The 122308-nt window shown below is 49.1% G+C and overlaps 2 protein-coding genes across 4 annotated transcripts; both read left to right on the top strand.

Annotated features, from left to right (window-relative positions):
* Nucleotides 1–801: 801 nt before the first annotated feature.
* On the top strand, nt 802–12380 carry PHB (prohibitin). Of its 2 annotated transcripts, none has more exons than XM_039227926.1 (7): nt 802–869; nt 2415–2529; nt 3848–4009; nt 6979–7121; nt 7281–7397; nt 9969–10064; nt 11341–12380. In XM_039227926.1, exons 2-7 carry the CDS (start codon nt 2442–2444, stop codon nt 11551–11553), a joined length of 819 nt encoding a protein of 272 aa, XP_039083857.1. In that variant the 5' UTR covers nt 802–869; nt 2415–2441; the 3' UTR covers nt 11554–12380. The 2 variants fall into 2 exon arrangements, with proteins under 2 accessions (XP_039083857.1, XP_039083858.1); XM_039227927.1 differs by lacking the exon at nt 802–869 and adding an exon at nt 931–1026.
* Nucleotides 12381–43094: 30714 nt separating this feature from the next.
* ZNF652 (zinc finger protein 652) lies at nt 43095–101089 on the top strand. 2 transcript variants are annotated; one of them, XM_039227728.1, is made up of 6 exons: nt 43095–43329; nt 83299–84464; nt 87178–87325; nt 87680–87795; nt 88140–88284; nt 97132–101089. In XM_039227728.1, exons 2-6 carry the CDS (start codon nt 83556–83558, stop codon nt 97641–97643), a joined length of 1830 nt encoding a protein of 609 aa, XP_039083659.1. In that variant the 5' UTR covers nt 43095–43329; nt 83299–83555; the 3' UTR covers nt 97644–101089. The 2 variants fall into 2 exon arrangements, with proteins under 2 accessions (XP_039083659.1, XP_039083660.1); XM_039227729.1 differs by lacking the exon at nt 43095–43329 and adding an exon at nt 43689–43848.
* The last annotated feature ends 21219 nt before the right edge of the window (nt 101090–122308 follow it).

Here is a 122308-nt window from a genome sequence, read left to right as displayed (position 1 = left end):
AAAAAAAAAAAAAAAAAGAAAAAAAAAAAAGAAAATACAGCCAGAAAAGTCGGGAGGAGAGAGAGAAAACACATAAAGCAAATGAAGCAAAATGTTAGCAACAGATGAGTCTGAGTAAAGGACTTACGTGTTCTTTGTATTATTCTTGCAACTTTTCCATATGTTTTTTGTTTTTTAATTGTGTCCAGGAGACCCGGATTCTAAGCCAGGCGCATTTGCTAAATCAGAGTGTGACCCTGAATGTATCCCTTCCTGTCTCTAGTCCACTTTTTCTAGCCCAGATGGTTCTACGGTTCTTTCTGGTTCTGGCAATCGATGTCCCACGACTCAGGACATTTCCTGGCAGGACTTTGGAAAGATGGCCCCATCTGCTTCCCTCAAGGCCTCTCCGCCCACCAGTTGTCACCACAACTTTCTCCAAGGTGCTCACCCGTCCGCCTTCACCAGCTGTAAACTTGCCCCAGCCCATCCCTGCCACCAGCCGTACGCCCAGCCACTCTTCCCGAGGCCCTAGGGCCCATCTTCTGGCAGGACTTAGCATTGGTTCTGGACAGGCACGTGCGTGTATCCCCCGCAAGAAACTACAGCCCCCAAAAGGCTTTTCGACAACCACTCCGTGTTTACCACCAAAGAGGAAAGGCTTTTCAGCGCGGGCCAGACGCTGCATGGCCTTTTGGGAATTGTAGTCCATTTGGGAAGAGCCGGGGGACCGAGGGTAAGGCGGAAAGCCACCCTTCCCAGAATGCACATCGCTCCCCCACCAATCGGAGGCCTGGATCTTGGAAGGGGGCGGGGAAGAGAAGGAGCTGCGCGGCGCATGCGTGGTGCGTGTGGCTGGGGAATTCATGTGGAGGTCAGAGTGGAAGCAGGTGAGCGTGCAGGGAAGTGGCTCGAGCTGCGATCTGGGCGTCCTGCCGCATTCTCATTCACAATTTGGGCGGGCGGGGTGCGCGCATGGGTCCGCCTCGTGTTGGAGGGGAGAGGGAGTGACCCCGGGACGAGCTGGGGTTGCGTCGAGTGAGGAAGGTGTGTATGGGGGCGGGGTGAGGAATAATCCAGAAGCTATATTAGAAATGGAAAGGCTGAGGGGTCGAGACTGGGTGTCTTGGGCTCGGGAAAGGGAAATAGAAATGCGCGGGGAGTGATCCAGGAAGACTCAGGAGTTGAGGTCTTGGAGGGCGGGAGGGAGGATTTGAATCCGAAGTGGACGACGACCCTGGGGCGGAGCATTAAAAAGTTAAGTGCGGGGCCAGGGGTGGGGGTGGGGGGACGCCTGGGTGGCTCATACCGTTGGGTGTCCGACTTCAGCTCAGGTCATGATCTTGGGGTTCGTGGTTTCGAGCCCCGCACGGGCTCTGTGCTGTTAGCCCAGATCCTGGAGCCTGCTCTTGATTCTGTGTCTTCCTCTCTGCCCCTCCCCCCTCAAATAAATAAACATTAACAAGAAATTAAAAAAAAAAAAGTTAAGTGCAGGAGTAGATTCCAGTTAGGTCAGTCCTGCTCCCGCCCACCGCGCCTCAGCTCCGCCCTCCCGCTTCTTCCCGGGTTCTCCCTTGCCGGGCAGCCACGGAGAGCCTTCAGTTATCTTGGTCCCAGAATGTTCCCCACCTCCTGCTTCCATAACAGGTCATTCCTAATATCTGATGAGGCAAAGCAGTATGGTGAGGAGTTAGGCTGTGCGGGCTAGAATCAGACCGCCGGGTTCTAATCCTGGTTCCACCGCTTAGATATCTGCGGGATCTTAGGCTTCTCCTGTAACCTTGCTGTGTGCCTCAGTTTCCTCATCTGTAATAACCTACCTCATAGGGGTTGGTGTGAGGATTAAATAGGTGCCGTTAGGAGACTGCCTCCTGGTATAAAAGCTAGCTGTTGGCATCACCTTTTGCTGTTGGAATCACCACGGAGATCATGACCTGAGCTGAAGTTGGGCACTTAACTGACTGAGCCACCCAGGCGCCCCGAAAAACATTTTTAAAGCAGAAGAATGGATACTGCCCTTTTCCAAGCTCTGGAGTTATTTATTAAGTGTCAGTGCGTGATTTGTAGAGCTCTCAAGAGTGGGGGACTAACGCGGCACCTGGGTGGCTCAGTCGATTGAGCTTCCGACTTTGGCTCAGGCCATGATCTCACAGTTCGTGGGTTCGAGCCCCGTGTCGGGCTCTGTGCTGACAGCTAGCTCAGCCTGGAGCCTGCTTCAGATTCTGTATCTCCCTCTCTCTCTGACTCTCCCCTGCTCACACTGTCCCTCTCTCTCTCAGAAATAAATAAAAAACATTTAAAAAAAAGAAGAAGAAGAAAGAAAATTAAGACTGGGGGACTAAATCGCCAGCTTGAGAAGTGAATGTGGTGCCTCAGAGAAGGCTTTCCCTTAGGTTGGGGATCAAGTTGTTTTTGTTTTGCTTTTACCCCCATAGGTGTGAGTGGGTCAAGCAGGAGGAGACATGGCTGCCAAGGTGTTTGAGTCCATCGGCAAGTTCGGCCTGGCCTTGGCTGTGGCGGGAGGAGTGGTGAACTCTGCCTTGTATAACGGTGAGGCACTTGGGGAGGGGGCGGCCACCCTTTGCCCGGAGGATCCCCATGGGTCTGCACAGCCCGTGTGACGCTCCTGGTGGCGGCTCTTGGCTCTGAATATGTTTGTGACCAAGGGGGCTCACCTGCCCCCACCCCACTCCACAGGGTGGCCTTGTCAGTAGAGCCTCTGCCCGTGGGGCCACAGGTTCTCTCCGAGCCTTTATTCACAGTGAACCTCCCGGACTACGTGCTGGTTAGATGTTTCCGGTCACTCTTTTGAGTTTGATGCAACGCAGCAGAATGTCAAGGCCTCGCTGGCTAGCTGAAAGGGAAGGCTCATTTGTCCCCTTCCACCTCTGTGTGGAGTAACTCAGCAAGGGCTCTAGACCTTTGGTGACCTTGTCTGGAGCCCAGATCTCTTGCTCTGTGGCAGTTGGGTCATTCCAGACAGAATACCTTTGGGGTGCATCGCCCAGCTTTTAACAGCGTGACAGGGGCTTACACCAGCACTCCGTCTGCTTTCCTGTGTGACCTTAGGGGCGCCGTCTCCCCCTCCCCGGCCTCAGCTTCCCCCTTGGTCGAGCAATAGGATGAAACTGGTTGATGTCTAAGACTCCCTCCAGCTCCGCCATTCTCTGGCTTTCATGACTGGAAAGCAGCGACAGATTGGTCCGCCTCGGGGGTGACTGTCAAGAGGAGGGTTTCAGCTTTCAGAGTAAAGATCTGGGGAGCAACTCTGAAGTCTCCTAAGGCAGAGACACGGAGCAGCTGACGAGCAGAGCTTACCTGTTTCAAGTGGCAGAGCTTTATTCTCTGATCTTGGGAGCACGAGACAGGAATTGAGTCACTGATTTCTCTCTGAGTCAAAAGGACAGCTCTAGAAATCCTTAAAGCCTGGGAGACACCATGCTCTTGGAAAGAGTGGGGCCTTCCAAATTTTAGGGTTTCCGCAGCTAGGTTAGGATGCTGCTTGCGGGGACACGGGCTTCAGTTGGAACCAGGGTGGGACGTGGGAATGGTGAAGCCCTTGGTGAGTTTTGGGAGGTGACTTCCTGGAAATGTGTCGAAGGGTGGGGTGGTTCATCAGAAAATCAGCAGCTAGTCATTTCGGGGAGAAAGGACCCCGAGGAATAGATCCTATTACTGGAGTCTTAGGGAAGGGATTGCTGAGTTCTGGAGCTCTGTAGAAGCCTCTAGAGACAGAAGAGTGGGAAGACGGAGCCAGGAGAGGGGAGACTTAGTAAATAGCAGAAGGCACCAAGGATCTTTCAGAGGTAGCCTTTTTGGTTCAAAGGTGAAGGGGGTTTTATGACTTGTCCTTCTCCTTCGTTCCTAGTGGATGCCGGGCACCGAGCTGTCATCTTTGACCGGTTCCGTGGGGTGCAAGACATCGTGGTAGGAGAGGGGACCCATTTCCTCATCCCTTGGGTACAGAAACCCATCATCTTCGATTGCCGCTCTCGACCACGTAACGTGCCGGTTATCACTGGCAGCAAAGGTGAGTCTTGCCTGTGGGTCACGTAAAGTAGCGTGTGTTGGGCTCACCATGGGATCCGGAAGAGGCTGGCCCTCCCCCAACAACTCCTCGTACGTTATTCCTGGAGAGCTCTAACACGGATTCGCGGAAATACGTACCTAATGTCCGCACACAGCTGTATAGTTCTAGGGGAATACACAGAGAGCGATTTCAAGAGTTATGTAGCGCTCCGATCTTAAAGAATCCCGGAAGTGCCTCTGCTCTGTCAGTCAACCCTTACGGTCTGTTCTTGTAACCCCGGGGTGACTGTGTAAACCAGCCTCCAGCCACCCCGTGTGCCTTCGCGGCCGACTTACCCTTTGCCGCCTTCTCCAAGGCCTCTGTCTCCAGCAGGGCTGGCCTCACCCTCTTCCCTCACAGGCTGGGGCTGAGTCCCTGAGGGTAGTCAGTCCCCTGGGGTCTGACATGCCTCTATGTTTCTGGTGAGCCCCAAACATATTGCCATCGCTGTTCCCCCGCCATCCTACACAGAGTGGGGCGCCCAGGCAGTCATTGGGGCGGCAGGTGCTAGCCCAGCGGTGACATTTCTGCACAGCAAGAGGCGAGGGTCGTATGGCTGTTGGGGTTATGATCTCGGGAGCACTGAGGCCTTTGGTGCTACTCCCCGGCAGGCGTGTGCTTCCTGTGACCCTGCCGGGTGCTGTGCCGGGTCGCGGGGCAGAGGGCGGTTCCAAGATGACTGAAGCGGGGGACCTCTGGGAGTTCAGTCTCGCTCAGGACGTAGACACGTGGACAGGCAGTTACGGTAGGTGTGGGGTGGAGGCGAGCAGAGGAGAGAACACCTCACCTGCACAGGAGGCTGGCCAGGCTCCTGGGAGGAACTTAGTTTGAGCCAGGACTTCAGCGAGAGACCTGTGTGATGCACAGGAGGGGGCAGGTAGATTGGCATGTCGCAGCCTGGCCCGTAGCTCCCGGCTCCAGGGTCTGGCTTGCTCCTTACAGAAGAGGAGATCAAAGTGGGGTGGGGTTTAATCGAGAAACATAAAAAGTTTTTTTTTAATTTTTTAATGTTTCATTTATTTTTGAGAGCAAGAAAGACAGAATGAGGGAGGGAGGGGCAGAGAGAGAACGAGACACAGAATCAGAAGCAGGCTTCAGGCTCCGAGCTGTCAGCACAGAGCCTGACGCGGAGCTCAAACTCACAGACTGTGAGATCATGACCTGAACCGAAGTCGGACTCTCAACCGACTGAGCCACCCAGGCGCCCCAACTAAAAATTTTTAACTTAAAGGCGTAGCTCTAAACTTCCCACTGCTTTGGGATTGCTTTCTCTACTGTTTCTCACCTGTGGTAAGGATGCATTACTTCCCTGTCTCCAGAACCATCAATGGGAACTTCCGAAGATCAGCAGCCAAGTATGCATGCATTTCCCGCTTCCCTGGGTGTCTCTCTGGTTCAGAACCTTTTTGTGCGTCCCTGTCATTGATGACTGCAAACACACTGGCCGCGCGTTAGCCTCGGGCAGGCCTGTGCTGTCAGGGGAAGTTGTCATTAATGTCATGCGCCCTCTTCCCCGTCCCCCTCCTTTGCCTGGATCAGGTAATGAGAAGCGCGCTCCAGATGAGCCCGATAACCCCTTACATCTGTCGCTGTTCTATCTAAGTTTCTCCTCCACCTTCCCCTGGCGTTCCTGGAAGGCAGATGAAATCACCCCCATTCTTACAGACAAGGAGATAAGCTGAGATCGGCTGAGGCGTAGGTCACACGGTTAGTAAACAGGCCTTGGGACTGCCTGGCGGCCCGGCCAGAGCACACCGTTCCCGCTGGACCCACGGCCACCTCTGCAGGGCGGATTCCTGAGCGGGGCCTTGGAAAGGCTTCACGCTAAAATGCTTGGCATTGGCCTGTGTTCTTAAAACATGCCCTGTTCCGAAATACAAATCAAAACCACACTGAGATACCACCTCACGCCAGTCAGAGTGGCTAAATGAGCAAACCAGAGAACACTAGATGCTGGTGAGGGTGTGGAGAAACGGGCACCCTCCTACACTGTTGGTGGGAATGTAAACTGGCACAGCCCCTCTGGAAAACTGTGGAGGTTCCTCAAAAAACTAACACTAGAACTCCCCTATGACCCACCAATAGCACTGCTAGGAGTTTACCCAAGGGATACAGGAGTGCTGAGGCATAGGGACACATGTACCCCAATGTTCACAGCAGCACTCTCCACAATAGCTAAAACATGGAAAGAGCCTAAGTGTCCATCAGCAGACGAATGGATCAAGAAGATGTGGTTTATCTATACCATGGAATACTACATGGCAATGAGAAACAATGAAATCTGGCCATGTGTAGCAACATGGATGGACCTTGAGGGTGTTATGCTGAGCGAAATAAGTCAGGCAGAGAAGGACAAATATCATATGTTTGCACGTATAGGAGGATTAGGAGGAACTTGACGGAGGAACAAGGGGGAGAAGAAGGGCGGAAATGGTGGGGGAAAGGGAGGCAAACCATGAGAGACCCTTGAATGCTGAGAAAAACTGAGGACTGATGGATGTGGGGGGGAGGAGGGATGGGCATGGAGGAGGGCACTTGTGGGGATGAGCACTGAGTGTTACGTGGAAACTAATTTGACAATAAACTATTTGTAAAAAAAAAAAAAAAATGCACAATATTAAAAAAAAAAAAACCATGCCCTGTTCCCCGCGTCTCCCACGGTGCCCGTTAGACACGAACTCTGACATGCTTATGCCAGAGGACATCGAGGACGTGCTGAAGAGCTGTCCTCCTCCCGGGGACCTTTAAGAATTCCTGACTCCGGGGCTCTGCTGGCTCCTGTGACAAGGAAGCTGTGCACAGGGGCTCCTGGCCTCTAGGGTTTTAAAATCAGCAACTTTACTTACAGATTGTAGTGTGGCTGGGGTGGGAGGGGTCGAAGGCCACCGTGGTTTTTCTCTTTAACTCCAGCCTTTGTCCCCTCTCCTAAGACCTACAGAATGTCAACATCACCCTGCGCATCCTCTTCCGGCCAGTTGCCAGCCAGCTTCCCCGCATCTTCACCAGCATCGGGGAGGACTATGACGAGCGGGTGCTCCCGTCCATCACGACGGAGATCCTCAAGTCCGTGGTGGTGAGTGACAGGGCCGCGGCCCGGAGTGTGGTCCCCGAGAGAGAGAAACGGGCGGTGGGAGGGCGGGGGGTGCGGCCCGTTGTCGTCGCCCTGCTCCCCTCTCTGCTCCCTCCCCATCGTCCTGACCGGCCCTCTGGCCTTCCCCACCCCCGGCACCAGGCTCGCTTTGATGCTGGAGAACTGATCACGCAGAGGGAGCTGGTCTCCAGGCAGGTGAGCGATGACCTCACGGAGCGAGCAGCAACCTTCGGGCTCATCCTGGATGATGTGTCCTTGGTAAGATGGCTGCGGGGGGAGGGGCTGCCTTTCTCATTCAGGCGCTTGGCCCCGTTTCCGAGTGGACGCGGTAAGGTCCTGCCTTCCATGTGCCCAGGCAGGAGACCTGAAAACGTGGAAACTTCCTGACTGTGAGACGGTCTCCTTGGGTCTGTTTTCAGGCGAGGGTTCTTTTCCTTCCCCTCTGCTCCGCACCGTCAGCGCAGAGCCCGACGTGGGTCTGGAACCCACGAACCGTGAGATAGTGACCTGAGCCCTAGTCGGACGCTTACCCGACTGAGCCACCCAGGCGCCCCCACGCACATTTTTCTTTTGGCTTCTAGCCCTACCGGCCGGTAGGGTCCCTGACCACAAGGTTTTTCGCCTCCCCCCAACTATGAGCTTTCCCCAGAGCTCCTGAAGAAGTGATGTCTTGTTAACCCCTCTGGCTGCAGGAGGAAACTGCCAAGTGAGACTAGAGAAGGCTCAGCCAGTCATTCTCCCTTAGCGCGGACCTCCCAGCCTGACCCCTTGGGCTTTCCTAACATTTAGGGTCCGAAGCTCCGTGAGGTGAGCTCTGGGAACGCCCAGTGAAAGGGGATCGAGTGTAAATGAACGGCTCTGTTCCCCGAAGCCTGGTGTGGGGGCCAAGGGACACGTCTGAGGTGTAAGTTACCCTCTTGAGGCTGTGTAGCATGTGTATTTATATGACTCTGAGTGCCATAACTCAGACAGAAAGCAATACAGGCAGGATAGCGTTTCAGATCAAGGAGGGTGAGGGGAAGGGGTCGTGTTTCTAGATTCTCTGGGAAAAATTGTTTGGAATGATTTGCTCGGGCAGCGAGGTAGTGTTTCCTGTTCTTTTTCCTGCGTGTCACCAGGGAAAGGCGCCATTTCCAGCTCAGCATCTGTGCAGCTGTTTAAACAGCCCTGCTCTGCAGACACCCGGCACTGACCTTGGGGCGCTGTGCTCCACCTTGCATAGGTTGGGGTGGGGGGCGGCGCGGAAGGGCCTGTGGGCTCCCTCTGCTGGCGGGATGCCAGCTACAGCCTTCTGGCTCCCTTAACCCGGGCAATTCCTCCGGCTCTCCCACTCACTGTTAACCCAGACACCCTGGCTGTGAGAAAATGCTAAGTAAAAACCTAAGGAGAAGCTTGGCAGCTTGCTAGACTGTAACCACATACTCCATTCTGGGGAAATGTGGGCTGACCACAAGAAACCATATCTAAGAGGTGTGAGAAGAAAATTAGATTTCGTGGGGAATTTGCTGCCCTCACCTGGCCCTTTTAGAAAGAAGTTTTATTCCTTAATTACACATTTCATTTCTCATTTCTCAGGGCTGTATTTTCTTCCCCGGACTTTGAACACGGGTCCAGAAATGGAACAGGCAGAGTAGAACAGCTGCAGTTGAAGAGTGAGGCATGTAACAGGTTATGGAAGACAGTGGGACTAGGATTTATTCTTGAGGAGAAGTTTTGAGCTGCTTATGTTTTTCCTTTTTTTAAAAATTTTTTGAAGTCTTTATTATTGAGAGAGACCGAGTGTGAGTGGGGTGGGGGGAACTGAGGGAGAGGGAGGCACAGAATCCGAAGCAGGCTCCAGGCTCCGAGCTGTCTGTACAGAGCCTGACGCGGGGCTCGAACTCACAAACCACAAGTTCATGACATGAGCCAAAGTCAGACGCTCAACCAACTGGGCCACCCAGGCACCCCTGTTTTTCCTTTTTTCAAAAAACAGAGGTTGGGAAGGTGAGGAAGAGATGAAGCAAGCAGAATTTGATAGCAAAACTAATACCATTCTTCCCTTCATTTCTTCCTTTTTAATAAAAAGTGAGATAAATAAGGAAGTTGCTCTAGTCTTGCATTGAGTTGAGCTCTGTTCTCGTTTCTGCTGTCACTGCAGACCGTCGCCTCAGCCAAGTCTCAGCTGTACGTGTTCTTAGGGAAGGTCTGTGTGTCGTCCATTGTAAACCCTCACCCTAAGCAATGGCTTTACCTGCCTTCCCTCTTAAACCCTTTACCAGAAGTGCTCACACACAGGGAGCACCATGATTTGTGTCCCACCATCTCTCACCCGCTTCCCGTTTGGTGGTGGGGCTGCTGTGAGAAAGGCGGGGATGGTTAAGCCATAAGCACAGAGCCTCACGCCTTTGAATCCCTGAGAACCAGCTGCCTCCCTCACTCTCAGGGGCTCAGTTTTCCAGCTGGCCTCTCTGGGGGGCTTCAAACAGGCCATCAAAGGATGGGCCCTGGTTGGAGGTGGAGGGGTCCTAGAGCCCCCAGCCTCCCCCCACTTGGGAGGAGGTCAGTCGAGCAGGTACCTTCTGGTGGCCCAGGGCGGTTTTCTGTGTCACATCTCCACACCGAGGGCGACGGAAGGGCGTGCGGGAGCCGTTGGGGCAGCTGAGGCTTCTGGGGGAGGTGAGCTCGGTTTGGCCACGGATGTGGAGGTGGAAGGGCGTTCTGGCCTCACAGAGGCCTCCAGCTGCTAGAGCCATTCCTGGCCTCTTCCAGCGCCCGTGGGGGCCTCCCGGTGGCGCCACCGCCTGAGCAGGGACGCCGCCTCATCTCGCGCTTCCTCTCTCTCCGTAGACGCATCTGACCTTCGGGAAGGAGTTCACAGAAGCGGTGGAAGCCAAGCAGGTGGCTCAGCAGGAAGCGGAGAGGGCCAGATTTGTGGTGGAGAAGGTGAGCGTTCAGCCAGATGGTGGGGGCCGCCCTCCCCGTTCCCCCACGCTGGGCCTCCCCGTCTGCTGGGTGGCCTGCAAACTCCTCGGCTGTCATCTCCTCTTCCGGGATCATCGGAAGGGGCTTGAAGGAACCGCACTCCGTGCAATTGGTTCCAGAGCCTTTGGGGCCGGGTGGGGGAGGGGATGTGAAGTCCCGCTCCCAAATCACCGAAGGGTAATCTATCTTCCACGTCCCCGAAGATCAAAAACACGCCTCCTACAAATAGAAGATGTTTTCTCCTGGAATATTTTCAGCTTCACTGAGAAGTCATTTTTAACCGTGGTGACGCCAGTGAAAGCTGACAGCAGAAGGGATCAGATGTTGGGCCAGATGCGCTCTAGTCACTGAAGCGCTTTCGAGCACTAAGTCCGTGCAGATGGGGCAGGGTGCGCTGGGACATGATCTATTCGCTTAGCGGCCCGGTCTTCTGGCCCTGCCACAGGTGTAGTTATTTCTTGTCGTTGCCTCCCCCCACCGCCGGCTTTTCTTGGGTCCATCCCAACCCAAAGAGCCCTTAGTCCTTTGAATCAAGGTAAAGAGCGACATATTGGTGGCCAGCATTTCATTTTAGAGAACGTAAACCCCACATGGACAGGGACTTGGTTGCTTCCCCCGCTTAACCTCCAGAGCCTAGAACATGTCTAAGACCGAGCCTGGAGATTCATAGGTGCTCATTTAACATTTGCCGACACGGTACCCGCCTCCCGCGACCTCTGACAGGTCGTGTTCTGCGGATAGATGTCCGACACGGGTGAGGAGAGCCTAGGGGATCTTATCCTGTCGCCTGGCCTCCTGGTCAGGATCCAGCCTAGCTCAGGGTGGGCCCCAGGGAGCGTCCCGCGAGCCTGTCACCCCTCGCCTGCTGCTCTCTTTCATCAAACAGGTTTGTTTGATGAAAGTCCCTTTGACCCGGGGCTGGAGGGAAAGGTGAGCCTGAGGGTGGATTCTGCCCTTTTTTTCCCCTGTCCCGTCTTCCCCGGCTTGGATCTGCCGGGCTCAGAGCAAGCTGGCCGGGCTGGCTCGCTGTTGACGTCCACGGGAATTTTGAAATGAGGCAGATACTTACACGCCAACAGAAACCGAGCCCTGCAGCCCCGGGAGGTGGGCGCCGCGTCGCAGGAAAGAAAGAGGGTTGGGCGGACGTGCACTTGGAGGAGGAGGGGGAGGACGGAGAGTCCCGCCTGCCGTTCGGCGTCCTCAGGTGTCCTGGTCTCCCCCCTGCGCCCCCTCTTAGGCCGAGCAGCAGAAGAAGGCGGCCATCATCTCCGCCGAGGGTGACTCCAAGGCAGCCGAGCTGATCGCCAACTCGCTTGCCACCGCGGGCGACGGCCTCATCGAGCTGCGCAAGCTGGAGGCGGCGGAGGACATCGCCTACCAGCTCTCGCGCTCCCGGAACATCACGTACCTGCCGGCCGGCCAGTCGGTGCTCCTGCAGCTGCCCCAGTGAGGCCGCCCGGGCCGCGGCCCCGAGGCTCCCGAGCCCCGCCGTCCTCCCGCCCCTGCCCCAGAAATCACTGTGAAATTTCATGATTGGCTAAAAGTGAAGGAAATAAAGTGGAATCGCTTCAGATCTCTCATTACCAGACGAAGCTTTTTCCTTCTTCCCATTTCCACCCACTTTTTGAACCACCTCCCTCCCCCCACCCCACAAATTGCCAAGTGCCTACGCAGCCTGGGGCCCGCCGGCACCGCAGCGGGGGTTGGCAGAAGAAGGGGCTGGGGGTGCGCGGCGGTCAGCCCGGAGACACGAGGAGCCTCCAGCCTGTCCCTCGTTCAAGATGTGGGGGCGATGGCACACGCGGCTGGACCGAGAGCACAGGTGTCCGTGTTTTCTGGCAGTTTCTGCACCGATGCAGCCGAAGAGGCGCGGGGCGGGGCCCGCTCGGAAGTCCTCTCTTCTAAAGCCGATTCTCCAGAACCCCGGGGCCGGCGGAAGCAGGTGTGAGCAGTAGGGCGCGGATCGAAGAATCTGCCGCTGGGACGGTGGGTGGGCCGATTTCGCTGCCCCCCCAGGGCCCCGCCACTGGGATGGGCTTGGACAGCGAGCGAGCAGACTTCCCGTCCACCCGACCCGCCTCCCGTGTCTCAGAACACCCCACTGGGGTCCAGCCGGCCTGAACATGGCCTGCCAAGGACGTGCGTCCCGTGCTCCCAGCCCTGTCGCTCAGAGGCTGCCCTTCTAGACGACTCCGTGCCTGCGCTCGGAAGGAAACGACCTTGGGGAAAAAGCAAACACTGTCATCTGCTGTCAATAAACGACACCCAGGCCACCCAGCTCTGTCTGAAGGCTTTGTTCTGTTTGTGGGAGCTGTGGGATTAGGACAGAACGTTCTAGCCATTTGCACGTGCAGGTGTTTGCGTCCCCAGCCGGGACAGCATCTCCGGCAAGGCCGAAGGTGCTGTGGTGTGAGAGAGCACGGTGTTGTGCCAGGTTTCAGACCCAGCCGTGGCCCGACACGGGTCTCACTCGTACCGGGTCGGGTTCGGGCCACAGGAGTACAGATCAGTTCACTTTTCCTCAGTGGCCCTTGGTGCCACTGGTCCCGACTGGGAACCGTAGGCCTGCCCACCCCAGTGTCTGTTGGCAGTGCCCTCCCCCAATGGGAGGGGAGCGAACATCCCGTGGGGCGCGGGTACAGTTGCCTTCCTTGGATGCAAGTTCGAGTTCCGCGTCCGTCAGATCGCTTCGGGTCGGTTTGTCCTACTCTGTTAGAAGGGACTCAGCATTTGAGGGGGGCAGTTGGATACATTTCAGATGAAGGGGAGGGAAAGCAGACCTACCGCAGAGAAATGAACTGGTCACCCACCTGACGTCCTTTTAGGAATGAGACGGAAACAGCAGGGGCAGGGAGAGCACTCGTGTTGACCCTTGCTTTACCCGCTGCGCTCAGTTTAACCCCTGGGCTCCCCGCCTGGCCAAGGAGAGCCATGTAAGAGACTTCTCTGCAGGCTGGCCTCTGACCTGAATTCCCCCCCCCCCCACACTCCCTGCACCTGCTCCCCTCCTCCCAGGGCCTCCCAGCCGGGGTCTAGTCTAGACCCTTCCCATTCCTCCACCCCACCCCCCCCCCGGCACTCAGCCAAGCATAATGGGCTTGGCTGCCCTCCCACCTCCCACCGGAGCCTGGTCCTGCCTGATAGCCCCAAAGCTCCTGTCAAGCCCAGACCCCTAGCTCCTGCCCCGCTGCCCTCCGTCTCCAGGAGCGCCCCCCCCACCCCGGTTTCTCTGCCGTAAGGACGGTGAGGCCTGAGAACCATGAACCGTGAGACAGAGACCTGAGCAGAGAACGAACTTCTCAATAGCTTCCAGACAGGCGCCTTCCTCCTTTCCTGCCGTTGATTGCTTTGGACACCCTTGTGGGGGCGCGGCGAGGGCTGGGAGACCCCCTCCTCCCCGGGCCCTTGTTAAAAAGAGCAGTTGTATTCCTTGCAGTTGGCGGGAGATTGGGTTTCAGCCTCCAGGTGTGTGCAGGGGTGCCGTCCACGGGTCTCCCGTCCCCCCTGCATCGCAGACCCGCCCTCCTAGCCGCAGACAGGCCAGCTTCCTGCTGGTTTTGCCTTTGGCCTGCCTGCTGGGGACGATGCCAGGGGCAGCCCGGGGGCCTCGTTCTGTCCCAACTTCCGCCAGCTAATTCTTTCCACAAGTGTCCGAGGGCTGTTAACTGGCTATTTAGTCTCAGAGGCCCCCCACCCCCACCCCGGTGGCCTCTGGATTTCTCCAGAAGCTGCCACAATGGGCCTTTATCAGCTCGGGATTCTCCGGGGCCTTGCATAAAAAGCCATGTCCTGTCCTGGCCAGGGAAGAGGCAGAGCAGGGAGTGCCTTCCTCCTTCTCTCCTTCGCTCGGGGCTGAATTGCTTTCTTGTTCGGGCCTTGAGAGGTCGCTTACTTAAGAAGGCAGCGGACCCCAGCCAGGCGGCCGAGAGAGGAATTCCCCAACGGTTGCCTCTTTCTTATTTCTGCTAGCTTTACACGCGCTCTGCCAGTGTGGACCGATGGAGGAAGGGATGCGTTGTGGGTATTCCCAGGTGGGTTGGTTTGAAAGACAGGATGAGGCAATGGAATATTAGTCAAATCCTGATGTAGCAGATACTATTCTAAGAGGTCATTCTGGCAATCAGCAGGAGGATGTGACGTTTGGAGCTCCCCTTGACCTTTGACATCCAACCAATGATTGTGAGCAAAGCGGCCCACCCTGGTTGAAAATCACACGGGTGAAAAGGTCACAGAGCTTGTCACAGATTTCCCCGCCTTTCTTAGACTTTCCGTTCATCCTGTACATTACTCGAAACTTCATTTTCTCTGACAGATCTCATCTACCCCCCCCCGCCCCGCTCCCTCACTGGAGAACCTTCGATGGCCATTCCTTGCTTGCTTGATGCAGTGCAAGGTCTTGGGGCCCCTGGGTGGCTCAGTCGGCTGAGCGTCTGCCTATTGATCTCGGCTTGGGTCGTGATCTCACAGCTGTGAGATCAAGCCCCGAGTCAGGCTCTGCGCGGTGGGAATTTCTCTCTCCTCTCTCTGCCCCTCTCCTGCTTACTGTCTCTCTCTCACTCTCTGTCTCTGTCTCTCTCTTAAAATAAACATTTAAAAAATAAAGTACAAGGCTCTCCATGGGCCGGCTACTGCTGGCTACTTTTCTAGGCTAACAGTGTAGTTGGCTGCTTGTCTTCACAAACCAACCAGGTGGTTCCCGTGGGGTGGGGAGTGTTGTTTGGCGATGCACGAGGAAGGGCACTGTGGTCACTGGCCCTGGGGGAGGTGAGACAGCAGTTACCTACTTTGTACGGGACAGACCCCCACTATGAGGAATCGCCCCCAAAGTAATGCCAGTAACACCTCCCCCCATTGAAAACACACGCCAACCTGTGTTCTCTTGTCTGCGCCCCCCAACACTGCACCCCCTTTGCTCAGCGTCCCTTCAACCTGGAGAGCCCCCTACCTTTCACAGGCCCAGAGATCCCCATCCCCAAATGCTTTCTCTCCCACAAAACTTCTGCGAAGCTCCCCTTCCCCCTATTCATCACCTCTCCCTTGTCTGAGTTTCCTCATCCGCACTGTCATGAGGCATTTAGCAGTCTCTTCATTGAGTGTCAAGTGTGTGTGTGTCTGTGTGGATGTGGGTGTGTGTTTATAGCTCCTACTCTGTGTTTATAAATGGCAGGATCTTTATGGAATTTGACATTCCCCCTCCCTCCCCTTTCCCCCAACCACTCACTGCCTGGTCCTTTCCCCACGTCGAACACGCCTGGCTCTCGTTGGGAGTGCCGAGTGCTCGTCGAAGGAACCGATGAAGGAGTAGCCAGCGCAGGACCGAGGTTAGGCCTGAGGCCTGAGGTCGGGTCCCTGCGTTCTTGCACTGTGACCTCGCGCTCCCCCTGAATCGGGCCCTCGGGATCTAGCAGACCAACCCCGTCACTGCTGGGCCGCCCCAGCCGACACCCCAATGTTCTCCCTCTTGCTTCAAACAGCCTCCGTGTGGGATTCTCCCCTCGCTGCCCCCTGCTCGCAGCTCAGTCTCTCCCGCTTCTGTCTGGAATTCTCTCTCCCTCATCAATCCCTGTCCTTCCCTCTGTCTTGAGCCCAATTTTAAATCCCTCCCCTCCCGGATTTCGCCTCTGGCGGACGTGCCCGGCTTTCCCAGCGTCTAAGGTCTCCCTTTATAAAAAAAAAAAAAAAAAAAAAAAAAGGATGCCAGCTCTGGACCGCCTGCAATGTGGGGATTGAGAACTCGACAACAAAAGAGCCGTGAGACCTGCCCGAGCCCGTAGAGGCCCGGATGCCTTGGCAGGGCCCGGGCACAGCGCTGGAAGAGAGAGCGCATGGAAAAGTACTGGCCTGAGGAAGCCATTCTAATAGAACTAAAAGAGAACGCCTTTGCACGGAATGCTGGGTGGATACAAAGATACCTTTCCAGCACCCTCCAATCAAGCTACTTTGGAAGAGAGAGATAAAAACTGAAAGGACAAGGCCACTTTAGGGGAACCTTAAAGCTGTCATCATCCCTGCCTGCTAGGAGGCACCAGCCAGATTAGCCAGAAAGGCCAACATCACGCAAAGGCTCGGACCGTCTAAGTTCGGCTGAACTAGCAGCAAACACCTGGGTGAGGGGTGGGCAAACCAGGGGGCGTGCAGCCCGAGTACAGTCCGACCGATGGTGGTATTTACCAGCTCACAGTGGTGGTGATGCTTCTAAATGGTTGGGGAAAATCAAAAGAAAACTACAACTTGGTGATACACGAAAATGATGTGCAATTAGAATGCCGTTGTCCGCAAGCAAAGTTTGTCTGCAGGACAAGTTTGCTGAGCCCTGGCTCAGGGGGCTGGCTAGCCTTGGAGAAGGAAAGAAAGAGGTGTGGGATTTGGAAGTCTCCAGGACCGAGGGGGCTAAGGGCTTTCAGTCCGATACCATGTCATTGTCACCAGAGTTCTCGATTGTGTCCTGTGAAGTAGAGTCGCGCTGAGGTTCTCCGTGGCTTGCATGTTTCTGAACTAGACAGAAGATGGGAAGGGTGATAGCACCCACGTAGGATCTAGGGAGAAAGGAAGACACGATGGTACCCTAGGGATCTGAGGACCTCCATGCCTGGGGTAAAAGTACTTCTTTCTCTCCAGGAGGCCTTGGCTGCTGAACTGTCCTCCCAAAGCTAGGGGAGGCCAGAGGCCAGAAAGGGAGCCCAATGCGCAATGACTCCCTGAAATGGAGCCTCTGGGAGAGGTCTCCTGGTTAGGGCCACATCTATCCTGGATAACCAGAGGCCCCAGATGCTACTCATTGTGGATCATGCCAAGCCTAATCTCTACCAAGCATTCAACAGCAGATGAGCTTGCCATCTCTAGCTAGTAACTGCTTCCTGGCCTTGCTTGACTTTGGCAACCTCTCAGTGTGAGTGTTTCCCTCTCCAGTGTCCCTAACTCTCCCCCCTTCAAGATCCTGTCCCAAACTCACTTCCTTCAGGGTCCCTTCCCTGTCTAACTCCACCCCCACTGAAATCAAATAGCATCGAGCGGAGCAGGAGGCTTTCACATCCTCAGGAACAACCCTTCCATTTAGGTGAGGAGGCTGAGGGGACTTGCCCAATGTCCCACAGGATGCCGGTGGCAAAGCCAGGGGTGGGATCCGGGTCTGTGGGCTCTCTGTCTAGGGCTGTTTCCATCCCATCTCTAGCTTCCAGATGTTCTAGACCCGAGGCTCCTTGTCCTGTCAATCCTTCTTTGTGTGAGAAATCGTCATCACTTTCATGAGCATACTTTTATCCCCAGCTAGACTATCACAGGTGGGAGGCAGAGACAATGTCTTCTCTTTCACAAGGCTCTACACACCAGGGAACTACAGCAATCCTGACAGACAAAATGGAACTCTGGGCTGGGCCAGGCTTCCTAGATTTCTTGCTCCAGAAAGCAACTCCCATTTACTGGAAAGAACACGGGTTCTAGAATTAGAAAGATGTGGGACTGGATTCTGACTCTGCCACTTACCAGCTCGGGAGACCTTAGGTAAATTACCTAAATACTTCAAGCATCCTTTTTTTTTTTTTCCTTATCAAAAACCTGAGGAAATGGAGATGCTTGGCTGTCTCAATTGGTAGAGCATGTGACTCTTAATCTCAGGGTTGTAAGTTTGAGCCCCACATTAGGTGTAGACATTACTTAACAATAAATAAATAAATTTTTAAAACATGAAAAAAATCCCGAGGAAATGAAGATCCACATGGCAGCGTGTTGAGGAGTAAATGAGATGGCAGACGTGAAAATGCTTAGCACGGGGCTCAGCACATGGGAGATGCTCAAAATATTCTTGTTGCCTTTCTCATTTTTGTGCTTGGGGCCTGCCTGGCTCTCCCAATGTCAGAGACCAGGAAACATCTTTGGAACCCTGAGACGGCAGTGGGCATCTCTGAGCTCCTGATTCCACGCAGGCTATTGAGAAGGGGCCATAGGGATCATCATGGGTCCGACCCTGATTTGATGCAAGCAAGACCATGCAGAAGGAGTTGGGTTCTGGGCTTCTCCTCCCCAGGAGCTTAGATGGCTTGGGACAGGTGGCTTGGCTGAGCCACTCAGGAAGCTAGGCTGGGCCCTTGTTTGAGATTGAGGGTACAGGTCAGCTGGGCAAATGCCGAAGCGTGTTTTGTACGAGGGCTCTGTGTTTCAGTCTTTGCTATGCCGCTGTTTACACAAGTAGCTTCTTTTTTAGTTTTTAATGTTTTATCTGTTTCTGAGGCGGGGGGGCGGGGAGAGGCAGCGTGAGCAGGGGAGGGTCAGAGAGAGAGGGAGACACAGAATCTGAAACAGGCTCCAGGCTCTGAGCTAGCTGTCAGCACAGAGCCCGATGCGGGGCTCGAACCCACGAACCGTGAGATCATGACCTGAGCCGAAGTCGGATGCTCAACTGATTGAACCACCCAGGTGTCCCTGCCCAAGTAGCTTCTTATCTTCAAGGTTCCCATTTTACACTGCCATGCACCAGCCGCAGTGTCCCGCAGGTCCAGGGGGGCTCTGAGTCCGTCCTTCCCCTGCCACAGCCACAGCAGGCGCTCAGCCCAGTCTAACATGAAGACCTTAGTCACTGCTGTCATTTGAAGGAAGGGCTCCACGGCTGCAAAACTGTGAAATCCTCGGTCCCGGAAGCTGTTGTCAAAGTGTCCCAGGCTGGCCTGAAACTGTGCCCTGTTTCAGGCCAGCCTGGGAGGGCTGTGGCCTCTCCTGTCCAGCAGATGGCAGCAACCTGCCTGCTCTACGGACCCCAGGCTTTGTCGGCAAGTAGAAGACACTCAGGAAAAGACCTCAGGGAAGTCTTTTACCTCAGGATAAGTAAACAGGTCAAGGTGACCCTTTGCACACGGCTTCCTGATACAGAACCCGAGGGACATCTGTGGTTGTAAATATACCAGGCGTCCAGCCCAACCATCAGCCAGACTGGTGCTACCCCTCTTTGCCATGTGGGACATAGCCACCCAGCTCGGCTTTACCTCATTCTTAAACCTGGGAGGCTCCCAGGAAATTGGGAAGTCAGGCTCTGGCAGCCTGAGGTCAGTCTGGGGAGCTCGCCCAGTTGTTGATGAATTAATGGAACACAAAGGAGACATCAGATTCTCAAGATGAGCCAGGCACAGGTCCTTTTATACAGAGGCTGGGGCAACTCGGCCCAAGCGACAGATGATCAGGTCATGTGTACCAAAGCATCTTAGGCTGTTTGCCTTCTCCCTTCGGATTTCTCTTCCTTATTGTTTGGCTTGGGTCAACAGTCGAATGATGAGGCCACGAAATGGGGGACGAAGCTGGGAAAGGGAGGGGTTGGAAGGAAGCCAGAGACCGCTTAGACATTTGCCACAAGGAATCCACAAAGCAAAATGCAGAACCGGTGACACTATGCGTTACCAATGGGGACCGATCTTAAAGCAGAGCGTGTTCCCCCCACTCTTCTCCCGTAAATTTTCCTGGAGAAGCTGTGATCCAAGCTCTACCTGTTTCATCTTGGAGATGCGCATGGCTTGAGCCTTTAAACTGCCTTAAAAATAATGCTTAGTGGTTCAATATTTTTTTTTAAGCTTTTGTATTTTTTTAGTGATCTCTACACCCAACATGGGGCTCAGACTCGCAACCTGGGGATCAAGCTTGGCATGTTCTTCTGATAGAGTCAACCACACAACCCGATACTTTTAATTTAATTTAATTTTATTTTTGGTTAAAGCTTATTTATTTATTTTGAGAAAGAGAGAGAGAACAATACACATGAGAAGGGGAGGGGCAGGCGCCCCTCCCAGGCGCCCCAGTACTTTTTATTTTATTTTAAGTACTACAGAGGCGTGTGAGGAAGAAAATGGAATGGACCAGAACTCCATTGCGCCAGGTAATATCTTTGACATACGTAAACCTTGCTAAAAAATGGAAACAGTACCGAAAGATACAGACTGAAAAAAGTGAAGGCTTCCCGCCACTTTTCTCCCAGGTCGTCTCCCTCCAAATAACCACTGGCAGGTTGCTTAAATTTCGCTCCAGAAGAAAGATCATGCATTCAGCACCGTGTCTATCTGTCAGCCTATGCGGACGTGCCCTCTGCGCTTCTAGTTATTTACACAAAAGGGATCACAATGGTTTTTGCACCTTGCCGTTTTCATTTATGGAAATGTCTTGGACATCTCCCCGTAGCAGCGCATACTGATCCACCCCATTCTTTCGAATAGCCACGGCATCTTCCCTGGTATGTGGATCTATCGAGTTTGATTGTCACCAGTTGGCTTTTGGACGACTTGGTGGTGGTTTTCGTGTATTCTGCTGTTGCGAACAAAACCACAGTGCATGTTGCCTGATTGTTTTTAAAGGACGTGGTGATTGGTGATCTCTGCACAAGATTTCCCTAGAGGGCAAAAGAGGTGTGCCCAGGGCCCTTGCAAGTAATTTTGGGGGTCCAGGGATAGCAATGCTTGAGCCCCTCCCCCACCCCCAAGCTGCTCAGAGACTTCATATTATGAATGTGTGACTCTGGCTTTTTTTTTTTTTTTAGGGAAGTCATTACTCCACCTCCTGTCCCCGCCAAGCTGGCATAACTGCTACAGGGCTTGCCATCGAGCATGGCCGCCCTGGGAGAGAGTCCCTGCGTCTCCCAGCTGGCTGAGGGCTTGCTGGGTTGGCGGACGGGCTCCCTGGAGCTCTTGGCTCAGGCCAAGGTTGCTGGGCTTAGCTGGGCGCTCTGCTTAGCTGGTGTTCACGACTGCACGGGGCTGCTCTGAGATTCACAAACAAACAGGAAGCCAGTCCACTTCCTCCTTGCTGGGGCTGGTCCCCCGTCCTTATCACTCAGTTAGCCCAGAGGGGAAGGGGCAGCTCAGGAAGCTTCCTGGCAGAGGCGGCCGGGGAATTCTGGCTCCCACTGCCAGGATGGGCTCCCCATCTCTGTGCACCTATCTGCCCGGCTGGGACAGCCTTGTTGACGGTCAAAGTTAGGCTCAGATCTCTCCCTTTTGGGAAGTTCTGATAAATCTCACCATGTTTGGGTCCCCCCCCACCCTTCACCTCTTTAGTTCTGAGATGGAATTCTCTTGAATCTGTAGCAAGTAGCTCTCTAGGTGTTTGCAGTGGGAGAGTTTTCTCTCTGGAACCACACTGACATATTTTCTTTTGCCTCATCCCAGCACCCACCTGGCGTGTCTCTCTCTCTCTGCCCATGGGTGACGCCCAAGAAGTGTTTGTAGACCAAATGATTGACTGAACCCTAAAGAGGTGCCAGGGACAAAGGAGATGGAAAAACAAGTTTGCAGCCACGGTTCAGCGGGGTCAGAAGGCATCGCTACTTGGGACCCTGAGACAGCTGAACAGGTGGGAGGGGTGGGGACAGTCATCAGGGTGCGAAGCAGAGGTGTGGCCAGGGCGGAGGCCAGAGATGAGAGGTACAGATATCCCGTCTCATCAGCAAGTCCCCAAGGCCGCACGTGGAAATTGGTATCCCGATTTTCAATCAGCCGAGATACACCAGATACACAGGGGCGCTCATTTTTAAAGAATTCGAATTTTAAAAACACAGTCAAGAGGAAAACAAAGCTGCAGCTATTTGATCCCCAGTGGTGATTCAGAGCACTGGAGGACATGGCGGTGCCCCGGGCCATCGTTAAGACTGTCGCTTACTTTAGAGAACATTAGCCGTGGGCCCAGCAGCCTGTAGTGAGTCACTGTCAGTTGCTTTAGAAAAAAAAAAAAAATCTCTGATATCAATTTGTTTAGTTGCCACCGACCTCTTTTCTTAAGAAAGAAGGTATAGAAACTGAACTTCAAAACAAACAGCAATTACGACAAAACCCTGAGAGCCCAGTTACCTCCCCTTTGCAGTTACTCAGGCGTCAAAACAAAAGTTTCTCTGTGTCGCTCCCAGGGGTGCAGAGGAGGGTGAGCCGTGAGATGGGTGGGGGCTGGTGACCAGCAGGGGAGGACAGAGTGGAGGGTCGGTGGGCCAGGCCTGAGGCCTGAGGTAAGGACTAGGAGCACAAAGGACTTCCTGGCAGCAAGAGACCTTCGAGAAGTTTTGAGGAAGATGAGGAGGGAGTGGGGAGCACCCTGCGCTGCTCCTCCAAAGCTGAGAGAATCCTTGAAAGTCCCCCAATGCCGATGCCCAATGGGTGTCAGTAATGCGGGTCACACAGGTGGACTGAGAGATGACGTTGGTGGCTGGGGATGTGTGACATTGTAGGGCTCCTTGACCTTTACCTGGCTCTGCCGATGGTCTTCACAGCATTCCCCCACCCCACCCCATAACACCCCGGCGCTGAGCTCAGCTCCCTGTGTGTCCTGTGCAGTTTCCAAAGCTTCAACCCATGGCCAGTTCGCTGTGTTCATTCCAGAAGCAGAGGAGGGAGAGCTTAGCAGAGGTGGGGAAGGGTGAGGGCTAAGCCCGTGGCTGGCAGCAAGGGACACAACTTCAGCCTCCAAGGTGGGCAAACAACTCCCAGCCCCCAGCTCGCCAGCAGCCCTGCCCAGTTCCAACCGGACAGAGAGAGGTGAGCAGAAACCTCAGGTTAAAAATACCCACTCTTGTAAAGAGAAAGAAGCACAGGAAGGAAGCGTGGGGAGGCAAGGCAGAGTAGACAAAGAGCCCCAGAGAAGGAGAAGGAGCTGTTATTAATGGCCGGAAGCTGATCAGGTAGAAGAGGTGGGGAACCCCCTCTAGGCGCCTGAGGGGCTGGGGCGCAGGGGTCAGGGTCGTGGGCATGGCTCCCAGAGAAGTGATGGGGCCCCGCTGATACCCATGTTCAGATCTCCCCCAAAGAACCCTGGCCCAGGAATAGAGCGAGCAGGCAGAGGGCTTCCCCCAAGGACGGCGGGGAGACTGTCGTGCCTGTCATTGTCTGAGGGGAGAGAGCCACCGGAGCCGTCAGTGTGTATTCCTTGCACGGGGTGGAAGGGTGTTCAGCTTGCCGTAGGAACAGCAGCCACCCTGGTCGAGGGAAGCAAGAACAGCGACGTCAGGTGAGGTGCCACAGCATTGACTCTGTGCCGCAGAGGTCACAATCGGGGCTCTGGATCCAGGAGGCAGAGGTGGGCTCCTGGCTCTGCTCCCTACTCGCTGTGTGACCCTGGACTGCAGTGTGGCTTTCCCGTGCTTCAGTTCCCTCATCTATAAAACAGTGATGCCCGAAGTGCCAACCTCAGGGCAAGGCAGTCAGAATCCAGTGAGCTGATACACTTACAGCTGCTGGAACAGTAAGCACCGCCTAGAAATTTGCTTTGTACGTGTTAGGTGTTGGAGGTGGGATAGGGGACAATCCGGGTGACAATAGGAAAGAGGTGCCTGACGCCTCAGGTCAATGGGACAGCCCTTTCCAGAGAGCCTGCTGCCATCCCGGGCTAGGAGGGAGCAGGGAAAGGAAGGTGTAGACAGAAATGAGACATGCGCCCAGGCATTCAGGATCCGACATGCGGGGGGATATAAACGACCGAACAGTCACATTTCGGCACAATACGAGAGTCTTAAGGTGCAGAGAAATGGAGTACATTCTCTCTGCCTTCCGTGTTCGAAAGGTGCCCGGAGTGCTGGTGTTGAAGGTTAAGTACTACAGTTCAGCAGGCTGAGAAGAGGGACCACGCAAAGCTATCTGAGTGAGAGGGAACACGATATTCAAGATGGCAGCTCGCGGGTGGTTGGTGGGGTGACCAGTTTGGAAAGTCAGCCAGGGCCTGCTTTGCAACCGTGTGCCAAGAGTTCATACTTTGTCCTGTCGGCAGGAGGCAAACGGAGAGGCTAGGCAGAGGGGAGGCCCAAATCAGACTTGTGTATCGGAAAGATTCTCTGGCAGAAATGTGGAGGGTAAAGGAAGGGAAGGGCACAGTGGCAGGGAGGGTAAATGGTTAAATGGCCATTGCAATGGTCAAGACCCTTAGAAACTGGACTGGTTTGGAGCACCTGGGTGACTCAGTTGGTTAAGCATCTGACTCTTGATCTTAGCTCAAGTCTTGATCTCAGGGTTGTGAGTTCAAGCCCTGCACCGGGCTTCATGCCCAGCATGGAGCCTACTTGAAAAGAAAAGAAAAAGAAAAGAAATTGGACTGGTATCTAGTCGGTGCAACTGAGCATTTAGTGGAGCCCTTAATGGACATGGGAAGAAAGGGAGAGAAGTGGGCTTTACAAAGAAGATTTTAGAGGCGTCTGGGTGGCTCAGTCGGTTAAGCGTCCGACTTTGGCTCAGGTCATGATCTTGCGGTTCATGGGTTCAAGCCTTGTGTCGGGCTCTGTGATGACAGCTCAGAGCCTGGAGCCTACTGAAGATTCTGTGTCACCCTCTCTCTCTGCCCCTCCCCTGCTCACACTCTGTCTCTCAAAAATAAATAAACGATAAAAAAAAAAAAAAGAAGGTTTTGGAAGTGACCTTAAGGTGGCCAAGAGAGCCAGGAGATTGTAGAACTGGCACATGTATTGAATAGAAATGAGTTGGGGTCATGGAAGACCCTCTCAGACTGAGTCAAGGAAGCCTCACTGTTACTCTAACATAGGGCTGGACAGAGGCGTGGGCCATGTGTGACATGCAGAGCCTCCTGCGGGAAGCATGGGAGTGTGTCAGAGAGGTGGACAAGGCCCCCTCACTGTTTACAGATCATGGTTGAAACACTGCAGAGTAGAGGCGCCTGCGTGGCTCAGTAGGTTGAGTTTTCGACTCTGAATTTTGGCTCAGGTCATGATCTCACAGTCGTGGGATCAAGCGTCACAACAGGCTCCGTGCTGAATGTGGAGTTTGCTAGAAACATTCTTTCTCTCCATCCCTTCCTCCTTCTGCCCCTCTCCCCTGCTGTGCTCTCTCTTTCTCTAAAAACCAAGACAAAACAAAATAAAACAAAAAACTGCAGGGTATCCCAGTTTACGTTACCTGGTTAAATGACATGATGGACCATGTTATCTAACTTAAACTAAACTAACCTTCACAAAATGGACAGGAGGCTTTAAAAACGATTCCTGCAAAGACAACTCAGGATAAAGATCTTCCTAATTTGGCTCAGAAGAAAATGACAAAGCTGAGTCTTCTCAAACAAGCTTTTTTTTTCCTTTCTCTTTTTTTTAATGTTTTATTTATTTCTGAGAGACAGAGAGAGACAGCATGAGCCCATGCTGTCAGCACAGAGCCCAATGTGGGGCTTGAACCCACAAACCATGAGATCATGACTTGAGCCGAAGTTGGACGCCCAACCGACTGAGCCACCCAGGTGGCCCTCAAACGAGCTTTTTGTTGGCCCCATCACGAGGTTAAAATGGCCAGTCTGGATCAGGTCTAACATGAAGAGGGCCACAGAATGTTTTTGTAATTTGTAATTATCAAGGTGACTATTTTTATACATACAGAGTTTTTAAAGTTTATTTATTTTGAGAGAGAGAAAATGAGCTGGGGAGGGGCAGAGAGAGAAGAGGACAGAAGATCCAAAGTGGGCTCTGTGCTGACAGCAGAGAGCCTGATGTGGGGCTCGAACTCACGACCCGTGAGATCCTGACCTGAGTCGAAATCGGACGCTTAACTGAGCCAACCAGTCACTCCTTTTAAGTATATATTTTTTAAAGATTTTATTAAGTAATCTCTACGCCCACTCCGGGGCTCGAACACACAACCCCGAGTTCAAGAGTCACACGCTCCACCGACTGAGGCATCCAGGTGGCCTTCAAGGTGACTATTAGAAATGTGAGCTAACCTAGGGGGCGTGGCCGGCTCAGTAGGTGGAGCCTGCGACCTGATCATGGGGTCCTGACTTCCAGCCCCACAGTGGGCATGGAGCTTACTAAAAATGAGTAAATAAATAAAAGAAATGTGAACTTACCCTTCTACCATTGTTTAAAACGAACCTCACCCCAAGTATATATTATCTTGAGATACTAATGATAGTGGGCCACAAACACAACTTGTAAATAATTGAACACATATTCAAGGCGCATGCTCAAATCCCATCACCGATGAGATATATAACTTCTAAGTATGGGACTCGTCATCTCACACAGGGTTTGATTTGGACAAAAATTCTGAAGTCGTAGGTTTCGGGTCCCAGGGCATGAACTGGTGTCGTACTCTATCCGTCCTACCCATCAGAAGTTCTATGTGTTGCGGGGCGCCTGGGTGGCTTAGTCGGTTAAGCGTCCGACTTTCGCTTAGGTCATGATCTCGCGGTTCGTGGGTTCGAGCCCCGCGTCGGGCTCTGTGCTGACTGCCAGCTCGGAGCCTGGAGCCTGTTTCAGTCTGTGACTCCCTCTCTCTCTGACCCTCCCCTGCTCGCGCTGTCTCTCTCTCTCTCCTAGAAATAAATAATAAAAAAAAAAACATTTAAAAAAAAAAAAAAAAAAGAAGTTCTATGTGTTGCATTTATCTCTTAGAACAAAGAACGCTTATAGTCCCAGCATGGCTGCCATGGCTCACTTCTCTTTCATTGCATGGGTCCCTCTCTTTCCTGTGGAGGGAAAGCTCCGCTGAGCTCCCTGGAGAAAAGCACTCAATAAATCCAAGGCATTGCCGAAGTCAGGTTACTATTATTAACACTGGTTGACCCTGGATCCCAGTGAGAGGTGGAAGTTTAGCCACTCATCTCCTGAACCCAGGGAGCCTTCTAGCATGTAAGTCTGTTGGGGTATGGAGGCTGCTGGGGCTTAGAAAAACCCAAGCCCCCCAAAGGGTGGGGCTGCCATTCTCCGAGAAGGGAAGGGCTAGTCTCCTACCAGGCAAAGTGAAAGGTCAAACTAAGCCAACAACTAGTCGAGGAGAGCCTCACGCCTGTCAGCCCTGGAGCCAAAATCATGGAGCTAACACCTTCACGGGAGACTTGGGTACCCGCATCCCACTAGAGAAGAATACGGCAGAAACATGGGCGTGCATCAACTTTGATATTATAATAATTATTTTTATTTTTTCAAAGCACATTTGTGCGGGGAAGTTATCGGCAGGTGAGATGATTATCGGCTACAATTTATGTCCAACACTCATTTATTGAGGAGGTGCCCCACGCACAAGGCACATGGAGACACAGAGATGAACGAGACCTCCACGGGGTGAGTTAAGATATGCACACAAGCCGGGGCCCCTGGGTGGCTCAGTCGGTTGAGTGTCCAACTTCGGCTCAGGTCATGATCTCACGGTCCTGTGTCAGGCTCTGTGCTGACAGCTAGCTCAGAGCCTGGAGCGTGTTTCGGATTCTGTACCTCCCTCTCTCTCTGACCCTCCCCTGCTCACACTGTCTCTCTCTCAGAAATAAATAAAACATTGAGAAAATTTAAAAAAAAAAAAAAGATATGCGCACAAGTACCCCAGGAGGCGGGCACCAGAGCTTGAGAGCTTCACACAGAGAGGAACCAGTGTGCCAAGGTGGAAAGGTGTACTCATGGAGGCAATGAACTTGGACTCGGGCTTTGAAGGCTAGGAGGGTCTCCAGGTGTAGATGAAGGAAATGACGTTTCCCAGGAAGGATTAGAGCCCCAAATGGAAAAGCATGGGATGTGTATGACCATCAGTGAGTAGTTACTGCTGGCTGGCACCTAGAAGGCGAAGAAGAAGAATAGGGGTGGATTAAAACCAGGTTTGAAACAACCACATGCTGGCCTATCAGATCCAGAGTGTCTCTTCAGCGAGCAATGGGGAGTCTTGGGATGTTTTCGGGGCAGGCGAGGCAGTGAACCCAAAAAAGTCAGGAACAAAACGGAACTTGACCATGGTCCTCTGGTGAGTTAGTCTGCGGGCCGGCCGGGCCTTGAATTCAGAGCTGTGTGGACACAGGCAAAGCTCCTGGACCTCACAGTGACCAGACATGGGTGGGTATGTGGGAAAGCGCTCGGGGCCAGGCGCGAGCAGGCTGCTTCTCTGGGAAATCTGTAGCCCGAGTTTCCGAGTAGCTGGGCGTTCTACCCTGCTGCTGGCTTGGGTCTTGTTGAGCTGAATCTTCCCATGGAATCTGGCTGGTAGATGAGCCAGTGGCTGGACTGCACACCTTGGGAACCCAAATGGGTTGGGCTGGGAATGGCAGAGTGTGGGATCGCTGCAATAAAATGAAGGGAGAGGAGCCCTTCAAGTGTCCTGGGGTGTGAGGCGCACAGGGCGTGGGGCCTTGCATTCCTGGATGGTTAAGCCGCCGCGGCTGATGATTATCATTATTATTCCTGCTCTGGCTCCTCTGAGCTTTCATCCTGCGGGACCCTGCCTCCTGGCCCGGCGTCACCAACCAGCAAGGCCTTCTGGGGGAGGGCGGGGAGGGCGGCTCCTTGCTGCAAAGGAACACAAGACTGTGGGTTCTTGCCCCATGAGCTCAGGGGACTTTTTAGTACTGGGCAGCTTCTTAACCCTAGAAGCACGGGCAGAGTTTCTCAAGGGAGAAACTGAGGCACAGAGCTGGGGAATGATTGGATCCAGGTTCTATAGTGGAGACCCCTCCCCTCCTCCCCCTCCGCTACCCACCAGGCCACGCGTATCCTTCCCCAACTGGGGCAGATCTTGTCAGCCTGGAAGGGAGCCAGGGAAGGTGTGGATTCTAGAAGAGAGAACTGGCCTGTGGCCAGGACAGCAGAGCTGGTCCCTTATTTGCTAGGCGCTGCGGGCACCATGAGGTCAGGCTCTTGGTTTCGCGTCTCCCTGGAAGGTCCTGCCATATGGGTGGATCCTCCCCAGTCCCCTGAGGGAGGCCCACGCTGCAGACGTGCAGAACACCCAGCACTCTCACATCAGAGGCCACATTCAGCATCTGGTGGGAGAGGAAGAGTCGGAAAGATGGGCCAGGCCTCAAGGCAGAGGGACCGACAATGGCTCAGAGACAGGGAAAGTGGTGTGTGTGTGTGTGTGTGTGTGTGTTTGTGTGTGTGTGTGTGTTCGCGCGCATGCGCTAACCCCAGGCTCCCGTGGTGACACGTCTCTGCTTGCCAAGATAGGATCAAAGGGAGAAAGACTGGAAGGAAATGTGAATGATGACTTGATGTTTGGGTGGGGGGCTGAGTGGGATCATCCAAAATGCATGGACCCAGTCTGGCAGCGGAAGCCCTTAGAAAGCAGAGGGCATGGCCCACAAGTGATCCAGCCTGTAGGTGCTAGAGTCCCCCTCTTTACTACTGGCTGTCCATCTACACAGTAGTAATCTTTGGGAACATCTTCTGGCTTACAGCACAGGTAATATGACACAGAAGATTAGACCAAGGAAGTTGGAGCAGAGAAGACAGTCAACAGAGCTCTGGCAGCCTCCACATGCTCCCAGGTCCTCAGTGTCTCCCAGAGTCGGCCAACTAGCCAAGCATTCCTTTAGCGAATGTTAACTGAGCAGCTACTATGCGCAAGGCACTCTGTTTCAAGTGGCTATAGGTGCATAAGACCTAGCTCTCTGTCCTCAGGAAGCTCTCTCTGGAAAAAGTCAAATTTGCCTTTGGGGCTTACCTCCCACTCCACACAAAACAACACCAGATTCCCTAGGTGTCTTCTTCCTCCCTGGGCCATTTTTGGCCATGACCACACTGGCCCCTGCCTCTGCTCCAACCACCACCTCTCTGAGTTCAGGAGCAACGTTCATCTTGACATCTTGAATGGTCTGAACCATTCAGCCTTCAGCCACAAAAGTCATCCCTTGAGCTTGCCACCGTGATCAGGCCCCTCCAAGATGCACCACTGTTTGGTGACCCTCCCCTCTTCCAGATCAAATGTGACTTGTTAAGCCTCCCACCCCTTGCCTTCTCCTATCGGTGACCTGAAGAGCCTTCAGTGGTTCCCCTGTTGCTTATCAGATACAATTTGAACTTTTGGGCTATTTTCCAGGGGCTCCCCATGTGCCTCTAGCTCATATTATTATTACCCAACAGTGTCCCTTCCCGTCCCCAGCACAGCAGTGTCTGTACTGTAACTCTACATCCGAACAGGAGGTAGGAGCTCTTTAAGGGAATCACTTCCAAGTTTATAGTTGATTTTTTTCAGCAAACATTTACTGAGCGGTGGCTGTGTACCAGGCCGCTGGTGTACTGTGTACCAGGCCGCTGTGTACTGTGACAGGTACTGAGGAAGTCTCTGGTGGTGACCGGGACAGACATGCCTCTTGCCCTGGGGGAGCCCATGAACTCCCAGGGAAGACAGACACCAATGATGAAAGTAGAATGTGGTGTGTGGTCAGACTGGATGGCCACCCGGGTCCCGAGTGTCTGGGCTCTCCTTCCACTTGTGGCTTTCATAGATCTTTGACTTCTGCCTGGATTCTTCACAGAGCAGAGTGTATCTTGCTGAGGGGGAGGGGAGAATGTTCCAACAGGATGTCCACATGGTAAGACCCAAAGGGCACCAGCCCCTATTCTTCACCCCCATCCCTCCCAGAGGTGAGGTCCCTCCCTTCCCGAATTCAGTCTCCTAGGGAAGTGACACAGGAAGCAAAGACGGAATCAAGGGCCTAAGAATTCCACATACAAACAAACTCATTGAGAAGCGGCACTAAGAAGGCACTTCACAACTTCACCGTGCGAGGAACTGTCAGATCCCTCCAGCAAGCAGCCGCCTCCCTGTGTGTGAGATCCACTCTCCCCATGATGGGGCGTGCTGTCGTGTCTCATTTTGAAACTTGTCCATGAATGAAGGCTCTGACACCTCATGAAGCTGTTGGATGTTGAGTCAGTGTTTAACCACTATAATTGGTAGAAACGTCTTCCAACTGTCTAACCAAGGCGAGACAGACACTGTAAATTTCACCCTTGTTGCTTGGCGGCCGCCCCCTGCGGAATGGAGAAAACAAGGAAAAGTTATGGAATGTTCCCTGCTCCAAATGCTCCTGAGAAAGTTCAGTAAAATGGACATAAGTAAGAGGCCATTGGCTCTGATGGCTCCCCTCCTCTCTAAATGTCAACATCCCAGATGGAATTGTTTTATTTTTTTTTCTTTTGTTTTGTTTTTTTTTTTTTTTAATTTCTGGGAGATAGAGACAGCGTGAGCAGGGGAGGGTCAGAGAGAGAGGGAGTCACAGACTGAAACAGGCTCCAGGCTCTGAGCTGGCAGTCAGCACAGAGCCCGACGCGGGGCCCGAACCCACGAACCGCGAGATCATGACCTAAGCGAAAGTCGGACGCTTAACCGACTAAGCCACTCAGGCGCCCCCCAGATGGAATTGTTTTAGAGGGTATGGATGGCCCCGGGAGGGGGGTGGTGCTTGCCAGGGGGCATTCTCCTGGGTGCCCTTCTCTCCCCACTTGGCGCTTCTGTCACACAGGGTGACGTGCATGGTCAAGGACCTGAAATGGACCCCAAGAATGCTGGGGGGTGGGGTATGGAGCTGTGTATGTGAATTGCAGTGGTAGAGAATTCTTTTCTCGGTGTGCCTGGTCAAAGTGAAAGTGTTTGGAGCTCTAAAACAAGAAAAGAATTAGAGAAAGAAAATTTTCAAAGGCTGCTGCGCTAAGTCTGTGAGAGTTTCCTAAATGGAGGGGCAACTCACTATACTGGAAGGAGTTTCCTTCCCCCTCCCTCTTTCCTTCCTTCCTTCCCCCCTTCCTTCCTTGCCTTCTTCCTTTCCTCCCTCCTTCCCCCTCCCTCTCTCTCTCTCGCTCCCTCTTTCCTTCAGAATCTCAGTGAGTTCCTACAGAAGGATCCAAAGGGTCTTGATCCCTCTAGAAGCACATCCTGAACACCTTCCTCTTCTGTCTTCCAGCCTCAGCCCTGCCACCCCTTCCGGTTGAGCTAAATCCTGGCATCCCTCATGTTACCTCTCCCGTCTAGCTAATCTCTGGTTGAATGCTCCTTTCTTTCATTTAATGCCAGTAAACTATGCAGCTTGGTGTGATTACACAACGTCTCGTGCTCCCCCACTGTTTCGCGTCCACGACTCTTGTCTCCTTAACCAGGCTGTAAACTTCTAGAGGGCAGAGTCCATTCCTTACATTTTGGACTCCCTCCGAACACCGAGCACTGGGCTGGGCACGTTAATAGGCCTTTGCTGAGACCTCCGTTTGCCTTTTCCTTCTCATTAAACATCAGAGAATTCATACAGGGGAAAAAAACTCATAAGTGTAATAAATGTGAATAAGCCTCTATTTGGGTGGAGTAACATCTTATACAACATCGGAGAATTCCTACTGGAAAGAAATTCTGTATCTGATGTGCCCATGGGAGAGCCCTGAGGTGAGTTTGGAGGCTCAAAAGGCACAGCTGCCGTCTGACTCAGTATTCTGGAACTCAATTACATGAATGCAACGACTGTGGGGAAACCTTTGCTCTAGACGATACCTAACATCGGCGTGCCTATTAGAGAGAAGCCATGAATCCGAAGGATGTGGGGAAGTCTCCCCCAAGATCTTCGGCAGCCAACACCCAGGAATTCACTTGCGAGTAAAGAGCAGTCCCAGGGATGAGGGGATACCATGGGGTTCGAAGCCACCGCGGCTCCTATTTCTGTGTGGCTTGTCTCTAGACCCATTTCTCAGCTGAAGAAACCGAGACCTGAAGAAGTATTGTACACTAGGGATATCGTTGCACTGTTCAAACTTTGATTTGTGCCTTTTTCTCCTTTTTTTTTTTTAAAGTTCATTTATTTTGAGAGAGAGAGAAAGTGTGAGTGGGGGAGGGGCAGAGAGAGAGAGAGAGAGAGAGAGAGAGAGAATCCCAAGCAGGTGTGGAGCTCCATGTGGGGCTCAAGCTCATGAACCAGGAGAGCTGAAGTCAGCTGCTTACCCCACTGAGCCACCCAGGCGCCCCCGCCTCTTTCTTCTTTGAACTTACATTGCCATGCCTGATTTCCTTTGTCTTCATCTCTCACAAGGGAAGGGGAGGGGAGGGGAGGGGAGGGGAGGAAAGGGAAGGGAAGGGAAGGGAAAGGAAGGGAAGAAAAGGATGGTTCCTCCCCTCCACATGTTTGTTATCAAAGGAGAGCTGGGGCCGGAAGGGCTGTATCACATCCAGGGCACACGTCGGGACAAGAGCTCTAGTCTCTGGGGACCTTTATTTCACGAGTCTGGGACCATGCTGGGGGCAAAGGGAGATCCAAGGTGAGAAGGCAGGTCCCGTGCCCTCAAGTAGCTTATAGTCCGGGTCGGGGGGCACAGACAGGTCCTTTAGTGGGAGTGCATATGAGATGCAGAAAAGGGGTCTAGATGAGGCTTCACAGACAAGGTATTGTTTGAGCTGAGACGGACAGGATGAGGGCTTTGCCAGCAAACCGATGAGAAGCCGGAGTTCCAGGGAGAAGAACACAAGTAAGTGCACGGGAGTAAGAGAGGGCGTGGCCTATTGAGGATCCTGGAGAAGTTCAGTATGCAAAGCATGGCAGGCTGGGGGCCCCCAAGCCCTTGAATGCCCTTACAGGGGAGTTCAGATTTCCTTTTAAGTAACGGGGAGCTGAATTCATTTTTTTTTTTCCACAAGTTATCATCAACCGAGTGGCTTAAAACCACACAGATTTATTATCCGACAGTTCTAGAGGTCAGGAGTTTTGCTGGGCCCAAATCAGAGTCTTGGCAGGTTACTTACGTTCCTTCTGGAGGCTCTCAGGGAGATCGGTTCTTTGCCTACTCATTTCCAAAGGCTGCCCAAGCTCCTTGGCTCCCATCTCTCTCCATCTCCAGAGCTAGTGCTCACATCATTCTGGCCCTGGCTCCACATCACACCTCTCTCTCTGACGCTAAAGCCCTTGTGTTTCTCTTCTAAGGACTTTCATGATAACACCGGACCCACCAGATAATCCAGGATAAAGTCTGCATCTCAGGATCCTTTTTTTAAAAAAATATTTTTTAATGTTTGATTTATTTCTGAGACAGAGAGAGAGAGAGAGAGAGAGAGAGACAGCATGAGCTGGGGAGGGTTAGCGAGAGAGGAAGATACAGAATTTGAAGCAGGGTCCAGGCTCTGAGCTAGCTGTCAGCACAGAGCCCGACGCGGGGCTCGAACCTACAAACTGTGAGATCATGACTTGAGCTGAAGTCAGACGCCTAACCAACTGAGCCACCCAAACGCCCCTGCATCTCAGGATCCTTAACTTAATCCCATCTGCCAAGTCCCCTTTGCCAGGTAAATTTCCAGGAATCAGGATGTGGACATCTTTAGACTATGGGCATCTTTACGGGGTCATTGTTCTGCTTACCACAGAAACCACAGAGGAATTCTGAGCAGACAGTTGGTGTGACCAAATTGAGGTGTGGCGTCATGGTTAAAGCAGCAGGTTTAGGAGTCTAGCTATCTGGGTTCAATCTTGAGTCACCATTTCCTATTGCAAGTTTCTCCACTTTGGTTTTCTCATCTGTGAAATGGGACTACCTACCCCAAAGGGTAGCTGGAAGGGCTTTATGGGATAATAGAAGTGAAACTCCTAGAACCATGGAAAGCACTCAATAAATTGGGAACATCTTGGTGCTCAGAAAGTGCTAAGAATAGCGACCTGGTCAAGAAAAGGCCATAGTCGACGCCATGAAGAGCAAAACCTAGCTTTTTGGGAAGACCCATTTTCCCCAGGACCATCAGCAGGATAGGGAAGGAGGTACCCAAGCACCAGTGGGTTCTCTGGCCCAGAGGAAACATGCGTGTGCCTCCAAATGGTACATTGTTCAGCGGCGCGTTTGCCTCCCTCCTCTCTGTTGGCATAAAGACATGAGGGATGGGGGCGCCTGGGTGGCTCAGTCGGTTAAGCGTCTGACTTCCCCGGCTCAGGTCATGATCTCATGGTTGGTGGGTTCGAGCCCCGCGTCAGGCTCTGTGCTGACTGCCAGCTCAGAGCCTGGAGCCTGTTTCAGATTCTGTGTCTCCCTCTTTCTCTGACCCTCCCCTGCTCACACTGTCTCTCTCTCTCTCGGAAATAAATAAAACATTAAAAAAAATTTTTTAATAAAGAATAGACAATGAATTTGTCTTAAGCTTGCTTCTCTGAGATCCCTGAAATAACCAGTTAGTTTGACATGGGGCCAAACACTTGGTGACATTTTCCCCAGGTACCCAGTATGATGATGAGTGTGCTCATCAGTATCCCCTATGATTCCTTAATATATGTTTGGCCATCTTCTCTTTCCCCATTTCTTAGTATCAATAAACCTGAAGTGATCTCAAAGTATCGCTCTCCTTCTTGTTTTGTTCTCTAAGGAACTCCAAAAAGAATGGATATGAATCTCCGAGCAGTTTCCCTACAAGTAGCGTTGCCAGATAAAATATAAGACAACCAGCTAATCTGAATTTCAGATAAACAATGAGTAATTTTAGTATTCAGTACTATATATTTAGTACTACTCTGTTAACCAGACTGTTTTATTAGCCAGAACATTTTGTTCCCAATGTCACCACAGAACACTTTACTGTATGTCCTTTGATCTGATCTACAAGATGGATTGGTATTTAAGTCCTGAAAGTTCTAGTAGCTTCTTACAGGTGACTTTTTCTGTAGAGACACAGGAAAGGGAAGGGAGGCTGTGGTTTTGGAGGGCTGGCAAGGGTCAGAAGCGTGAGGTCTGGTCTGTCTTATTTCACCGTCATTAGCTGTCACATTGATAATTAATGGGGAGAATCATCCTACCACTCCATGACCAAAGGACCCCGAGGATCCCTTGCTTAAGTATCTTGTTTAAAACTGTGCTTCTGTGTCTCCCTCTCTCTTTGCCCCTCCCCTGCTCACACTTTGTCTCACTCTCTCTCAACAATAAATAAACATGAAAAATTTAAGAGAAAAAGGGAGGGGGTGCCACGGTGGGTCAGTCAGTTAAGGGTCTCACTCCAGCTTAGGTCATGATCTCGTGGTTGGTGAGTTGGAGCCCTATGTCGTCAGGCTGTGTGCTTACCACTCAGAGCCTGGAGCCTGGAGCCTTCTTCGGATTCCGTGTCTCCCTCTCTTCCTCTGCCCCTCCCCTGCTCACACTCTGTCTCTCTCTCTCTGAAAAATAAATAAGCATTGAAAAACTTTTTAAAATGTGCTATACAATGCATGCTCTATATCCTTGTCTTTGATCTTGACTATGATATCGATGAGGACTCGCACCATCTATGGGATGCAACCGAAAGCTTGTCTTTGGATTGGTGCATATAATCTGTGGGACTCACTGTTACGGGAAGCAGACAAACAAACGTGAAACAACAGTTGCAATCTACAAAGCTGGTCATAATTGGCACTCAAGTTCGCTCAAGGCTTTGGCTCCCAGGCTCCATCCTACGTGACTCCCCCGGTGTAGAATCCTCCTCCTCGTTTTATCTGCCTTGAGTCTTCACTCTCCAGTCCCCTCCTCCGTCTGAAGTCCTCGGATTTACCTTGTTTGCCGCTGAGGCCCAGCCTTGCCACCAGCTAGGGCTTCACAGATGATCACTGTTCATTTCCGGGTCACTTCCTGGTCACCCCTAGGTCACTCTCCACTGTAGCGCATGGTTCAACCTGGTGCTCTCGGACTGGAGCTTTCACATCACGGTTGTTCAGGCATCTGTGGAGACCGATTTCTACATTTCCCTACTCATCCCGTTTAAACGTCATTTCTAAGTGCGACGGTGTAGAACAGCTTATGAAACCCTAAAGATCCTTGGGTTTTTCTCCCTCCGTAATGTACTAACCCTCCCAGCCGCACTACACGGGGATTGTCTGTGTCTTCTTACGCTCAGGTTACTTCTAGAAAAAGGTGGCCCGAGGGGCCGGGGGAATTAATGGCTTAATGCCTACAAAGCTCCAGGAACAACTTGCAGCAGATAAGGTCTCATTATCGTTAATTGTTATTATTATTGTTATTATTGTTATTAACTCAACTCCTATGAAAAGCTGCCACAGCTTTGCTAACCACCTGAGGTCAGGGGTTTAATTACTACCTCCTCTGAATGCCAGAGGCCCCAGGCGCCGTGTTCCCGCCTCCTCATCCGGGCTCCTCCTCCTCTGAGCTCCACCCACAGGGTCCTCTCCACCCCCAAACTCCTTAGTCCTGACCTGAGCCGGCCCCACTTGCTTGGTTTCTCCCCCTCCCATTCCACCCCAGCCCCAAACATCTTCTTGCCCCTTGACTGTCCCTCCCCCAAATCTCACACACCTCCTTGGACCTTGCCTTCCCTTTCTGGCAACTTCCTAGCGCCCCCCCCCCCGCACGTCTATGGCACCCAACTGTTCTCCAGAGCCAAGATTTGGGGGGGGGGTTTACGAAAGTTAAGAGAGTGTCCCCTGACCCCCACCGCCCCTCAACTCCCTCGTTGCAGCCTTGGCTTCCTGCACTGCATCCGGGGTCTCCCACCCACCTCCGTGAGAACCTCGGGATTGCTCCTTAGGTGGTGAGGCCGGTTGGGTGGGTTGGCTGGTTTAGGGTTACAGAGCTTGGCACTAATTCACAGCCCAGTACAGCTGCCTTCTTTAATTAATTAATTCCATTTTTTTTTCTTTTTAAAAGCCCATCTCTTCAGTTGGACCTCAGTGCATGCCTCCGGGCATATGTCACATCAATTACAGATAACAGTTAAGCGTGCTGCCTAAAAGAATCTGTGAGCCTGTTTAAAGACTCGAACCCAGTTCGGACCTAACTGCCTTAGATCACTCTGCTGGAGATAGACCTTGAGGAAGAACCCCCCAGGGGAGGAAGTGGGCTGCTACAGTCTGCTGGGGACAGGAGGATGTTCCTCTGCGGGGTCTCCTGCCCTCAGCCCACCCCACCCCCCAATCCCCCCTTCCTGACCTTCGGGTCGGCCTCTGCCTTTGCTCAGATACACAGGAACGAAGGTGTCGCAGGTGGGGCGTGGCCTCGCTTCTCTGATACTCACATTCCGAATAAAGAAGAATCTCAGGCCCTCTAACAATAGGAGGGCCACTGAGTTGATCTGTCCTTTTTTCTATCAGCAGAGATGGCGGAGGCGGGGTGCACTGACGCTTGCACACAGCGGGCGGCTTTAGGACGGTGGTTGAAGACGTTGCTTAAGGGGAGACGTGATTTCCTAATGGTGCTTGATTCCCACCTTGTGTGACTCTTGGGAGATGTTCCCGGGGAAGTTGACACAGCGTTCAAGACAAGGAGGGGGAAAAGCAAAGCACAACTACAGTGTTTTTCCACCTGCAAAGCAAGGAGGCAGAAAGGGGGCTGGCTTAAGACCTTAGCCTCATTAACGATGTCCTCTTTACCCTCTCCACTAATAAATGGGGGAAATATACACCCAACAGTAGTAGAGCAGGTACACGTGGCTTCCCTTATCTATTTAACTCAATTGTTTATTGAGTAATTGTCATATTGAGTATATGTGAGTTGACCGTGAATCGCTTTGTCCTTTTATGTTTGCCAAAATCGTCCTTTGGAATCCAAACTTCCAGAGAGCACAGACCACATGGGTCTGATTTGCTTTGCATGGTGTCCAGCAAAGGGCCACAGCGCAGTGTCGCGGACTTGGATCCTGGAGACCCACATTTTAGGTCTGGCCGTGTGACCCTTAAAATCCAGGCCTCGTTTTTATCTGCTGTTAAAAAAACAAAACAAAACAAAAACACTGCCAACAGCATTTTCTGCCCTTCCTACCTGCCATTGCTGAGGGAGGGATGAAATGATGTAATGTAGACTACAGGTCTGTGGAAATTGTCACACGAACATGGTTTGTTAAAAATTATAAAATGCATTTTGATATCCAGAGACTATAGCTTCAGGGATGGGGGGTGGGAGGGTACTGTAAGTCAAACGATGGCCCCAGGCCATGTTGCTGCCTGAAACCAAGGTCTGACCGAAGGGACACTGGCCATCCGCATAGCTTCTCTCGTCTCTATCCCCAATATTGCATTCATGAGTCTGGCCTTTTAGGGTGTCCTCTCTTTTTCTTCTAGGACATCCTGGCATTTATTTTACCTTTTTAAAACAGGTAGGGGGAGGGGGAGGTGAGGGGGCACCGAGTGAAAGTGCCCTCGGCTCACATCCCTTTAAGACTGGATGAAAGCATATGCGAGCCCTATGGCAGAAAAGCCAAAAGCCCAGCTTTCCGAGTTCTCTCTAAACACTGTCACTTGGAGATATGAGAAAAAGTGAATAAAAAGGACAGCTTTATCCTTTCTGTAAAGGGAGCAGTTTCTTGGAGGGAGGGCTGAGAGACAGGAATTGGATAGTGACTTTGAACAAAGGAATGGCATTGTAAGATATTAACGGACACAGTCAACTTTCTAGAATAGAATCCTAGGTAGCAGATCTGGAAGACTCTTAAGAGCCGGATAATTCCCATCTTTTTACAAAGCCTAATAGGTGAAAGGATTGAGTAAAGGCTGCTGCACTACAAGTATGAGAATCTAAGGGACCACGACCAGGGCCCTGGCTCCAAGTCTGGGGTGCTAGGACCGGGTTGTATTAAAGAGGGGGCAAGGAGCCACAGCCACTGCCCCTATCGAGTACAGTGGTAAGAACTATCATTGATGGGGGTACATTCCTAGAAGCTTGGGAACTGAGGAAATGCAGTGAACAGGGAGCTTGCATCAGGCCGCCCAAGAACCAGATATGCCTGCTGCTGTTTAAATGAAATCTTTAGGGGCACCTGGGCGGCTCAGTCTGTTAAGCAGCCGAGGTTAAGCGGCCGACTTCAGCTCAGGTCATGATCTCATGGTTTGTGGGTTTGAGACCCGCGTCGGGCTCTGTGCTGACAGCTCGGAGCCTGGAGCCTGCTTTGGATTCTGTGTCTCCCTCTCTCTCTGCTCCTTCTCTGCCCACTCTCTCTCAAAAATGAATAAAAAATTTGTATTTAAGATTATTTTGATTCAAAAAAATTTTAATGACATTTTTGAAGGTTTGCAGAACTGTAAAAGTGTGCAGAACTTTATACTAAGGCTTTTTATTACTTGTTTATTATTTGAGTAGAGCTGACACTGACATACAATGAATGCTACATTACTTTCAGGTGGATGACATAGTGATTCAGCTTCTACCTTATGCTGTGCTCACCACTGATGCCACCGCACAATGCGATTATAATATGATTCTCTATATGATTCTCTATGCTGTGCCTTTACACTCATTCCATCAAAGAAAACCTGTGTCTCCCTCTCCCCTGCTCACCTTTTGCCCAACCCCACTCCGCTCCGGGCACCCGTCAGTGTGTTCTATGCATTTGTAGGTCTGATTCTGCTTTTGGTTTGTCAATTCATTTGTTTTGTGTTTTAGATTCCACTTCCTGATGTAGTTCTCTGACTTAGTTCACTTAGCATAATACCCTCTAGATCCATCCATGTTATTGTAAATGGCAAGATCTCCACTGCTTTTACGGCTAATATTCCTCTGTATGTGTGTGGTTACTAAACCTTTTTTTTTTAATGTTTTATTTATTTCTGAGAGAGAGAGACAGCGTGACAGGGGAGGGTCAGAGAGAGAGGGAGACACAGAATCTGAAACAGGCTCCAGGCTCTGAGCTAGCTGTCAGCACAGAGCCTGATGCGGGGCTTGAACCCACGAACCGTGAGATTGTGACCTGAGCTGATCTGATGATTAACCGGCTGAGCCACCAGGCCTCTACTGGGTTATGTCCACTGCCTTAATGAAGAAATTAGTGAAGGATGATCTAAAGCCAGGAAACCAGGATGACAAGCCTGATCTTCCCGGAAGGCCAGATGTAGGTGCTAAATGTTGTCTGTAATGGCGGTTGAGCTATAGTGCTGGCAGATGAAGAAGGGAGGCACGGAACTCCAATAGGCAAATGCTCTATTCTTGTGACACGTCGAGTACTGGCCAGCAGCCCTCTTCTGTGGGTAGATACGTGAAAGGGAAAAGTTAAGGGAGAGCAGAGGAATTGAGATCTCTTTGCTAGCCCTGTGGCCCAAGGCCTTCCAAAGAACTAGTTACCAAGGCCTCGGATACACAGGGACAAGTCCCGGGGTCCCCTAGAGAAAAAGGGGTGGGGGGAAGAGAACATGAAATAAAGGAGATGCAAACGTAGAATTGAGTATTAACATTATCCTCTATCACGTGCCCAGGCTACCTGTTTTTACTCCACAGGAATAGGTAGTCGTTCTGCAGAGTCAAACCCTCCATTGTTTTCCGGGTTGAGCCTTTAAACATTCCGTGGCCCAAATTTCTTCCATTGGGAATAATACCAGTCTTGCCTGCCTCACAGGGATGTTGGAAGATCTGATGAGATAATGGACATAATCTCTCTGCAGAAACCAGAAAGCAAACCTCAAATGGAAGGTAATAATGTTACTATTCTAACTACTAGGGCCCCTTCAGAGGGTTGGCCTGTGGGTCACAGAAACTTGGAGGACTACCTTACTTCTTTAGCCTTTGCTCTGCACTTCCCCCTTTCCAAGCTGGATTGCCCTGACAGGCAGAGTGGGGAATGGATCGAATGTCCTAGAAGGCAAAACTAGACTTCTCAGATATTCTGGGCTAACCACTCCCCATGGACACCAAGTTCTTCATTAAGTCTAAGTCTTCCCTTCTTTTTTTTTTTAAAAGATTTTTTTTAGATTTTTAAAAAAGTAATCTCTATACCCAGTGTCGGGCTTGAATTTACAACCCCGAGATCGAGAGTTGCATGCCTTACCAACTGAGCTAACCAGGAACCCCTAAGTCTTAGGCATGTGTCCTTCCTCCTGCTCTGCCTCAAGGTTTCCTCTCTACCTGCTGAATTATGATATCATTTTTAGTGTTTATCCACTGAAGGCCCTCACGACGGAGGAACACAAACCCAAACTGCCAAATTACACTCTCTGGAGTGAGGAGGCCAAGTGCAACCAACACAAACCTTCTGTTTTCGGAAGGGGCCAAGGACAGAGCTAGGCCTTGAATCCTTTTGTGTATCAAGTTTCAATCTCTTCCCTCACCCTATGCCAGACTCAGGTCATTGTACTTGCTATAGGACTATTTTTGAGGGGCGGGGGGTGGCTCTTTCGGAGAAAAGTAGCTGCACCATATTGAAAGTGTGTAGAGAAGTAAGTCTCAATGCCAGGATATTTGTTAAGTGCGCTTTTAATAATGGAAGAAGGGTGAGGCATCCCAATGGAGGTAAGGCTTGGGAAACATCAGGAAAGTTTGGTGTATGGTGGGAGAAGGTCATCCTCACCCCCCAAGTCGCTGTCTTGGGCCCTCTCCACCTTAGGCCTTCACTTTGCCTGCTTTACTTCTCTGTACTCCAAGCACTTGCAATTATGGACACCCTCTCTTGGCTCTTGAACTTGGATAAATGCTACCTTGTTAGCTAATAGTACCATTAATTATATTAATGATTAATAGCTAATTAGTCATAGTGCTGTAATACTTTCAATGGAGGCCTCCTTTCTTGCCGCAGTTCTGTGCCTCGAGCGCGCGTGCACGTCCCCTTCCCTATTCCCGGCCACAATGCAAATGTGGCTCTAAAATTGGCCTTGCGGACCACTCCAGCAATCTCTGAATTTCTCTGATTTTTATTAGCTGTCCCATTTATCTAGTGAATGACCACTACTGCTTATATTTTTACCTCCCTGATTTCTGTCCTCTGTCATCCCCACTACGCTCCAGTAACAGAGGCCACAGTCAAGATTATTTATTTTTAAAAATTTATTTCATAAACCCAGGGCTCTTTTTACTTCTAAATCTCGCTGGGGTCCACTTTCCTACTTTGACCCCCTTTCTTCACTTTACCTTTCCCTGAATCCTAACCCGCCCCTCCTGCAGGGAGGCTCACACGCTCAGCCCCAAGCTCCCTCCCACTCTGCGATTTGGCTTCCTTTCAGCAACCACGCCCCCAGACTCAGGGAGAGCGGTGCGCACGCGCAGTCCACGCCTTTACCTGGGCGCTCGGCAGTGGGCGGAGTGGGGGAGGGCGGGGGTGGAGCGGGAGTCGGCGGTTATCTGGGTGGCGGGGCGCTCACATTGTGGCAGCGGGGAGAAAAGGTGCGCCAGGGCCGGCCCCAGGGGCTGCGCATGCGCGCCGCCGCGCCCAGCGGCCGGGATGCGGGGGGGGGGGGCGGGCAGAGGGAGGGGTCGGCTCCCCGTTGGGCGGGGGGGGGGGGGGGGCGGGCGAGAGACGGGGCCGCGGGCGCGCGCGCGCTCTCGCCGCGGCTCGCCCTCCCTCCCTGCCCCCGGCTCCGCACACACAACCACACACGCACACCCCCTCCCCTGCCTCCCTCCCCGCGCGCCGCCCGCCCCGCCGGCCCCGCTCGCCCTCGCGCGCTCGGAAGGGAGTCGCGAGACGTCGGAGCGGCGGCCACGTAGCGCTGCGGCGGCGGCGGCGGCGGCCGAGGCCGGGTCTGCGGAGCGGCCCTGAGGACAGACGTTGGGCGGGGGGGAGGGGCCGGCCCGGCCGGCGGTTGTTACTCGAGCGCCGCGGCTACAGGCCCCCCGCCGCAGGATGGACCGCCGAGGCGGCGGTCGGGGCGGCGGAGGCGGAGGCGGCCGGCCAGGGTGAGTAGGGGCCCCTGCTCCCCCCCTCCCCCCACGCACACGCCACGGTCGCGGCTGCGCCCCTTGCAGCAGCCCTTCCTCTCCGCCGCCCGCCGGGCCGGCCGGGGCGCGGGCGCCGGCTTAACCCTTCGCCGAGGCAGCTGCGTGCGCTAGGCCGGAGCAGCCCCCATCCGGCGGGGAGGCCCCGGGGCGCTGCGCTCCTCCGGCCGCGAGCTCGGGCCCGGGGCGCCCGCTCCCGCTCCTTCGCCCCCCTCGCTCCCGGACCTGGGCCGGGCTCTAGTTTCGCAGGGAGCCCGCTCGCCCCGAGGCCGGAGGGGAGGCTGCGGCTGCCTGGGTTAGCGGGCCGAGGGAGGTCTGCAGCGGTCGTCCTGCGAGCCTTCCGCTGCCCTGCAGCTGGTGGCTTGCACCCACTGCCTCCCTGGCCCCGCTGGCTGCGCCCAACCTTCCAACCCCCGGAGTATTGTGCCGCCGGAGATAAAATGCATCCAGTGTACACCCGCCCAACACTCACCCCAGAGGGTAATGCAGACCTTTCTCCACCCCCACCTCCTCCTCCCCTCCAATCAGGCTCTACTTAAGATTCTTAGATGGGAGACACTAAAGGTACTGACACCCCCGTTACATCTGCACAGAACATGTTCATTGTCGACGGAGGTCTCCTGGAGAAATGATAAATGCCCTGCCTCACCCTCGAAGTCTGTCCTCACGATTTGAGAGCCCATATGCTCTTCTTTGAAGAGGGCCAGTCTTTGATCACATCTAGTACAACCCTCCCCCACAACACAGGCAAGAACACACACACACACAGACACACACACACACACACTTCCTGATTGCTAGAGCAGCCCCTGTCATCGCGGATCCCATTGTCAGGAATGGCTTGTGCCAATCAAAGGAACGTGCTTTTGCCTTTGGGAAAAGGGTTCTTTCCACAATCATGTTCTCAGGATGTTCCTGCGTGAGTCTGGCCCTGATTGTCCCCACGTTCAAGCATCATTATCATCGTGTTCTCCTGATAGACGTCTCCTGTGTACCCTCAGTAATAACTGAGCGATGCTTTTCTTCCCTTCGGTTGACGGGATGCATATGGGGCGTGGGTATTCCGTTTATTTCGTGGTGATGCTTAGCATCAGTCGTCAAGGCACAGTAAATAAATAGGGTAATATTGGGGGAGGAATGTATATTTTTTTCCCAGAGATGGCCAGGCCTGTATTGTTCGACGAATGGCAACTAGCACATGCTTTGTTAACAACATGTGTATGCTTACGGAATGAGGGGCTGCAGCGGCTGGTGCGCGCCTGTGTGTGTGTGTGTGTGTGTGTGTGTGTGTGTGTGTAATGCAGGTGATCTTCCCGCCTGGGGCTGATTTGAGAGTGGTCAGCGGCACTGTGATGGGTTGGGTTGTCCGTTATCAGAACCTGTGCACGTGTATTGAGAGAGACCCCACCTCTAGTATAATTTTGTTTACAGTGTGCACCTCTGAGTTTTAGAGATTCTGGAAAGGTCTGCTTCAGTGGTTCTTAGCCTTTCTGTGGGGTCGCCGAGGCCTTTAGGGCTCACCTCTTCGTGAAAGAGCCCCACATCATTTTGCATGCAGTTACAGTCAGTCCTCTTGCAGCTAGTCCTGGGGCCTCAGGTTAAGATCTAGCTTATGCAAAAGTGAAAGGAACTTGAGTTCTTCTGTGTGTTGCTTTGTTTCCTAAGGATTGGCATGCCAGTACTTTGGTTCTGAGCAGCAGGCAGCAACGTGCATTCAGTGTGTATCCTTGTGTTTTGTTGGTTGAGTGCAGTGGGTTAAGTATTTGTAAGGGATCATTCCCTGTCTTCCTGTAAAAAGGAGATGTGCGAATTTCAGGAAAAGTTAAACCTGGAGTCACAGTCATTTGTCCGAATTTGACCAACTGGTGAAGTGTGCCCCTGGCACTGTATTCTGAGTGTAGCAAATTTCAACAGCAGAGTCAGTGGTCTGTCTCATGGCTCCTATCTGGAATCTTTATGTGTTGATTGAGGCTGATTTGATTTCTTTTTTTTTTTTTTAATTTTTGTTGTTGTTAATGTTTTATTTGTTTCTGAGAGAGAGAGACAGCGTGAGCAGGGGAGGGTCAGAGAGAGAGGGAGACACAGAATCTGAAGCAGGCTCCAGGCTCTGAGCTAGCTGTCAGCACAGAGCCCGACACGGGGCTCGAACCCACGAACTGGGAGATCATGACTTGAGCCGAAGTCGGACGCTTAACCGACCGCCACCCGGGCGCCCCGCGATTTGATTTCTTAAAAGAACACTTTATAGCCCCATAGTGGAGCACCTGCTCCGTGCAGGTTTTTTTTTTCACCTTTATTAAATTTGATTCCATGTCTTCATTCAGGTTGGCATTGCCATCAGAATGATGCCGTCACTGTAAAGTTTTGTTTTAATGGAAGGATCTTAATTGCAGTTAGGGAGTTGCAGTCTCCATGTTTAGAATTGAGAACTGGAGACAAACGTCATACCATCCTATCGACAAGCAGGGGATAAATATCAGCTATTCCTGTTTAAATCACTCTGCACCCAGCTTTTGCCTTTTGATCCTATTTCAACCAGAAGAGATTTATTCCAGCTTGTGATCGTGCTGTCATGGGCAGTGACATTAAAGAAACCCAGTCCCCTGCTTTCTGGGAGCTTACCATTCTGACAATATATTTTTTTCTTACATAAAGAAGCCTTTGAGACCTTTTTTTTTTTTTTTTGCACTTTGGGGGTTCTGCGAGGCTAAGGAATTCATGGTATTAACAGCTTTTTGCAAGGCAAGGGAGCCTTGAACTCTTGTAAAGAACCTGTCCCACACACCTGAAGAATAGCATTTATTCTAATAATTATGCAGTGAGTCCTGTGAAGTTTGAAAGCATGCTGAGATTGCAAAATATTGCACTTTTTATTATCTAATAAACATGCTTGAAGTGGCTTGTATTACAGGCTTGCTTTATGTTTTTTTGCTCCTGTCATGCCTGAAATTTTACTGTCGGAAATTATCCTAAGCCCAAACCATTTCAAAGTTGCAAATATGTTACTTTTCGTTGTCAGTGTGGCTGTAGTGACAGAGCTTTAAAATCTCAGGGGGCCAGTGTGCTTCCTGGATTTAATACTGCCGAACCTCTTCTAACTAGTCACTTACCTAGTTAAACACCCACACACCACAGAGCAGCTGATCACGGAACACGTATGGCTGTGAGGACAGTGCGCTGGCTTCCAGATTCAGAGTTGGAAGGTGGAAAACAATTGCACAGCAGCGAAACACTTGCGGAGCCTAGTGCCAGCAGCTCACTCATTAACACAAACAGCTTGCTTTAGCGTCTTTGACACCCTTCCCTCAGGACGTTTCCGATCAGCAGCTCCTACTCAGTGGAGACAGCACCTGCTTTCTGCAACCGTGGCCTCAAGATCCGATTCTCGTGGCGCCCAGAGCTGTTTCCATTTCTGCTCTGAGTATGGGAAGTAATATCATAGCATGGGTAAGAAAATACTTTTCAAGTCTGTAGAAACAAGAGTTGATGGGCAGCGCTACCAATGTGATTTTGCTTTTGGATTGTCTGGAGCCTATAGAAGCAGTAAACTGTAAAAGTGAACTTTTTTTTTTAATTATTTTTTTTTAAATTACCCTTCACTCCAGGGTTTTAGATACTAAATGTGAATGTACTCTTTGAGTTTCATTTCCCTTGTTCTGCAAAGTCAGTTAAGAGACAGCCAACAACAGCAACAAAAATCCCTGTGAGTTCTCTTATACTTTGAATCATAGCTTTTGGAGCTAGTTCTTCTAAACGAGATGACTGCATTTCCTTGTGGGGAACCCTGGAGTTCAGTGCCCTGGCCTTGGCTGTGATGGTTTTGTCTGCATATCACATATTGGACAGTTAGCACTTGAACTTACTTTGGACAGTTAGCACTTGAACTTACTTTGAAAAGAGGTAAACTTTGTTGCGCTTAGTGAGTTTCGCTGAAGGAGGACAGGGGAGATGGAGCCCGGCCCAACCAGATATGAATCTTTGCTTCACCAGTTACTGGCTTTGTGGCAATGGGAGTATCACCTCCATCTATCTCTCTGGCCTCTGTTGCCTCACCAGTAGAATGGGATTTGTTATGAAGCTTAGAGATAGTATGTGCAGGCTTCTAGCACAGCCCCTGGCACGTGTGCGTACTAAGGGCGCGGTAAATGGTAGCACACAGCCAATGTGGGAAATATACATCATTTTGGTTTACGAGAGGTCTTGGTGGCACCATCGACACACTCTTCATTTGTGCAGATTTGGGATGGAAACATCGCAAATATTTGACTTGGAGCCTACCTATGTCTTACAGATGCAGTGTGCTTATTGGTACTTTGATTTGTTGCTCCCTGGCCGGCTGAACTTGGTGGAGACAGGAAAACATAGCTCCAGATTCTACAGTGCCTCCCGCAGGCTGTGCCTGTTTGCAGGATATTCAGAGCTTCTGTGGTGAAAGGGGTGTTTGGGGACATTAACGTATCTCGGTGCGTTCTGTGACCAGAATTGAATCATGGGCAAAGCCTTGTGTAAATTGTCATGGTTAATGTAAGCCATAAAGTGCTTGGTAGAATCGGTGAAGACATCAGATGCTTATTTTAGTTAATCTGTTTGTTTATATAGCAGTTATGCTTGATTTAAAAAAAAAAAACACTTATGGACGTTTTCTCCTAAAGAATTCCCATTGCTCATCTGAGGTTTTGATCATAAACTGTTATTAGGGCTAGAAGTCTGACTGCCTCAGGCACTTTCGCTTTGGTGGGTGAAGGGAAGAAAAGTCAAGTCACCTTACCTGTCAGATTTTATCAACTCTTTACTTTAGGGCCTATACCTACAGATTGTGTGTGTGTGTGTGTGTGTGTGTGTGTGTGTGTGTGTGTCCCTAGCCTTGTTTTTAGCCCAAAAGGTAGTTTTATGGTAAAAATATGACATGTTTTTCCTCTTTAAAACATGGTTGAAGAGATTGATTACTTTGAAAAGTAGGTTCAAGGATGTGTGTACAGTTTTTATTCAGTGCATAGAGCTTTTAGCATAGAATTTCTTGGGTTCTATAGAATAGATTATTCTGTCATTTTTGTAGGATATCATTGTGATACGCCTGTGAACCCACAAGAGTTACGTAGAGACTTTTCAGATAAGGTAGACATATCAGTAATGCATTAGGCTTTACCTCAAGGGAATCTGTTAATCCTTATTTTCTTTTATTACTGAGCCACCTAGGGGCTTTCCCGTCAATGGACTCATAGTCACTAGTATTGGATTGCTGATAAAGAGGGATTGGCAAATAATGGTCTCAGACTTGCCTCGGATTTTGCAGAACACTTGAAAAAATTTAATCTTGGCCAGATGTATCATAAGAGCACTTAGGCTAGGTGAGCCCAGACTGACTAAACAAATAAAATTTGGATGATTCAGCTACATTTTTTTTTCTCTCTCTCTCAACTAGAATACATACGGTAAACTTTTTCTGCAGAGGAGGGTGCTATTTTTCTTGTAACTATTGTTATTTTTTCTGGTTTACTGGCGTCAACATGAGCTAGGTGCTTCTGACCGTTTCTTGATAAACCAATCCATGTGGTCGGAAGGGATTGTTGGAAGGGAACAGAAATAGAAATGAGGCAGAGCAGAGCTCGGTCGCCTGATTTTGTGGTCTTGCTCTGCACGTGGCATCTGAGGCTTAGTGCTCTCTGCCGGGTTTCATAAGGGTAAACCGTGTTGGGTGATTCTCTTGGCCTCTGATGCTGGTGAAGGGTACAGCCTTTAAGAGCTTTGGGATTTATCCTTTTCAGCTTTGGAGTTTTGACTTGGTTTTGGAGATTCAGTGGCAGAAGATTTCTTCACTACACTGTGTGGCCTACAAAATGAGATTTCTAAGTAGCCCTCATGAACGGTTTTCATCCCTCCAGATGTGCTATTTGAATGTATCTCAAGTAAGGTCAGTGGCCTGTGAACATGGAAACCTACAGTCAGGTGTTGGGTTTTTTGAGGTGAGAAAAGTGTGTGTGCACGTGTGATTTTAGTTGTATGGATAAATCTGTGGGGTTTTTTTTTTTTTTTAACTCACTTCCTCCTAAGACTGTGTGGCCCAGATGCCCAGAGACTTTTCCTGTGTTAATTAATATACCATTAGAGCTGGGATTTGAAACTCCCCCACCTGAAAGATCCTTATAAGGAGGCCTGCAGCTTTCTTTCTAGCCCACAAAGCATACGGAGTCATCTAAATAAACTCATCAAAACTTTAGAAAAAACCTGAATGTCCATCTGCATGGAAGTCAGATCAATGACCTAGGGTATATTCATGCAGGAGAATAAATTTTATAGCTGTAAAGAAGCAGGAGAAAACTACGTATTGTTGTGGAAAATCACTAAGCCGTATACAGATGGAGGACAGTGTGTGCTCATTCGTGTGTGGTGTCGTTCGCTCACCGTTATGTTTATAATATCCACTGTTATTTTCCTGCATAATGATGACTCGTTTTTCCTCATATATATTCTGTTGTATGCATATATTATAATATATTTGTCCATTCTCCCATTGATGGACATTTGGATTATTTCTGGTTTTGGCTGTCATGTGTAGCAATGCTCTGTTCCCTATATTTTCTTCTGAAAATGTTCGATCCATGTGAATGAATAGCTACTAAATAATTTTTTTAAATTTAAACCATGTCCCTCAATTTATCCAGAGGGAAATGATAATGCCTTATTTTATTTTATATTATTTTTTTAATGTATGTTTATTTTTGAGAGAGAGAGCGCACGTGAGCAGGGGAGGGACAGAGAGAGAGGGAGTCACAGAATCTGAAGCAGGCCCCAGGCTCTGAGCTGTCAGCACAAAGCCCGACATGGGGCTCAAACTCAACAAACGTGAGATCATGACCTGAGCTGAAGTCGGACGCTTAACTGACTGAGCCATCCAGGCACCCCTATATGCCCTATTTTGAATTAAATATTGAAATACTTCATGGGGCACAATAATTTCAAACCACTTTTTAAGTACATTCTCAAAAACCTAGCTTGGATTTTTACTGTATTAAGAGAATTCTCAAGTCAACCTGAGAGCAAACCCTATATACTTACATCCTTAAAGAGGGTTTAATGTGAATTAAAAATGGTTACATCTCTTGAAAGGTTTGTCTCTGTAACTGCTAAATATTTCTTCTACTGCCGCATTTCATAATATTCACATAATAATCCTTCTTGCCTTGCCAGTTATTAAAAATGGTGACTTAATATTTTTATAAGTGGTATAGTTAAACTTTTTGGAAACTCGGGTTTTAAACAAATAGCAACCTGAGAAACTTACTTCAACTCCATTAACCTGGTTTTGAATATTTTGAAATTTGGTCGCCCTGCCGAGCTGGTCGCTGGAATGTAATTGTGTGTGCCCACGAACTATAATAACTGCTGAGGCGGTGTCACTTCCATTGAAAACTGCATTTGATCACATTTTTTTGCTGTAATTGCAGTATTGCCATTTTCTCCCTCTTATTGCCCAAACGTGGAAAGAATGATGAAAATAGAAACCTGTGAAGCACTAGTTCTCAACCAAGGGCGATCTTACCTCCAGGAGGTATTCGGCAAAGTCTGGAGAGAGCTTTGATTTGACACAAAGGGGGTCTGGGCGGGAGGTGCTATTGGCTAAACATGCTCAGGGCCCAGGATGGCCCTGCATAACAAAGGGTCTAACACATCAGCGGTGCTGAGGTTGAGAAGCACTGCTATGGTGTAGCTCGCTGAGCTGATGCTACGAGGCAGGTAGCAATTTTAGCACTGACTTTGTTGAGTTTAGCATACTGCAGCCGTATTTAGTTTAGTCTACAGAAGAAATAAGCTAGGTAATTTTCTAAATTGTAATAAGGTTTTATTTATTTATGTTTTCAGTTTATTGCTTTGAAAGAGTGCATGCACACAAGAGCAGGGGAGGGACAGAGAGAGCATCCCAAGCAGGCTCCAAGCTATCAGCCTGGAGCTGGATACAGGGCTTGAATTTAGGATCCTTGAGATCGTGACCTGACCTGAGCCGAAATCCAGGAGTGCGATTCTCCACCACCAATTGAACCATGCAGGCGCCCCCAAAGCAGATAGATTTTAACTTTTCTGATCCTAATGTGTATCTCATTCTGCCCCAAAAGAAGATACTTGGTAGTTTGACATAAAATATATTTGTCTTTTTTTTTTTAATTTTAATGTTTTATTTATTTCTGAGAGAGAGAGAGAGAGTAGGGGAAGGTCAGAGAGAGAGGGAGACACAGAATCTGAAACAGGCTCCAGGCTCTGAGCTAGCCATCAGCACAGAGCCTGACACGGGGCTCGAACCCATGAACCGTGAGATCATGACCTGAGCCGAAGTCAGACGCCCAACCCACTGAGCCACCCAGGTGCCCCAAATATATTTCTGTCTTATAAGGTAAACTTGATACTGCTCAGTGACCGTAATGTTTAAATTAAACTGGGGAAATTAATGCACATTATAAAAATTCTCTGCTTCCAAATGGCTAGTTTCTTCGTGTCAGGTTGTGGTAAAAAATGTGTACACCTCTGCACCTATTCCGCCTTGTCAGGTAGTGGAAGAGTATCCAGAAGACAGTTTGTTCTGCCTCCCAGTCTCTCTCCAGCCTTTTCATCAACTCAAATGGAAAGTTAGACTTTTTTTTTTTTTTTTTTGAGGAGGACTTCAGGCTCTAAGGTCAGGTAGTGCAGGGAACAGTAAAAGGGTTTGTCCGCAGAAGCCACGTATTGCAGAATTGGACTGTTCTCCATCTAAAACTGTTTATGGAGGTCCCTATAGCACCGTTTTTCAAACTTTTTGACTGTGACCCACAGCAAGAAGCGGTGCATGTGTGGTCACGTGTGTGTGCTCGCGTTCAGTACCCCCACCTGCAGCTGAAACAAAACTTCCTGAAACAGTACTTACCCTTACCATTTGTGAGCCGTTCTGAGTAGAAATCCAAGAAATGTGGCATGAAGAAAATTGTTGTATTTATGACCTTATTCCCTGTAGAAGGGTAGTTCTTAAAGACCTAAAACCCTGGAAAGGGTGAGGTTGGATCCTCAGTTTGCCTGTGTTTTAAGCTATGGTACTCCAAGAGGTAGTACATGTACAGTTGCTTAGTATACACACACACGCACAATGCACTGTCTACCTGTTTATTAAGTTAGGCAGAACTGAGGGTATTAACGAATATATAGAAAGATTTTTTAAAATTCTTTTAAATGTTTTTACTTTTGAGAGAGACAGAACGCACGCACACGAGTGGGGCAGGGGCAGAGAGAGAGGGAGACACGGAATCCCAAGTAGGCTCCAGGCTCTGAGCTGTCAGCACAGAGCCTGACGTGGGGCCCATACCCACGAACCATGAGAGCATGACCTGAGCCGAAGTCAGACACTTAACTGACTGAGTGACCCAGGTGCCCCATATAGAAAAACATTTTTAATTGTATAGTATAACTTTCTTTAATGCAGAGCGTGTTTTAGGCAATACTTTGCTTATGTAGAATGATTACAGAATAAACAGAGAGCTGAGACTCAGTAGTGAATGTTTACTTCTGTGTGAAAATCAGGTTCCAGGGCCGAACTGTGTTTCAGAGACCGCTCTATCTGAAAAGCACTTATCAGAACCTAGTTCTCCAGAAGGATAAAAACTTAAAAGTTACTTGGTTGGCATTGCCTTTCATCTCTGAACTAAAGTTATATATAGCGTCTGAATTTTTGTTACTTACCCACCTTTACAAAGCACTCGCTATTTAATCCTCATATAACTCTTTGAGGTAGTGTATTATTACCCCATTTTACCAGCAGGGAAATTGAGACAAAGTGAAGTTATGTAACTTGCCAAGTTAAATATGTTCTTTTCTTGGCAATGGGATTTTATAAGAAAGGACCCATTAAATCATCTTATTTTGCTAATTAAAAACTGAAGTTAAAAAAACAGAATTTAACAATCCATAAATATTTCTGGTTTTTAGAACCCAGAGACTGTGGAAGGCATTTGTATTAATTTTTAAATTAATGTACAGCAAAACAAACAAACAAAAAAAGACACTTTGGTATATGTCCAGTTCTGTGAATATTAGTGCATGTTATGCACTCCCGTACCCGCCGCCACAGTCAGGAGACAGAGTGGCTCCGTCGCCTGGAAACAAACACTCCAGCCACGGTCCCCTTCGCCTTCGTGCACCGCCCCCCAGCCTCCGTCCCCAGCAGCGTTGATCTGTTGTTCGTCATGAGTGTTTTCTCTTGTGGAGAATGTTCTATAAATGGGATCATACCGTGTGTGACCCTTTGAGGCCAACTTCTTTCAGCATAATGCCTTTGAGATTCAGCCTCGTTTTGGTATCAACATTCTGTTCCTTTTTATTGCCAAGTAATATTCCGTTATGTGGCAGGATCGCAGATTGTTTTTCCCTTCACCTGTCGAAGGACATTTGGATTGTTTCCGGTGTTGGGTGGCTATAAGCAAAGCCTCTCTAAACATTCACCGACAGGTTTCAGAGCGAATGCAAGTTTTCATTTCTCTAGAGTGAAGACCCCGGAACGGGATTGCTGGGTCACGTAGTGTGTATGTCAGTTTTCCAGAGTGAACGTGCTCCTTTGCACCCCACCCACCCCCGCCCCGAAACGTGAGCGTCCCAGTTCTGGGTCTCTGTCAGCACCTAATATTGTCAACATTGTTTTCTCTTAGCCATCATTTTGAGCCTTAGGACCAGAAGCCGGGTGGGAGGCACAGCTCTGATCAGCTAGCTGTTGACCTTTTAAAGGAGCCATTTAACTTTTCTGAGCCTCTGTTTCCTTGTCTTTCATAGAACAGAGAATGTCGAATGTGTTGTAAGTTCCCCCTGCGATTCCCAAATCCATTGATATACAAAGACGACTCCTTGACAAGAGAGCAGATTTGTGTTTGCTTGTGCAGAAAAAGCCTCCCGACCACTCTTCTGAGCTAAAGTAAGAACACAGCAAGCAGTATATGTGTTTATAAATAGGATCCATATGAAATTACTTGATATTTATAACTGTAGTTAGTCATTTGGAGCTAAACACAATACAGTGATGCTGTGTGCCGCACGTCCCAGCCACACTTCCACAGCCGGGGTTACAGTTAACATTGGCCACCTATAGTCTTTCGGCTGATGTTGGATATTTTTATATCGTGACTATTTCTTAGCTTTCTAGGATTACAGTTTGCAAAATTTAATAGCAAATAACTTTGCCATTTACTTCTTCCCCCTCCCCTTCCCCTCTTCCTCTTCCCCTCCCCCTCCTTCCCATGCCCTTCCCTTCCTTCCCTCCCCTTCCTCCCCCTCCTCCTCCTCCTTTTTAGAGAGAGAGAACATGGGTGTGTGAGAGAGAGGGAAAGAAAGGGAGGGAGGGAGGGTGGAAGAAAGGGAGAGAATCTTAAGCAGGCCCCGTGCCCAGTGCCCAGTGCAGAGCCCGACTCAGGGCTCTGTCCCAGGAAAACAAGATCATGACCTCAGCTGAAATCAAGAGTCAGACACGTAACCAACAGAGCCACCTGGGTGCCCAGAGAAGACCACTTTTTTTAAAAAAAAGATTACATATTTAGCTACTTGTCTTTAATGACTTTTGTGAGTGTTAAGACAAATTGCCTCTAAACAGCATTAAAAAGAGTAGCTTTATTATTTTTCTAAAAAGTTACGTATGCTTATTTAAAACTAGTTATGGATTACAGAGAAATACAAAGAAAAAAAGTATTTCCTTCCCCATCCTTACTCCAGCCCGAGACGCCCCCCAGTATGACAGCACACAGACATACTGGTAAGGACATGGCTTGACATTAATGAGATGACACCCTGCTCGTTAGTCTTTTTTTTTTTTTCCTTGATGTGTCCATACTTCTGTGTTCATATAAATCTATGTCATCCTCCGATGGCTACGCAGCATGCCAGTGTCTGTGTGTGCCATTACTTCTGTTTCGAGTTTTTTGCTGTCATAAATAATGCTACGGTGACTGCCCCTGTATACTGTATACACGTCTTTTTATGCTTGTGGCCTTCTCTCCTCATGGTGACTTCCCTGAGGGCTGGGTCCAAAAGTGTGTACCCTTCACGCTTAGGAAAATGGCATGGGACCCCGCTAAGGAAGGTTACTTCATATGTGGATAATGTGCTGTGCCAGGTCGGTCATCAGTCAGGCTGTCCTGGCATGAGTCAGTTCGGGCTTCAAGTCATAAGATATGTGTACACATGTTTGTATATGGATCCTGCTGAAAAAACCCAGCCTGTTTGCTAATTGACAGCCTTTGCCAGGTAAACCGGAGAATATTTAAAAACATCGAAGCTTAAAAACACAAAGTTTAAAAATGACTTTGGAGAAAAATAAACTAATAAAGGAACCTGCTTTTTTTTTTTTTTTAATCCAGAGGAAATCTTTTAATCAAAGTGAGTCTAAGTAACTCATTTTGTGTCATTCCAATAAAGTCTCTAAAATTTTTTAAAAATAATTTTTAAAGTTTGGAATAATTTGAGATTTTCATACAAATTGTAGAAAGGGTATTTGTATGCCCCTCACCCGGTTCCCTTTATCATTAAATTCTTACATAACCATGTGAAAGTCTTACATAAACTAAGGAGACAACATTGGTATATTCCTGTCAACTCCGTATTTAATTCAGAGTTCACTAGTTCTGCAACAGCTTTCCCTTTCTATTTGGAAACATCCTAAATCAGGCTTTTAAACTCTGTGCTTAAATGAGCTTGAGTATCTGTTCATAGATTAATTTTAGTCATACATTTTATGCACCATACGTAATGTGTCTGGGTCTGTATTTAGACTAAATTGTCTTTAACATTAATATCTCTGAAAGTTATCTTTTGACATTTACAGACAGTTCTGCCCAAGTCCATTTTAAGATAAAGGTGAAGATTTTTTCTCCACCTGACTGGGTTCCATATAGAAATATGGGGCACGTGGGTGGCTCAGTCAGTTAAGCATCCGGCTCTTGATCTCGGCTCAGATCATGATCTTGCCGTTCGTGAGTTCAAGCCCCACATCAGGCTTGTGCTGACAGTGTGGAACCTGCTTGCCATTCTCTCCGCCTCTCTCTGCCTTTACCCCGCTCATGTGTGCTCGCTTTCTCTCTCTCTCTTTCTCTCGCTCTCCCTCTCAAAATAAATAAACTAAAAATAAAAAAAGAAATATCTATAACACAGATGAGTGGAACTCTTGCACAGGGGGACCCTTTCCAATATAGTTACAAGTTGCTGTCTCCAGGAGCACATTAAAAACAGCCATCTTTTTTGACAATAAACTATTTGTAAAAAATAAATAAATAAATAAATAAATAAATAAACATTAAAAAATTAAAAAAAAAACAGCCATCTTTTGTTTACTGGGAAACTAACTTGTCTCTTAATCACAAGTAGTGGTCACCAGTTTACTCTGCCTGTAATGTCCATAATGACTGGCTCTGAGAGAATTTTAAGTATTACGTGGTTCTTGAAGGAGAAAAAGGTGCTGGCCTTGAGGCAGAATACCATTACAGATAGGGAAGTTCTTGGATATCTTTGACTCCATACTTGCTAATGCAGAGAATCCCTCCCGAGGCAAACCATGGCACCTAAACTCATATCAATTTGAATCACTCCTTGAAACTGTTCTATTTATGGAAGAGGAGGAAGGAATTGGCAACATTAAACTAGATGTGGATTTTTAAAAATCACTTTTCTTCCAGAATAAGTGGAATTCTTGAGTGTTCCCTCCATCAACATGCCACATTTTTTTTTTATGGAAAAAAAATTCTCATAAGCATTCTAGGAAACAAAAATGTGGTCAAGAAAAGCTTCACGAATGGGGCGCCTAGGTGGCTCAGTCGGTTAAGTGTCCGACTTCAGCTTAGGTCATGATCTCATGGTTTGTGGGTTCGAGCCCCGCGTCGGGCTCTGTGCTGACGGCTCAGAGCCTGGAGCCTGCTTCGGATTCTGTGTCTCCCTCTCTCTCTGTTCCTCTCCTGCTTGTGCTCTGTCTCTGTCTCTCAGAAATAAAGGTTTTTTAAAAATTAAAAAAAAGAAAGGAAAGCTTCAAGAAGCAGGTGCATTTGAGCTAGGTCTTAAGAGATGGCCAGGATTTTATAATTGAATGGTGGGGAATCAGCCATGTTTGGGGTTGATGGAAAAAATGACATAATCAAATATCTAAAGGTAGAAAAAGTTAAGGTGCATTTGAGAAATCGCTCAAGGATGTTAGGTGGGAGAGGAGGCCTTTGGGAGCGGACACTGAAAAAGTCAGTTTGACTCAGGGCTTTTGGAATGCGGTGCTGAGACATTTCAGTTTATTCCGAGGCTTTAGAAACCAATAAAGATTTTGTAGCTGGGGAGTTACGTGATCCACATTCTTTAGGAAACTGTAGTTCCGAAGATCTCTGTGCAAAGGACTTTGAAAGAGGGCCTCAGAAAGGCTGTTATCACCTGTGTGTGAGGTGATGAGGGCCTGACCTGGGAGGTTGTGTTAGCAGTTGGAACAGAGAGGGCAGGGCCGTTTGTAAAACGGGGACTTGCTGGCTCATGAGAGAGTGAGGTAAAGGTAGGGGGACCAGCCAGAAATGAACACGAGGCTTGGAGCCTCAGCCAGAGATTACAGCTGATTCATTTGGACCTTCCACAGCCTTAACCATAAAATACAAACTCAAGATCACTAGGTTCCTAGAACTGAGATCAAATACATAGCCTTCTTGTTTTCGAAACAAATGTGCAGCTTAGACTTGAGGACACATGATATTTGGTGACGTAGGATGGAGGGAGCAGACCAGGAATGGAGGATGTGGGTTTTTAGTTAACGACTGAGAGCCACGGTCACCTCACATCTGACTTTCATGCAGCGAAACGCTTCAGAGCGCTGTGTGCACAGTGACACCGCCACCACCACACTGAATAAGAAGGGAATCCCGGTCCCCTCACAGGAAAGCAGATTTAGAAAACCATCTAAAATGGTCTTCTGCTCACGCCGGAGTCTCTTACAAACGTGCGGGTACTGGGGCGCCTGGGTGGCTCGGCTTCTGCTCAGGTCATGATCTCGCGGATCGTGAGTTCGAGCCTTGTGTTGGACTCTGTGCTGACGGCTTGGAGCCCGGAGCCTGCTTCCGATTCTGTGTCTCCCTCTCTCTCTGCCCCTCCCCCACTTGTGCTCTGTCATTCTCTGTCTCTCAAAAATAAACATTAAAAAATAATAAATAAACGTGTGTGTACTGTGTTTGTGTCACAGCCTTTTAGTTGGACCTGTGTAAACAAAGGTGACAGAACTTGGTGTGTAGTATATGGGCCAGGGAACACGTATGAGGCCGCTCGAATGCCAGTTCCTACTGGAACGTTGGCTGTGCCCTTGAACAGTATGGATCTAAAATCTTACCTGCGGCCAGATCTCCATAGTTCCACATAAAGGCAAGAGAAGTGTTTGGTTTTAGTGTTCTGTCCTTGAAAAATTAAAAGGTAAATCCAGTAGTGGCCGCTGTCTAGAAGCTTGGGTTCTAATCTTGACTGAGTGGTGACCTTCCTAGGCAGGTGTTTTACCTCTGCTATGCTTAAGTGTTCCTTTATATTTGATCATTATGTGTGAGCATATTTGGAATTAAGGTTTTATTAAATCAGAAATCATATTGTTGAGAGATATGCGTTTAAGTTTTGTGAAGAGAAAACAAAACCTACAGGAGGCCTAATAGGAAGGGATTTTCACACTGTATTTTGCTTTCTCTATGATTCCTTAGATCAGAATGTTAACTTAGATTTAATTGTAGTTATTCTGTTTTTTCTACATTGTCAGATTAGGGTTTTGTAGGTTTCTAAGTTATGATACTGGTTTTGGTCTTTTTCTGTTATAGAAATTCTCAAATATAAAAAAGGAGAGAGAGAAGTATGATAAATCTAATATGTCCATCTCTCAACTTCAACAATTATCTCTACACAGCCAGTCTTGTTTCATATATACATGTATGAATAGGTATATGTAGATATATGTACCTGTATCTATATATACATTTACTGTATTCCCTTCTCCATTTACTTGGAAGCAGCTCTTGGGGCACCTGGCTGACTCAGTTGGCAGAGCATCTAACTCTCAATCCCTAGATTGTGAGTTTGAGCCCCATGTTGGGTGCAGAGATTACTTAAAAAAATTCTATATATCATATCGTATTATTTATAAATATAAGAATTCTTTCTTAAAAAGACAACTGCAATACCATTCTTCCATTAAAAAACTTCCTGAACATCATTAAGTATTCAACCAGTCTTTATATTTGTCAGCTAACTCATAATTGTTTTTCCAGTTTGTTTTTTCAAGACATAGGCTAGAATGTTGAATTAGGATCTAAAGAAGAGTGATTAGTTAATATGTCTCTTAAGACTGTTTTATCTATAGGTGATCCTTCCTTCCTTTTATTTTTCCTTGCAGTTTTAGTCAATCTGGATCATTTGTTGTACAGTTTCTCATAGTCTGGATTTTGCTGATTGTATCCCTGTGGTGTCATTTAACATGTTCCTCAGTCCCTTTTACTTTTTATGAGTTGGTTTTTAGATCTACAGGCTTGATCAGATTAAGGTTCAAGTTTTCTTCTTTTTCTTTTTTTTTGTTAAACATTTTTTAATGTTTATTTACTTTTGAAGGAGAGAGAGAAAGAGTGTGAGCAGGGGAAGGGCAAGAGAGAGAGAAGGAAACACGGAATCTGGAGCAGCCTCCAGGCTCTGAGCTATCAATACAGAGCCCAGCATGGGGCTTGAACCCACGAGCTATGAGATCATGACCTGAGCCGAAGTCAGATGCTTAACCTAGGCACCCCGGGTTCAGTTTTCTTGTGGGTGTGAGGCAAGACTATTTAGTATAGTGTTGGTTGTTTCTTTTTTGGTACTGTTCATCAGCCATTGAGAATCTTTGCCTGTATCAGTTCATTAGGCTTTGCAAAATGATATCTAATGTTCTAATTTCTTCTTCAACTATTAGCTGGAATACCTCTAAAAAAGAAATTTCCCCTCAACGAGTATTTAGTTTCTTTAAGCTATAGATCTGATAGGAATGGCTAAATGCTTGAATCTTAGCTTTCACTTACCAGTTTTCTAAAGAATGAGTTGGTACTCTTAGCAAGCTCTAAAGGTGACCAGTGGCTTTCAGCATATTTGATGTGTTTTAGTCCACTAATGCTGTTAATCCTCATTGATACTGAATTGCTCTATCTTTGTCCATTAGGAACTTATCAGGCTGGCTCCTGAGTCTTTTTGACACAGCCCTGGTAGCCTTTGATAGCTTCCTTGCTTTTCATTATGACAACAAGTTCTAGATTTATGCATTTCCTGTTCTCTTTCCTTTTAGCAGGAAATATCTGAAAACCACAGTGGGCTGTCAGTACTGAGTTAAACACAGGTTAGAATATTGAAGTAGTGTTTTGAAAAGAACTTCCTGCCCTCAAGGGGTTTATAGTCTTTAAAGTTTTTATTTTTTTAATCCATTTTATTTATTTGTATACATTTTTTTGATGTGATAAAAATAGGATTTTGATTTCTTCTTACGTGACGAAAGCAAGTTATTGATTTCATTGTATAACAGGTGAAATCATGTCGCAAAGTGAGATGAATGCCTAAAATAAGTTACATTTTATAACTTAAGAAAATCTACTGTGTAATACAAAGGAATAAAGTGAACTTAAAAAGAAAGATAAAACCTTGAAATAACAGACATTTTACAAACGTGTTGCCCTGTAGGAAGAGTAGTTTGATTTTGCATAAATAGGTAACCATATAATTTACTGTCCAGACTGGGAGATGTGGGAGAGGGGCGTTATTAATAATTACTTGGAGAGAAACAGGTGAACGAGGACTTTCCCCAGCGAGGTAGAACATATGCTCACGCTATTTATAAACTCATTGACGATATCCGTAAGCCTCCTGAGATCAGGGATCATATCTGTTATGTTCACAGTTATCTCTGCGGCACCTCACACGTAGTTGGTGCTCGGTAAATATTGGTTGACTCTTGGTGAAAGCCTGCTCTTATTTGGAGGGTTGGTGCAGATTTTAAGTGTCTGTTACGCTTAGTTAAATTATGATTCCACTTTTTTTCCAACTTTCTCTCATAAACACTTGCATCTGAATGATCCTACACACTGATCTGAATGGATATGATGAATCCATTCATTTATTTACTTAATTTTTTTTAATGTTTATTTATTTTTGAGAGAGGGGATGGGAGGGGCAGAGAGAGAGAGACAGAGAGACAGAGGGAGACACAGAATCTGAAGCAGGCTCCAGGCTCTGAGCTGTCAGCACAGAGCCCGACGCAGGGCTCAAACTCACGAACCGCAAGGTCATGACCTGAGCCGAAGTCGGACGCTTAAACGACTGAGCCACCCAGGCGCCCCGAATTCATTTATTTTTTAAGTTGAGAATTAGTTGTTTTATTATAAAAACAATACGTGTTCATTATAAAAAATTAGAAAGTCTGGATAATCTCATCTTCACCACCTCTCCCCTCTACTTAAAAAAAAAAAGAAAAAGAGTCCTCTATCTTCTGGTTGGATTTTAAAGGAGGAAAAGAGCATAGCAGTTATATATTCAGCTAGCCCTTGCCCTTTCAGAATCCCTCTGACTCACCTTCTAGCCAGTGGGCCTTGGTTTTTTCCATTTATAAAAGAGACAAGTACTTATCTGACAGGAACTTTGTTGAGTCTTAGATAAATGTGGCTTTCTAGTGGGGACGAGCTGAGGAAGGAGGGAGTGATTACTTGAACAGTGGTCCTGCAACCAGAACTATCTTCAGTCTCTAGTTTCTGAGACAAGATTGCCAAAGGTAGTGACAGAAGATTTGCGTTACTGTGAAGAACTTGGGCGAAAAGTCTTCTATTGTGCTAAAGGAAGTCTGTGTGGAGTCAGAGTCCACATCAACTAACTAAAATCTTTCCTTCGACATCAACAGATGAAGGGGAATTACATTCAGTCGTGTGTCCTCAGGCCTCTGACTGGGCAACCTGCTTGGTCAGGTCTTGACCGCCGGAGACAAAAGTTACTTAAAAAACAACACAAGCAAACAAATACAGATTTATTCAGTTTTTTATCGCATCTATTTATAGCACATATATGGTGAAGAGCTGCGGTTTTCTGTAGGTTAAGAAACATTGTATAAAAATCACACACACACACACACACACACACACACACACACACACCACGAATGTTCCTTCCACCTACTCGTTTGGCTGCAGAGCCAGGACTCAGTTCATTTCCTCTTTGAGCTCGGAGGCCTTTGCTGTTCATTGGCTCGGTTTTTTAGACATTCCAGCACAGTTAAAATAGAAATCTCTAAAGTGTGTGTTGTTAGCAGTTAATCTTATTTTATACCTTAAAAGTAACTTCTCTGGAGCTTAAGAGCAAATAGTGCCTTAAAAAGGGGGCTTCCTTTGGAAACTTGGCTATTAGGGATGTTCGTCCTTCTGAAACCTGTGCAGTCATTCCCAGTTCAATGTCAGAATCATATTTTGGGACAAGGTCATTAAGAATTCTACGTGGAGAAATAACTTCTGTGTGATGCTGAGGGGTTTTTTCCCTCCTCACAAGCAGATTGTTAAAGCACTACATGTTCTGTAGTTTAGCCTGGAATTAAAATTTTAGTATTACATCACCAGTAACTAACAGAAGTGTGTGTGTGTGTGTGTGTGTGTGTGTGTGTGTGTGTATGTTCATAAGGATTGGGTCTTTCTTAACCTGAAGAGTCTTGGTGTGTTGATGAAGCATGAAGATGTATTGAAAAATCTCCCCCTCTGCTTTTACCTTTTATCTGGCATTTATGTCATTTAATGAAAAAAAAATCTTGCTCGAAAGTTGCAGGTCCCTTGAGGGCAACAAACACGACACTCAAAATGAAACTAGGTTACTGTTTCTGCCCCGTGCAGTGGTTTGTATCAAAAGCTGTTTTGGTCTTAACTTTGAGATCATCCCTGATTCTTTGAAGTGGTCGTATTTTAACTTGGAGCGCTTTGAAATTTCAGACTTTCAAGCGAGCCTAAAAATGTTTTAATATTTTCTTATGTGGTCCTTGTACACAAGTTTATAGAAGGCTCATCTCCAGACATCATAGTTCTCCCAGAGGAGCGAAAGGAGACAATACTTAAGACTTGAGGAAGGAGGGAAGGCTGACCTTGCCTTAGGAGGGGGCTCCGTTGGGTTTTGGTGGTTATGTTATAGATGCCCTTGGCGCTTAGCTGCCTGGACTTTCGTGGTTTCATATTTTGAGTTTGCCTTTCAGCGTTGGAACCATCTTGTTGATGGCATAACCGAGAGACCTGGGCCCTTTTCACTCACTGTTTACTGTTACTGCTTTTTATAACGTGCCGTCTTTTTTTCTTTTGGCTGATATATTCTGAAGCGAGGTGGAGCTTAAGATTGAGGCTTTAGCACATTTTTCTCCTAAATACGATTTTTGAAAGCTTTAACGAACTCCCCTCCCACTCGAATGAATTGCAAAATGTTCTCTTGTAATAGAGCCTTTGTGGTAAGAGGTGTTCCTTCCCACTAGCGTTCGGGCACACTCAGGTCTCCCCCACCTTTAAAAACCCGAGTCTGACCATCTCCCTGCTCTGACTCCCACCCCAGCTTCCGTGCCCTCCGCATCACACCTTCGCAGGCTGGTTGGGGAGGCCCCACGGCTGGAGGGTGGCTGGGGGGGTGGGTGGAGGGAAGAGTTCCAGAACCCAGCCCAAGCCTCAGCCCTGAGCCAGTGTACTCATTAACCCAAGACTGCTGTTTGCCCAGGGAGGAGGAGGCTCGCGGAAGGACAGGGGGCCCTTCAGGTTAAGGAATGATTCAGCCACCAGATTCGGTGGTCAGTTTCCTCTCTTACTCAGTGTTTTCGCAGCATTTGATACAGCTGACCAGTTCTTTCTTGAGAAAAATGTGTTTATCACATGGCTTCTGTGCTGGGTATCGTGTTTCCTTTTACCTCCAGGTGAATTTCTCCTGTCTCGTTTGTTGGCTTTCTCCTCTGCCCTGAGGTGCCCCGGTGCTTTCTTTTGTCCATTTGTCCTGTCTTCCCAGCCCCCAAATTTAAATTTTTTCTGTATGCTGATGGCACCCAAATATTTAACTCCTGGCCTAACCACCCCCAACCACCACGTCCACACTCGACTTCTGTCCTTAGATGTCTAATTTGCATCTTAAACACGACTGTATCAAGTAGGATGCTTTGGGTGTCACCTGATAGAAAATCTAAATCAAAGTGACTTTAAATGTGACATCATCACATTCTTTCCACCTTTTCGCTCTGCCATCTTGGAAATGTCTCTGTGCCTTATCCATCTCCCGTCCTGGGAGGCAAGATGGGCACGTCCGTTGCAGGCATTATATCCAGACAAGACGACATTCAGCAGGTGGTGGTTAATACTTTCTTATGCTTTTCCTTTTCTTTCTTTCTTCCTTTTCTTTTTTTTAAGAGTTTGGCAGTCTTTCTCAGAAGCCTCCCAGTTGGCTTCCACTTAAATTTCACTAGTCAAAACCTGGTCATGAGGGCCCGCCTCAAAACCAATCACTGGCAGTGGGAATAGGGACATATAAGCATTTTTTAGACAAAATAGAATGAAGAGGTATACTAGAAGTAGTAGTGATAGAGTATAAATCCAGGAGAAGTGATGGGGCTGGGGAACTTCAGAGAGAATAAGTGGAGCTTGAACTGAATATTAAAAAATCAGCAAGATTCAGTCGTTAGGGAGAAAGATAAGGCGTTCTTGGCTGCTGGGGCAAGAGACGCTGATGACTGGCATAGAGGACTTCTACGATGCTCAGGGAACATTAACATTGAACCCTAAAGCTGATGCATCGGGTTTGTGCAGGGAAATGAGATTAGAGCAGTAAGTTGAGGGGTCCAATCTGGAAGGAAGTTTGGACTTAAGTTTTTGGCAGTGGTTGCCATCATTGTAAAGGAATTTTAGCAATATTTCACAATAACTTCTCTAGTTATGTGTGAAAGAGTACTCTTTGAATCTGAGGCCGATTGTCTTATTTATATTTCTTGTTTTGCCTCTCCCCACCTGTGTTTTCCTATTAGCTGTAAGAATGGAAATTCAGATTGTCTAAATCATCTTTGATCGTATTCTTTCTTTATCCATCACACCTAAGAAGCACACTCTGTTGATTTCTCCCTTTTCGGCCCTCTCTGCCACCGTCAGGCATGCATGTATTTCTCAGCTCTGCCATCAGAACCCTACATTTTCTGTCCCTGACTTGTATTTACAACTTTATCACCTCCTGGTCCCCAGCAAGACTCCTTTGGCGAGGCCTGTGTCTTCATCGCCCCCGGAATATACTATTCTTATTCCTGATGGCAGCTTTCCTTGCATAGTCATCTCCTCCACCTGTCTTTTCATTTCCTCTCTGCCTTTTCATGCCCCTCTCGGTCGTCAGGACCTAGCTTAGATCTCACGCTCTGCCCAGGGCCTTCCATGGCCTGTGCATTCTACACCTTTCTTGCCCTTTTAATTACTTTTATGGCACCTTTAAAAGAAATAACCATGGGAGCACCTGAGTGGCTCAGTCAGTGAAGCATCTGACTCTTGATTTTGGTTCAGGGCGTGATCTCTGTGGGTTTGTGGGTTCGAGCCCCACCTTGGGCTCTGTGCTGACAGCTCAGAGCCTGCTTGGGATTCTCTCTCTCTCCCTCTCTCTCTGTACCTCCCCCATGTTCATGCTCACTCTCGCTCTCTCTGTCTCAGAATAAGTAAACTTAAAAACAAAAAAAATACCATGTGTTTTATTTGGCAATTGTGACTTATTTTTTGTGTATAGTTCTTACTCTTCAAACACATTTTAAGCTTGTGAAGGTTAAGACCAACACAGTAATTATTTGAAGGAATGAGCATATACATACTTTCTTACATTAGATTCTTGGTGCTTTGCATGTAGACGATAGAGCTCATGAGTGAAGAGTAGAGTGAGAATTGCATAGAAAATGCTTAGTGTATAAACCCTTTTGAACTATAAACGTTTGAACTATAAATATTTAAAAAAAAAAAAAACGTAACTCAATGTGGTGAGGGTAAAACCCCGAACCCTAGACACCCACTTCTTCTCTGTACTTGGCTGTGCTTCCCCATAGGGAGGGGAGATCTGTTGGGTCAGTTGACCAGCCTCCAACGTAGAGCACCTCTCCTGAGCAAAGCTGTGCTGTATGCGGCCTCTGCAGCAGCTGGACACTCTGCCTTTAATTTTGACACAGCCATGGCATTGTTAACCTGGTTCTGTTTCACTCAGCCCACATCTTATGTTGAAAGACGAACAAAACTGAAAGGACCATTAAAATAAAGGGGAAAGGTAACAATGGCTTCTGGACTTCTGAGGTATCTAAGGCTTCATGGATTTCTTCCACATCTTATTGGACACATTGCCTTAAAGGCTTTCTTTTTTTTTTTTTTAATATTTTTATTTATTTCTAGGAGAGAGAGAGACAGCGTGAGCAGGGTAGGGTCAGAGGTGGGGGGGGATACAGAATCTGAAGCAGGCTCCAGGCTCTGAGCTGGCAGTCAGCACAGAGCCCGACGCGGGGCTCGAACCCACGAACCGCGAGATCATGACCTAAGCGAAAGTCGGACGTTCAACCGACTAAGCCACCCAGGCGCCCCAAGGCTTTCTTACCAAGGCAGAGGACTCAATAGAATCACCCACAGAAGGGCTTACGTGTGGTCATGTCTCTCTCCACCTTAAGAAAGTGTGGTGGACCCAGTTTTGGAAAAAAACGTTTTTGGAAAAAGCTAACCTCATACCATTAGGCCAGGTTGTGGGCTTGATCTCATTTTGTATCATACTTATTTCAAGACCATAGATACAATATATTCCCTTAACAAGTGTCCCCAACCTAAGATTCATAAGCTAATTTTAATGCTCAAAAATCAAATGGAAGTTACGGTAAAGCGGGACAGCCCAACCAAAAAATTACGATAGGCTCTTGTTTATATCTGGTTAGTAAGACATTTTTTTAAAAGTGTGAACTAAATGCAAATTCAGAGACACAGTATTTAAAAAGCAGTGCTCTGGGTGTTATATGGAAACCAACTTGACAATAAACTATTAAAAAAATAAATATAAATAAAAAGCAGTGCTCTGCGGGAACACAGCTGGGGAATTGGGGGCGGAGGGGGAGTGTATGATAGCACTTCTGTTGAAAAGGCTGGGAATGATGTGGCAGTGGGCATCCAGATGCATTAGGCTAAAGGATGGAAACAAATATCAACACAAACAGTGAGTGTGAGTGTTGGTTAATTTCATAGCTGAGGAATCCGAGGGCCGGAAAGGCGAAGTAGCCTGCCCAGTGGTACAGAAGAGCCCCGTGGAGCCCAGCAGAGCCCTGGCTTCACTTCCGCTCAGTCGCTCAGTCTCCTTGCACCCTGCTGTTAGAGCCCAGCTCTTAGCCTATGGCCCAGCCACTCATCCAGGAGTGTCCTTTTTATGTAAACTATCATGATTTTCAGATAATCTTAGTTTTTCAGACCACCTTGGAGAACCATTTGTGTCCAGGTAGCCTATTTCATTTTATTTATTGAGCTATAATTCATCTACCATATAACTTGCCATTTAAAAAGGTACAATTCAGGGGCGCCTGGGTGGCTCAGTCGGTTAAACGTCCGACTTTGGCTCAGGTCATGATCTCACAGTTCGTGGGTTCAAGTTCTGCGTCGGGCTCTGTGCTGACAGCCAGCTCAGAGCCTGAAGGTTGCTTCCAATTCTGCATCTCCTGCTCTCTCTGCTCCTCCTCCCCTGCTCGCACTTTGTCTCTCTCTCTGTCAAAGTAAATAAACATTTAAAAATAATTAAAAATATACAGTTCAGTGGTTTTTAGTATTTTCACAAGGTTGTGCAACCATCACTGATATCTAGTTCCAAAACATTTGCATCACCCATAAAGAAACCCGGAACCCATGAGTCAGTCCTCCCTCCCCTCCCTGCCCCTCCCTCCCCCAGCTCCTGTCAGTCACTAATTGACTTTCTGTCTCCATGGATTTGCTTACTCTGACCATTTCATGTCAGCGGCATCATATGGCGATCCCCTTTTGTGTGTGGCTCTCTTTCGCTTAGCATTACGTTCTCGGGATTCATCCACGTTGCACTATGTCTCGGTATTTCACTCCTTGTCTTGACTGATGACATTCCATTGTGCGGATGTACATCAGTTCACGTGTGTCTGGATCGTTTGAGCTTTGGGGCTATGCTGAGCAATGCTGTGAACGTTCACGGGCCAGTTTTTATATGAACACTGATTTTCAGTTCTCTTGAGCGCATACCTAAGAGCGAAATTGCTGGGTCATTTGGTGACTCTGGGTGTAGCTGTTTGAGGAACTGTCGCACGGGCTTCCAGCGTGGCGGGGGCTGTTTGTCCTCCTGGCCACGGTGCGTGACGCTGCCTTTCGCCCCACATCCGCACCAGCACTTGTTGTGTCTGGTGTTCTTGACTTTAGTCCTTTGGACAGGTGTGAGGTGACCGCTCGTTGTGGTTTTGACTTGCCTTTCCCTGACGATGCGCGATGGTGAGTGTCTGTTCTTTCCTGTGTCTGCTTAGCCTATTTCATTTTTTTTTAGTTTTATTTATTTGTTTATAATGTTTTAGCTAACACACAGTGCAGTATTGGTTTCCGGAGTAGAATTCAGCGGTTCATCACTGACCTACAACGCCCAGCGCTCATCACAGCAGGTGCCCTCCTTGGCACCCATCCCTCATCTAGCCCATCCCCCCGCCCACCTTTCTGCACCAACCCATAGTTTGTTCTCCATCATTAAGAGCCTCTTGTGGTTTGTTTCCCTTCTCTCCCCACCCCCTTCCATATGTTCATCTGTTTTGTTTCTTAAATTCCACATATGAGTGAAATCCCATACTAGTTTTCTTTCTCCGATTGACTTATTGCACTTAGCATAATACATTCTAGCTCCATCCACATCACTGCAAATGGTAAGGTTTCATTCCTTTTGACGGCTAATATTGCATCGTATGTGTATACCACATCTTCATTCATCGGCCGGTGGACATCTGGACTCTCTCCATAGTTTGGTTCTTGTTGATAATTAGCCCGTTTCATTTTTAAAACTTACTTTCTCTTCCCCTTTCTCATCTTCATTACCTCACGGTCACTATGGAAAAATGTGCACCACAAACTCTAAAATTACATCTATCTCTACTCTGTCACCTGTAGTTTGTAACTTCTTTAAGGAGGAGTTTCCCAAATACGAAAGAGAGAAGGAGCCAGCAGTGAAGCCCTCTCCCTCCGTGTACTGAGAGCTCTGCATGTGCTTTCTGATTAGGTAGGTGCAGGTGCCCTCCTCCTGGTCGTACTGGGGACGCAGTGAGATTGACATCAGTGGTCTTGTCCAGGGTCATATACCTGGCTAAGTAGTATATCGGGATTCATAGAAGATCTTGTATTCTGCACTTAATGCTGTTACTCACCGTTCTTCATTCATCTAGCTGTTAATTCATGTATGATGGTAGACATACCGTAGAGACTGAGAGAAAAGGTAGGAAGGGGAGAAAAAATTAATTTATAAACCTCGTCTACGTAGGTGTTACATATCAGGCAGAGTAAAATCTGCTCAATGATATGAGGTCTTAGCTTGGGATCTTTGGCTTTCTGGGGGCTCCATGGATGGGTTTCTGGAAATGGGAAAACTCCTTGACATGGCATGTGTGTTCATTTTTCTGGGGAAGAGTTTTCATTTTCCAGAGATCCTCAGAAGTTTGAAAATTGCTGCTAAGAGGAGCAACATACAGACTTGTGGAAAGGAAAGCGCAGGCGGGATGAAACCATTTGTCTCTTCCCGTCAGCCATGTTTTGGGTCTGTTGAGGTTGGGTTAAACCTTCCCGTCCATCATCAGATATTTTTGTGTTAGACTGTTTGTTTATACCTGTTTAAGACTGTTTATACCTTGGTTTAAGACTATTTCAGTGAAACTTTTTTTCCAAGTGTTAATTTTTGAAGTGTGAATAGTTCATTAGAAAACAGTAAAGGTCCTCTGTCTTTTGGTACATTCCCACATTTCCTGATGTTGTTTCCACATCTGGAATATTTATGATTTTTATTTCTGTAAAATATAGGAAGGTGATGAGGGCCTTTCTCCGTTATTTTCATTTTCTGAGGGAGTTTTTCATTCAGGTTCACAAAAGTCTAGTCATCCATATAGACCTCTCATAATGGCTGACATTATAGGCAGCCATAGTGGGAACAAGAAAGATGTTTAGGGCCTTTAAGTCTCAGAATTTTATATAGATCAGGGTACTGGGGCACCTGGGTGGCTCACTCAAGCATCTCAACCATTGATTTTGGCTCGGGTAATGATCTCACAGTTCACAACATTGAGCCCTGCGTTGGGCTCTGACTGACAGCACAGAACCTGCTTGGGATTCTCTCTGCCTCTCTCTCCCCCCCAACCCCTCAAAAATAAATAGAAATAAACTTTAAAAAAAAACGATCAGGGTACTCACACTGATAGCCATTTTGAACACGGACTAGTGCATTAACTAGCTTCATTCCATAAAGCAATTTTGGTCAAGGCTGGACTGAGACTTTCCAAGATTCTGTATCTTGTGGGTATGTTCTGGTTGTTCTTAGGCACAGGATTTTATTCGAGCATTCCTGCAGCCAGGACGTTGTCAGATTTTAACGGAAAAGACAGCAGTAATACAAAACTCGTGCTCTTCTTTTAAGAAGAACGCCTCTGTTTAAATTACATTCTCCTGTCTGTAGATGATGTGTGTGAATTGAATAACGAAAGGTGCTTTGAATATACTGTGTGACCATCCAGGCCCTGCAGTGTAGCCTGCTTGGTATTTGATTTCTTCCTTGGGCCTCAGGGCTTGTTGGTAAAAGTGAAGATTGCTTCCGCCACTGTGATGAGTAAAGCACATTGGTTTTTATTGTCTTGAATGGAAATGGGGAGACTGTGGGTGTTTGAAGGTAATTAGGGAGTCCCTTAGGAGGAGTACCTCTTCTTTGCCCTCTTCCTCCTGGCTTCTCCTGTGTATTATTGAGGACACACAATGGCGGTCTCATTCAAATGCAGGTGTAAAACACTGCAACCTGAAAGTGTGTTTTTGCAAAAGCTTTGCCTAAAACTAAGGTGATAGACATTTCTCAATTACATATCATAGAGATAATGGATTAGGTGGACTGCTTAAAAAAGAATCGACATGGGGCATCTTATTAGGTGAGATTACGTTAAAATTAGCTGTTGGGGCACCCAGGTGGCTCAGTCGATTAAGAGTCAGGCTCTTGGTTTCAGCTCAGGTCATAATCTCACGGTTCGTGAGTTCAAGCCCCACCTCAGGCTCTGCCCTGACAGTGTGTGTGGGTCTGCTTGGGATTCTCTCTCTCTCTCCATCTCTCTGCTCTTTCTTTGCTCGCTCTTAACATGCTCTCTCTCAAATAAACAAACATTTTAAAAAGTTTAAAGTTAGTTGTATTTTTCACCTATGTTAAATACAGGCATCTGAGAACACTTTAGAATATTGATCTAGGGGCGCCTGGGTGGCTCAGTCAGTTGGGCGTCAGACTTCGGCTCAGGGCATGATCTCACAGTCCATGGGTTCGAGCCCCGCGTTGGGCTCTGTGCTGACAGCTCAGAGCCTGGAGCCTACCTCGGATCCGGTGTCTCCATCTCTCTCTGTGCCCCTGTCCCACTCGCTCTCTGTCTCTTGTCTCTCAAAATAATGACGTAAATAACAAACCTAAAAAAAAAAACCAAACCATTGATCTAAAATATGACCCAGTAATCTGTGTCGTTTGAGCTTTTGCTATTGTAAAGTTGAGTTTTACACGTTGTGTTGGCAGCTTTCCTAGTGTGTCCCACGTGTGTTCTGTGCTTACCCTTGGAAATGGAGGACATTTATCATAGGCTACTGCTCTTGTGACTCGAAACTTCTTTCTCCTGTCAGTTTTGTATCTCTAACTCCCACCTTACACACCTAAGTTTAAGGTCTACAGATTTCTTCAGGTTTCATCGGCTGAAAACTTAACAGTTTTGTTGCAAGGAAATGAACCAAAATACACTTTAAATCTTTCCTTTGTTACCTGGGCCCCCGTGGGACACAGAGTGCAGATGAGGCGCCGTGAGACCTGAGATGTGGGAAGTGACCCAACACTCAGGGCCTCGCGCAGGGAGGTGGGCCTTCACTAGCCAAGGTTCCGACCCCGACCCTCAACTCCTGGTCTGACATTTTATTTTTTTGCTTTGTGTCATTATACATACATACATACATATATATATATATATATATATTTTTTGTTGTTGTTGTTGTTGTTGTTGTTGTTGTTCGAGGCCTCAATACATCTTCTGAGATGATTGTCGCAGCGTGCCAGGAGACAGCTGGGGACCTGGGGCCGGGAGTTAGAACACCCGAATCCCAGCCCTCATTCCGTCTTGTATCCAGCGACGACAATGGGCCAGTCAGGAAGCTGAGCCTCAGCTGTGAAACAGGAACAGTGGTCCAAGTCATTGTGGGGCAGCGATGCTCAACTACGATAAACAAAACCCTCTGTGGTTTCATTCCTGTCTTTTTCATGTTGAGTTGCTTGCGTGCAACTTGCCTACTTCCCTTCTCCATCCCTCTGACTTCTGCTTGTCCTTCAAAACCAGCTCCAGCCCTCCCTCGTCTCGGAAACTTCCCCTAACAGGTCCACCCCCCTTGACACCAGTCAGTCACCTTTCCCCACACTGCCTCTGGACAGTTACATGTATAGGTGAGCGTGTTTATTCAGGAAACACTTAGAATAGTGCTTACTGTGGCTAAGTCCTCTCGTACGCACTTATGTTTATTAATTCATTTAATCCCAGCAACATACCATGAGGTAGACACGGTTATTATCTTCGTTTTGCAGATGCAAAAAATGAGGCCTAGAGAGGTTAAGTAATTTGACCAGGGCCACTTGGCTCTGGAATGTGTCAGAGCCAGACTTCTAATGCTTTGGAGTTTGTGCTCTTAACCACGGGCTGTGCTGGCTTTTGCAGTTGTGCTTATCACACTCACGCTGTGCTGTGATCACTGGTTTTCACGCCCGTCTCCCTAGTTAGACCTTTGCACACCTCGATGGGTCTAGCTCCTGCAGCGCCTGACACGTAGTAGGCACTTACTGAATATTTCATGAACGTGTGGTATATATGCACCTTGTAAATCATCACACAAATGCAAATTATCACCACTACCATATGCATTTTGTAAATCAGGGAGTAGAACTTACCAAGCTTTCCAGTCTTGCAGTTTGGTCTTGGCTCCCACATTGCAGGTCGGCAGACTGAGGGATACAGATGAGGAACATTTTTGAGGTTGACCGTACCAAACCTTGGGTTAGAAATGAACCGTAGTTTGGTCACACAGTCTCTGCCAAAATAGTATAGCTTGTTTTCTATAAGAGAACAAGATCAGAGAGGTTTAAATGATTCTTACTGCACTTGTTAAAATTACTTAGCCGTTGAGGATCTGAGGTAGTCAGACTGGCAGTGTCCACCATAGGTATCTTGAAAGTTGTCTTCCTCTTAGAGATTATTTTTAAGAAAAAGACAAGGACAGGAGCACCTGGGTGGCCCAGTCAGTTAAGTGTCTCTTGATTTTTGGCTCAGGTCAGTATCTCACAATTTGTGAGATTGAGCCCCACGTCAGCCTCTGAGCTGACAGTGCGGAGCCTGCTTGGGATTCTCTCTTTCCCTCTCACTCTCTCCCGGTCTCTCTGCCTCTCTCTCTCTCCAAAACTAAATAAACATGAAAACAAAGAAAAAGGAAAAGACAAGGACATGGTGAGATTTCATTCATTTCAGACAGGTAGAGCCTCCTGTATTAAGACAAAAAAATAAGCTTTTAGTGTGGACATGAATTTTAAACTTTACTTATATTCCAGGTAGGGAGATTAAATATTTATTTCATAAGGAACACATTCTTGTAAAAACGTTTTTTAAATTGCAAGTCAGAATTTCAATTTTTATTTTTGTCAATACCGATATTTAGTAGAAGATGGTTTTTGCTTTTATTTTACCCTAATTCCTGGTATTATCTTTCCTACTCCTATTTTTCTACTTCAACTTTTTAACTTTTTTTTAAAAACTTATTCTGTCTTGCCTAGGTAATGTATAATAGAACATGCATATCTATACCTGCCATTCAGGCTTTTCCGAAATACACCATCCTTCACAGACTTTTCCAATTTCTCCAGCGAGATGTGATTTTTCACTCTTGTAACCTTTTCAGATTTCTGCTTTTTTAAAAAAAAACTGAAGTGTGTAGGGGCGCCTGGGTGGCTCAGTCGGTTGGGCGTCCGACTTCGGCTCAGTTCATGATCTCGCGGTCCGTGGGTTTGGGCCCTGCATCGGGCTCTGTGCTGTCAGCTGGCTCAGAGCCTGCAGCCTGTTTTGGATTCTGTGTCTCCCTCTCTCTCTGACCCTCCCCTGCTCATGCTGTCTCTCTCTCTCTCTCAGAAATAAATAGAGCATTTAAAAAAATTTTTTTTAAACTGAAGTGTCTACAGTAGTTGTTAAATCATTACTTGACTGTCCAAAGACTTTGAGATGGGTTGTTACTTGGCAGATGTGTCACTAACACACCTCCCTAATAAGAAAGAAGTGAGTGGCCTTCTATGAAAGCCACCGAGCTTTGAATAAAGTATCAGACACCTACTGTCACAGACCCAGTTGTCATCCTGTCTCTTCTTCCTAGTGGACTCTTTTTTTGGGGGGGAGGGAGAATTTGCCGATGCTCGTTTATCTTTCCCTCCTTGTTCCTTTCTGTGTCTTGCTTGTTGTGGTTTTGGCCCTCCCCCAGGTCGGCGTATGCTCTGGAAACCTCCATTCAGCGGGGCCGTGGTTGGGCAACAGGTGGTTTGGCTTCGGACACAGTCTGGGGGAAGCAGTTCTGCAGGAGGAGGAAGCCCAGGTGGGAGAGGAATATGCTTTACAAAGGTGCCCTTTCGACTTGCAAAGACTCGGCCCAAATACACAGGAGGCGGATGTATAGACACCTATTTTAATAGGAAAACAAAAAAACCTGTTCGATTTGTCAAAACTGAACCATTAAAACTTTTCAGGGAACAAAGTGGTTTTTCTTTTAAAACTAAATGTAAATAAACGCTCTTGAAGACTCTGTAAACGTATTTTGTAATCCACTTGGAGGGGGGAAATGGCACTGAAAAACTTGCATTCTGGGAGTTGTACTTTACTATTTATAATATGCTATCACACTCTCTAGCTTTTCTTTTAAAAAGTGTGTTTTCTGGGGCGCCTGGGTGGCTTAGTCGGTTAAGCGTCCAACTTTCGCTTAGGTCATGATCTCACGGTTCGTGGGTTCAAGTCCCGCATCAGGCTCTGTGCTGACAGCCAGCTCAGAGCCTGGAGCCTGTTTCCAATTCTGTGTCTCCGTCTCTCTCTGACCCTCCCCTGCTCAACGCTGTCTCTCTGTCTCCTAGAAATAAATAAAACATTAAAAAAAAATTTTTTTTTTAAAGTGTGTTTTCTTCCCAGTCGCTGGTCAAGCTTGTAGAGTGCCAGGACTGCTTGCTTCTCCATGTGCTTACCCCTTAGCATACATACCACATTTTTGCCTAAGTTGTGTATGTTAATTATAGCGGGACACTAAGGAATGACCTGCTCTTGTCTGGAACTTAAGAAGCCGTAGAAAATGATCTCTAAGGGGGCGCCTGGGTGGCTCAGTGGGTTGAGTGTCCGACTTCGACTCAGGTCATGATCTCACGGTTCGTGGGTTCGAGCCCCGTGTCGGGCTCTGTGCTGACAGCTGGCTCAGGGCCTGGAGCCTGCTTCGGATTCTGTGTCTCCCTCTCTTTCTGACCCTCCCATGCCCATGCTGTCTTTTTCTCTCTCAGAAATAAATAAAAAACATTTTACAAAATTAGAAAATGATCTCCAAGAACTTGTGTTGTTTTAATACCAAAGAGATGAATTTAAACAGCTTTAAACATCAATGAGAGTTATTTCTTATTTGCTGTTTCAGTCTGCTTTCAGGTTCTCAGAGCTCAGTCTGTTCTCCTGGAGACTATTCTTAAAAAAATGAAGTTAAGATGCTTTGTAAGAAGTAAGTCAGAACTGAGGATGCACAGGAAGAGTCGGATAACGAAACATGGAGCATTCTGTTTCCCTAATGAGCTGTTGGTTGTGCTCTCAGGAGATAGTGTAAATCTTCTGGAAAGAGAATAAAGGACCGTGATCGCCAAAATTGAGCTAAGGGTGAAGGTGCCAAAATCAAATGAAGCGAATAAAACGTGGGCCAAAAGCCCATGTGTGTTTCCGAGTGAACAGTTAAGACTGCGTCTTCCGCTGTGACCGCGTGGCTTACTGATGTTTCTGTGAGTTTCCCTGATTGTGACAGTGGAGAGATGCCACCGTCAGGTTCGCGTGGGAATGCGTTTATGCGTGCGTTATTTAAAATAGAATAAAGCGCTCTCTCATTTCTTCAAAGAAGGAGTAGTCTTATTTCCTAACTTACCAAGTAAAGAATTGCCCTGTGAATTAAGCCCTTTGTCTTTCCAACTTAACTTTTCACTTAGTAATTCCACTGTCCATGCCGTCTAGCTGAGCACTGAAATAGACGGTCCGTGTAACACGGAGAAACGTACATGTGAAGAACTGCATTAGCAGGTCATTCCGCCGTAACAAATCACGGCCCGCTCCCGGCAGCTTAAATCGGTGAAGGACTTCTGTGTCTCCACATGGCTGCAGTTTTAAATCAGCAGGGAAGCTCTGCTCCAGTCACTCGGCAATGCAGGTTGATGGAGGAACCGTCTCCTCGTACATTACTGGTCACCACGCCTAAGAGGGAAGAGAGACCTGGAGGGTCTCCCGTTGGCAATGAGATACAGCAGCACAGAAGGGATGCACGTGTCTTATGGCACACGATGGCCAGAGCTAGTCACGTAGTCCCGCGTGGCTCTGGTAGGGGCAGGAATTCAGCCCTGCCAGGGGGGCAGCTGAAAATGCTTAATAAACAGCACTGTCGGTCATCAGCTACTCAGTCTGGTCTCTCTCAGAGGCAAAACACACTCACTTCCTCTGCACAGTGGGGACTCCCCCCCCCAGAGTCCTAGCCAGTCATGGTGATGCGGTGGCGGGGGGCGGGGAGGTTCCGGAGTCCATGTGCAAGAAAGAATTCTTGATGCAAAAAGGTGATCTGGGGACCTGTGAGCAGAAGGGGCTCCCTGGGGTTGGGAGGAGTGACCGGTTCTACACTGTGGACTTGGAGGCCTGGTGGGTAAGGGAGGACAGACATTTCCAAAAGGACTTGAATGGGCCGAAGAGGACCCCTGAGATATGGGGCCTTGCTGTCGTTGAGCTGAAGTTATTTTTCCCTCCAGCAAACGACTAACATCAAGACGGGAGGGAGTTTCTAGAGGACCATTATACTCTGTATTTGCCTCAAGTATTTGTCAGTGGGCTGCAGGTTGTAAAGAATTTTCATTTTATCTACATTTTCTTCCTGCCTTTGTTCCCTGCATCACTATAGACTGGAGTGTCACTATGGGATTCTGGAGGCTAGGCCATTGATAAGATTGCCTTTTTCTTATAATTTTACTGAGAGACATTTGTAAACTGATGGAGACGCCTGTCCTGCCTGACTGTGACCTCTATCAGTTAACCATTTGTTTTTCCCTTTCCTTTGTTCTTGGGCAGCCGGGAGTGCCTGAGGAATGTCACACATGTCCCATGGGGAGAAGGGGGGGGTAGTCCCCCCCCACTGGGAGGAGGAAATGTAGCTTGTGCTTTGCCCTGAGCTTGCCTTTGGCTCCCTCATCAAGGGCATCAGGCTTAAAGTCCAGGGTCTCAGTGACTCAACGGTATGATGATTGGTGGTCCCTTTGTGAGGAGGTGACACAGAGTCGTTTCTACGTGGGATCCAGATGTTGCCTTTCCTTGATCCAGAGACCTTGTGAAAGAATCTAACAGATGATCACTGCCCTGACGTGCGACTCTCTACTGGACCCCATTTGAGCTGGGTGGGGGGCGCGGGGGGCGGGGAGAATAGGAGACCTGTAGCAGTCAGTGGACTGTAGCAACATCTAAACTCTCTGAGCAGTCGTTGAAAGGGCCTCCTCAGGACGGGGGAATGTTCTCGAATAGACTCTGATTTGGCTCCTCAGGAGCAACTCGCTCGCCTGTTCTTTCTTTGCTCCCTAGCTTCGTCCTCTTGGTCCTTTTTCTTCTTTTCCTATTTTCTTCTCAACTGTACGTGGAGTGGACTCATGAGGAAGATGCCGTCCCTTAGGGGAATGACCAGCTTTCTTGGACAGTCATTGTCTCTCTCTCGCTTTTTTTTTTTTAATGTTTTATTTATTTCTGAGAGAGAGAGAGAGAGAGACAGCATGATCAGGGGAGGTTCAGAGAGAGAGGGAGACACAGATTCGAAGCAGGCTCCAGGCTCTGAGCTAGCTGTCAGCACAGAGCCCGACGCGGGCCTTGAACCCACGAACCGTGAGAGCATGACCTGAGCCGAAGTCAGACGCTTAACCTACTGAGTCACCCAGGTGCCCCAGTCATGGTCTCTCTTAACCTGGTCTAGAGGTTCTTTTGTCTGCAAAACTCTTAAACGCTTAATTGGCTTTTTATTTATTTATTTCCAGTCAACCCCGGGGCTTAGCCACATCCACAGTTCTTTTCTGATCATACTTAAATTTGCTACAGAGCTCTGTCTTATTGGCCCCATTGTTCTGCCTTGACTTAATTTGGAGTCCAGGTACTTCTGCTATAATGCCACATACACCTGCCTAGGTTCTGCAGAACCATACATTAAAATGAATGAGGCTTATGGGAGAGATCAGTTTGGGGCAGACCGCTCAGAATCTGTGGAACCCTGTAACCAGTGTGCTCAAAAAGCCAACAATAATGAAAACACACGTATTATAATAAATATATCAAATACGTATTATAAACACACCTATACTAAATCTCCATGGGCATATGCACCCCGCGTCTGTCAGTCAAACCTTTACAGACTTAATCCCCTGGGGAGCAGTTTCCCCTTCCTGTAAGACTGGGTCTCGAAGACCTTCGCTCACAGCAGAGACCAATTTCACTACAATCAGAATGTTGAGGGGCGCCTGGGTGGCTTAGTCGGTTAAGCGTCCGACTTTCGCTTGGGTCATGATCTCACGGTTCGTGGGTTCGAGCCCCGCGTCGGGCTCTGTGCTGACTGCCAGCTCAGAGCCTGGAGCCTGTTTCAGTCTGTGACTCCCTCTCTCTCTGACCCTCCCCTGCTCGCGCCATCTCTCTCTCTCTCTCTCCTAGAAAAAAAAAAAAAAAAAAAAAAAAGAATGTTGATGCAGGAGATGGGGTAGGCTCTGGCAATCAAAACAAAAAATTGAAACACAGGAAAGGAACACATGTCTCAGCTTGACGGCATGTAAAGTGGGAAATTCGTGATTCCTGCTCCTCGCGTTCAAGGAAGACACCAAGTAGGATACTCGGCTTTCTTCTTAACCTCTTCGTATGTTGCTAAGGGTCTCTTTTTAATGGTGAGAAAGCTTCTTCTTGATCACTTTAAACAGCAACTCGCAGGGGGAAACACACCAAGAGATTGCTTTCCTCCTTGGTCTCGTTTGGAAAAGAGGTTCTGCTGGGCCCCGCCATAATCCATCAGGAGGTTTTATCCCTAGTTCTGGGGCACTCTTTGACTCGATCCCGCCTCAGGACTGAATTCTTTTTTTTTTTTTTTTTTAATGTTTTATTTCTGAGAGAGAGAAAGAGACAGTGTGAGCAGGGGAGGGTCAGAGAGAGAGGGAGACACAGAATCTGAAACAGGCTCCAAGCTCTGAGCCATCAGCACAGAGCCCGACACAGGGCTTGAACCCACGAACCGGGAGATCATGCCCTGAGCCGAAGTTGGCCGCTTAACCCACCAAGCCACCCAGGCGCCCGGTCCGGGCCGAATTCTAATCGGCATTCGTAGCTCAAAGACTTTCCTGTTTTTATGAAGCATCTGCTGCTTCTAACCAACAAATCGCTGACTTCCTGGACTCCTCTAATCCTGATTGTAAACCGATCGATTCTTTTCCGAACCCCTCCTTTTCGTGTAATGATTTGTCAAAGACAGCCAGTCGTAAGGGCACACTCCTAACAGTCCCGGGTTCCTGGTGGACCAGGGAGCTCTCCCTCTTCTGAGGTAAACAGGTGATAGTCTCACCAGTGATTTGACCACTGCCGTCCTTCTCGCGTCCCCTGCCTTTCCTCGCCCCCTTTCACCAGCTCCTAAGCCGTTGCCGTTGATTTTAATTTTTGTGGACGAGGCAGCAGCCCGCTTGTGTATTCCGTCCGTGTCAGCTAGGCCAGGCCAGATTATGCGGGCAGTAGCGCTGAGCACCACGGGATCTCAGAGGTTTTAAAAAGACAGTCTGTGTAAAATTAAATAAAAAAAGAAAAAGAAAACCCCCCGTGTCGTGCGTATCCCGTAGCCCACTGTGGTCACTCGGGAACCCAGGTTGAGAGCAGTGAGAGCAGTTGTCATCTTGAGGATCTGTGGTCCCTGAGGCAGAGGGAAAAGAGGGATGGGGTGTCTCGGTCAGCAAACGCCCTGTCCTGCCTGTCACTTCTCCGCCAGCACGACGTGGTCACAGCGCCCCACCCACCTACAGGGGAGGGGCGGGGTTAGAACCCGGGTCCTGCCACGCCTCCAAGGCCCAGGGCCCACAGGTCTTTGGGAAGAACACCGCAATGATGACCACAGAGGATTTCCCCCCAGTTATTTTTCTTTGTCTTCCTGGTTTTTGTTTCATTCTTAGCATTTGCTGGTTAAGTGAATTTTACTGTCTCTCCTCCCTTGCTTAATTTGAGATCATTCATGTGAGCAAGTTTAACGGTGTTTGTCGTAGTTTACATTATTTCCATGGGTCAGGAGTTTGGACACTTGCGAAATAAAGCTGAGCAGACTTAAAAAGCTACTGGGATCTTCCTATGTAAATTATGAGGGGTGACGTTTTGATGCGGGCAAGAGATACGTGGTTTATAGGGACAGCTGAGTCTTCATTCTTTTAGAGTGTCACTTGCCCATGAGCCGTGGAGTCAGGCAGGCCTGGGTCAAACACTGCTCCCGTCATTTATTGGATATGTGATCTGAGACAAATTATCTAGCCTCTCAGAGGTGTAATTTCCTCATTTGTGAATATAAATACGTACAAATATATCTGTCCAGATGTCAGCTAAAACATGGTGGTGGTCATCACCGGCCCTTTCTGAAATTCCCCTGAAATGAAAGTAAAAAATCACTTTTTGAAAAGCATAAATCCACAGGGTCAAAGAGAACAGAAGCCAGTAACAGAGGAATGACAGTCGTGGTTGTGAACCATGTATTATCGTCCTAATAACGTAAAAATAAATACTGATTTAGCAAAAAGGCTGTGACCCCAGCTGTTATCGGGAAGATGGAGGAAAGGTTGGGAGCAGTAAGGCAAGACAACTACAGTGAGAGGCAAATATATTTAGAAATAAATATATGTTGGGGCGCCTGGGTGGCTTAGTCGGTTAAGCGTCCGACTTTCGCTTAGGTCATGATCTCGCGGTTCGTGGGTTCGAGCCCCGCGTCGGGCTCTGTGCTGACTGCCAGCTCAGAGCCTGGAGCCTGTTTCAGTCTGTGACTCCCTCTCTCTCTGACCCTCCCCTGCTCACGCTGTCTCTCTCTCTCTCCTAGAAATAAATAAAAAACATTTAAAAAAAAAAAAACAAAAAAAAAGGAAATAAATATATGTAGAAATATGGAAGTAAATACTGGGGGGGGGGAGCTAATAAAGTAGTTGAACAGTTTCGTCTGGCGGGGGGCGGGGGGGGATGGCGGTTCAGATAGGCCGGAGTGGGCAGAGGGCTGCTCTTTTTGTTCTAGACCTTGCCGTGTATTTGCTTGGACAGCTATGTGTGATTTTCCTTTTTCTAGTGATTTGACAAAAAAACTAAAAATTAAAACTGAGTTTCAAACCCAACCTCCACATCTTGTGGTGGCTATTAAGTGGAAATAATAATATGCACTTTTACCTGCCGGTGCACAGAGCAGGCATTCAGCAAGTGCTAGTTTCCTTCCTTCCGTCGACGGAGCAGGGTATGTGTTTGCAGTAATATTCATGACTCAGAGATTAGGTGGTTGGCTAAACAGCAATGTGAGTTATGTCACAAAGCAAATTATGTGCCCTTCTAATTTTTTTTTAATGGATGGTCTTATTTTTCTTGGAACCATATCAACCTGATGGTTAGTGTTTCTTAGAATTTAGTCCTCTGTGCAGCCCACACGTGAAAAATCCCCCCGCCCCTTGAGCGCATCTAGTCTGTTCACCTAGAACAGACTTACGAATACTTAGCAACTTTGAAATTACTCTAACAACCCCGAATACAATAATGTCTACACCTAGATTATACCATATGGAAGGCCAGGGACGTTTTTCTGTCTCGTCGGGAGTTGTGTCCGTCAGCCGTTCTACTCCCCGAGCTCGCCGCCAGCTTTGTTCTCTGAGCCCTCCCTGCAGTGGACGGTGGTGACCAAGGTTGTAAAGAAAGCCGGGCAGCATAAAGCTCTTGTGTGTTTCACGTATGACCTGTGTTACGTAACAAGACTGAATCCCCTGTAGACAGAGGCCATATATTCTGCCGAATCATTACATCCTGTCGCACCTAGCATAATGAATGCCACGCAAGAGTAGGCGCTCATTTCATCATTGGATATATACCAAACGCCCACTAAGTGCTTGGCACCGTGCAAAGCTCAGAAGATAGATGTCAGTGTACCGGACAGATCATGCCTCCTGCTGTCCTCGACTTTACATTCCAGCAAAACATGTGTCGAATTTTGTAAACCAGTAGCCCAGTAAAAGAGCAGCCCACCCTGAACCATTTAAGCAGGATAAAGAATCGTGTATGTGAAGAGTTTGATCCCTTTCTGCCATGTCTGTGGTGTGATGTCCGCGCGTGCTGGGGGAAGGAAATAGCGGTGTCTGACTTTTTTTCCTCTTTGCTTTTCTTTGTAGATAAGATGCGCCAAGGCACCTGCCGCCCTCTTCAGAAGAAAACTCACTAGTGCTCTGCTCTTGCCCTCATACCAAACCTTCTGGCTTCTGCTTTGGTGCTGCAACCCTGGAAGATTTGCACACGAGCTCCAGGAACACCCTTTGTTCATCTGAGTGGTTCTTTTGTGGATGGCAACTTATTTGAGTCTTAATAACTACCCTGTTTTAAAGCTGTTCCTGTCTAGTCTGGACTGCTTAATAAATCAGGCCACATACCAATGAGCCACACAGCCAGTCCAGGTCAGGAGCTGGTAGCAAACTGTGCCACGCGTGCAGCAGGCATGGCACAAGAAGACGGCCGTCGCGGTCAAGTGCCATCTACCTTTTATGGTGCCAACCAAGAACTCGACCTGTCCACCAAAGTGTACAAGAGGGAGTCGGGAAGCCCTTACTCTGTGCTAGTGGACCCCAAGATGAGCAAGCCACATCTCCACGAGGCAGATGAACAGACGTATTTCAGGGAGACCAGAGCAGTGTCTGACGTGCATGCCGTTAAGGAAGACCGGGAGAATTCTGATGACACGGAAGAGGAAGAGGAGGAGGAGGAGGAGGAGGTCTCTTACAAAAGGGAGCAGATCATAGTGGAGGTAAACCTTAATAATCAAACATTAAATGTCTCTAAAGGGGAAAAGGGTGTCTCTTCCCAGTCCAAAGAGACTCCTGTTCTTAAGACAAGCAGCGAGGAGGAAGAGGAAGAGAGTGAGGAGGAGGCCACGGACGACAGCGACGACTACGGAGAGAACAGCAGGCAGAAGAAGAAGGAGAAGCCGGCGGAGAAGGCCAGCATCGCCCAAAGGCGAACGAGGAGGGCCGGCTCCGTGGCCGCGGCCACCGCGTCGCCGACGCCCAGGACTACGAGAGGGCGCAGGAAGAGCGTAGAGCCCCCGAAGCGGAAGAAGCGGGCCGCCAAAGAGCCCCGAGCGCCAGTCCAGAAAGCTAAGTGTGAGGAGAAAGAGACTCTGACCTGTGAGAAGTGCCCCAGGGTGTTTAATACTCGGTGGTACCTGGAGAAGCACATGAACGTTACTCACAGGCGCATGCAGATTTGTGATAAGTGTGGCAAGAAGTTTGTCCTGGAAAGTGAGCTGTCCCTTCACCAGCAAACAGACTGTGAAAAAAATATTCAGGTAGGTTTCCTCACCGAGAGGGCAAACTTTCTAGGATACGGCCTGGCGGTTCAGGCCCAGCCGGTGTCTGCCCCAGAGAGTAGACACGACAGAGGCCGAAGGGACAGTCCTCGCCCGTGTCTCTTCTTAAAATCGCTCCTGCTTTGGGCTTATCAGAGCCCAGGCTTAACGTGTTCTCTCCAAAGCGTTGCAGTTGACTGACGCTGCACTAGTGGGGACCCCAGGTACGTGGAAGGGGGGGCCCGTTGTGGGTCGTGGCCCAGCAAGTGGGGTCAACACTGACTTTGCGCTGAGATCCCCCGTGGTAGGACCTGGCGTGTGTCATTCGTTCTGGCATCTTCTCGGTCACGGTGGGAAATACTGAGTAAAGGTCAGGAATAGAGATAGGCCCCCTTTGGGGGTCGACGGGGGGTGGGGGTGGGGTGGCCAGATTCTAGCGCAGCTGACGGGGACAGAAACCATAATGACGCAGACCGGTGAAAACGGAAGACCTCCAGGAGTGAGTTTGCTTTTACCAGTGGAGAGAGGACAACATTACGTTTATCAAGAGGCTGAGCCCGTGGGAATATGCAGACTTTAAACAGAGGCTGAGCTGGTGGAAAGTGTGGCCCACCTGGCGGTAGGGTTATACCATGTGCCCGTGCAGTCTTGTTGAGATGACAGAGCGTGCTTTCCGGCCATGCCGCTGTCACGATAGGTTACAAGGTGTGCCAGGCCTCTTACGTTGCGTGAACCGTGTGATGTTGATCTGGATGGGTTTGTCCATGTGAATGCATATTGCTGACTGCGCAAAAGGTAAGTCTATTACTGCCTCCGTAAGATCTATAAAGTACATGTGTGCCGTGCCATATTCGAGCTGAACTTCTTTTGAAAAAGGAAATGGTTTTGTTTTGGTTTGTTTCTTGGAGGATGCTTATGTGGAGCGCTCCTTCTTCTCACCTTCTGCTTGCTTGTCATCAACAACGGAGGTCGTCACTTTGTCCTAAAGAGATTTTTAAAGTCTAAGTTACGCTTGCTAAAAGTCCACGGCTTTTTAATTCGTCGGCTGTGCCTTGATCTATTACACACTTGGTGATGAACGAAGGCGCCTGGGTGGCTCAGTCGGTTAAGCGTCCGACTTCGGCTCAGGTCATGATCTCACAGTTTGTGAGATCTCACAGTTTGTGTCGGGCCCTGTGCTGACAGCTCAGAGCCTGGAGCCTGCTTCAGATTCTGCATCTCCCTCCCTCTCTTCCCCTCCCTCTCTGCCCTTCCCCTGCACATACTCTGTCTCTCTCTCAAAAATAAATACATGCTAAAAAAAAAAATTTTTTTTTTTAAAGGCTGAGTGGGGACGCCCATGCCCTCCGGTACCTACCATCTCCCTTGCTCCATTTTGAACTGGCTGCGATAGTTCAGGCCCAAGGGAGCGTGATGCGGTGCTGCACCCTGGGGGTCAGACTCCGGCTCTGTGCCGACCCCTTGCTGACAGGTGTGCCTTGATGTTGTGGGTTTTTTTTTTTTATTTTTTTTTTATTTTTTTTTAATGTTTTTTTTAATTTATTTCTAGGGGAGAGAGAGAGAGACAGTGTGAGCAGGGGAGGGTCAGAGAGAGAGGGAGACACAGACTCCGAAACAGGCTCCAGGCTCTGAGCTGGCAGTCAGCACAGAGCCCGATGCGGGGCTCGAACCCACGAACTGCGAGATCATGACCTAGGCGAAAGTCGGACGCTTAACCGACTAAGCCACCCAGGCGCCCCTTGATGTTGTGTTTTTTGTTGCACCTCACGTTTTCTTTATGAAGTTACAGAAAGAACGCGTGTACCGTACCTCGTTCTGTGGCTTCCGTCCCTGTTGCTGACCAGCAGCTGTTTAAACTTGTGTTCAGGTTTTATGGACTCTGCCCGAAGAGTTCTAGTTACATTCCCACAGGACAGTGCTTTGTCCACACGTACAGAACCAGTAATCCTGGCGACCCAGGAACAAGCAAGCCTCGAAACCCTGCCCTGCATCATATTCGCGATTCGAAACGCAAGGAACCAGGCACTGTTGTGCGTGTGTGTCCTCTACACGTGTGTACAGGAGACCTGGAGCGGGCTCTCGGGAAGGGGAGGACACTGACGTTTAGAAGTTACAGAAAGTTCTGCCAGGGGGCACTGTTTAGTAGAGTAAATGAGATACGGGGAAATAATAACAAAATCTCAACCAGTTGCGTTAACGGAGGCTCCAAATGCATTCTTTAAGGTACAGAAACCTCACTCTTCTGCCACAGATCTATAACCATGAATATGTGTTTTATCTTGTTTTTATTTATGCTGCCTTAAACTTAGTGTGTAACCTCTGGGAAACACCTGTTAACTGCATGTTGACTTGGGTGTGCGAGACAGATGTTCTTCGTATTCACTTATGTTTTAAAAACCTGCTTCTTATCGGCACTGTACTAATTTGACAAAAGCAGTCAAGTCTTTTGTTTTAGCGGGACCTTCCATTTCTTCTTGTCTTACTTTTCGCCATTGTTTTTGTGCTCCCAAAGGGTCTCTAAAAGATGCGTCGTGCAAAGTAGAACATAGAGATGTTGGTGTTGGCATCTGGACTCCTCGGCGGATTGGCTTTGGTTTGGATTCGGGCCTCGGGCCACAGATCTAGAAAGCATGCCCGTTTCATGAGCCAGTGGGCAGCCATGGCCTTCTGCGAGCCCCTGTCAATAAAGATTATTTCTGTTTATCCTGCTCAGTGTGTTTCCTGTAACAAATCATTCAAGAAACTCTGGTCCCTTCATGAACACATCAAGATTGTCCATGGGTACGCAGAGAAGAAGTTCTCCTGTGAGATTTGCGAGAAGAAATTCTATACCATGGCTCACGTGCGGAAACACATGGTCGGTAAGTTTCTCATGCCGCTCTTCTCTCATGCCTGTAATTTCCCTCGCTCTTTGGTGTGTTTTGTGATCTGGCACGGGCAGGATCCGAGGAACGGCCTTGCCGTAATCAGCTCTGACTTGCTGACCCTAAATGCGCCGTGGCCCCTGCGAGCGTCCTCGGGGTGCGCGGAGTACCCTTCCCAGCGCGGTTCTCCCCCACGATGTGGCCGCTGCCTCTCTCTCGAGAGCGCTGCTGCGAAGGCCGGTTAAAGCGTGGACAGTTAAGATGGCATGACTGCCTGGCAGTCGGAGTTCGGGCTGGGCTGCCCCGAGCTGCCTGGTGGGCCCGCCGTGAGTTGGGCACTCTGTGTTTCAGCACACACGAAAGACATGCCCTTCACGTGTGAAACCTGTGGAAAGTCGTTCAAACGCAGCATGTCCCTCAAGGTGCACTCCCTGCAGCATTCTGGAGAGAAGCCCTTCAGATGCGAGGTAAGGGCTGTGCTGAGCCCCGGGGCCCGGCCAGGGGGCGGCGGGGCAGAGGCGCGTACGCCACGGGCCCCAGGTGCCACCTGGAATGCCCCAGGTGGCTCTCCCCGACCAGGGCAGCCTGGGGAATGACACAGAGCGGGTTGTCTGTCTTTTCCTTGCTAATCCGGACAAGCTGGGGGTCCTTCCGGGCTGCATATGCAGCAGATGTCCCTCTCCATAATAACCGAGCTGCGGAAACATGGCAGAGTCACAGAGACAGGCTCAGGGACCTTGCAGGCGGGCTCCAGTGGGGCCGGCGAACTCGGCTCTCACACGTTCCCCCCCACTCCCCATGTCCAATGCAGAACTGTGACGAGAGGTTCCAGTACAAGTACCAGCTGCGCTCGCACATGAGCATCCACATCGGCCACAAGCAGTTCATGTGCCAGTGGTGCGGCAAGGACTTCAACATGAAGCAGTACTTCGACGAGCACATGAAGACGCACACTGGTAAGAGTTCCCGGGGAGAGGTGCGCACGGGGCTGGGCGCCGGCGGGTCCCCACTCGGGAGTCGGTCCCTGTCAAACCCAGGACCGCATGTGTGCTGAGTGCAGGTGCTCCCCGAGAGAAAGCCGGCCTGCTGGCCTGGGCAGTTGGGCGTTCGCTCTCCATTTGTTTCCAAAAGGGGTATTTGTCAGTGCCTTTCAACTGCGGGCCCTTCCAGACACTGGATTCTTTGCTTAGGGCACAGGATCTCCTGAAACTGTGCCACTTGCTTTGTGTATGTTGCATTTGTGAGTTTTTTAAGGAAGGGGTTCTGGACCCTTAGGAAATGACAGCCACTGACTGCTTAAAATAGAATACCCTCTCGGTACGCTGAGAGTCTGATTGGATTGGCTTTAACAAAATGTACATCTCCCATCAGATGAAGTTAAATCTCATTTTAACCATTCCGTGTTTCCGGGGGTGTGTGCTTTCTTTCACGGACGTGAACCTGGAAGCATTTGACTGCCTGGCCCGCAGGGAGCTGGCTGAAGTCGTATCCCCCCGCACCCCCCCCCCGAAACGCCCCATCAGTGTATCTCAGCCTCGACTTGCTCTTCCACGATCAGCAGTCTGGGTACAGATTAAACAGTATGAACCCCTTTTCAGGCTTCTGAATAAAATCTGATCACAGGTTCCTCCGTTCTGTTAGTCTACAGAGTAGCAGAGCTAGAAAGAACCACGAGATTGCCTTGCCCGGGCCCTGCTCTCTTTGCTCAGCCAGTGGTAAGGGAACTGTCATGGCTGGGTGACTCCAGTGCCCATTTTTATGTCCAACTCCAGGGAAAACATCTGCTGGCTTTTTTCCCATTTGGAGCAGAGCACCCTGTGATTTTAAGGATCAGGCCAGAGGAAGAGTCATGAGAGGATTTTAATTAAATAAGTTACACCTTAAGAGGAGCTCTGAAGCCTGAGTGACGGGCGGCAGGATCATCAGTAATTAACAGATTCTTCTGTTAAGATTTGGTGGCTCGTGGCAAGGCTCTTAGTTCTACCTGAGACTCTTTTAGGATTTGGTTCTCCATTGTAAAGCAGGAAACTACATGGAAAATAAGCTCTCCGGAAGGCAGAAGCTGTGTCACCTTCACACACAATGCTTGGGGCATAGCGGGTGCCCCATAGACATCCGATTGGAAGGAGCTGGAGCCCCGGACACCCTCGGTCTTGTGCCCCCTTCTCTTCTCTGCGCATCTCCTGGGTCTCTGTCTCCCACAGGTCCCTACTTTCCCCTCCTCTTGCCTGCCTGCCTGCCTGCCTGCCTTCCTGCCTTCCTGCCTGCCTGCCTGCCTGCCTGCCTGCCTGCCTGCCTGCCTTCCTGCCTTCCTTCCTTCCTTCCTTCCTTCCTTCCTTCCTTCCTTCCTTCCCCTCCGTCCTTCTTTCTGTAGGCCCTTAAATGTCCATAATATGAAACCAGAGTGTTTATTTTGTGATTAACGTACTTGTTGAATAAAATTTTATGTTAAATATTCTTCTTTGACCAAATAGGCAAGCTCAGCATTTCCTGTTTCTTCTAAAAAAAATACAGCCACCTAAATTCACTTAAATTTTTATCCTTCTCATTAAAAGAGTAGTATATACTTATTAAAGTGTATTACACAAGAGGCACCTGGGTGGCTCAGTTGGTTAAGCGTCCGACTTCGGCTCAGGTCATGATCTCACGGTTCGTGGGTTCGAGCCCCACGTCGGGCTTTGTGCTGACGGCTAGCTCGGAGCCTGGAGCCTGTCTTCAGATTCTGTGTCTCCCTTTCTCTCTGACCCTCTCCTGCTCACGCTGTCTCTATCTCTCTCTCAAAAATTAATAAAACATTTTTAAAAATGTTTAAAGAAATAAAGTATATTAGACAAATGTGAAAGTTGAAAACAGGACAAAAATGATCATCACTGAAAGATCATTAATGTTAACATTCTGGCATACATTTTAAAAAATTCTTTAGTTTCTTAATACACATATAGATAGATACTGCGTGTGAATATTTATGTGTTCATGTATATAGTCATGAAACAAAAATTGGGCCTTTATTGTGACCTGCTTTCCCTTTTTAATCTGTTACATCATTAACAGTAATATCATTTTAGCGGTTGTATAATATTCCTTGCGGTAACTTTGCTGTAAGAATAGCCACCATTTATTATGCACATATATGTCAGGCACTGTCTTAAGTGCTTTACATGCCTCATCTCATATAATAAATGTGACTTTTACAACAGTCCTGTGACGTAAAAGATGTTGTTTTCATTTTGGTTAGCCAGTTCCCTGTTGGACATTTAGATGATTCCTGTTTCCAACTCTCCTGCTGCTGTAAATAATACTGTGATAACAGCTCTGTTGTTCACACATCGATGATTATTCACTTAGGATAAACTCCCAGAAATGTGATTTTTAGGGTAAAGAGAGGTGCACATTTTTAAGACTTGGTGGCGTGCATTGCAAAATAGCCATCCACCTACACCCTGACTAGCTGCGCCTGAAAATACCCATTTCCCCACCTCTTTCCAGCGCTAAGTAAAATCATCACTGATTTGATAGGTGGGAAATGGTTTCTTACTGTATTTGTTTGCATTTAATTAATTGCTAAGTAAGATTGTGCATTTTTTCATGCGCTTATTGAGTCTCAGTTTATTTTCTTTCCTGAATTGCCTGTGCCTTTTCTGTATTCCTCTTTCCATCGCAGAGTTTGGCTCTTTTTTGTTTGTTTGTTTTGTTTTGTTTTGTTTATAATAGCTCTTTATTTACATAGACTGGACCTCGTTTTTAACCCCAACATTAAAATACTTTCCCCTGGTTCGTCATCTGCCTTTTAATGTTGTTCATGATCCTTGAGCTGGGAAAATAGCTGGACAGTGGGGCTGGACAAACCCGGCTCTGCCAGTCGCTACCGTGGGGCCTTACGTGAATTTTGCAGCCTCTGTGGGTCTCCGGTTCCTTGGTCTTCAGTAGGGATGACGATAGTCCCTGGGAAATACAAAGAGAGGGTTCACATTAAACAAGAAAAGGGATACCTCTTCTAAGGCTGGACACCAGCCCATTTAGAGTACGTGTTATTGGGGATTAAAGCGGCTGCAGGACTGGACCTTGATTGGGCGGTTTCTTTGCAGTTAAAGAGACTTGAGGTAGATCCTGTCTAGGGGAGCTGGCCAGCCCTCGCATGGGGTTTCCTGGGATGGTGTGGACATGGGGTGAGTCCAACATGGAATAATTGCCCATTCTCTTTGTCCCAGGCACGGCACTAAGTGCCGGCGGCACAGGGATGAGGTCAGACCCGGTTTGTGCCCTCAAAGAACTTCATTCCAGGGATAGTCATGATGGGGGTGGTGGAGGTAGTGGTAGTAGCCATCGTAGTAACAACAGCAACGACTACATAATAATAATGGTAATAATAATCGCAGCGCTAAAGTGTATTGAACATCTGCTACGTGCCAGAGACTGTTCTAAGCTCTTTCCTTGTATTTCCAACTTACCACATAGCCTGTTGTTGTCATCTTCATTTTTCAGATGAGGAAACTGAGGCTCAGAGATTACATAACTTGTCCAGGGCAGGTCTGACTCCAGAGCCACATATTTAATGGTTCTGATATAATTTAACGCAGCAAGTGATTACATGGAGGGCTAACACAGGGCTTCGTGAGGCCCAACAGCACCATCCCAGAGTGTGGTGCCCAGCTTCCAGAATGTGTCAGTGTACTCACGTGGATCAGGATCAGAGGAACTGATAGGCGCTAGAGAGTGTGAACGATACATAAATAAAATTGCTGGTTTATTAATTCACAGTGGAAGGGCTGAGCGGCAGGGGGCTCAGAACTCTTACTTCTTTGGTCGTCCTGTTCTTTGCCTAAATCAAAATCTATATTGGAAGCTAAATGATAATCAGGAGATTGGTAGGGATGGGGAGTGACGGGAGAGGAGGGTAATGGAAGGGGCTTGCTGGTGAGTACTGTACATCCTCGAACCCGGTCGCAGCCACCCCTCCTAAGACAAACTTAATTTGTACACTGTTCAGAAAACACGGCAAAGTAAAAACGCCACGCCGTCGGTTATACGGCATGTTTCCGTTTCTGAGATGCTGATACGCCGGGACTTGCACGTCTTAGAAGTAACACTTCATTGTTTGTAAGCATCAGGCAAGAACCAACCAAATTGGGGGGCACTGGGGGAGCTCAGTCACTTAAGCATTCAACTCTTGATCTCGCTTCAGGTCTTGATCCCAGGGTCCTGAGTTCAAGTCCCACGTTGGGCTCCACGCTGGGCGTGAAACCTACTTAAAATTAAAAAAAAAAAAAAGAAAAGAACTTACCAATTGAGCCACTGTAGTAAACAGGACAGCGACACCCCTGGGCTCACAGGGCTTGCCGTCGGTCTAGGGAGTGGACACACGAGGCACAGCCCTGGTTCCCTGATGAGAGCGTGGCAAGTACACGGAATTAAATGACATTGGGTAGAGTGTGGCAGATGGGGGCGGCCTGACGGGGGCACGATGAGACACAATACTGGGGATGCAGGTGCTAGGTCTCTCTCTCTCTCTCTCTCTCTCTCTCTCTCTCTCTCTCTGTCACACACCCACGCCCCCCCCCACACACACCCACGCACACACACCATAAGCTAGATAAAAACGTCTGGACTTTATTCTAAGGACAGCAGGAAGTTCTTGAATGGCTTTGAGCAGACTGTGTGTGACCCAACTCTTGAAAGTTCGTTCTGGCCTCCTGTGGACATTGGGCTGGAGGGTGGGGAGCGGGAAAAGAGATGCGCAACCAGTCAGGTGGATATTGCAGCTCATCCAGGGGCATGGGGGTGATGGTGTGGACCGTGGCGGTGGCAGCGAATGAAAGGAAAGTGATGATGCCAGGCAGGTGAACTTGGTGGCTGATTGGATAAAGGTGGTGTGCGAGGGAGGAATCCAGGGATGGTCACAGATTTGGGTCTTGAGTGCCATTTGTCAAGATAGAGAACAGTGGGTGGAGGGGCAGGTTTGCTAGCCAAGACGATGAATTTAATTTTGCACTTGTTAGGGTTTTTTTTTTTAATGTTTATTTTTGAGAGAGAGAGAGAGAGCATGAGTGACAGAGGAGCAGAGAGATGGAGACACAGAACTTGAAGCAGGCTCCAGGCTCCGAGCTGTTAGCACAGAGCCCGACGCGGAGCTCGAACTCACGAACCATGAGATCATGACCTGAGCCGATGTCGGACGCTCAGCCGACCAAGCCCCCTGGGCGCCCCTTGCACTTGTTAGCTCCGAGACCTCCGCAGGACATGCAAGCGGACATACCCAGGAGGCAGTTTGCAAAAAAGGGGTTTAAAGCTGAAGAGAGAGCTTGTAGGCCGTGATATAGATCCATGGGTTTCTCCTGCTGCTCGAGGGTATTCATACTAAGCAGACTGCACACCAGATCGCTTGTTCCTTCTAACCGTGCAGAAGACATCGGCTGCCAGCCGAATTCTTGTTCTTTCCTGCCTTCATTTCGAACGCACTTCCTTCAGGCCCATTACAGTTCTGCTTCCAGTCAGCCTGGCTTTCTGTGTAATAGGCCTTATCTTCGGATGTATTTGTGTTGAGATAGACACCTTTCTCCTCGCCTGGGTGGACTTCGCCTTAGCGTGCCCTCTAGCCACTCCTCCACCAGCTCTTCCTCCAAGTGGGACGTTGTGCGGGTGGCCGATCACACGTGGTACCTTTTGATTTTTCCTTATTTCAGCCCTATTTGCATCTTACCTCGAGGTCTTCAGGACACCTTCCCGTCACTCCTTAGCACAGTTAGGTGGGGCCTGTTGAGTAACGAGAGTTAGAAGCAAGCGGGACCGTAGGCTCATGTCTGGAACGACAAATGTGGGAAACGTGTCAGGACTTCAAGAAATGAACAGAAGGGTCCTAAGCGATAAAAAGGACCCATTGAAAGTTGATCCTGTGGATTTGCGGTAGGTGGGTCCTAAGAGTTTTTGGCCTCTCTATGGCAAATCACCATAGCCTAGAAGACTCACGTGAGAGACGGTTAGGGAGGGCCAGGGTTCAATCTGGGACGGGCACACAGCAGAAAGTAAGCGTACGGTGAGGGGACGCTGTCTGCGGCGCGGGGCCCAGCGTGCCTGATCAGTGGCCCATGAGCCAGGTGGAGAGCATTAGTGGAGACCAGTAGTCCAAAGAGGGAGGCCTTCGGCTCTGTTTCCATCCAGCTTTTGGGAGTGAGGACTAGTTCTGGAGAGTCTAAGAGAGAGGGGCCCCGGGGTTTATCAAACAGGTGCCCTTCCAAAACGTTTTATTATGTAAGTCAATCGTGTTTATTTGAGAGAAACAGAATACACACATAAGCATAAAAACCAGAATGTCACTCATCGGCCTGTCGCCTACAGATAATCACTGACGTTTGATGTGGTTCTTTCCATATTTTTTCCTATAGATGTTTTTAACCAAAAGTGGGTAATGCCGTGTGTGTATTTTCATTTCAGTTGGTCCTTTTACTTAATAGACTGTAAACTTAATAGATTATGGATTCTCACATTAGTAATTCAAATTCTATATTTTTTGTAGTATTTTTTAATGGCGCTTTCCATTCACATGGGCATGCCATACTGATTGAATCAATCCCGTTTAACAGAGAATTTGAAGTTTTTAGGGGAATTGGAGGAATGGATTAAAATGAAAGGAGGGGCGCCTGGGTGGCTTAGTCGGTTGAGCGTCCGACTTTCGCTTAGGTCATGATCTCGCGGTTCATGAGTTCGAGCCCTGAGCCCCGCGTCAGGCTCTGTGCTGACTGCCAGCTCAGAGCCTGGAGCCTGTTTCAGTCTATGACTCCCTCTCTCTCTCTGACCCTCCCCTGCTCACGCTGTCTCTCTCTCTCCTAGAAATTAAAAAATAAAATAAAATAAAATAAATAAAAGGAAAGGAAAGGAAACGAAACGAGGTGGGCTCAGAACTTACCCAGAAAGCTGAATGTGAACCACAGAGAAGAGCCTAGCGGGGGCAGCAGTTGACTAAGGAGAAGCTGAAAGATAAGAGAAATAGGATGTCAGACACTAGTCCTGGTGATTACTGACCAAACCGACCAAACCGATCCCTCCCGACTGTACCTCCCACTCTCTTGAGGAAGCAAGGAGAATTCCAGCTCTCACCGAAGGAGGGCAGCGGGAGATGTCATTTTCAAAGGCGGAGATAAGGAATAAGGACTGCGAGGGCGCCTGGGTGGCTCAGTCGGTTAAGCGTCCGACTTTGGCTCAGGTCATGATCACATGGTTCGTGAGTTCGAGCCCCGTGTCGGGCTCTGTGCTGACAGCTCAGCGCCTGGAACCTGCTTCTGATTCTGTGTCTCCTTCTCTCTCTGATCTTCCCTTGTTCATGCTGTGTCTCTCTCTCTCCCTGTCAGAAATAAATAAAACATTAAAAAAAATAAAAAAAAAAAAAAAAGGAATAAGGATTGCGATATGGATGAAGAGGTGGAGGGGTCCCAGAGGGGAGAACAGGAGGAAACTGGCATTCCTCCGCATGTGCAGGGGTGCCCAGGGCTTCGAGGTGTGTTCCCTGTGTCGAAAGCACATTCTGGAACCAGACTGCAGGGTTTTAAGTCCGGACCCTCCTCTAGCTGTAGAACCCTGGGCAGATTTCTTACTTTGCTTATCAGTAAAACAGGAATGACCACACAGCCACCTCCTCTGGGTCCATCCCTGCGAGGACCACCAGAGTTCACAGGTGTAAGGCGGTTAGGATGGTACCAGGCTCCCTGTGCGATCGCTATTGTTTGTGCAGAGTAGGCCGAGGACGAACAGGAGCGGTATCTGAGGCAAGAACACACCTGGAGGAGGGGTTAAGCTACAAGCTATGGACTCAGAATTGGTGAAGGAACTGCCACATGCGAGCACACGTACACAGGTTCTCAGCCCGGCATCCGTAGGAAGTGATTCGCGGATGTATGTGTTCAAACACTGTTTCGTTTCCCCCTCTGGCCTGGGTAGAGAGGCAGGCAGACAGCATGGAACTGTGTCGGTGTCCAGAGGAAAGCTGGGAACCCTAAAAACGAAGCCCTTATTTCCCCCTATTAAGTGCCTTTACGGTTCGGGATTTTTGTTTCCTTCTTGGCTCATCAGCCCCGTGCTTCCCATCCAGGCCGGGAGCCCGCTCTCAGCGCCCCTTCCCCCGCATGCATGGACACTTGGCAATGATGTAGCGACGGTTTTGACCGTCAGAATCTCTGGGGGCATTTAGCAGGCTGGCGCCCGGAATGCCGTGTGCTCTTCGGCGGGGCCGGCTGGCCCCACGTGATGAAGAAGTGGCCCGCAGGAGTGCCAGCAGCTCTCCCCCGGGAGCCGCGGCAGCGTGAGAGGCCCAGGGTGGGGCGGGCCATCCAGTATTTTCCGAGTCCGGTGCCCGCCAGTGAGCCGCGTGCCGAGGACTTGTGCGAGTCAATGCACAGAGACGTACTGGCTGCACAGGATGTGTGCAGCAGCCTGCCTTCTGGCGGGAAGTCAGAAATTGCTAGCAGACCAACTTGCGTCAACTTAAGAGGCAGAGATGCATCCACGGTCTTAGCTGCTTTGGGCACAGGAAAACCGTTTAAACGGTCCTTCACGTCGAATGTGAAGGTCATGACCATAGATTTTGGTGGTAGTGGTTTTTAACCAAGCCACATTGGTTAGGTTGTATGCAGGTGTTACTCCTGTCCGCTCTTACTCTTGAGTCGCAGCTTCGGGAGGCTCTCCCACGACTCTCAGGATAGAACGTGCTGTCGGGGAGAGCAGTGGCCCCCTCCTCGCTCAGCACGGGGAGCAGCGTGAGCCCGTCATTGCCGCCTCGTGTGTTAATCATCTTTTTGTGTCTCTGTTCATCTCAGGAGAGAAACCCTTTATCTGTGAAATCTGCGGCAAAAGCTTCACCAGCCGCCCCAACATGAAGAGGCACCGCAGAACTCACACAGGCGAGAAGCCCTATCCGTGTGACGTGTGTGGCCAGCGGTTCCGCTTCTCCAACATGCTTAAGGCCCACAAGGAGAAGTGCTTCCGGGTGACCAGCCCCGTGAACGTGCCGCCCGCCGTCCAGATCCCCCTCACGACCTCCCCGGCCACCCCCGTCCCTTCGGTGGTGACCACGCCCACAACCCCCACGCCTCCGATCAGTATGAGCCCCGTGAGCGCGCTGCCACCCCGGCCCATCCCGCACCCCTTCTCCCACCTCCACATCCACCCGCACCCGCACCACCCGCACCACCTCCCCATCCCCCCGGTCCCGCACCTCCCCCCTCCCCCAGCTCTCTTTAAGAGCGAGCCTTTAAACCACAGAGGCCAGGGCGAGGACACCTTTCTGCGGCACCTGGCAGAGAAGAACGGGGCCGCGCAGCACCACTGACCTCCGCCTCCTTAAGCGCGTTCTCCGCGAGCCGTGTGCCCTTGTGCGAGCTGGCAGCCGGGGAGCTGGTGAGGTGCCCGCAGCTGGCAGGAGGGGACCGGCGGCAAGACCACCCTGAGCTCGCGGAGGGGACTGCCCACCTAAACCAGGGGAACCACCGAACTAAAGCCCAATTTGCTTGCATTTTCTGGTGACTTTTATACATTTCAGATACCCAGACTTGGGGAGTTTTCTAATTTCGTATCAGCCGATGAGGTATGCTTGCTTTTCTACCCCGGACCTCTCCTCAAAGAGGGGACAAGGCCCGGTCTCCTTTGTACTAATCGGGAAGGCTGTGAGATTAATCCGGAGCATTAATTGTATCACTGTGTATCGTAACCGATTCTTTTCAGCTTTTGGCGCTGGCCTCAGGGTCGAGCCGGCCGTGTTTCCCAGTATATCAAGCATTATAGAGAAAGACCGAACTCTTCTTCTTTGTGTAGCTCTCCTAACGCACTCTTTATTTTACTACAGAAATTATTTTAGAGTTTTTTGTATAGACTTCTTTAGTAGGTCTGTTTCTAAAATGAAATGTATTTCAATAAGCGCTGTAATTTTTTCAGTGTAGCTGGGCCTATGTTGTAAAATAGAAAAAAAAATTTTTTATAATCATCCAAATGTGATTCTTAAAGATGCATATAACTTCTATAGTTCAGAGCTTATTCTTAACATCCGTACAACTCAAAGGTGCTTCAGTGACCAGAGGTATCAGAGAGGGGCCCCGCTGCCGGGTTAACTGCACAACCAGGTGTTGGCTTTCGGAGCTTGGCGTAAGTCCTTGGTCTTTCTTAGTCCCTGAATCGCATGCGAGCGCCCGTCGGTTGGGCTCAGTGACCCGCTCCCGTCTGCCGCGTTGCGTTCTGATCGGTTACGGCGTTGGGACAGTTTCGTTTGGTGATGGCGTTAAGTGGGTTGGTTTGCAGGGAGCTGGGACTTTGTGCAGGGAAGTCCCCCAACGCATGCATGCTTGAAACATCTGAGTCCAAGCTGTCGCCTGTCGGGAGGAGGAGGCGGTGGCGATTCTTTGCTCTTGGTCGCGTCTGTTTCTCACTCTCCCCAGGGCTCGTTCGTGCCCAGCCCCGCGGCGGCCTGGTGAGCCACCGCTCGTTTCGAGGCTGCTGTGTTTTTCTAGGATGGTTACGGAAACACAAAATAGTACACTAAAATCACAAATGCGAATGACGTTGCTGACAGTAGCTGAGAAGTTTGGATGGGAACAAACGGACTCGGGGTTTTTAAAATGTCCATCCGTCTGTGGGTACAGCCACAGCTTTGGGCTGTTCTGACAGTGTAAATTGTAGCGACAGAAAGCAAATGCCTACATTTTGCTGCCCTGTTCCCTGCAGACAGTTTACGTGACAGCGATGTTCACAGGTGGGGAGGAAGACGTGTCTGCCGTCTTGAAGATGGGTTACTTTTTCAGGTTTAGGAAGGTTCGAAAGAGCACCAGCATTCAGGAGCTTATATAGGAAAGTCTGAATAGAAGGGCTAACGTTCCGCTCATCTTTAACTGATCAAATTTCTCCAGACTCAGTATAGCTAAAACTTTTGCTTTTTTTTTTTCATCTCCGAGAACTGAGTTCCAAAGCTAAGTCTGCTTGCTTTCTCTCTCTCCCTCTAGTTTTTAATCTTGACGTTTCTTCAGTTCCCCACCGTTTCCCACCCCCCCCCACCGCCTCGGGCTCTTAGATCATTGCTTAAATAAGAACCCCGGCTTTTATTTATTTTTTAACTTTTAATATTAAATGTGCAGATGTACTTCAAGCACTTTTCTGGCGGATTAGCTCTGTGGTAGGAAAATCTGGAACTCTCAGTGGAGGTCAAGTCCCTCTTTTTAAAATACCACATTCTCTATTAGCTTTTTGGTTTAAATGTTTCCTCTTTTTTTTTTTCTTTCTGATCATTGCCTTTTGTCTCCTGTAACGAGCATAGGAAGGTTTCGGAACGAGGCACAAAAGTATCTCAAGACCTACTTTTCTTCCTGTTGTTGGATGCCATTTCTAAATACTGTTATTTTTAATATTTGTATACATTTTTTGGACACCCAGGTACCCAAACCAATGAGGAAAATGAATTACTTGTCTGTGATTGTCATTTCTTCAGTGGCTGCCTCTCCTTACTTCCAGTCTCCTTTACATTCCATGACAAATTTGTGGTTGGAGCCACACTTTTACGTAGACATCCCATCATTTAATGGCCAAGCCTATACTATTAAATGGCTTTTTAAAAGATGTAAACTGCAGCTGAATTGGATATAGTACCTTATCTTATTCTAAACAAACTTAGGGTCTTGGTTAGCAACTCTGAACCCAAGACTTAAGACCATTAAAGCAACCATTCTATGAAGTGTACTATAATTATACACTGGAAAATGCAGGTAGTCATGTTTGATTTTTCATTCAAGTGAATATAGCCATAAGAAAATACCTACTACATAGGAAAACCAGTATTAAGCAAATAATCACCACCACCCTTAACAGAAGCAAAAAAGGATTGTTTGTTTGTTTGTTTGTTTGTTTTTAATCAGCATTGTCACACAACGCAGTTCACAGTGAAATGTATTGTGGAACAATCTGAAAACTTCTAGGTTTTTTGTCGTCGTCCCCCCCCCCCCCACCCCGTTAGGTAGGTGTACCTTCCCCGACTCGGGATTCGTTGTCTTCCGGAAAACCGCTCCGAACCTAACGATCCCTTATCAGTGTCATATGACACGTAGGTAATGAAATGCATTCGTAATATTCACAACACGAATGCTTCTGAACATAAGAACTGCGGGATTAAGCCTTAAACATATACGTGCATCAGGTGTAACGTGCTTCAGACTCAAACTCAGGGTTGGACATTTGATTGGGGTCCTTCGCTGAGGCACAAAGTTGCATCCCGTGGTGTGTACCCTCCAGCATACGGTAAGCGCCCTGTGACTTCTTCAGAACCTCACGCTTGCTTGCTGTCTGTTTATGAAAAAAAGAACCACGGAGGCATTCGGGTTCTTAGCCCTCCCCTGTCCTCACTTTCCTAAGGCAGCAGAGGCCACACACTTCAGCGTCACGGAGATAACCCAACTGAGGCCGTTTCTCGTTACTTAATTTTATGGTCTTCAAAGGCTTGTCTCTTCGGTAGGGTGAAGGCTTACTTGAGGAAAATTCCCAAGGACTTTGTCCAGTTGACATTGCCTTTTTCCTTTCCCCCTTTATTCTTATCTCCCAGATTTATCCTTCAGATACGTACACTTGCTTAGCCTTCAAGAAAGGCTGCTTGCTGCTTCCTCAAATTGAGTCGGGTAGGCATCAGACTGAGTTAGCTGTTTTAATTGGAGTGAGAAATCAAGAAAATAAGATAAGCAGTTTAAAGGCACGTGGCTTCCTTTCCACACATATTTGTGATTTGGTTCTTTTTTTTTTTTTTTTTTAAGCAAGCGGGGAGTCCCTGCATAAGACTCTATGGTAGTTCAAAGAAATCTTTGCACATCAGCCACGTGCCCTTTCACAGCCTTCTCACTTCCACCAGTTTGTGCTAAATTCATGACCGAGGGTGGCATTAAGCCTAGTTGTGCCGCCTTTTTAAAACGATGTTTGTTGGAAGCGCCTTTCCATCGCGGCTGGAATGCTCCCTGCACCTCGACTGCCCCTTCTGTACTGCCCAATGGCGAAACACGCTAGAGAGATGCTTGTCCACTTCAACTTTTCTACTTCTTGAATTTTTTTTCCCCAGTCCTTGACGTTTGTTGAATGGCTGTGTATGTTTCATTTAATTTCCGTCTCCCTGGAAGTTTTAAATCTCTAGACGATCAAGCTGAAATAGAAATCCATTGCAGATGGTCTTTATTTGCCCCACCTTGCAGATTTCAGGCAGTGAAACAGAATGGTAGGTAGGATTTTATTGTACAAAAAAAAAAAAAGTTTGAGAAACCCCTCTATTTCTACCGCCTGAAGAGACAACCCTTCTTCCCTTCTTCCTACATCGCTGACCCGCCCGATGCGCGATTCAGTGCGACTCTAGACTGTATGGGAAATCTTTAATGAAACAGGGGACACGTTCCATTTACGAATCGTATCCACAGTTCTACCATGACAAAACCCAGCTCGCCTGGAATTCCTCAGACCGTCAGATTGAGCAAGTCACTGTTGGATTTTAATTTCCCTTTGCCTAAGTCAGGATAGGAAATTTCCCAAAAGAGCAATTTTTCCCCCCAGGAACGAAAGGTCATTTGCCACCGGAAATGGTGGCATTTTTATGCAAAAGAGCAACATAACTCCCCTGCTCCTGTCCACTGTAGCCCTTCTCCTAGATGACGATGGCCTTCCAGCCCTGGACGCTACCTCGATAACGCAAACTAGAGACCTTCTCTCCACTTTCTACGGAAGCCATAGAAGTTGCCATCAGTAGATGTCCACTTTCCTAGCGCTGTACTTTTATACTCTCTCGACTTTTTATAGACTTTGAGATCAGATCTTTTTGTCCTAGAGGATAGGTTTTGCAAGATTCAGTGGGAAAGCAAACTCCTCGCTTGTCCCAGCTTCCGAAGAATCAGATAATGTACCACGTATCGCATTCTTGATTTTGCTCAAAACTGTTTTGCAGAGTGGCAGCTCCTGAAAGGAAAGCAACCTTCTCTTTTCTTACTCCCCGTGGAGAAGCTTTGTTGTTGTAAGACACCACTCACGACGTGAATTCCTACCACCTTGTTAGCCCCGTGTGTCACTCGATGATCTGTGTATTGTCACAATGTTCCTGGAGTCGTTTTTATTACCCTGTGACAGATAAGTGAGTGCACACCTCCCCCCACTCCCCCCATCCTCCATGATCTCACCGAAGCTTCACACTCTCTCACTCTGTTCTTGAGTGCCTTCAACAAGCCAGCGTCCTGGAACATTCTTTTCCTGGTCTGAATCCTACCTCTGAATATCTCATTCTCCTGAGTGTTGGAAGCTACCCTTACCCTAGCTGGTTTGGCTCTGCAAACCAGCGGAAACCTTGGTTGTGAACTTTGAACCCATCCGCATTCGGTTTCCCCATGTCACTCTGAGATCACACTTTACACTTCTGCTTCCGTCTTATCTCTTGACATAGCACATCTCTAATGATGAAAGATTTTATCCTTACCCCTCGCTTGCTTTTCTCTCCCCAGAAGCCAATGTTACTTTAAAATCAGAGGTCACCAAGCACCTCTTTGGAGCATCTTTTTCTCATCGCGGTCTCCCCAAATGCTTCCCCTTTCTGATGAAGGGGCCCCCAATGCTGCTGTTGCTGCGTCCTGCTCCTGAGTGCCCTTTCTCTTCCAGGAACATTCCGGAAGGTTGTCCCCATAATTTTAGTTCAGTCAAATTACTTTAAACTTGTTCTCTGGGCTTATCAGCAGCCCTTCATTGATGCCTCTCTCATCCGCCTGTCCCTGAGAAACTTCCAGTTCCTTTCTTTTCTACTTACTCTTGTCTAATTAATCTTTAAAGTATGACTGATACATAATATATGAAGGATGTAATAAAAAGGGAGGTGCACTATATTCTCCACGTGATACGAGCACCTTTTCGAGAAAACATCGTAACAATCGGCTGACCTTTCACCGTCTGCCTTCCGCGTCTTTCACAAAGCTGACGTGCGCGTTGTGTGGGCCTCTGGCTCTTGCCCCAGCTCCCCTCCCAAGCTGAAAACAAACAGAACTCTTTACAGTGAGGAAATGGAGTTTCATTTTCTTTTCTCTCCCTCTCTCTTTAAGTGTATGAAGTCTATTAAGCGGAGCATTTTGGTCTTTGTCAAAATTTTTCTTTTCCAATCTAAAATGCCACGTCCCTTTCCTTCAGGTTGATAATACTAATACTCAGGTTTTCAAGACTAATCACCACGGAAAGTGGGGGTCTGCGAAGGCAGCTGTTAATAAATCCCTAACCCTTTTTGTCTGGCGACCATATGTTATTGGTGCAAAATTGTGAGAATTGGTTATGTATAAAAATGAATAAATTCAAGACCTCCAAAGGGCTCCCCAGCTATTTGGAATTGGAAGACCAGTTTACAGAAAGCAAAAAGTAGATTCCTGCAGAAATAAGTAACAAGAGTTTTAAAGACCTTTCGCTTTAATTTTCCTTGACGGTCCCCGTCAGTGACCTAGAACTCTGCCTCTTATAATGTAACTGGCTCCCTGAAGTAGCCACTTGGAAATGTGTGACTTCCCTTCGGAGTCCCAGGCTACACCACAGGGTGGGGAGAGCTGTGGTGGGTCCCCCCATGGAAGAGCCACATCCCTGAGACAGACCGTTGGCTCGTTTCATGTCTTCAGCGCTAGGAAACGTTTAGCGCAGGTATCCAAGGGTCCCTGTCCCTGAGAAGCGTCCCCTCCGCTTTCCGGTTACAGGTTCCTTTCCCCCTCTTCGCGCTTCCCTGGTGAGATCAGGGACGTTACAGATTACTTGAAAACACTTTGGGGGACATGGAGGAAGTGGGGATAAAGCGTGCAGGGGGGAGTGAATTTTGCTTCGCTTCAGAAGGAAATCGACTACTTGCGTTTGTTGGTTTTGATCAGCCAGGAAGCCTCTCTCTGACGCCGATGTGCCAAAGAATCGGGTGCTTTCTAATATCCTGCTCTGAACCATAGCTTCCTCCCTGACCATCTTTTCCGGGAGAAAAGGGACCGTGTGATCAGAAAGGCAGAGACAAAGACGTCACATCACATCCTGCATAGGACTTGGGGCTGTGCTTAATTGCATTTGGAAGTTGGTGGGAAGTATTTTATTCTTTCAGAAAATCGAACACTCTTAGAAATAGCCTTCTGTCCTTGGTTATTCAACTCATTAGGTCATTTCAAAAGTGGAAAAGAAAGAGACTGTGTAGCGTAATTTTGGTGTTTATTTCTAATGTCGTATCCCAAGGGCTAGATCTGCAGCCTCTGAAAATCGGATGGATTCTTCTCAATCTTCCGTAAGTTCAAATACGCATTTTATTCCTTTCTTGACAAGGGCTGTGAGTCTACCCCATCAGCAGTACTGGCTGCGTCCACAAGGGGGCAACAAAGTACTTTAGCGTCTTGATTCTCCACCTTCTGAAGAGATCCTGCTTTTAAGTCTCTTACAGAATGTCCTCTCTTGGCTCAGTGCTTATTTATAGATCTTTGTTTTTAAGACATGTTCCCTTATTACAAAGTCCAGTCGTTGCTCAGCCTTCAGGATGCAAACAAAGATTGAAGAGGGGGTCAAGCATCTTAATTGGCCGCTCTAAACAATGGTGCCCGGAGATTGAAAGCTAGGACCATCCCATGGGGGCTCGCTTGTGCAGAGCAGGAAGGCAGCCCTCCTTACTTCTTCCTTACAAGTGCCACCACCAGCGCAGGACGATCACGTCTCAACGCGGGAGTGGGGGGGTGCGGAGGGGGGACTCTGGAGTATGAACGAGGAAATGCTTCTCTGCTGGGCTCCAGTGGATGTCCGTTACACGGGGGAGCAAGTCCTCGGGCTCAGACCCTGCATCTTGAACCTTGGCAGGTCCCTTTCCGGGTTAGATTTCAGTTTGTGCTCCCCCTTTGCCAGTGACCTGTCCTAGGGCTGCTGACCCTCGCCGGCTCTCCGACCACGAGTTTTGTGCTCACGGCGGCATCTGCCCCACGGTGGGCTGGTCAGTGACAACCCAGGGCAAAGCCGCGCACTGCACTGTTTACCCCGTAGAGCGAGGGGGCACCTTTACCTGGAGCCACCTTCCCTTCCCACCAGCTCTCTGCCTGGCTTCTCCCCCCACTCCCACCCCCTACCCCCGGCCCAGGCCGACCCACTTCCTACACTTGACAAAAAGCAAAACTGGAGCTGTGATCAGTTTAGGTAACAGGTGGCCAGGTGTACCTTGTTGGGTTTTGTTTTCCTTCTCCCCACCCCCTACCCAGTACTGAAATCACTTGCACTTTTCCTCGTTTCCTAAAGAAAAGAGAATCCCGTTTGCTTGCCAGGAGTTGTTTAGCGTTAGGTTTACAAAGCTTGTCATTGAATGTCAAACATTTGTCCAAAGGAGTTTGACAGCACAGAAGCCGCTTGGTCCCTGCTCCGCCCGCCAGGTCTCGAGGATCAAGGCCACGCGGCTGGGGTATTTGTGTCAAGTTCAGAAGGGGGCAGTGGCCCTCTCCTACCTCTGCGAAGACGCAACTGAAGGTCAAGTTGGACTCGCGTAGGGCAGGTACCTTTCTTGCTGCAAAGAAGTTTGGAGGAGTCTTTCAGTCGGGGGGAGGAGGGGGCGGTGACAGGTAGGGGGGACAGGATCCCTTCAGAGGGGAAGAGCCTGGGGAGAGGACGGCTCCTGGCCCCAGGGAGCTGCAGCAGGGCCGAACCCCGCTCCCTCCTGAAGCCCCAAGCCAGCCCAGTTTCCCTGCGTCGCCTCCTTTCTGGCACCCTGTCTCCACCCTCCATGTACTGATTTCCCACCCCCACCCCCCCATTAACTCTACCAATGTTATTTTTTTAGCAATCGAAATGCACTTTTTAATTTCAACTCAATCATGATTTTAAGTATAAAAAAATTTATAGACTGTTAAAACTACTTTTTGTGTGTGTATTTTTAACCACTCGATGTAGCATTGTCTATTTTATTCCTGTGAGGCTCTGGTACAAGGCGTGCCACTTCATGATATTTCCGACATGCTGGGCCTTTGGATGTGTACGGTAACAGACTTCATGCTCATGGTCAAAGTAAAAAAAAAAAAAAACAAAAAAAACCGCCTCGTGTTGTGTGTCTTTCATTTCTTCCTCCTCCTCAGTCTACAACATCTTGAGGCCCCCTCGCTCCGTGAACTCTTTCTTCGTTTCCTGTTAAATGAATAACCCTGACCTGCTGTCCTCTGTGGTCTTCAGTCCTGCCCCGCTCACACACCCTCCGACCCCCGTAGGAAGGATGATGCGTTTTCGAGGCCGGTGGCCACAGTTAAAAGTGACTAACTCTCCTCCTCGTCCCGACGGCCCCGCCTGATTCCATGCCGACTGGTTTTGGTGACAGCGCTCTGTCCAGCAGAGCAGGATGCTGAGCCCGTCTTTGTACACAGTATTTGAGAAAAGAATCATGACGGATCGGAACCAGTCTGCGGAAGAACAGCCCAGATGGAAACAGCCGACAACGTCCCTTCGGGGAAAAACAAAGATTTAAAACACGGCCCTCGGGATGACGGTCCTCTTCGCGCCCCTCTCCCCCATTCATCCATTCACCCATTGGTTTATTCCACAGATGTTTATTATTGAGTGCCTCGTACGTGCTGGGGGCGAATCTAGCCACTGGGAACTCAAGCGGTGAGCAAGACAGCATCCCTGCTCTCGTGGACCCTGTCCGAGTGGGGGACACTCAACGAGAGACCAGTAATTACCGAAGACGTCAGGTGGTGTGATGCGGGGTGAGGCTGGCCCTCAGAACTGTTGCCGCTGTCAACCGGAAGATCACCTGTTTTCTGTCACACGCCTGTCCAGCTCAGGGTCCGCCCTGTTTTGTTCCTTCCAAGGACTGCAGTGAGGGAGTTCAGGAGGCAGAAAAGAGAATCTCTTTGTTCAAGTCCCCTCTATTGAATACCTCTCAGAAAGGAGCAAAACTGTCCAAATCATAGAATTAGCATACTTGCTTTCTAGCGCATAGCTCTGACGAGCTACTGAGGTTAACACATTTTTTTTTTGTGGCTGTAAAGTAGATACTCCCCTGTCTCATTATATCCTAAATCAGTGGCTTTCGCCCTTTGGGATCCATTATAAGACACGTATTTTCTCATTACTTAGCTAATCCAATGGAGGTAAATTAAAAATTCAAGAAAAATATATTTGTGGTGTACTTTGATGCTTTCTATTTTTTAATTTTTTTTTTTTTACTTTTTTAATGTTTATTTTTGAGAGAGAGAGAGACAGAGAGACAGAACATGAGCAAGGGAGGGACAGTGAGAGAGGGAGACACAGAATCTGAAGCAGGCTCCAGGCTCCAAGCCCAACATGGGGCTCGAACTCACGAGCCGTGAGATCATGACCTGAGCTGAAGTCGGATGCTTAACCAACTGAGCCACCCAGGCGCCCCAATGCTTTCTATTTTTTTAAACACCAGTCATAAACAGCTAAATTAATTTTAAGACCCACGAACAAGTCCTACCTGTAGTCAAAAGAATCCTGTCCTAAAGGCAGCATGTATGTATATATTTTTTTATCCCAACTGCAGCCTGAATTCACTTTCATGCAGAATCAGGTTGTGGTAACTGGAACTTCCAGCATCTTAAGTCTTCCGTGTTTCTATTTCTGACAAGGTCCCAACTCTGATGCTCCCTACGCGGATTAATTAGCCCGTTGCTCATTTCCGTGCCCTGTGGTGGAGGCAGCCCACATCACAGGCACCTTGCGGTCCTTTCTCATGGGGCCTGTAACCCGCTGCTGGGACCAGGACAGCTGGCACTCCAGGGGACCGTCGAACAACGGGGAGGTTATGGGTGCTGACCCCCGGTGCCGTCAAAAGTCCAAGTGTAACTCTGGACTCACCCAAAACTTAACTACTAACAGCCTTCTGTTGACGGGAAGCCTTACCAATAACATAAACAGCCTATTAACACATATTTTATATTTCCTATGTATTTTTTGCTGTATTCTTACAATGAAATACGCTAGAGAAAAAAAAACTCGTTAAGAAAATCGTAAGAGGAAAATACATGTACGGCACTCCCTGTTTCAAAAACACCCACATTACAAAGCCCCCCCACCCCCGCCGCCACAGTCCAAACCCACGTTCCAGGGTCACCTGTACCTCCCCGCGATTTAAGCACAGACTCCCTTTCAAGACCTCCCTTGTAACTGGGAATAATGACGACCCCGGATGAGCCTCGCGCCCTTGTGACCCCACCCTTTCGTAGGGCGCCCCCCACGTCCGTCCCAGGGAGCTCCCGGTAAGCGACGTGGCCATTCCCAATGCCCTCTCCAGTCTGGGCTTGCAACTCCTTTGACCAGCGGCGTGGCAAAAAAGCTGTGCGAGTCCCAGAGCTCAGGCTTCAAGAAGTCCTACAGTGTCTGCCTTTGTTTTCTTGGGGCAGGATTGCCCAGTGAGGAGGCTCGGGCCAGCCCACCCAGTGATGCCTGGTGGGGACGGACCTCCCGGCTGGCCCTGCCAAGGCTCCGGACCTGCCGGGAGGACACCGCAGACCCTTCAGCTCAGCCGACCCTCTGGTAAAACGTATGGTTCGGAACAGGACTACGGTGCGGCCAACCCAAGGCATCGCTAGAAGTAAATTCCTATTTCTTTTTTTTTTTTAATGTTTTATTTATTTCTAGGAGAGAGAGACAGCGTGAGCAGGGGAGGGTCAGAGAGAGAGGGAGTCACAGACTGAAACATGTTGCAGGCTCTGAGCTGGCAGTCAGCACAGAGCCCGACGCGGGGCTCAAACCCACGAACCGCGAGATCATGACCTAAGCGAAAGTCGGACGCTTAACCGACTAAGCCACCCAGGTGCCCCAGTAAATTCCTATTTCAATAAGCCATGAAGACTTGGGATGTTGTTACAGAGCAATAGATAACTTGGGACAGCCCGCAGATTTAGGTCAAGCAGTTACTTAGAGCTTGTAACTTTGCAGAGTCCCTGATGGTAAGAAGCTTGGCCTTTTTTGGCCATAACTGAAAAATGGCCTTAGCTCATTTGTGTTTCCATTCCTGCTGCCTCTATTTCCAGTGCATACTTAGCAGCTCTGACCTGGAAAGGAAGGAGGGTTCCCTCATGTCCACGACTGATTGCACCGAACTTCCAGAATTCCCCTCCGGCCGGTCTTTGGGCCTGCTGCTCCGTGTCCCCAGCCTCCTACCTGGCCCCCTGAGCAAGGGAGTGCTCCACGTTAGAGCCCTGGCGGATACACCTCAGCCGTGGTCCCCGCACCGAAAGTATCGTGCCAGCCCGCGTAGCTTCAGTTTTCTGCAACAACTTCGATCCTTCCGGACATGTTACTGAGGGAGACCTTGTAGTAAAAGAGGCACACGGGCTTGTTCACAGGCAAACCCGGGCTCCATCTTTTCTCTCCCACACAGTGATATCTGCGTGGCTGTGAGCAAGTTATTTAACCACTCTGAGCCTGGCCCCACATCTGCAACCGAGGACATGCACAGCACCTCCCTTGAGGGGACGGTGAGATTAAATCAAGTAGCGCAGGTAAAACGCCCAGCTCAGGGCTTGGCAGGCGGCGTCCGGGACAGGCGGCTCAAAGATGGCCCCAGTGATGCCCACCTCCAGGTATTCACACCCAGGTTCGTCCTCTCCCCTTCAGTCAGGCTGGATTCAGAGACTTGCTTCTACAGAGTAGAAGATGAGCCAAGTGATGTCACTTCCAAGGTTAGTTACCGAAAGACTGGACGTGGCCTCTCTCTGGCCACCAGCTGCTATGTCGTGGAAACACAGGCAGCCTATGGAGGACATGGCAAGGAACGGAAGCTTGCTGGCAACCATGTGAGTGAACTGGGAAGTGGGCTCGCCAGCCACAGCAGTCTCAAGGTGGCCGTGGCCCAAGTCTGCAGCCTGACGACCTCATGAAAGACAGCTGCTCATCTGAGCCGAGCTCAGGTTCGTGATCAACAGAGACTATGGGCTGATAAGTTGTTGCTTTCTGTTACTAAGTTTGGGAATCATTTATTACGCAGCAATAGACAACACAAAGTACAAATATTAGCAATCAGGAGCTACAGAACACAATAACTGATGGATCTGGGTGGATGCTGTGTACCACCCAGATGCTCCCCCTTGCAGGGTCGAGGCTCAAGAGTCAACAGCTCTCATCTGAGGCCCTCCCCAGGAATTGTTCTCAACTGAAGAGTGAGTGTCACCCAAAAGTCATATGTTCTCCCCTTTCCCAAGGGCAGCCCACGTCCAGTGACTGGTTGGTTCCGAGGTATATAAAGACCCGACCTGGGGCACCTGGGTGGCTCAGTCGGTTAAGCCTCTGACTCTTGATTTCATGGGTCATGATCTCATGATCTCAGGTCATGATCTCATGAGTTCGTGAGTTCAAGCCCCAGGTCAGGCTCTGTGCTGACAGTGCGGAACCTGCTTGGGATTCTCCCTCTCTCTGCCCCTCCCCTGCTCCCACTCTCTCTGTCTCTCTCAAAATAATTAAGTAAACTTTAAAAAAAGAAAAACGATGCTGCGATAAATATCTGTTCCTCACTTGTGCTTTTATATGGGATAGTTTCAAGATCGGGGTGCCAGAGTCAGAGGATACTTCTCTCAAGTATGGCTACCACCTTGGGGTGCTTGGGTGGCTCAGTCGGGTTGAGGGTCCAACTTTGGCTCAGGTCATGATCTTACAGCTCATGGGTTTGAGCCCCATATCAGGCTCTGTGCTGACAGCTCAGAGCCTGCTTCAGATTCTCTCTCTGTCCCTCCCCCACTCCCACTCTGTCTCTCTTTCTCTCTCTCAAAAATAAAATAAACATTAAAAAATTTATTTTATTTTATTTTTTTTTTACTTGGCAGCTCTTCCTTTTATTTTATTTTATTTTAATTTTTACAAATAGTTTATTGTCAAGTTGGTTTCCATAAATTTTTTTTTTAAAGTTTAGTTACCACCTGTCCCCATGCAAGGCTCTCGGAATACCACTGACAATATTCCCTGCATTGCACCCTGAAACCTGGACTTGAAGACACTGATGGTCAGGACTCGGAAGGGAGTGAGCGACACGTTACTGGAGCTGGAGGAAGGGCAATCCTTGTGAGGTAGTGGCAGAAAGCTAAGCAGGACCGTGTCTGCTGTTTACATGGAAAACAGAACTTACCAGCAACAAACCTGATATCGTCAATGAGATGTCCTAGACAAAGCTCAGTGTCTTTTTGGTGCTTATATTCAAATGCAAGAGGAAAAAAAAGAGTTAAGGGATCAACTTCAACAGAAAGGAACCAGGACATGATGAGTGTGGAAATTCTAAGCCAACCCAGAAGGTAGAAAACACTAAAATTCAGAAATGCCTGCCAAACGATGGTGTAGAGAAAAGTTCCGTACGTCCAGCTTTCCCACCTTTTTAAGGACACCGCCATATTGGATTAAGAGGCCATCCTATGCCAGGTTGACCTCATCTTAACTAATCACTTCTGCAACAACCCTATTTCCAAATAAAGTCACATTCTTGGGTGCTGGGAGTCAGGATTTCAACATATGAATTTCAGGGGTGGAGGGACACAATCCGATCTATATCGAGGGTATTCTTCAGAGCCACAGTCAAGCCAGGGGGGCTCCAGGATGTACTGTCCCTCAGCCTTCTCAGCAGAAGTCAGATATAGAGAAGGGCTTGTCCTAGAGAGACCCATGGGAGAGCCTTTTGGCTAACGGAGTGGATCCCTGTGCATTCCACGTAAAGCCCACAAGTTCTCGAAAACCTTGTATCTGGAGAAATATTGTGAGGATGGATTGAAAGAGATAGTAGAAAATGAAAGAAGCTTTTGGGTACCCCAAGTTTGATGGACAGAAAGCAGGTTAATAACACTTCTCAGCGGCAAACTTGTGCTGTCTTTCCTGAGAAAGGCCGAGTAACTCAGCGGTGGGGCGGGGCGGGGGGGGGGAAGATCCGAAAGTTAAGAGCCTCAGGAAGCGTTAATCCCGTGACCTTGAAACCTATAAGAGTTTGCTTGACTTGATTTTATTTATTTTTTAAAAAAATTTTTAACGTTTATTTATTTTTGAGAGTGAGTGGGGGAGGGGCAGAGAGAGCGCGAGACACAGAATCCGAAGCAGGCTCCAGGCTCCAAGCCGTCAGCCCAGAGCCCAACGGGGGGCTCGAACTCACAAAGCGCAAGATCATGACTTGAGCCGAAGTCGGACGCTTAACCAACTGAGCCACCCGGGTGCCCCTTGACTTGATTTTATAACTTCGTTGGACTGGCGAACATCTCAGCTCCCCTTTTCGAACCAGAATGTACCTGTTGTTTTATGCTTGTCTCACCGTGCATGCTGGGAGTGGGGGCACGTAACTTAATTCTTCAGGTTCACAGGTCCTCGGGCGGAAAGGAACTGCTCCCAGAAGCTGTACTCAATGAGTTATACTCCGGGAATCCATCTATATTTCATTTAGATGATGCAAGTTTGGGCTTTCGAGCTGATGATACTTACATGAGGTTTTGGACGTCGGGTTGATGCTACAATAGTGTGAGACTCTTGGAAATTCCTGGAAAGGGGTGGATGTATTTTTGCCTCTGGGAGAGAGGGCAAGCTGCAGGACCGGGGTAGGCAGAATTCTAAAACGGCCCCCCCATGATGCTACACCCTAATCCCGGAAACCGTTTGTAAATAATGAGTTTCTACTCCCATGATCATGTTATGTGTCCCGGCCCCGCTAGCCTGATACCCTAGCAGCTCCCAGTCCGGCCCTGTTCAGAACTGAGCGTTAATAAACGGGTAGGGTTTTAAGCAGCTGCTTGCGGGGGTGATTTATTATGTTGGCAGTAGGAACCAAACCGCCTTGGCAACATAAGGAGCACCTCTCATCTCCTGCAGCCCGAAAGCAGAAAAACTGAAGATCAGGCCCAAGACTTAATTATAAAAGTCGCAGAGCTCCAGGGGCGCCTGGGCCACTCAGGCGGTTAAGCATCCGACTTTGGCTCGGCTCACGATCACATGGTTCGTGAGTTCGAGCCCTGCACTGGGGTCTGCGCTGTCAAGCTTGGGATTCTGTCTCTCCCTCTCTCTCTGCTCCTCCCCCACCTCTTAAAATCAGTAATCAATAAACTTTAAAATAAGAGCTCCAGATAAAGTTGAATTCTTATCCACTGAGAACCTACTCTCGGGGGCCTGGTTGGGAAGGGGTGGGACCCTGAGGTTTGTAATGGAGACATTGGGGTCCCGTAAGCTCCAGATCTCCTTTAACCTCTGGGCCTGTAGAAGTCCCCCACACACCTCCCGGTAAGAGGCCAGTGCTCCCCTCTTGCTTAAAGAAGATACCGAAGCCCTCAGAGCCCGCAGCCTTCCCCAGCGCCCCCCTGAGGCGCTTTCGAGAGGACCGCCTCCCGTAACACACCTCCTCGTGCATGGATTCCCAGGCGCCAGACAGGGCAGATCTTGGTGAGTTCTGCTGGGCAGATTTCCAGTGAGACCCATCTGCCCAGCACGACTTTCCTGCTGTCCCGTGAGCCATGACTGTGTCCTCTCAACGAGATCTAGGTCTCAGCCACAGGGAAGCCCTCTGAGGGCTCTGCCTCGGCATTAGGGGTCGCGGCTGGTCCTTTTACCTGTGATTTCTTTACACTTTCGAGTTCCCTTTGTGTTTTACTGGCCAGCCCTTCATTTCTCCAGCTCCCTGTCATTCTTCATTACTTATGTATTAAACTTGGGACACCCAGGTGGCTCAGTCGGTTAAGCGGCCGACTTCGGCTCAGTGATGATCTCACGGTTCGTGGGTTCGAGCCCCTTATCGGGCTCTGTGCTGACAGCCTGCTCAGAGCCTGGAGCCTGCTTCAGAGTCTGTGTCTCCCTCTCTCTCTGACCCTCCCCTGCTCATGCTGTCTCTCTTTCTCAGAAATAAATAAAACATAAAAAAAAATTTTTTTAACTTGCCCTGTTCACATTACTGTGTGGCTTCTGTCTCCTGATGGGACCCTTCCTGGTGCAGGCTCCGGATCCTGAAGTCACAGGACCCAGCCAACATGTACTGATAGGAGCCGGGACAGGGTTATCGGCTTAGATCGAGGGATGTAGGGTTGTAGAAAGTTGAACTCGACTCCCTTAACAGTAATGGGGATGATGGGGTCCTTTTATAATAGAGATCAGATGGCAGCAAACAACAGAAGCAGGTGCATTATTATTATCATGAGTGGCTGTGTCAGATTTGGGACCGGGGGGTGGGGGCGGCAGGGGGTTGGGGTGTCCTGATCTGCAGAGAGCTGTGGAGGTGATGAATAGAACATGTCAGGAGTGGTGATCTCCAGCACAGCCTCATTGAATTCCCCAGTCTGGCCCCTGAAAAAACCAGACAGAGCCCAGGGGACCCAACTGAAGCACCACAAACTCAACCAAGAATAGGTCCGCTGAAAGTGGCGTGCAGCCGCGGATGGATGAAAGTATACACTGTGCTCTAATCACCCCCCACCGCCCTCCACCTGTGTTGCCTCCCCCACCCTCCCAAGGGACCATGTGACATCCTGAAGAGCATCACATCGATCCACGAGAGTGGTGACAGCCTGTCTATCACACTGCGTGGGCTACAAGTGGCAAGTACTTGGGAGGCTCTACTGAGGCTCCAGACAGTGGAAAATCACCCTTGAGAGGATTCGAGCACCTGCCATGACTGACCGTGCCAGGTGTAGAGGTCAGGTGATTGATCCCGGGCACCCAAAATAAAAGGCACATTGTTGTTGTTTTTTTAAATTATTTTATTTATTTATTTATTTACTTATTTATTTATTTCTGAGAGAGAGAGAGAGAGAGACAGCGTGAGCAGGGGAGGGGCAGAGAGAGAGGGAGACACTGAAACAGGCTCCAGGGTCTGAGCTAGCCATCAGCACAGAGCCCGACATGGGGCTCGAACCCACGAACCCACGAACCATGAGATCATGACCTGAGCCGAAGTCGGACGCTCAACCGACTGAGCCACCCAGGTGCCCCAAAGGCACATTGTTTCATATCCTGCACTTCCCACTCCAAAGAAGGAAGGACAGTGCCTGGCCGGCCTTTCTGGATTCTGGAGGTACCTTTCCTCACTTTAGGAAAGCTGCTTCCATTCACGTAACTGATGGCACAGAAGGATGGCAGCCTGGAGTGGGGAAAAGGCTAAACAGGAAAGCGTTCGTCAGCAGGTCCGGGCTGTGGCGCAAGCCGGCCTTACCCCTTGCCAGGTAAGCATCTTACAACGATGACCTCAGAGGTTTCGATGACGAAACTTTGTGGAGGTCATGGCAGACACTGGCCCATGCTATCTGTGTAAGATCATTACAGGCCTTTTGCAAAACAGCTTCTGGAATGCCGGATCCCGGTAGCAGCAGAACCCCTGACCATGGCCGTCAAGATTCGCACGGTCAGAGCTGTCCCCACTGGGTTCAATGTTTCATGTCCCGTGGGCCCAACAAACACTCTGAGGTGCAAAGAATACATCCAGGAGTGCCCTTGAGCAAAAACGGGGGGACACAGGGAAGACGAGTAAACTGCACAAGCAAGTGGCCCAGCCCCCTCCCCCCATCCCCCAAGCGATCCACCACTCTTACCCTGGGGCCTCCCCTCTGGCTTGCATGTATGGTGGCTACAAGGTGGCGGCGGGGAGCTCTGGTGGAGGGTCCTCTAGGATCATCTGAAGGCAGAGGGGGGAAACGCAGAGCTTGGTTCACAAATGGATTGTCGCGCTGGATGGACGCAAGCTGGGAGCCGACTTTGGCTGCTCTACAGTCCTCTGGGTGGTCCTGAGAAACAGCAGTGAGGGAACGTCCCCAGTGGGCAGAGCTTTGGCAGCATACTTGGACATTCCCTACGTTCCCTACGTGTGGGAAGAAAAGTGGCCCAAGGTAAGAATATACCAGGGCCTGGGTGGCTCAGTCGGTTAAGCGTCTGACTTTGGCTCAGGTCGTGATCTCACGGTTCGTGGGTTCAAGCTCTGTGTGGGGCTCTGTGCTGACATCTAGCCCAGAGCCTGGAGCCTGTTTTGGAGAGAGAAGGAGACACGGAATCTGGAGCAGGCTCCAGGCTCTGAGCTAGCTGTCAGCACGGAACCCGACTCGGGGCTCGAACCCACGAAACATGAGATCATGACCTGAGCCAAAGTTGGACACTTAACTGATGGAGCCACCCAGGCGCCCCCCATGTACAGTTAACTTTAACTAAAGGAGATCATCCTTGCTAATTTAGTGGCCCCTTCTAATCAGTTGAAAGACCTTAAGATCAATGCTGAGATCTCCCTGCAGAGGAAGACATTTTGCCTCGGGCTGTAGCATTAGCTCTTGCCTCAGAGTGGCAGCCTGCGGGCCTGTCTGGTAAATTCTGGATTTGTCTGGCTAGCCGCCACAGTTGTGTAAGCCAGTGTGTTGCAATAAACCCCCAGATAGATGGATGAGTCGGATAGACAGAGGGGTAGAGACACAGATAAGAGATACCGCCTCCTGGGGTGTTTCTCCGGAAGAGCCCTGAATGATACAAGCCCTATGCCAGCATCACTCTCTGAGGGTTTATTAAAAACAAACCAACAAACAGGAGTAGTGAATGGGCAGTAAGCCTCCTCCCAAATCACCAGTTTCCGGGGAACCCCAACTTAAGAGCACCGCTAACCTGTCCCAAGCACCTGTTGTGCAGGATCCATTAACATGGACTTGATGTTGAAGGTGCGACCAGATCAGAAGAAGACTATTCAGGACGACAGCTCCGCGGGTGGGCATTCTGTGCTGCCTACTGATGCGCAGGGTTAATCACACAAAAGATGGTAAGTCACATTTCGTAATGTTGTCCGTGAATAACAGGAGTGGTGACCACGGGGTGTGGCCAGCTTGAGTGGGGGGCCCAGATCAAGCCAAAGAAGACTGTTGCTGGGAAGATCCCAACATTCCCTGGGTAAATGGGCAGGTGTTGATGTTAGGGGTGGGGCTTGGGGGTCCCCACGGGATGACTGCGGGAGGACGGCCCCCAGCAGTCCCTCCTGTGGGAGGTGACCACATCAAGGGGATCAGAAGCAGAGGAGTGACAGATTGCCCAGTCAGAGTAATGAGGGACGCTCCCCCAGAGTCAGGAATACTGAACCGAAAAATGGGAACAGTGGGTATTCGGCGTGTGGAAATTACTTTTCTCGCGTTCCACTTGCGGCTTTGTGAAAATCAGTTGCGGGAGGCACCGAGCTGGTTTGACTGGTGCTCTCATTTCACGGCGGGTTTGTGCTTGGGAGAGGATATGGGTGGCTGGAGGCCAGTGGGGTGGTGGATAAAAGTCCAGTGAACCCATCGGGGGTGGGAAAATGCCTGCCTGATCTGGGCCCTGGGGCAACAGCAGTTTTACAAAGAACGGGAATGTAGGCCGGCTGAGGTGGCTTGGGTTAGCAAATAAGATCCCAGACCATCTTAGACCACAAAATAAGCTCGGCCTGGAAAGCTACAAAATTAGAACTTCAAACATTAGCCAGTTACAAATTAAGACTCCTTTATTTACCTCCCTCGCCACGGGGAGCCTCATTTTGCTGCCTAGGGCCTACCACAAGGGGAATGAATGCCATTATGTATTTGGCGATGATGTGACATGTTTGGGTTGGCTCACGCCCACTGTCTTCAGTGAAAGAACAGGACGCTTTTCAAAGGATTGGGGTTTTTCCACTTGTTTATGATCCAAGTTTTTTAGACCCGAGGGACAGGTCAGGGAGGCAGCCGGGGACTTGAGCTCAGGAGATCCAGGGTGGAGAGTCTGAAACCTCCACCGAACTGGGGGACCCACTCTTGGTGAATCCCAAGAGCCGCCCCATGAGTTGACCCACTGCCTCTCCTGCATCCCTCCAGCTCCCCCCTCCCCCCACCTGCCTGTCCCTGGACCATCTTCCCGGCCCTCCTCCTACACGCGCTCCCCCAGGTCTGGGCCCCGGGCACACGCTTCTCCTTCCCCACTCTCCCTACGTTCCTTCAATCTGGCGTTCTAGACTCATGTGCAAGACGGTCACCAGGGTACCCATTTTCCACATGGCGGGGGGGGGGGGGGGGGGGGGGGGGGGGGCGGGGCGGGGCGGCGGGGCGTAGAATCCGGGCAGGCGAGCAGTAGGTTCAAGAGTCAAAACTCTGTAAGTCCACACCCCATGCTCCCACGTTATAGGTCAGGAAACGGACTCCCCAAGAGCAGGGACCACTTAAAGCCACACTGCAAGTTCACGGCCTCGCTGCTCCAGCCCTCATGGCTCCGTCCCTCAGGAAGTCAGTCCAAGACTTCCATCTAGCACCCCTTTCTCATCCCTTTGCTTGCATATTAGTACTTCTCTTATTCCGGTCTTTAAAAATAATACAAAAATCCAAATTCCTATATATCTGAAAGGAAGGGAAGCAATATAGAGTCTGATCCAAAAAGAACAATAGGTGCCAAGTTCATTTTTGTTGGATATTCATTCCCCAGTTGCATGTTTAACACAGCAAGTGGAGATACTAATGTTCCTCTGAGCACCCCACGCTGGACGGCAGGGACAAGGAAGTCTGGGGACCAATTTCTCCACCAGTGGATAAGCCACACACCGATGGTCAAGTTCATCAGGCTATACTTCTGGGGCCCACGAGTGGAGAGAGAAGTGGAAACTCCCTTTCCTCTCCTTGCTTTGGAGAAACAGAACTAGACCCTGGGTGCCCTCCAGGCTACGTTGAGATTTTGAAAGAGTCAGATGTTCACCGCTGCCAGGCACGGTCCATCTGCCCGAGAGGTTGTCTCTGATTTCCTCCTTCTGTGGCCCAGGCGGGTCTGGTCTTGATGATGGTTGCCGAGGTCAAGGCTAAACGGCATCATGGCCTTTCCCAGACTTTCTGCACGGGTGACCCACTTTAGACAGCTGGGCATTCAGGTCTTCAGAGTCCCTAGCGAGTCGTGTGAAGGGGATAGAAATGGTGACCATCTGTGGGAAGAATACCAAGCAGCCTGGGAAATGGGACTCAAGTCCTAACTCAGCATCTATCCCAACCCACCTTTCTGGGCCAACCATTCGTCCTTCAAAACCCAGCTAAAGTATCACCTCCTCTGTGTATCGGATTCTTTCCCAAGCAGAGCTGGTCACTCCTACCCTCCGCACACGACAGTTGCACTCTCACATTGTTTATAATTAGTATCTGACTCGTTGGACTCCAAGTCCTACTGTGAGGCCGAGTGAAGAGCACACTCTCTGGCTGTAGCACAGCCCAGATATTCAATATGCAAATTAATGCTTACGACATTGCCTCAGAATGAGAAAGTCGGGATCTTGAAGGTGGCTTCCCTCTTTAAAAATCTGTAATGACCTCAGTCTTACTTCCGAGCTTGGGCCCTAATGGCTGAGAGGCACAGAGAGGTGAGAGACCCAGGACTCCTACACCATCAAGCCGGTCCCTGGGACACAGAATTACATTTATACATTATACGCACAGGTGTGACAAGGATTTGGGGGTTCGGATGTGGCCCTCTTTCTTCTGCGGGTATAGACCAGTCATCTGAAAGCATTTTGAGGTCAGTCATCACACCGTGAGATGAGCTGGTGTTCCTCCAACAGGTGAGAAGATGGAGTGGTTCTCCGAGCAACAGGGATGGAGGCAAAGAAGGTCTTCGAGGGGCTGAGTGATTTGTTCAACCACACGCATGTTGAGGGTGATCTAGATTTTGAGCTGCGTTCTCAGTTCCCCCCTGTGGGATTGACCCTAGGTCAGGGTTGGCCAAGGAAGCCTTGACAAGCTAAGGTTTGCAATTTACCACCATGGGGAGTTGGCCATTTCCTCGCTGAAACGGGGGCGGGGCGGGGAGCTGGGAGGAGCTAGTCTTTTTTTTTTAATATATTTTTTTAATTTTATTTCTAGGAGAGAGAGAGAGAGACAGCATGAGCAGGGGAGGGTCAGAGAGAGAGGGAGTCACAGACTCTGAAACAAGCTCCAGGCTCTGAGCTGGCAGTCAGCACAGAGCCCGACGCGGGGCTCGAACCCACAAACTGCGACATCATGACCCAAGCGAAAGTCAGACGCTTAACCGACTAAGCCACCCAGGTGCCCCTAGGAGGACCTAGTCTTGATGTGGGGCTTGTAAGTAGAGGGTCATCCTTGGTGTGGTTTGAAACTTTGCCTTCTTGGTGTGTTTGGACAATAGCTAAATTGGCCCTCTATGAAGCCAGGGAAAGAAGGGGTGTCTAAATATAATCACGGGACACAGTGTGAGATTTGCCGCGGGTAGAAGGCAAGAGCCATAACTTGAGGGATAAGATAGTAGGAGATTCGAATCCATCTCCTATCCCCACTTTCCCAGCCCTGTGGTCCGTTTTTAAAGGTAGAGAAGAGGGGCGCCTGGGTGGCTTAGTCGGTTAAGCGTCTGACTTTCGCTTAGGTCATGATCTCGCGGTTCGTGGGTTCGAGCCCCGCGTCGGGCTCTGTGCTGACGGCTGGCTCAGAGCCTGGAGCCTGTTTCAGAGTCTGTCACTCCCTCTCTCTCTGACCCTCCCCTGTTCACGCTGTCTCTCTCTCTCTCTCCTAGAAAAAAAAAAAAACAATAAATAAATAAAAATAAATAAATAAATAAATAAATAAAATATAAAGGTAGAGAAGAAACACAAGCAACACCCGGTCAAACCCGGTCGCTGCACATTTCTGCCCCTTCCAGGCACCAGAGAAGAAAATGCCATTGTGTTGTGTGTTGGGTGGGGAGGGGAGGGGTGCAGCAAGAAAGGAGGGGGTGTGGGTGCCCCTGGTGCTGCCAGGCTGCAAATGTCAAACAAGGTTGTGCAGGTGATTTGTGGAACCAGAGGGTGAGGGCTTATAACGCTCCGGCCTCGTGGAGACAGCTTTTATTAGAAACCTTCCATTTTGTTTTCCTGGCATTTCACTAATTCAGCCAAACCGCACTTTCGGCGGGGGGGAAAAAAAAAGTCCGGCTGTCCTTAGCCCAAGGGTGGATTTGATTTAATCTAAAGTAGGGTATGGGGTGTTAGAGGAAGGGCCCTGGGCTGGGCAACAAAGACGTGGGCTAGGCGCTAACTTACAGTGGGGACCTTGAATGAGTCAGGGCGCGTCTCTGGGCCTGGGTTTTCTCAACCGTCAGACCACCCTAGGCTCTCTGCACCTTCCCCGCCATAGGATGTCATCCTATAGTTCCAGGGCTGGCTCGGGTCCTAGTTCAGGGGCAGGGGCGGCGGAACCGAGCTCGCTCTCTAGCTGGGTGCAGGCAGCAGAGCGGGGGACCCGGCTCAGGCCGTTGGCTCCCCCTTGTTCCCCTTTGGCTTTGCTTTTGGGCCAACTGTCAGTTGACCAAGGGTCGGGGGCTGTAAAGGAGGCTCCGGAGGCGCCCCCCTCTCGCGGGGCGGGGCCGCAGCGGGCGCCGGGCTCTTCTTCACCCACCCCGGCTCTCCTCTCCCCTCCTCCCCTCCAGCGCCCGGGGGACCGCACCCGCGCCGGGACGTGGCGCCCGCAGAGGCGTGCCCGGGGCTGGGTGGGGGCCGCTGCCCGCCGGACGCCGGGTCCCCGCCTCGACCAGGCTCGTCCTTCCTGGACGTGACACGCTCCGCGCTCCGGGCCACAAATAGGAAGCGGGGAACGCCCGGCGGGCGCCCAGGCGGAGAGGGCGGGTTGCGTGCGGGCGGAGCGCCGGGAGGAGAGGCGAACGTGGGTGTGGACGGGGTGGGTTCGGGGTGGGGGGCCAACGCGCGGCCGTCTCCACTTCGCGCGGCCGGGCCCGGCTCACCAGCCCCTCCACCGTCTCAATAGCCGCTCTGTGTTGGTGGATCCCCGCGTAGGGGCTGCCGATTGTTTCGCTCCCAGACTGGCTGGCTCTGTGCAACTTCCAGACGCCCCTTTGGGACAGATCGTGGGGGAGCGGGGAGGAATCTGGTTTCCAGCAGCCAGATACATAACCTTGCCTCCGCCCTCCCCTCTTAGGGCATCCTGGCCCCGCACTGTGTGGCAGGGACGGCGACCCCATTTTACAGATGCCAAAACTGAGGGGGAGAAGTGACTTGGCCAAAAGCACATCGCGAGATACAAGGAACGGAAATGAGAGAACTCATTCCTCACTGCCGGTCCCTCC

This window comes from Hyaena hyaena, unplaced genomic scaffold, assembly GCF_003009895.1.
Source record: "Hyaena hyaena isolate Hyena2069 unplaced genomic scaffold, ASM300989v1 scaffold_29, whole genome shotgun sequence".
In the NCBI taxonomy this organism is placed as follows: Eukaryota; Metazoa; Chordata; class Mammalia; order Carnivora; family Hyaenidae; genus Hyaena; species Hyaena hyaena.
This window is presented reverse-complemented; position numbering and strand designations above follow the sequence as displayed.

Coding starts and splice junctions, on each gene's coding strand:
- PHB (XM_039227926.1), top strand. CDS start 2,442: ATGGCTGCCAAGGTGTTTGAGTCCATCGGCAAGTTCGGCCTGGCCTTG. Junction 4,010..6,978: donor GGTTATCACTGGCAGCAAAG/GTGAGTCTTGCC, acceptor CCCTCTCCTAAG/ACCTACAGAATGTCAACATC. Junction 10,065..11,340: donor CCAGATTTGTGGTGGAGAAG/GTGAGCGTTCAG, acceptor GCCCCCTCTTAG/GCCGAGCAGCAGAAGAAGGC.
- ZNF652 (XM_039227728.1), top strand. CDS start 83,556: ATGAGCCACACAGCCAGTCCAGGTCAGGAGCTGGTAGCAAACTGTGCC. Junction 84,465..87,177: donor ACTGTGAAAAAAATATTCAG/GTAGGTTTCCTC, acceptor TATCCTGCTCAG/TGTGTTTCCTGTAACAAATC. Junction 87,326..87,679: donor CGTGCGGAAACACATGGTCG/GTAAGTTTCTCA, acceptor TCTGTGTTTCAG/CACACACGAAAGACATGCCC.